We start from the raw sequence: 144,179 nt of genomic DNA, 5'->3' as shown, positions 1-144,179 counted from the left end.
AGGCTTACTAGAGGTTCGACTGACTTGTATTATATATGTATAGTAATATTAGACTTTTAATGTTACATAAAATATAAGTGTGTATTTTTAAACTTTTCAAAAATACCAAGGTCGTATTTTAAAATTTAAAAATTAATATCCAATTAATTAAAGTAAAATATAACCAATTATCAGTTTTAGATAAAGATATACACTACAATTTAAAATATTCAGATTTACACAATTAAACAATTTTATAAAAGGCAATTATCCTAATCAGTTTTAAAACATATCAAAAGCTGAAATTTTTGCATCTGATAGCTTACCACGTCATAGTAACAATTACCACGCCGTGGCAAGGGAAAAATCGTAGGCACCACGTCGTGGTGTCGGAACAGAAAAAAAAATTCTAAAAAACTTTTACTTGTTCAAGTTCATATTACTGTCAATTCAATAGAAAACTAAAGATCTATGTCTTCTCTAATTGAACATACAATATGAACAACAACATGCAAACCCTAGATCTAAAGATAGTAATCAAAAATCATAAAATTAAGGGTTATGAGACATACATTTGATTGTTATATTGTAATAACAATTCAAAACTGTGTCGATCTTGAAGCTTGAGAGCAAGTATCACAAGTGTAATACCTCTAATGAATCACAAACACACTTAGCAAGAGGATGAGATATGAGAGGGATGAGGAAGATTCAAATTTTGGCTACAAATCTCTAGGGTTTATAGTGACCAAATTCATCAAGGCATGGGTCTTTATATAGTGAAGTGACTTAGAGCCAAAGCTAGGGTTAAAGGTAGGAAACCCTAATTGCTTTGCTTATGGACCACGCAAACCCTAAACCTTCCATCCATAAGCCCTTGGACTAAAATTATAGGGCCTTCCTAGAACATTTTCGTCCAAGCCTCTTTAGGAGGGTTCTAGAGCTTCTTTCCTCAACTATCAATAAAGTACCAAACAACCCCTGCACTTTTAATTAATTCAATTAATCCCAAAATTAATTCAAATTAATTTCTAATTAACTATTAATTAAATAATATGATTTCCAATTAATATATTATTTCCATAATACATTAATAAATAATTCATTTCAATTTATGAATCAAATTAATAAATTTTTCCTCTTTCTCAATTAATCATCTTGTCTAGTTGCTAGTATGAAGGCAACCCAAAAGGACTGTGTTATAATGAATTCAAGTATATACCAATTATAGTTATAGGGTTAGACACCTAATCCAACAAGAATAAGGGCAGAGATATGTTGGATTAGTGTCTAAGTCCATAACTATAATTGGTATGTACTTGACCCGACTCGGCATGGTCCATTTGGGTTGCATGGCATCGGAACATTTGGATAGACCGTTTATGAGGAAAAGACATTTTGTGACATATTAATATATTATAATTTCTAATATATTAATATAAAATCATGTTATTTAATTAGTATTGATCAAGAATTAATTTGGACTTAATTTAGTGATAAAAAAGAGACTGATTAAATATATGGGGATTGATTGCGTAAATCCTTCATTCTTATATATGTGGGCTTATGATCCAAGATTCCTTTATGTTGGGTTTAACCCATGTGGTGATCCATGGATACTCCATGGAGGTTAAAACACATGGAGCATAAGGAATGGGTAAAGTCATGAGTTACATGGTGTAACCCTAATAGCCACACTATATAAGAACCCCTTTAGTTCAAGAAATTGGCACTAGTGATACATATTTTGAGGGCTAGCCGATTTGAACATGTATGTCTTCTTCTCATGGTTATTCCAAGAGTTCATGATGTTGTGTGAACCATTTGAGGTGTCACACTTGGGGCACTAGGCTCTCAAGCTTCATGGAGTCAAGCAACAACAACAAGGTATGTATTCTATCTATTTTAGTATCCTAGTATCAATGTTTTGGTATGCTAGTTAGGATAATACCTTGGATAATCATATTTGCATGTATAATAGAGAAAACATAGATCCAAGGTATTTAGGGTTGCATGTACACTTAGGAGTGTTAGAATGCTCAAAACCCATCAGTGGTATCAGAGCCTAGGCTTGTTTTCAATTATACTTGATGCAAATTGCTGAAATATGCTAAAAAAGTCGAATTTCGGGCATTCTGGGCACCGGACTCGCCGAGTCCACTGATGAACTCGCCGAGTCCATGAAGAAAATCATCCTACTCAGCGAGTAGGTTGATACACTCGACGAGTAGGAGCCCCTGACAGCATATCTTCGAGTTTTTTGGCTAGAAATGGACTAGGAACATTACCATAAGCTGTTTTTGAACATATAATCCTGTTTTTGATGTGGTAATGTTCATACTAATCCAATTTCAAAGATAATTGTCAATAGATTCATGTTTTGTATTAGTTTAGTGATTAGGCTAATTACATGAAAAAGTTTGATTAAATTATCTTGTTCTTATGAGTTGCTTAGATTAATAGAAAAGTTAATTGATTATGTGTTTTCAATCCATTTTAATCTAAGAGTTGATTCTAAAATGTGTTTTTGTAACTTGTCCTCAAGTTATATGAAAAGTCACATTTAAGTTTCATAAAACTCATAAAAGTTGGTAATGGTTACAAAAATGAAGAGTCTTGTCCTCAATTTATGGAGGTTCAAGAGTCACTTCATTAAGTATAAAATGTGTAACCTTAATTAATTCCATAAATTACAAAATAAAGAAAAGTTACATTCTTTTATTAGTTTAAAGTCTTCCATAACTTGTCCTCAAGTTATGGAACCTGAAGAGTTTTTTTTTTAATTAAAACTACTTTAAACACATAAGTTATGGAATTAATTAGTTTTGAATAGTTTCAAAACTTGCCCTCAAGTTTTGGAATTTGAAAAGTTTTCTCTTATGAATACTTTAATTCCAAGTTAGCCCTTAGAATTTTAAAAGTTAAAATTCAAACCCTTATACTATTATTATAATTTTAATTATATAGATATGTATAAGATAAAGTCAATCTTACCGTTAGTAGGCCTCATTCACGAAGCCGGTCTATAAGGGGGGTATAAGGTTACTGCCTATAAAATGACAGTTTAATGGGTGTCCACTCTCACCCACCACTTCCTTGACTGGTGGAGGGTCGTTAGCAGAACGGGTAGGAAAGGACTATAATTCTCCCTTCATTAAAAGTATTAATGATAAATACTAAGTAACTAAACACTTGTACATTCCCAATCTTAGTTACTTAGGAAAATGTGAAAAGGTGCTAACCATGAAATTACACTTTGTACCTTACCAAGTCATTAGTGGAGCGTGTGTGGTTAACCGGCACACTAATAAGGACTAGTAAGAGTGGCAAAGGGTAACTTGACTCTATTATAGATCGGTGGAGCGTGTGTGGTTAACCGGCACATCGATTAGGTGATAAAGTTAAGGGTACCAACTCAATTTGCATGGTTATTCACACCTTGTTTGTGATCCTCGGCATCCCAGTCACAAACTTGAGAGGGCACAATCGAGATTCAAACATGCCATTGAAAGTTCAATGTATCTCAAAAGATCTAGGAGTTTCAAATCCAATTAAAACTTAATTATATTTCGTTTTTCATGGTGAAAATTGGTAAATCGTCATTTACCTACCTTCAACTATTTTATAACTTGGATTACGGCATCCCTCTTCCAGTTATAAATTGGTTGTTGGGTCCTAGCCTGAATATTTCATATTGGGTGTTATATTAACGACTTTAAATCAACTCTCTTGAATATCTCCCAAAAGTTGATCTTCCCAAATCTCTTGAAACAAACTTTCCTAAATGAAGATGATGTCCCATGGAAATCATACTTCTTTCACCTCCTCCAATTATTCTCCTTAACCCACAAGTTCCTGAAAAGTTTAAGGTCACTCAAGCAAAGGTCTATATGTGATCACATCTTGGAGATGTAGTCAGATATTGACAAGCCGGGAGAGTTGGGTGTCAAAGTCTTGAGAAAGTTGGTGACTCAACTATTTTCTAAGTCACATAGTGAGTTCCTTTGGGACTCCTATGAAACAGACTATGACAAGACCCTTAATGATCTTATCTATTTGCTAACATCAACTTCCTAAAACTTTATGGACATTGACAATGATGACATTGGATATCCAGTAAAGCTCTCTCTTCCCAATGGAAAGGGATCGGCCATAGTCAACTCGGTTGACCAAATGGTAAAGAGAACGGCTAAGTCTGAGATAGTCCCATTATCAAGGGTCTATTGCCAAAGAAAGGGGCATTGGTTGCGAAGCTGCCAAATTTACCTAAGGATATTAAAGTCAATAAGTTTGACTCTACTTCGGGTAAAGTCCACTATCTAACTCTGCTAAGTTTCTATTCTGAGATTCTTGATACATGATGTGACTGGGTCACATGTTGATGTTTTAAGAATCAAAGAAAAAGTGAAGAAACTTAAAGAAAGAATATGCTGAATCTGATGGCATAGATGGATTTCTATCGCATAGTTTGAAGATCGGATTCTTGAGCTACTTCTTAAGAGTTATGATATATTGCTTAGGAATAAATAACAACAAAGTTTTCATGTGCTTTTGCATTGTAAGGATAGTTTTTCCGCAAAGTTTTAAAATAAAAGAAATTTTTTTTTTGATTTTATTTATTTTAAAATATCCTTACAATGGCATTTGTGAAAACTTTTGTTGCTTATAAGATTCCATTAAGAGCAAGAGTGGAAATATAAATTTGATTCTTTCATTTGTGGTAGTGTCTAAATTTACCAAATAAGGAAAGATTCTCATCACCTAAGTTTCAGTTGGATAGAAACTTGGAATCATGCAAGTTGTATAGCATGATGAATAAGAACTTTCAAGCATTGGAAAAATTAAGACTAACTACTTGTTCACATGGATGTGTGAGTCAAGTAAAGGATCGAGTACACATTCTTGTGCACTGATCAAGCCCACCATAAATAATCGTTAAGACTATTCGTCATTATTTACTAAAATTCAGTAAATATGGTTATACTTACAAGCTTAAGTGTAATTCTGAGACATTGGAAAAGGTTTCAATGTATGGCAGAGCGAATAAGAAGAATCAACTTAGGCAGAAAGATAAAAGTTTCTCAAATCTGAAAAGATGGGAGAGTACTTTAGTATCATGTTATATAATCATCTTAATGATTCAGAGACCTTATCACAATTCATCCTCTAAGTGCGTTCTGGTAGCTAAGAATAGGAGCTATGAATTGTTGAAGTGGTTAAATCAAGAAGATGATTTATACTTCGTTCCAAAAACAATTCTTAGAGTTATACTCTAAGATTGTAACTTGAGTGACATGTCTTAAAGAAGGTTTAAAACACTTGTCAAATGTAAGAGTAAAAGTTTTCTACTCTTGTACATTTGAAATTGGTAAGTTGTGATGTTTTGGATAAAACAAAGACCAACTAAGGCCAATTGTGTGAAGTGTTTGTCTTGATTAGAATCCACACTATCTCTTGAATATCTGACAAGAAAGTCTTATATGTCAAGAGGACAGTGGGAGTCTTAAAGGTCTTGAAAGTCTCAAGAACTAATCAAGAATAAAACCTGAAGTTCTTCACTAGCACACGACTTGAGGTTTATAACCTATCGTGTCGACATGTCTGTGCCTATTCAAGTTGGCTTTGCATAGGAGTTCTGAGAGTTCTCAATTGGTTGCACAGCTACTTGGAAGCAATGGCAGGCCCTTGAGCTGCAAAATGGCAAGAATTTAAGATTGCACAAGTTTAATCCATATAAGTGTGGATTTGTCAGTAACCTTGTCTTGTGATTATGGTTTTGACAAAATTCATATGGATAGGAACTCATACACCATAAAATCTAAGTGTCATAAGGTTTCTCTCCGATTCATGAAAATGATGGTGAGGAAACACTTTCACTAAGTAGATTTTAGCTAGATAGCAATTGTGATATTTGCATTCTCAAAGTCGTTAGTGGAGCGTGTGTGGTTAACCAGCACACTAACATGGACTTGTGAGAAGTGGTAAAGGTCTAAACAATCGAGACTATGATTACGACATCCCTTTTCATAGTTCTTAAAATTGTTTAGACACACCTGTGAGCTATCTAAGATAAGGTGTATGATATTGATAAAGTTTTATCAAAGCAATCTAGTATCAGAAATCTGAACTTTGGTAAGAAAGTCAATAAAGTATTAATTTCTAGAAGTCAAGCTGATTTCTGATTACATGTCAAAGCTAGTGGGAGCATGAGTGTTATGCTAATAATCATCATGTTAGTGGGAGCATGATAATTATGATAAAGATTGCAAGTTAGCAATGTTAATTATAGAAAACAAAAGTTTCAATTCGTGAGGCTGCAGGGGTTGAAAAAGTTGTTTTGCTATAATTAAGGGAGAGGAAATTATACTTCATTTCAATTCTAAAAGCTTAGATTGAGGTTTTAAGTCGTATTTAGTCAAGGATATATATATGAATTTCATGTTGGAATGACTCAACATAAGGAAATTCTATATATGGGTCCATGATTTGCGTTCTAAAATTCGATTATGATTACGGCATCCCTTTTCATAATCTGAATTATGAGAACTTGGCAAATAGAAATGGAAATGTTATAGCAAAAGACTGGTTTAGTCTTTATGTGAGACATCATGACTCGTGTCCCATATGCTTCGGATATAGGATCGATTACATGTGCTATATTTATGCTTTCTAAAATTTTCCAAATGCCTGGGGCATTAAGAAGGGAAAAGGTCTAGAACTGGATATGACTAAAAGGATTAAGCAATTGTCGAGGACAATCTAAGGTTTACCAAAGATTGGTTGATCAAGGACAGTTGGAAGTATAGTGTTAATTCTGGAAGGACCATATTGACATAATCTGTAAGGAGGCAACTCTTGTTCAGAAGTGATAGTCAAAATGGAATATGGAAATGTTTCAAAGTTGGAAATTATTCAATCTGTGTAAGATTAGGAAACTTAATGCAAGAAGGATGTTTCCAAGGAGTTGATCTCCTTGGAATGCTCTGTAATGGTTGTTGTCAAGTCTTTCTGACTCTGTGCATAATCATTACAGGAGGATCAATGCATATAAGTTTAGAATCTAACAGATTTCAGTAAATGGCATGAATTTGAAATTCTTGCATTTGCAGTAAGGATTTGGGACTGTGAAAGAGGATCATTGGAGTTATGTTCAATTGATCTAATTCACAAAGTGAAGATCATAGACAAACATAATATGCATACTTGGTGTATGGCATGACTAGTGTTTAGAAAACATAGTGTACATGCTTGGAGCATGGGACAACTATTGTTTTAAATTCAAGAATAAAGTTGATAGCTGAAACAGTATACAATGAATAATGTGTAATCATATGGTGATAAATAAAAGGTGTTTTATTTATGTTCATAGGTTTTGATACCATATTAGATTCTATTATTATTGTGTTTCATTTTGCATGTTTTGACTTCCAAAATAACTAGGTCGTTCTTCCTGATTGACTAAGTTATTCAAACTATCCACAGTCGGTCATATGTTGGAAGTAGATATGAATCAAGACTGTCATGGGTTGGCTTGTAGAGGTCTAAGATGTTGGACAAGGGGCTACAACACTCATGAGTGCTCATAAGTTCTGAGTATTGGATTCAACCCGCGCTCATTGGAATCACTTCATGGATTTTATCACGAGTGATCATGAGACGATAATGTCTTATATTCTTCAAACCTAGAGATATGAGTTGTTACTATGAGTTGGTTGTACATTGATTGCACGAAAACGCATTCGGTAACTCGGTGTTATAAAACGTGCCTTTGTGTATGATCCAACAAGTAGTAGAACAAGCCATATGAGTCGAAGTTTATCCATTCCTTTTACCTTCGGGATAAAAGCGATATCTGTGGGCCCCTCGATGATTTGATGATGACAAATGGAAGTGCTCGGCCGAGCCAGGACTGATTTGATTTGTTTAATTAGTCAGTTGTCATAAATCGGAAATCGGGAAACAACAAATGGACAGAGAGAATGATTATAATCCATGTCTCAGTCCATATGATATCTAGAATGGAGGAATATATGATCCCTTATCTAATGGACAAGTCATTGACAAAGGTCAGAGTTCATCTACAAGGTCAGAGTTCGACAACGGCTTTTGAGAGCTACGATTGCCAGTTGGTTCCTGAAGTCATACGCAATAATAGTTTTAGACTTATCCAAGTGGGAGACTGTTGGATTAGTGTCTAAGTCCATAACTATAATTGGTATGTACTTGACCCGACTCGGCATGGTCCATTTGGGTTGCATGGCATCGGAACATTTGGATAGACCGTTTATGAGGAAAAGACATTTTGTGACATATTAATATATTATAAGTTCTAATATATTAATATAAAATCATGTTATTTAATTAGTATTGATCAAGAATTAATTTGGACTTAATTTAGTGATAAAAAAGAGACTAATTAAATATATGGGGATTGATTGTGTAAATCATTCATTCTTATATATGTGGGCTTATGATCCAAGATTCCTTTATGTTGGGTTTAACCCATGTGGTGATCCATGGATACTCCATGGAGGTTAAAACCCATGGAGCATAAGAAATGTGTAAAGTCATGAGTTACATGGTGTAACCCTAATAGCCACACTATATAAGAACCCCTTTAGTTCAAGAAATTGGCACTAGTGATACATATTTTGAGGGCTAGCCGATTTGAACATGTATGTCTTCTTCTCATGGTTATTCCAAGAGTTCATGATGTTGTGTGAACCATTTGAGGTGTCACACTTGGGGCACTAGGCTCTCAAGCTTCATGGAGTCAAGCAAGAACAACAAGGTATGTATTCTATCTATTTTAGTATCCAAGTATCAATGTTTTGGTATGCTAGTTAGGATAATACCTTGGATAATCATATTTGCATGTATAATAGAGAAAACATAGATCCAAGGTATTTAGGGTTGCATGTACACTTAGGAGTGTTAGAATGCTCAAAACCCATCAAGATCCACAAGCCTCGTGAAGTAGCACCCTCAATCTTGCAGCCCAAGATCCTAAACTTCGACAACATGGGATCCTCAGCGAACCGCTACGACATATGATCCTCTATGCCTGCCTCTGTTCCCACTTGGGGCGCAACTCCAAGAGAGAAAACCCATACAACCCAGGATCTTAGCAAAACCTTCGTTACTCCCAATGACAAGAATCTTGGTAACTTCCTCAATAATAATATCTTTACTACTAACTTTATGGACGTTGATGCAGGAATGAGCCCGCTCATGGCCAAAGAACTTCAATAGCTACGACAGATGATCTCAAGTGTACCTGGAATAGTCCAACATATACTGGAAGTCTCCCCAATATTCCACAGGATCTCGAGATTCACTCTTGCAAGCGCTGACACCGAGGTCCCAAAGCGCTTCGAAACTACCAGCATGAAGCCTAATGATGGGACCACGGATCCTAAAAAACATGTGGCATAATACAGGGAAAAAATGGACATCATCCCCATTCCCACACACTTTAAGTAAGATTGCATGTGCAAGGGTTTTGGTTCCACCCTCACAGGATCAACCTTGAAATTGCTACTAAATGTTCCTCCTCACTCTATTACTTTGTTTGCACATTTAGTTAGTATTTAACAACCGATTTTCTTGTAGAAGAACATCGAAAATATCACTAGTGATCTCTATTGGGTGGTTCAAGATCCTAAGGAATCCCTCAGAGATTTCGTGAATAGGTTTGGCAGGGAAGCTCTGAGTATCCCCTACATCAACATGGTAACTACCGTCAGATCCTTCAAAATGAGCCTAAAGAAAGACTCTCCTTTCTACGAATACCTCGTAATGACTCCATGAAAAAGAATGGAGGAAGTAAGGAGCAGAGTACTAAGGTTCAGAAGACTCGAAGAAGACAAGGAGATCCAAAAGATGAGCAACCCTCCAAGCTCATATGATAACCCTAATAGTAAGACTGAATCCTTGACCCAAAGATCCCGTAAACCTAAACCTTATTCCAGACCCGATCATCATAGGGTTAATGCCCTTGAGGATGAAGGGGGAAGAAGAAGAATGCCTTAAGATCACTGACTATTGTTTTTCTTTGGATGTTTCAAGTTTGATATTTGCCATGCAGGATCTTAGCAACAAAGTGAGATGGCCAAGAAAGGGGAAAAGTCCACCACCTGGAAAGATAAGTCCAAATGTATGCATAGCACGTGGTCTTTGGTCACATCACTGAAGATTTACGAAAGGAGATTAGTTACCTACTTAGAAATGGATATCTCAATGAGATCCTCGGAAGAAGAAAGGAAAGATCCAAAGAAAAGGATCAGGATCCTCATAAGATCCTAGAAAGACCAGGATCCCCTCCTGCGGATGCTAAGGTAATCAATGTAATTTCTGGAGGATCTGAAATTTGTGGTACCTCTTATTCTGTAGCAAAAAGACATGCTAAAGTGTCAAAGACGGAGAAAGAAGAAAGGACATAGAAAAATACATCGATCAAAAATGAGAAGGAAATTACCTTCAACGAAACATATAGAATAGACGTCCAAGATCCTCATCGAGATGGATTGGTGATCACACTTTACATCGCCAATCATTTTTCAGAAGGGTCCTTATGGACGGAGGTTCGTCAGTCAACATCATACTTCTGGATGCTTTGAAGAAGATGAACACCCTGAAGGCAAAATAGTCAAAAGATCATTGGTGTTGGTCTGATTCGGTGGCGAAAAAAAACACATTGTCGGCAAAATAAAGCTACCTATTTACATAGAGGGCACCAATACACCAAAAGAGAAGAAAGTATGCTCCCGAAAGAAACCAGATCATCCAAGAAGAAGTACAAAAGCTCCTCAATACATGGATGATCAAGGAAGTCAAGTTCCCAAGATGGCTAGCCAACATGGTCGTAGTATAGAAGAAGAATGGTAAACGAAGAGTATGTGTGGATTATACGGAACTCAACAAGGCTTGTCCCAAGGATCCTTTCTGTAACACCCCGACTCTTAGGTATAAATTTTTCAGTCTTACATTTCCATTTAAAAGGTCGACTCGACGAGTTAGATGCCCTGACTTGTCGAGTAGGCACGGTTTTGGTAGCGGGTTTAAGTGACCAACTCGGCGAATTGGGGGACTGACTCGACGAGTTGGAGTTGGAGGATGAAACCCTAATTTCCGGGGTTTTCACCCTATTTAAAGGGTCATTAGCCTCCCTTACATCCTCCTATGAGTCCAGAAGCCCTAAATCGCATTTCCTCTCCATATTTGTGTGTTTTAAGCTTGGAAGGTGGATCTTCGTGAGAAGAGCTTGGAGATCAAGAAGCTTTGAGCAAGGAACAGGTGAGGGATCAGAAATCTACTCCATTTTTGCAGCCTTTGAAGGTAACAAGTCGTTACCTTGAGCTTCCTTCTATCTAGATCTCTTTATGTTAAATATTAGGGCCATTTTAGCTTGTTTGGTGTTTCATTTCGGCTATTGAGCATGATCTGACGTTGCAACTTCAGATCTAGACTTATCTTAGTTCTTATGGTCATAAAGTTTCAGCCTTTAGAAAGATAATGCCTTATCCTCACTTAGAACCTATTCTGTAGCTTAATTTTGGCCATTAACACCTTGCATGTACGTAAAGTTTGCAACTTTACGTTGGAAGTACGCTCTAGGAACTCATATCTGCAATATAGAGCTTTGGGGTGGCTTATAAGCATCTGAATGGAGAAAGAACTGAAGAGACTCGACGAGTTGCATGGCCAACTCGGTGAGTCCGATGAAGAATAGCCTTGAGGGTTTCTACATGAACTCGGCGAGTCAGCAGGATGACTCGACGAGCCAGTTAGGGTTTCCTCGACTTCTGAACACGCATAGACTCGACGAGTTGGTAGTAAACTCGGTGAGTCAGTGAGGGTTTTATGACCTTCTGAACCCTTAAGGAACTCGACGAGTTGCTAGCTCCACTCGACGAGTTGGGTTAACAAGGACTCTTGACTTTGACCGTTGACTTTGACTTTGACCAAGGGTTGACCAGTTTGACTTCTGGGGGTATTTTGGTAACTTGGAAATTTATGGGAATGGGCTTATGGTAACTATAGTTGGTGGAGTTCGTGACTGTGGTTCGAGAGTTTGAGCTTATCACTTCAGTTCGACAGTTGTGAGGTGAGTTTTCCTCACTATACTTAAGGGTCTAAGGCACGAAGGCCGACCGTTTTTTATTGTTACTCTGATATGTTATGCTAGTATGAGCTGTTAGATTAGAATCCTGGTAGATAGGATGGTATTATGTTGCTATGATCTATAGATCAGTATCCTGGTAGATAGGATGATGTTATGTTAGTATGATCGGTTAGATCGGTTTGTATGTCTAAAGACTGTTATGTGATTATCTGATATATGTGCACATGTTGATTGGTGGTTGAGGCTCCTCTGCTTTGTGCGAGAGCCAACAGACATGGGCATTCCAACCCGATGGTTGTGGGTCGTGAGTATTCCATCCCGAGGATGATTGGACTCGTAGTATGAGGGCATTCCAACCCGATGGTTGTGGGCCTGGGGTATTCCATCCTGAGGATGACTGGACCTATAGTATGATTGACATTCCAACCCGATGCTTGAGGGCCTGGGGTATTCCAACACGGTGGTTGATTGGACCCATAGTATGCTGTTTATATTATATGTATGTGATGTGCTTATGGGTATTTTGGGGGAAAGTCACTAAGCTTCGGGCTTACAAATGTTGATTTTGTGTCAGGTACTTCTGATGATCCCGGGAAGGCGAAGGCATGATTGTACACCTCCTTTTGTTTATGAATGATTCTGGGATATTTTGACACTGAACTATTTTAGAAACAACTTTTGTAATAATCAATGGTTTTGGAATATTTTTAAAAGTTTAAATTTGGCATGATTTTTATGGATGTTACAAGTTGGTATCAGAGCCTTGGTTTGAGTGAATTGGAGGAACACTCGTGTGAATCCAATCTCAAACTAAGGAAAATATTTTCCAAAATGATTTTAAATGGTTTTCAAAATAAGAAAAGGAGGATGCAAGTGTACGATCAGCCGGAACCAGTAAGTAGACCCAAAAATTGTTGGATATAGTGTCTAAGTCCATAACTATATTTGGTATGTAGTTGACTCGACCCGACATGGTCCATTTGGGTTGCATGGCATTGCAATACTTGCATAAACCAAAATGAGAGAAAGGACACTTAAGGTTTATTAATATATTATAAGTACTAATATATTAATAATAGTATTTATTTAGTATTGATCAAAGAATTAATCTTGAATTAATTAAGTGATCAAAGAGAGACTAATTAAATATATCGGGTTGATTGTGTAAATAATCTATTCTTGTATAGTGGGCTAATGATCCGTGGTTTGTATGGATTGGGTTAAAACCCATGAGGTGCTCCATGGATAGTCCATGGAGGTTACAAACCCATGGATCATGGAATATGGAAAGCCATGACAATTAGGGTTTACATGGTGTAACCCTACTTGTGTCACAACTATATAAAGACTCCTTATGCAAGCAAAATCAGACAACTACAAGCAAGTAAGAGGGCTAGCCGATTTTTGAGTATAGTGTAATTCTCTCAAGGTTATTCCAAGAATTGTGGTGTTGTGTGAAGTATTTGAGGCATCACATTTGGGGTGCTAGGCTCACAAAGTCATCAAGGAATCCAAGCTTCTAAAAGGTATGTTATTCTACTTGAATTTTTTATTACAAGTTCCCCATGACATGCTAGATAGGAATTAAACATTGGAAAATCAAATTTGCATGTATTTAGAGAAAACATAGATCCAAGGTTTCTAGGATTGCATGTACACCATAAGAGGGTTAGAATGCTCAAAACCCATCAGTGGTATCAGAGCCTAGGCTTGTTTTCTTGATACTTGATGCAAACTTGTTGAAAAAGCTCAAAAATCTGGACTCTGCAGCATGAACTCGCCGAGTCCATAGGGGGACTCAACGAGTCCATGAGGAAATCCACCCTACTCGTCGAGTAGGTTCTTGCAATCGACGAGTAGGAGCCCCTGAATGCAGATTTTCGAGTTTTGCTGCTGGAAATGGACTAGAAACATTTTCCTAAACTATTTTGGTGTTTTAAAACTTGTTTTAGATGGTGTAATGCTTATGCTAATCCATTTACAATGGCTAATATAAAAATTCCATGTTTCATATGTGTTAATATGATTCTTGAAATTTTGATATGAATGATCATGTTCTTATGAGTTTTAGAAGATCATAGGAATTATGTGTAACTTGCTTGTAAGTATGATTCTTGATCTTAATGGCCAATCATGGAGTCTATAACTTGTCCTCAATTTATGGATAACCAAAAGTCACTTCTTTAAAAGTGTCATTAAAGAATAAGAGGTTACATAAAATGAAAAGTCTTCATTTTAATGAACCATTAAACTCATAAGTTATGAAATGAATGGTCTTGAATAGTTTCAATACTTGCCCTCAAGTTTTGGAATTTGTAAAGTCTTACACCCTAACACTTTAATTTCCAAATTGAACCTTAGAATTTTAAAAGTTTAAAATTCAACCCTTATACTATTATTATATTAAAAGTTTAAATATATAGATATGTATAAGAATAAGTCAGTCTTACTGTTAGTAGGCCTCATTCACGAAGCCGGTCTATAAGGGGGGTATAAGGTTGCTGCCTATAAAATGGCAGCTTAATGGGTGTCCACTCTCACCCACCGCTTCCTTGACTGGTGGAGGGTCGTTAGCCGAACGAGTAGGACAAGGACTTTAAATCATCATTAAATGTATAATGAAATTATAAAGTAACTACACTTTAATAATTCCAAATCTTAGTTACTTTAGGAAAATGTGAAATAGGTGCTAACCCATGAAATTACACTTTGTACCTTACCAAGTCGTTAGTGGAGCGCGTGTGGTTAACCAGCACACTAACAAGGACTAGTAAGAGTGACAAAGGGTAACTTAATTTTATCATCGATCGGTGGAGCGTGTGTGGTTAACCGGCACATCGATTAGGTGATAAAAGTTAAGGGAACCAAGTCAATTTGCATGGTTATTCACACCTTGTTTGTGATCCTCGACATCCCAGTCACAAACTTGAGAGGGGACAATTGAGATTCAAACATGCCATTGAAAGTTCAATGTATCTCAAAAGATCTAGGAATTTCAAATCCAATAAAACTTAATAATCTATTTTGTTTTCGTGGTGGAAATTGGTAAATCGTCATTTATCTACCTTCAAATATTTTATAGCTTGGATTACGGCATCCCTCTTCCAACTATAAATAGTTTGTTGGGTCCTAGCCTTAATACTTCATTTGGGTGACTTATTAAGGACTCTTTATCTAATAAAACTTGTCTTACTTTCTTTTCAGATGTCTTCCAACACTGCTACTGGCTCAAACCCTACAGACTCCTTTTCCCTAATGAACTTGTGTGGGAAAATCATTTTTGATGGTTCAAATTTCAATGAATGGATTAGGAACATCAGAATGATTACTCGCTATGAGGGCAAAGAGTATGACCTTTATAAGGAGCTAAAGGTTATCGATGAGTCAACTGCTACTCCTGAGGAGATTGCTGAGTACACTACCCATGAGAAAGATGGCACTAAGGTGTCTTGCATCATGTTGGCCACAATGACAATAGAACTCCAGAAATCCTATGAAGATTTCTACCCTTTTGAGATGCACCAAGATCTGATGGATAGGTACCATCAGAGTGCTCGTCAGGAGAGGTATGAAATCATTTCCTCCATGATAACAGCTAGGATGAAAGAGGGAGAATCCCTCACCGGTCACTTGCAGAAAATGCAAAGGTTCGTGGACCGGGTATTGAAGCTTAATGTGGACTTTCCTGAGGACATGGCGATTGACATCATTCTCCCTTCCTTACCTCCAAGTTATGATCAGTTTCGTATGACTTATCATATGAACGAGGAGGAAGTCACACTAAGTGAACTTCAAGGACTTTTAAGAACCGCTGAAAGTGGCCTTAAATCAGCTATTACTCCTACTCCTCCTACTGCCCCTGTCTTGGCAATTGGGCAGGGAAAGGGAAAGAAGAGAAAGACCCCTTCGAAGAGTACCAAGGGAAAGTCTCTTGATGGCTCCTCTTCAAGTGGAACCAAGAAAGGTTCCATTCCTCCTTCTTCAAACCCAAAGGAAGCACAATGCTTCTACTACCAGGAAAAGGGGCAATGGAAGTGAAGCTGCCCCAAATACTTGCAGGATGTAAAGGATGGGAAAGTTAAACCCACCCATGCAGGTATTTACACTATATTGTCTAATAACTCATTGAAAACTAGCTCTTGGGTGCTTGATATAGGTTGTGGTATTCACATTTGTACTGATTTGCAGGGCCTAAGAAGAAGTGAGAAAGTGGAGCACGGGAAGATAAACTTAATCATGGGGGAATAGGAAAGCATCACCTGTTACCAAGATAGGAGTTTATTCGTTATTGCTTAATAACAGGTTAATGTTAGATTTTAATAAATGTTGTTACTCGTCTGGAATGGCGAGAAATATTATTTCCTTTCATGGGTTGTACAAACAAGGGTTTTCCTTTTCATTTGATAATGATAATGGTGCTATTAATGTTTATTACAATGGTGTATTTTACTTTAAAGCATTACCTTGTGATGGTGTATATGAAGCTGTGAATGTTGTAGATAATCTAGGAAATAATGTGTTGTGTATTGATTCTTCAAATAGCTTAGACAAAGCATCCTTGTGGCATTGTTGTCTTGGACATGTCAACAAGAAGCGCATAGGCCAACTCCAAAAGGCTGGAGTTTTGGAATCATTTGACCTAAATTCGGATGATAGTTGCGAGTCTTGTTTACTTGGAAAAATGACAAAGTCACCCTTCACTAGTACTTGTGATAGGGGTGAGGTTTTGTTGGACCTCATACACACTGATGTGTGTGGACCCTTCAAAATCGCCACAAGAGATGCTAATAGGTATTATGTGACTTTTACTGATGATTATAGTAGATATGGATATATCTATTTAATCAAGCATAAGTCAGAGACCTTTGAGAAATTCAAAGAGTTTAAGCAGGAAGTGGAGAATCAACTTGGCAGGAACATCAAGATGCTCCGATCCGATCGGGGAGGAGAGTATCTTAGTATCAAGTTCCTTGACTATCTTAAGGAATGTGGGATTGTCTCATAATTGACACCTCCTAGGAGTCCACAGCTGAATGGTGTAGCTGAGAGGCGCAATTGAACCTCATTGGACATGGTTCGTTCCATGATAAGTCGAGCTTCGTTACCAATCTCATTCTGGGGGTATGCCTTAGAGACTGCCGCCCACATCCTTAATCTAGTCCTTATAAAGAAGGTTGCCAAAACACCTCATGAGATGTGGACTGGGAAAGTTCCCAACTTGGACCACATCAATATTTGGGGTTGCGAGGCTTTCGTGAGGCGCGAGTCTAACGATAAGCTCGAACCTCGAAGCGAGAGATGTATTTTCATCGGCTACCCACATAAATCCTTTGGTTACCTCTTCTACAGACCTAGTGAGAATGTGGTCTTTGTGGCAATGAGAGGAGTCTTTCGTGAGAGAGAATTTATAAGCCAAGGAGACAGTGGGAGACAAATTGACCTTGAAGAGCTTCAAGAGTAAAGTGGCGAAGGAACCTCAAACACTAGCGACCAACCTGAGGAGGAAACGCCTGTTGATCCGATAGATGAGCCCATACCTCTGAGGCGTTCCACGAGAGTTAGGAATGCAGCTGAGCATTACTATGGTTTCCATATTATTGCAGAAGGTGATACACTTATCAGTGATAGTACACTCGTAGGTCTGGATGAACCTAACAGCTACACGGAAGCCATGGCAGGCCCTGAGGCTGCTAAATGGAAAGAGGCTATGGACAGCGAGATACAGTCCATGTATGACAATCAAGTTTGGAACTTGGTTGACAATGTACCAGGTCGTAAGACAGTCGGGTGCAAATGGATCTTCAAGAAGAAGACCGACATGGATGGTAATGTACACAGTTATAGGGGGCGACTGGTTACAAAGGGCTATTCTCAAACTCCGGGAGTTGATTAAAAAAAGACCTTTTCACCAGTAGCAAAGATTAAGTCTATTAGGGTTATGTTAGCCATTGCTGCATTTCATGACTATGAAATATGGCAAATGGATGTCAAAACCGCTTTCCTTAATGAAATGTTGGCTGAGGATGTTTACATGAATCTGCCAGAGGGTTTTGTCAGTATAGAGAACCCTAATAAGGTGTGCAAGCTTGAGAAATCCATATATGGGTTGAAACAAGCACCTCGCAGATGGAATCTTTGCTTCGATGAGAAAGTCAAAGAGTTTGGCTTTTCGAGGAGTGAGGATGAGTCATGTGTATATGTTAGGGCTAGTGGGAGTATAGTTAGCTTCTTGGTGTTGTATGTGGATGACATACTACTCATATGAAATGACATCCCAACCTTACAGGAGATTAAGTCCTGGCTTGGGAATTATTTCGCTATGAAGGACCTTGGGGAAGCTGCCTATATCCTAGGGATAAGAATATAGAGAGACAGGAGTAAGAGACTAATTAGACTTAGTCAGAGTACTTACTTAGATAAGGTACTGAAGAGGTTCAGTATGCAGGATTCCAAGAAAGGGGAGTTACCGATCCAGATCAACGCCAAACTGAGTAAGACTCAGAGTCCGAGTGCAGAGGCTGAGATAGCTGAGATGAGTCATGTACCATATGCTTCCGCTGTGGGCTCAATCATGTATGTTATGACTTGTACTCGCACTGATGTGGCCTTTGCCTTGAGCATGGTCAGTAGATAACAAGGGAACTCTGGCAAGGCTCACTGGACTGCGTTAAAGAACATCCTCAAGTATCTGCGAAGGACTAAGGACTGGGTCCTTACCCTTGGTGGCAGTGATGACTTGAGAGTGGTAGGATATAGCGATGCTAGCTTTTAGACTGATAGGGATAATTTCCGCTCTCAGTCAGGCTGGGTCTTTATCCTAAATGGAGGAGCAATTACTTGGAAAAGTTCCAAGCAGGAGACGGTAGCTGATTCAACTTGCGAATCAGAGTATATAGTAGCAAGCGAGGCAACAAAGGAGGCGATATGGCTAAAGAACTTCATTGGAGACCTTGGAGTTGTACCAGCTATAAAAGAGCCAATGGAAATTTTATGTGACAGCGAAAGTTCGGTTAACTTAGCTAAGGAACCAAGGGATCACGGGAGATCTAGACACACTGACAGAAAATACCATTTCATTAGACATTGTATAGAAGAAGGACTCCTCGTGGCTAAGAGGGTATCATCAGATGAGAATCCAGCAGATCCCCTCACGAAGGGACTGACTAGGGTTAAGCATTTACAGCATGCGAGGCGCATCGGGCTGAAGGATGATATTAGTTTTAATAATTAGATAGTTTGAAACTGGTAAAATGTAATTGACATTTGATGATTAAATAAAAGTTGTTATTTATTTATGAGTAAAGTATTACTATCTTATGTTAATCGTTTACTATTGTTTCAATTTTGCATGTTTTGACTTCCAGGATAATTATATTATTCAAACTCTCCACAGTCAATCATACTTTGGAAGTAGGTATTGAATTAAGACTGTCATAAATTGGGTTTGTAGACTGTCTAAGGTGTATTAGACATAGCAATGGTTGCTACAACATTCATGAATGCTCATAAGTTCTGAGTATTGGACTCAACCACGCTCACTTGTATCACTTCATGGAATTTATCTCGAGTGATCGTGAGACGGTAATATCATATAAATATTCAAACCTAGAGATATGAGTTGTTGACTATGAGTTGCTTATACATTGATTGTATGAAAATACATTGGTAACTCGATGTTATAAAACATGCTTTTGTGCATAATCCAATAAGTAGTCAATACAAGCGTATGAGTCAGTTTATCTGTTCCTTCTATGATTAGAAGTGATATCTGGGCCCCTCGATGATTTTGTTTTGACCTATGTACCGGGCCCGGTCAGAACCTAATTTATGTGTTCAATTTAGTTCTATGTCAAACAGATCAGAGATCGAGAAACAAACGTTGGACAATAAGTAAGACCATGTTCCATGTATTTGTCCGACCGATATCTTGAGAGTAGAGGATTATATGATCACTTATCTTAAATGGCGTATCATCATCATCATCTTAGTTCCAAGATACTTTGAAAGAGCTACGATTGCTAGTCGGATTCTGAAGTCATATCTGCAACTATAGTTTTTAGACTTATCCAAGTGTGAGACTGTTGGATATAGTGACGAAGTCCATAACTATATTTGGTATGAACTTGACCCGACCCGGCATGGTCCATTTGGGTTACATGGCATTGCAATACTTGGATAGAACAAAATGAGAGAAAGCACACTTAAGGTTTATTAATATATTATAAGTACTAATATATTAATAATAGTATTTATTTAGTATTGATCAAAGAATTAATCTTGAATTAATTAAGTGATCAAAGAGAGACTAATTAAATATATGGTGTTGATTGTGTAAATAATCTATTCTTGTTTAGTAGGCTAATGATCCATGGTTTGTATGGATTGGGTTAAAACCCATAAGGTGCTCCATGGATAGTCCATGGAGGTTACAAACCCATGGATCATGGAATATGGAAAGCCATGACAATTAGGGTTTACATGGTGTAACCCTACTTGTGTCAAAACTATATAAAGACTCCTTATGCAAGCAAAATCGAACTATTACAAGAAAGTAAGAAGGCTAGCTGATTTTTGAGTATAGTCTAATTCTCTCAAGGTTATTCCAAGAATTGTGGTGTTGTGTGAAGCATTTGAGGCATCACATTTGGGGTGCTAGGCTCACAAAGTCATCAAGGAATCCAAGCTTCTAAAAGGTATGTTATTCTACATGAATTTTGTATTACAAGTTCCCCATGACATGCTAGATAGGAAGTAAACCTTTGAAAATCAAATTTGCATGTATTTAGAGAAAACATAGATCCAAGCTTTCTAGGGTTGCATGTACACCATAGGAGTGTTAGAATGCTCAAAGCCCATCAAAAATACCATACACTTATTTTATTATGTGATAGGTTAGAACAACATGCTAGTACTAGGCTAGAGACATCATTACCGCAGTTGCTTAGTGTATGCATCACGGTCGTACATAATTAAGATCTTATAGCCTGCGAATGTTTGGTTTGGCCTTATTTCCTGTTGTTGTTTGATGAAGGGCTTAGGGTAGGATCAGGTATTCGAAAGTCTATAGGTTCCAACGTTATGTATGACTAGCATACACTAGTGCTGTAAGGTTGGTGGAAGTTTCATGGATGGTTGAGTCGTGCGAGGTCAGTAGACCAGTTATGAGATAGTTAGCCTCCATCTAGGAGAGAGGATTGAGCGATCGCAATGCATATGTATATTGTTAGGGTGTTATGATGATACTTGAGACAAATATGGCTAGGTGTGAAAGGTAGTATGGGCCCATACTACTGAACGCATAGGACCCATACGCATAGCAAGTGTGACAACCCAGAATTTCTATTCTGTACAACCATTCACTTCAATAGAAGTCAGAACAGTTTTTGCTAACTTTTGAGCTGTGTAGAGTCAGTTTGAGTGTTCTAAAGCCTAGTACTTCAGGAGATAACATGAGAGATGATGCCCTAGGGTTCATTGTGCAACAATAATGTCCCAAAACTCCAAGAGTTTGGAGTTTACGGCCTAAACAAGGTGTTTACGGCCGTAAACCCCAAGGGTATAAATATGGCACTTAACCATTTTTAGCACTTTTCAACATTTCAAGTCTAGAACTCAAATCCTCTCAAGTAGCATCCGATTTTCCTTCTTGATCTTCAACTTTGTAAGTATTTCTTGCCCTAATAAGTTGATATCTTACTTAATCTAGTGATCTTACATGATTCCATCCGTGAAATCATTCCAAATGTGTAGATCTTCAAGTTTCACCAAGAACACACACTAGTGTTCTTGGACTTTTAGCACCTTTTCAAGCTTCTACATAGTAAGTACTCTTACCCTAGTGTGTTATAAGACTTGTTACACTTCCTAAACATCTAGAAAATATAAGGAAACAGAAGATCAAAGGTGTTTACGGTCCAAGATGTTCTTGGACCGTAAACCCTAATGAGGGTGCCAAAGTGTGCCTTAGTCCCTTACCAAGCCTTGGATACTAGTGTAGAACATAACCTTAAAGTGCTTAGGACTTAAAACAACAAAAAGACCATAAACCATTTGGGTTTACGGCCGTAAACCCAAGGAGAAATGGTCCAAGGACCGTAAACTCCACAAAGGAGTGAAATGGTGCCCTAAACATTTCCTAAGGCTTAAACATGAAGTAGGAATGCTTCTTATGACCTTTAAAGCTTCAAAACATAAAATGGTCAAAGTACCATGAGTTTACGGCCGTAAACGCATGGGTTTACGACCGTAAACTCAATGTGAGTTGGTCCCAAAACCGTAAACTCCAAAAGAGTTTACCCTTGGACCCCAAACTCAATAGCAATGTCCTACAACCCTTAGATGCAATCCTTAGCACTTATAAGCACTTAAATCAAGTGTTTTACATGTCTTAGGATGTCTTAACTTGGTTAATTAGTTGTTTAATGACTAATTGGATACATATATGTGTTGTTATATGTTAACTAGGATCCTTGTGTGTGTTCAAGTCTTCACTTGACACTTAGCATCCTATACTATCAGTTCATCCAAACCACTCACTACAGGTGAGTTCATACCCCTTAATTGACCTTTTAAATGTTTTTAAATACTTTTATGGGAGGGGGGAATACAAGTTGAACTATTATAGTTATTATATCAATCACATGTGATTAATAACTACCAAACAAGTGGATTTCTTACTTTTCAAACTGTATTACCAAACTGTTTTACTTCAAACTGTTTTATAAATTCTTTTCATATCAAATACTTTTATTAAACTCTTTTAACTTATATTCTATGTATCTATGTAAATATAGTTATATAAGTAGGATTGAAAGGACTTAGGACTGATAACTCACCTTACTTCCTGTTCCTTGTTTGGTTGTGGACTTAGGGTATTCAGGTTATTTGTCCGAAGGTCGTTTGTATCCTAGTTATATATCATGTATATCTGTATAGATATAAAAGGTTACTTCATTCAGTTCAATACCTTTGGGTAGCAAAGGTATACAAACATGTTCATACATTCAAACAACATTACTAGTAAACTATAATAGGTATAGTTTAGGGAGATACTAATACTATTACTAGAACAGTGAAACATACAATGAGTCAGTTCATACATGAGTCAATAACATACAAACAATAAGATACTATGATGAGAAACAAACAATAGAATACTATGATGAGAAACAAACAACAGAATACTATGATGAGAAACAAACAATAGAATACTATGATGAGAAACAAACAATACATGCTAGACAGGGAGAGAACACACAATACAGCTAGTACATACATATACTAGAACATTACTACAGTTATGTGAGCCACGTAACGGGGCATGGCACTGTTGGATAAGGTGTCTAAGTCCATAACTATTTCTGGAATGTACTTGACCCGACCCGACATGGTCCATTTGGGTTGCATGGCATCATGCATTTGGATAGACTAAATGAGAGAAATAACACTTGTGGTTTATTAATATATTATAAGTTCTAATATATTAATAGTATTATTTAATTAGTATTGATCAAGAATTAATCTAGAATTAATTAAGTGATCAAATGGTGACTAATTAAATATATGGGTTGATTATGTAAATCATCCATAACTTGTATAGTGGGCTAAAAGGATCCATGGATTATCAAGTTGGGTTAAACCCATTGGATGCTCCATGGGAGTTACAAACCCATGGTCATGGAAATGAAGAGTCATGTCACATTAGGGTTTACATGGTGTAACCCTAGATGTGACACACTATATAAGAAACATGTTCTCCACCAAAATCGGCTACACATAGTGACAAGAGGGCTAGGCCGATTTTTGCAAGTGTTACACTTCTCTCAAGTCTACTCCAAAAGCATTTGGTGTTGTGTGAAGCATTTGAGGCATTACACTTGGGGTGCTAGGCTCTCAAGGTTTCAAGGAATCATAACAACTACAAGGTATGTATTTCTAGCTATCATTTATATTATAAAGTTCCCATGTATGCTAGATAGGTTTATGAACCTTGGAAAAAGTATTTTGCATGTATTTTAGACAAACATAGATCCAAGGTTTTCTAGGGTTGCATGTACACTTAGGAGTGTTAGAATTGCTCAAAACCCTTCAGTGGTATCAGAGTCTAGGCTTGTTTGTTAAATACTTGATGCAAACTTGTTTTTCAAAATCCAAAAACTGTCCAGGCAAGGAAACTCGACGAGTTCTGGCCAAAAACTCACCGAGTTTATGTGTTATTGCATGAACTCGACGAGTTCCTTGATGAAATCGACGAGTTTGTCATCCAGTGAGAAGTTTTTGGAGCTTTGCTGCTGGAAATGGACTAGAAACATTACCCTAAACTGTTTTGGTGTTGTAAAACTCGTTTTAGTTGGTGTAATGGTTGTTCTAATCCATTTATAATAGCTAATATCAAATTTACATGATTATATGTGTTCTATGTTCTTGATATTTTGATATGAATATTCATGTTCTTATGAGTTCTTGATAGATCATAGGAATTACTTGTTTAATGATTAATTCATGATCTTTATGTGTTTTAATGGAGTCCATAACTTGTCCTCAAATTATGGATAACCAAAAGCCTCTTTGTTTTAAACCCATTAAAAGAACACATAAGTTACAAAAAATGAAGAGTCTTCATTTTAATAACACATAAGTTATGAATTGAAGAGTTTTGTTAAGTTACAAAACTTGCCCTCAAGTTTTGGAACAAGTAAAGTCATGATTAAAACTTTAGTTCCAACCCTTAGAATTTTAAAAGTTAAAATTCAACCCTTATACTTTATAATATTATAAGTTTAATAATATATATATATATATATATATATATATATATATATATATATATATATATATATATATATATATGTATAAGATCAAGTCGTTTTACCGTTAGTAGGCCTCATTCACGAAGCCGGTCTATAAGGGGGGTATAAGGTTGTTGCCTATAAAAAGGCAGCTTAATGGGTGTCCACTCTCACCCACCGCTTCCTTGACTGGTGGAGGGTCGTTAGCTGAACGGGTAGGACAATGAATTAAAATTCTCATTAAAAGTATAATGATTATTATAAAGTAACTAAATGTTTTATAAATTCCCAATCTTAGTTACTTTAGGAAAAATGTGAATAAGGTGCTAATCCATGAAATTACACTTTGCACTTTGTTTAAGTCGTTGGTGGAGCGTGTGTGGTTTACCGCCACACTAACTTGGACTTAACAAGGTAGGCAATGGGTGACTTAAGGTTTTTTCATAAGGTCGGTGGAGCGCGTGTGGTTTACCGGCACATCGATTAAGTGGAAAAAACATTAAGGGTACCAAGTAATTTGCATGGTTACTTCACACCTTGTTTTGTGATCCTCGGTATCCCAGCCACAAAACATGAAGGGCACACTCGAGATTGAAACATGCCATTGAAAAAGTTCAATGAATCTCAAACGAATCTAGGAATTTCTGAAAAACCTAATAATTTATATTTCGTTTTCATGGTGGAAATTGGTGAATCGTCATTCACCTACCTTTCAAATATGTTATAGCTTGGATTACGGCATCCCTCTTCTAAGTTATAATATATTGTGATTGGATCCTAGCCTTAATATTACATTTGGGTGTTTTATTAAGGACTTTCTCTATATCTAAACTAAACTTGTTTTCTTCTTTTCAGATGTCTTCCAACAATGCTGCTCCTGGCTCAAACCCTACTGGCTGCTTCTCTCTCATGAACCTTTGTGGGAGAGTCATCTTTGATGGATCCAACTTTACTGACTGGATCAGAAACATCAGGATGGTCACTCGATACGAGAACAAGGAATATGTTCTCGACAAGGAGCTTAAGGTACCTGAGCCAACTGCTACTCCTGAGGAGTTTGCTGAATATGAGGCACATGAAAGAGATGCTACCAAAGTGGCATGCATCATGATGGCCACTATGACAGCCGAGCTCCAAAAGTCCTATGAGGACTACTATCCTTTTGAGATGCACCAGGATTTGATGGACCGCTATCATCAGAGTGCTCGTCAAGAGCGATATGAAATCATGTCCTCTATGATCACAACCCGAATGAAAGATGGTGAACCCATCACAAGCCACATGCAGAAAATGCAAAGGTATGTGGACCGATTGAAGAAGTTGAATGTGAACTTCCCTGAGGAGTTAGCAATAGATATTATTTTGCACTCCTTACCTTCGTGTTATGATCAATTCCGCATGACATACCACATGAACAAGGAGGAAGTTACACTTAGCAAACTTCAAGGACTACTAAAGACCGCATAATCAGGTCTTAAAGGTAAGTCGGTTGTGACCACTCCTACTACTACTCCAAACTCAGCACCTGTCCTGGCAATCGGGAAAGGTAGAGGGAAGAAGAGGAAGAACCCTTCGAAGGGTACCAAGGGTAAGAGTCTTGATGGCTCCTCTTCGACTGGAACCAAGAAAGGTTTCGTTACACCTTCTTCTAATCCCAAAGAGGCTGAATGCTTCTATTGCCATGAAAAGGCGCACTGCAAGCGGAACTGCGCAAAGTACCAGCAAGATTTGAAGGATGGGAAAGTGAAACCCAACCATGCAGGTATTTACACTATCTTATCTAATAACTTACCCTATTCTAACTCTTGGGTCCTTGATACCGGTTGCGGTATTCATATTTGTTCTGATTTGCAGGGACTAAGAAGAAGTGAGAATGTGGAGCATGGAAACATAACCTTGATCATGGGAAATAGGAAAGTTTCACCTGTCACCAAGATTGGAGTTTATACTTTGTTGCTAAGTAGTGGGTTACTTTAGATTTGAATAAATGTTGTTATTCGCCAGAAATGGCAAGAAATGTTATTTCCTTTCATGCTTTGTACAAACAAGGTTTTACCTTTTCCTTTGATAATGAAATTGGTGGAATAAATGCTTTCTTTAATAATGTGTTTATTTTAAAGCATTACCTTGTGATGGTGTGTATGAAGCTGTGTCTGTTGTGGATAATTTAGGAAATAATGTATTGTGTATTGATTCTACTAATGATAATAACTTGGACAAAGCATCATTCTGGCATTGTCGTCTTGGACATGTAAGCAAGAAGCGCATAGGCCAACTCCAAAAGGATGGAGTTTTGGAATCATTTGATCTAAAGTCAGATGATAGTTGTGAATCATGCTTACTTGGAAAAATGTCAAAATCACCCTTCACAGGTTCATGTGCTAGGGGTGAAGGTTTGTTGGATCTAGTGCACACGGATGTGTGTGGACCCTTCAAAACTGCCACAAGGGATGCTAATCGTTATTATGTAACTTTTACAGATGATTATAGTAGATATGGATATGTCTACTTAATCAAGCATAAGTCAGAGACTTTTGAAAGGTTTAAAGAGTTTAAACAGGAAGTCGAGAATCAATTGGGCAGGAACATTAAGATGCTTCGATCCGATCGTGGTGGTGAGTATCTTAGTACTGAGTTCCTCGACTATCTAATGGAATGTGGGGTTGTCTCACAATTGACACCTCCCAGGACAACACAGTTGAATGGTGTAGCTGAGAGGCGTAATCGAACCCTGTTGGACATGGTTCGTTCCATGATGAGTCGAGCTACGCTACCAATCTCATTTTAGGGGTATGCCTTAGAGACTGCCGCCCATATCCTTAATCTGGTCCCTACAAAGAAGGTTGCCAAAACACCTCACGAGATGTGGACTGGAAAAGTTCCTAGTCTAGCCCACATCAAGATTTGGGGTTGTGAGTCTTTCGTGAGACGCGAGATTCACGACAAGCTCGAACCTCGAAGTGAGAGGTGTATTTTCATTGGCTACCTACAAAAATCCTTTGGTTACCTCTTCTACAGACCTAGTGAGAATGTGGTCTTTGTAGCAAAGAGGGCTGTCTTTCGAGAGAGAAAGAGTTCATAAGCCAAGGAAACAGTGGGAGGCAAATTGACCTTGAAGAAATTCAAGAGTCAAGTGGTGAAGGAACCTCAAACCCTAGCAGTCAACTTGAGGAGGAAACTCCTGTTGATCCAATTATACCTCCAATTGTACCTCTGAGGCATTCCACAAGGGTTAGGAATGTACCTGAGCATTACTATGGTTTCCATATTACTGCGGAAGGTGAGACACATATCAGTGATGGGACATTGGTAAGTCTGGATGAACCTAACAGTTATGCGGAAGCCATGGCAGGCCCCGAGTCTGCCAAATGGAAAGAGGCAATGGACAACGAGATACAGTCCATGTATGACAATCAGGTCTGGGACTTGGTTGACAATGTACCAGGTCGTAAGACAGTTGGGTGCAAGTGGATCTTCAAGAAGAAGACCGACATGGATGGTAATGTACACACTTATAAGGCACGACTGGTTGCAATGGGCTTTTCTCAAACTCTAGGAGTTGATTATGATGAGACCTTTTCACCAGTAGCCAAGATTAAGTCTATTAGGGTATTGTTAGCCATCGCTGCATTTCATGACTATGAAATATGGCAAATGGATGTCAAAACCGCTTTCCTTAATGGAAAGTTGGCTGAAGATGTTTACATGAATCAGCCAGAGGGTTTTGTCAGCACAGAGTACCCTAATATAGTGTGTAAGCTTGAGAAATCCATCTATGGATTAAAGCAAGCACCTCGCAGATGGAATCTTTGCTTTGATGAGAAAGTCAAAGAGTTTGACTTTTCAAGGAGTGAAGATGAATCTTGTGTATATGTCAAGGCTAGTGGGAGTATAGTTAGCTTTTTGGTACTGTATGTGGATGACATACTACTCATAGGAAATGACATCCCAACCTTGCAGGAAGTTAAGTCCTGGCTTGGGAAGTGTTTCGCTATGAAGGACCTTGGAGAAGCTGCCTATATTCTAGGGATAAGGATTCTGAGAGACCGGAGTAAAAGACTAATTGGGCTTAGTCAGAGTACATACTTGGAGAAGGTGCTGAAGAGATTCAGCATGCAAGATTCCAAGAAAGGAGAGTTACCCATCCAGAGTAACACTAGATTGAGTAAGACTCAGAGCCCGAGTACCGAGGTTGAGATAGCATAAATGAGTCGAGTACCTTATGCTTCTGCAGTAGGCTCGATCATGTATGCTATGACCTACACTCGTCCTGATGTAGCCTTTTCTTTGAGCATGGTTAGCAGGTATCAGGGGAACCCTGGTAAGGCTCACTGGACGACGGTAAAGAATATTTTCAAGTACCTGCGGAGGACTAAGGACTGGGTCCTTACCCTTGCTGGGAGTGATGACTTGAGAGTTGTAGGGTATAGTGATGCTAGCTTCCAGACTGATAGGGATAATTTCCGCTCTTAGTCGGACTGGGTCTTTACCTTAAATGGAGGAGCAATCTCTTGGAAAAGTTCCAAGCAGGAGACAGTGGCTGATTCAACTTATGAATCAGAGTATATAGCGGCAAGCGAGGCAGCAAAGGAGGCTATATGGCTAAAGAACTTCATTGGAGACCTTGGAGTTGTACCAGCTATAGCGGAGCCCATAGAGATTTTCTGTGATAGTGAAAGTGCAGTTGCCTTAGCCAAGGAACCAAGGGATCACGGGAGATCCAGACACATTAACAGAAAATACCACTTCATCAGACATCGTATAGAAGAAGGACTCCTCATGGAAAAGAGGGTATCATCGGATGAGAACCCGGCAGATCCCCTCACGAAGGGACTGGGTAGGGTTAAGCATCTCCAGCATGCAAGGAGCATAGGGCTGAAGGATGATATTAGTTTTAGTAGTTAGATAATTTTGAAATTTGTAAAGTGTAATTGACATTTGATGATGAATAAAAGTTGTGTTTATTTATGAGTAAAGTGTTGCTATCACTTGTCAATCATTTACTATTATTTCTTTTGCATGTTTTGACTTCCTGAATATGTATGTTGTGTGTTTACATATTATTCAAATTATCCACAGTCAGTCATATGTTGGAAGTAGATATGAAGTAAGACTTTCATGAGTTGGTTGTAGAGGTCTAAGATGTTGGACATGGCCTCAACACTCATGAGTGCTCATAAGTTCTGAGTATTGGATTCAACCCACGCTTGCTGGTATCACTTCATGGAATTTATCTCGATTGATCGTGAGACAGTAATATCATATATGTCTTCAAACCTAGAGATATGACTTGTTAACTATAAGTTAGTTACGCATTGATCGTGCGAAAACGCATTGGTAACTCGATGTTATAAAACGTGCGTTTGTGTGTAATTTAACAAGTAGAAGATCAAGCATATGAGTCGAAGTTTATTTGTTCCTTCTTGGATTAGAAGCGATATCTGGGCCCCTCGATGATCTTGTTTTGACCCATGTACCGGGCCCGGTCAGAACTAAGTTGATGTGTTCAATTAAGTTCTATGTCAAACAAATCGGAAATCGGGAAACAAACTGCTGGACAAAAGTAAGACATAGTTCCATGTATTTGTCCGGCTGATATCTAGAACAGAGGATTATATGATCACTTATCTGAAATGGCGTATCATCATCTTCTCAGTTCCAAGAAACCTTGAAAAGAGCTACGATTGCCGATCGGTTCCTGAAGTCATACTTGCAGTTATAGTTATTAGACTTATCCAAGTGGAAGACTGTTGGATAAGGTGTCTAAGTCCATAACTATTTCTGGTATGTACTTGACCCGACCCGGCATGGTCCATTTGGGTTGCATGGCATCATGCATTTGGATAGACTAAATGAGAGAAATAACACTTGTGGTTTATTAATATATTATAAGTTCTAATATATTAATAGTATTATTTAATTAGTATTGATCAAGAATTAATCCAGAATTAATTAAGTGATCAAATGGTGACTAATTAAATATATGGGTTGATTATGTAAATCATCCATAACTTGTATAGTGGGCTAAAAGGCTCCATCGATTATCAAGTTGGGTTAAACCCATTGGATGCTCCATGGAGGCTCCATGGGAGTTACAAACCCATGGGTCATGGAAATGAAGAGTCATGTCACATTAGGGTTTACATGGTGTAACCCTAGATGTGACACACTATATAAGCAACATGTTCTCCACCAAAATCGGCTACACATAGTTACAAGAGGGCTAGGCCGAGTTTTGCAAGTGTTACACTTCTCTCAAGTCTACTCCAAAAGAATTTGGTGTTGTGTGAAGCATTTGAGGCATCACACTTGGGGTGCTAGGCTCTCAAGGTTTCAAGGAATCATAACAACTACAAGGTATGTATTTCTAGCTATCATTTATATTATAAAGTTCCCATGTATGCTAGATAGGTTTATGCACCTTGGAAAAAGTATGTTGCATGTATTTTAGACAAACATAGATCCAAGGTTTTCTAGGGTTGCATGTACACTTAGGAGTGTTAGAATTGCTCAAAACCCTTCAGGCACTACCTGTCATGACCGTTTTGTATCCAGAATCTCCTTAAGTGGGGAGCTTATGAGTTTGTGTATAGATCTATACTGGATTGACTATCCTACACCTTGATGCTCGCTACAGTGGGACTTGCAAGTCTACGGGTGCCAAACGTCATTTCTTACGACGTCTTACATCGTCGTTTTTCTATAGAGTCGGTAGCAGGATACAGGCCGATCACATGGTACTTTAAATAATAATTGGTTTAAGGTAGTTAGTACAGCAGTAGTTACTTAATACAACACTACAATACTATTTCATTTTCCCATTACATTCACTTTGTGATATTCACACAATAAACAATAAAATAATGTAAAAACTATATTTTTGGTTAATGATAGTCAGATTTGGGAAAATACACACTCTTACATGAGACACACACAGATACTAGATGCCTTGGTAGAAGGCTACTTTTAGTAGGAAACATAGGGTTTTCTAGGGGAGTTCAAAAAATTACAAACTTTTACAAACTTATACAATTACAGGCTTACAAATACTTTCATACAAATACAGACACTAATATATTTATGATCTCACCACCTTTAAAGCTGATAAACTCTTTCAAAATAACTTGTATTCTCAGGTCACCAGTAGACAAGTACCGATGCCAGGTTTTGAGAAGATGGAGCTCGTTCAAGACTCATCTTTTATTTTGATGTATATTTTTGGTGTCTATATAACTTGACAGAACACACTTGTATGAAATTATATTATTAATGCAATGGATGATGTTGTTGCTTGTTTACTACTTGCATTGTTGTGATACTGAACATGACGTCCTCCACCCCCGAACGTTTCCGCCGTTCCGGTTTTGGGGTATGACAGATTGGTATCAGAGCATTGTTTATAGTGAATCGAGTGTATCAACCCATAAAAGATATACGAACTATAAACACAGCTGGATTAAAATACTCTGATAAAGAGTTTATACTTTTAAATAATAAAATATTTAACCAAGTATACATACCTGGATTCATACTAAAATCAGTGTCACTAGGACAGAAAAAAAGTATTACGATTGTTGGACATCACAAGTAGACTTAGAGACATATAGTCAAAGCTGGGAAGATATAGCCTGATCAACTATATTATCCGAGGGTTGACTAGCATGTGCCTAAGTGTGGTTGTGAGGTTACAACAAGTCTAAAAACTTACCAACACTACTACAATGAGAACAGTAGAACAGAACATAAACTTAAAATACTATAGGAGTATTTTGTGTTACTTAAATTACTTATCTGAGAACTAAAGGTCTTTATTAGTATATTAATAGTTGCTGAGTGGATACGCTAAGGTTATATGTGTCTAGGATATCATAGACTTAGAATCTGTGATCTTTGCTTTACTTCCTGTTCCTTGTTTGGTTGTGGGCTTATAGTTAGGGTCACTTATTCGAAGGTCTATCCTATCTTGATTACATATGACTGGTATGCACTACGCAAATTTTGAAGTAACTGATAAAGATCATCTTATAATTATCTAATTAGTTCGTCTATTTAGTTATTTCTTTATCCTTTTCTCGCGTAGATGTATCATGGCTGGATTCCATATCCCCGGAGACTCGTACTACCCCAACAACGGCAATGCAAGATGGCTGGGAGAAAAGCCAGAAGATGATCACCCAATCCCATTGGATGATCACGAAGCTGAAGGCTTTTCTGAGGATTCTGACTCAGAGCCTGAAGTAAACAACCTACCCCCATCTGCTCAAGACCCAAACCATCGTTCAAGGACCCATACCTCTGTGGGCCACAAACTTGAACAGATGGAGTCAGGAACAGGGTCAACCCATTCCCTATAATGGAGACAGAAGCTTCTACAACCTCACCGAGGGAGGTTCAGCTGACAGGGTCCTACCCATCATGGTTCGTAGGATTTCCCGGAACACGGAACAAGGTCGAGCGACTATCGACCGAGTCGTGGAGATTGACGCCAACTCTGGCGTTAACACAGTCCGCATTCGCCAACTAGAGTCTGCTCATGAAAGGACTCAGGTCCGCAATGCAGTTCTGCAGAGAGAACTTGCTGAGACCCAAGCTGAAGTCAGGGAACGTCGAGCTCAGCAAGTAAGATCTGAAAGGCGTATGAGGGACATAGAACGCCTTCTGTCGGATTCAAGAACTCACTCTAGTAGTTCTCGTCGCCAATAGAGTCTCATCGACTTCTCTTTTGGATATAACCTAGTTTGTGTAAAAACTATAGTCTAATTTCCTATCTTTGTAAATCTTAGACCTGTTAGGTCTTGATTAGGTCGTAGTTCTGTCAAAAATTTCCCATACTGGTTGATGTAAGACCTACTACTAGGTCATTTTTCCGAACTAGTTACATCTGTAATTCCAGTATTATTGACAGATATCTAATCTCATGGAAATTTTATATCTAAATGCTTTCATCTACAATCAATCATACTATTCAATTGTGCTGTTGGGCGATGGAGAGTTAGTCCATGAGTCATCCTCATCAAATTTCCTATTAAATTCTTATCAATATCTTCTTCTTTGTAAACTTATAGTTAAAAGATGCCTCCACGTAAATCAACAAGACGCGATCCTCCCGCACCAACACCACATGCTCCTCAAATCGATACGGCAGCTCTAAATGTTGCTGTAGCTGCAGCTGTGGCAACAGCCATGGCACAATATCACTCTTCTGGTTCCACTAGAGGAGGAACTCCTGTCCTATCTACTCATGGTGAAATCCTTGTGCGCTTGAGAGAATGCTCCTATAAGGACTTCACCAACTGCAAGCCCAAGTCCTTTAGAGGGACTGGCGGAGTCATTGCCCTTTCGCAATGGTTCGAGAAGACCAAATCGGTTTTCAAAATCTGCTCCTGTACAGAAGGGAGTAATGTAACATCTTGAATTTCAATTGTTCAATGAAGGGCCAAAAGTGTAAATTTGGGAAAGGGAATCGACGAGTAGGTCTGCTTACTCGCCGAGTCGGAGCGGGAATCTGTCGCGGGTTAAGTGGCCAACTCGCCGAGTCGGCGGCTTGGACTCGACGAGTTGGTGCTGGAATGAGAAAACCCTAATCCCGAGGGTTGCACCCTATTTAAAGGACTTTATGTCCTCCTCCCAGCCTCCTAATCCCCCAGAGAGTCCAGAAAACCCTAATTTCGTGTGAGACTTCATTGTTGAGGAGATTGGAGCTTGGAAGAGGAATTTGGTGGAAGGAGCTTGAGAAATTAGAGGCTAGCATCAAGGGGCTTGTGACGATTTGGAATCTACATCAGTTTGGGCACATCTCAGAGGTAAGGAGCCATTATATTAAGCTATTTCCTTTTTGGGTTCATCTTTGGTGGTTGATTTGGAGTTCCTTAGCTTGTTTGAGACCTATTTCGGGTTTGGAGTTTAGATCTGAGGTTGCTACTCCAGATCTAAGCTTGTGATGGTACTTAATGTCATAAAGCTCCTGTTTAAGAGTTAGTGGTGAAGCCCCTTTGTCATAAACCCTAGCGCTAGAGTGTTTTGGGCTTATATCTCCTTGGCTTCACGTAAAGTTTGCAACTTTATGTGAGGGTTAGGCTGTAGAAGAGTGGATCTATGGATTGGAGCCCCTACATGGCTCGAAAAGCCTCAGAATGGATTGGGAACTGAAGGGACTCGGCGAGTCACATGGGTGTACTCGACGAGTTATGTGAACATGTGCATGGACTCAGCGAGTTGGAAGAACAACTCGGCGAGTCCGTTGAAGATTGCCTTGGACTCGACGAGTCTGTTCTTGGACTCGGCCAGTCAGGTCGCAGAACCCCTAACCTCTTCTGGTTAAGACGTAGATCAGGGAGTCGAGGAGTGACTCAGTGAGTTGGTCAGGATGGGACTCGGAGATCGTTGGACTCGACGAGTCTTGGGGCGACTCAGCGAGTTGAGTCGTGTTATGGGAGTTTTTTGAGTATGCGGACTCGACGAGTCGACGGGTTGACTCGGCGAGTAGACCAAGAGTTGACCAGTTTGACTTCCAAGGGTATTTTGGTAATTTTGGTATTTATGGAATTGGTTATTTGGTAGTGTTCTGTGGTGAAGTTCGTGTCGGTGGTCGGAGTAGCTTGGTCTTATCTCTTCAGTCGGCAATTGCAGGTGAGTTATCCTCACTATATCGATAGGGTCTACGGCACCAAGGCCGGCCCTTTATCGGATGGAAATCCGGGTATTGTTGGTTATGTTATTGCTTTGCTAGATCTGCATCCTGGTATTTATTATGGTGTTATGTTAGTGACCTGGTTAAGGTCGGTACCCGGTATATAGGGTAATGCTATGCTAGTGACCGGTTAGGTCGGAATCCTGGTTAGGATGTTGATATGCTATGTGATCTGTTAGACTGTTAGTCTGGTTAAGGATTTGTTATGTGATTGATTGTTTTATGTGCACATGGTTGTTTAACGGGGGTTGGGTTGAGGCGGGTCCTGCTTTGTGCTGTAGGCCAACATATCCAGGGCGGATCGGATATTCCGTAGGCCCAGCGAGAGGTCCGGATAGGCTGAAGGCCCCAAGAGGGCGGACCAGACGTGCCGAGGCTCGGAGAGTGGACCAGGCCGACTGAAGGCCCGGTGCGGGCGGACCAGTCATACTGTAGACTCAGAAAGTGGACCAGGTGGATTGAAGGCCCGATGCGGGCGGACCAATCACACTGTAGACTCGATGTACATGGCTAGACTCGGAGGGTGGACCAGGTGGACTGAAGGCCCGGTGCGGACGGACCAGTCACACAGTAGACCCGATGTGCATGGCTGTTCTATTTGTGATATGTTATGAGTATGAAATGTGTGGTTGGTATTTTGGGGGTAACTCAGTAAGCTTTCGGGCTTACAGTTTCAGTGTATTGTTTCAGGTACTTCAGGAGATCGTGGCAAGGCGAAGGCGTGATCGTACCGCTCCTCATGTTTTATGATTTATGTGATATGGTTCTGGGGGATACTCTGATGTTTAAACTATTTTGAAAATGAAATGTATGAACGTAATGGTTTTTGAATGAATTAAAATGTTTTAAATTGGCTCAAATTTTATGGGTGTTACAAGTTGGTATCAGAGCCTTGGTTTGAGTGAAGTGGAGGAGCATTCGTGTGAATCCAGTCTCAAATCAAGGAGGTATTTTCAAAATGGTTTTCAAAAGGTTTTCGAAATAAGTAAAGGAGGATGCAGAGGGTACGATCAGCCAGAGCCAGTAAGTAACCCCAAAATACCATACAAGTTATTTGTTTATGTGATATGTTAGAACAGCATGCTAGTACTAGGCTAGGGATCTTCAGGAATTGCATGATAGAATTGCCTGATTTATGATGCTTGCTAGCCTAGGGTTTTCCTTATATGAGATATTCAGTATTCCTCTAGGGGTGAGGATGGAGTGCTTGTTATATATGTTTGTGCTTAGGGCGTTGTGATGATACTTGAGACAAATATGGGTAGGTGTGGAAGGTAGTATGGGCCCGTACTACTGAAAGCACATGACCCATACGCGTATCAAGGAAGTCACACCTCTCTAGGGTATCGGTTATGAGTTAGTTACCCGGGTGGATATGTGATGTGTCTAAGGGTCTCGTTGGTGTATTGCAGTATGGCGATTACGAGACGTGTCGGGGCAGGATCCGGTTCGAGATCGGGATCAGGAGAGGGCAGTCAGGATGGACCAGTACCACCCGAGGTCATTGGTCAGATGAGTACGGACGAGTTGGACGCCAGGATTCGTGAGATCATGCATGATGAGGTTGCTGCTATGTTCCGGTCCGAGTTACCGGAGATGTTTGGGTCGATCAAGACTGCCATGGTTGAGTACTTTGATGAGCGCTATGCAGCTTTTGCGGAGGCGGCTGACACGGCAGCTACATCGGCTGTAGCAGTGGCAGGGGGAGGAACCGGTCGAGGTTTTCAGTATCGGGACTTCGATAATACGAAGCCCCCTACTTTCGATGGAGTTCAGGATCCGATCGTTGCTATGAGATGGTTGTCAGACGTGGAGGGTTGTTTCTTCACGTGTTCATGCCCTGCGGATCAGAGGGTGAGGTGTGCTCTGAACCTTTTGAGGCTCGGGGCGAAGGATTGGTGGAGGTTAACTACGAGATCTTACTCTGATGCGCAGCGGGCTGCGGTTACGTGGGATCAGTTCTGGGAGATGTTCAGTACTCGTTATGTTCCGCAGGTTGAGAGAGAGAGGTTGGCTCAGGAGTTCCTGGAGCTGAAGCAGGATTCAGAGTCGGTGACGGAGATCATCAGGATGTTTACTGAGAGGGCGATGTTTTGCCTGGAGTTTGCTTCGGAGCAGGCTCAGATGTCCCGATATCTGAGTATGCTCAAGAGGGATATCCGACAGTTTATGTCCACACAGAGGTGTGATACCTTGTTAGAGTTGCAGGAGGCCGCCAGGTGGCGTGAGTTGGAGATTGAGTTGCAGTTGCGAGAGCAGAGGGAGACCCCGGTGCAGTCGCAACCGACGCCGAAACGGTTCAAAACCGTCGACTCCAGGATTGGGAGTCAGAGCAGCCACACTTGCGAAAAGTGTGGGAAGGGTCATATCGGAGTTTGTAGGTCCGGTGGTGCGTGCCGCAAGTGCAGGAGAGAGGGGCATTATGCGAGGGATTGCCGTCAGTCAGCCCCGATGCAGGATATGAGGATTTGTTATCATTGCCATCAGGTTGGGCACTTGAGGGCCAACTGCCCACAGTTTGCTACAGGATCGGTGTAGGCTCCAGCACCGGCCACTTTGAGGATTACTGGCAGGGGTCAGGGTGGAGCGGAGCCTCCGAGGATTACAACAGAGGAGGTCAGGACAGAGCCAGATGCAGCTGCGGGTATGTTTCCATCTTGTTATCTTGTTATTGGTGTGGTATTGTAAATCTGTCTGCATTGTTCCGCATGTTTTGTAGTATGATTGAGGATCTTAGTAGTTAGGAGTTGTAGTTAGCGTTCAGGAGGACTCTTGGTCGAAAGATATCGTTTATGATCTCGTTGCTAGGAATAGCAACTGCGATGCGAGAAGTGTTCAGTTGAGGTTCGAACTTCCTTGGAGTTCGGGTGTGCGATGGCGGAAGGGTTATTCGGTGAAGGTTACTCACTCCCGAGGGAGTCAGTTCATGGTTAAGAGGGAATATATGGAGTAAGGGCGATTGAGCTATGCCAGTTTTGGGCATTGGTGGTTAGTAGTCGGTGCACTAAGTGGGGGAGAATTGGAAAATTCTCCGATGGAACAACATGCATCCAAGAATGGTTAGCTGTTTGGATTTCAGCAGTGTCTTGCTGAGAGTGTGGCATGATTGGAGCAATTGATAGACAAGTGGGGTAGGGAACAGACCATGGTTTCAGGTAAGGTAGTTGGTCGATGTGAGGCCTGGGTTTAGGCCATGGAAAGGATTCCAGGAACGGAACTGGAGTTCGGAACCCCTAAGAGGGCTATAACAGATTGCATGGGAGAGATTCCCGGAAAGGATGGTTCAGGATGACGTACGACAGTTTTGGGCGGTCCGGATAGACTAAAGGCCGGAAGGCGTACCAGTCAGACCCAAGGCTCGGGGAACGGTCCAGACAGGTTGAAGGCCCAGGAGGGCGGTCCAGACATGCCGAAGGTCTGAGAGTGGTCCAGATAGGCTGAAGGCCTGGTAAGGCGGTCCAGTCATGCTGAAGACTCTGGATGTGTTAGTAGGTCTGTATGCGGAGAATGAGTGAATATGTCGCCATGCAATAGTAATCGATATGGTCTGGCCCCAAGTATTGATCATGATGATGAAGTTGGCTGGAGGCCGTGCGTGGGCCTAGTTTATTATGTGATCGGATTCGGAGTATATGGGAGTTCGAGAATAGCAGTTTCTCTACATGGATAGTGTAGAATGGAGTTTAGCTAAGTGGCACTTATAAGTGCGGTAAGGGTTGTTGAGTAGACTTCCTGGAAAGGAAAGGTATGTAGCTCCGGAAGGAGTGTGGGTCCTCTGAGAGGAAGGCAGCAAAGTAAAAGGATGATCGAAAGTGCTTCGGTTATTGGTAGTAAGCACTGGGATTGTACCAGATGTATGGAAGCACATACGGGTTGGATGCCCGTTGAGGTTGTGGCAATGTTGGATGATGCGCAGGCATGTTTTCAGTCTCCTTGGAAAAGGATGAGGATAGTGGTTCCAGATTGGAGATTGGGACAGAGGAAGGTGAGTCAACAGGATAACAGACTCGAGAGTAGTCTGGACCGGTGCTGAGGACTGTATAAGGATATTATAGTCGGAGGTCAAGGACCTAGAGATCGTGATAAGGAGGTGTGAGTGGGTTACACTCCGTGGTGTTGAACCGAAGGGTTAAAGGGTGACGCAATGACAAGGTCCTTAGTTCCGAGTATGGTTGTAGGATTGAGTTATGTATGTGGAGGTATTCCAATCTGGGGTATTCCATCATGAGGATTTGTTCCAGGTTGCAAGTTATCAGGGTTATCGCCAATTTTGGGCGAAGGAAGATGGATTAGTGTTTTGGTAGAGCAAAGTGGGTGTTTGTGGAATCTAGCGTTGCAGGGCGCGGAAGCGTGTCCCTGATATGAAGGGTTAGTATTATCGGGTGATTCGTGGTTAATTCGTGGTGCTATTGAGTTGAAGGGCTGATGATCGGTTTGGAGTAGTGGCAAGGATGCCACGCGAGAATAAGCCATTTTACGAGAGATGCAGAAGTAGGGTTTGTAAGAGTATGAGTTGATTGGGAAGTCAGAATCTGCAGTGCAAGTGGTTCGTTCTGAGGCGTATACTGCAGTAGGCTTCGAGGACGAAGCCTAAATTAAGTGGGGGAGAGTTGTAACATCCCAAATTTCAATTGTTCAATGAAGGGCCAAAAGTGTAAATTTGGGAAAGGGACTCGACGAGTAGGTCCGCTTACTCGCCGAGTCGGAGCGGGAATCTGTCGCGGGTTAAGTGGCCAACTCGCCGAGTCGGCGGCTTGGACTCAACGATTTGGTGCTGGAATGAGAAAACCCTAATCCCGAGGGTTGCACCCTATTTAAAGGACTTTATGTCCTCCTCCCAGCCTCCTAATCCCCCAGAGAGTTCCAGAAAACCCTAATTTCATGTGAGACTTCATTGTTGAGGAGATTGGAGCTTGGAAGAGGAATTTGGTGGAAGGAGCTTGAGAAATTAGAGGCTAGCATCAAGGGGCATGTGAGGATTTGTAATCTACATCAGTTTGGGCACATCTCAGAGGTAAGGAGCCATTATCTTAAGCTATTTCCTTTTTGGGTTCATCTTTGGTGGTTGATTTGGAGTTCCTTAGCTTGTTTGAGACCTATTTTGGGTTTGGAGTTTAGATCTGAGGTTGCTACTCCAGATCTAAGCTTGTGATGTTCCTTAATGTCATAAAGCTCCTGTTTAAGAGTTAGTGGTGAAGCCCCTTTGTCATAAACCCTAGCCCTAGAGTGTTTTGGGCTTATATCTCCTTGGTTTCACGTAAAGTTTGCAACTTTATGTGAGGGTTACGCTGTACAAGAGTGGATCTATGGATTGGAGCCCCTGTATGGCTCGAAAAGCCTCTGAATGGATTGAGAACAGAAGGGACTCGGCGAGTCACATGGGTGTACTCGACGAGTTGTATGAACATGTGCATGGACTCGGCGAGTTGGAAGAACAACTCGGCGAGTCTGTTGAAGATTGCCTTAGACTCGGTGAGTCTGTTCTTGGACTCGACGAGTCAGGTCGCAGAACCCCTAACCTCTTCTGGTTAAGACGCAGATCAGTGAGTCGAGGGGTGACTCAATGAGTTGGTCAGGATGGGACTCGGAGATCGTTGGACTCGACGAGTCTTGGGGCGACTCGGCGAGTTGAGTCGTGTTATGGGAGTTTTCTGAGTATGCGGACTCGACGAGTCGACGGGTTGACTCGGCGAGTAGAGTCAACCAGGAGGGTTGACTTTGACTGAGGACTTTGACTTTGACCAAGAGTTGACCAGTTTGACTTCCAAGGGTATTTTGGTAATTTTGGTATTTATGGAATTGGTTCTTTGGTAGTGTTCTGTGGTGAAGTTTGTGTCGGTGGTCGGAGCAGCTTGGTCTTATCTCTTCAGTCGGCAATTGCAGGTGAGTTATCCTCACTATATCGACAGGGTCTACGGCACCAAGGCCGGCCCTTTATCGGATGGAAATTCGGGTATTGTTGGTTATGTTATTGCTTTGCTAGATCTGCATCCTGGTATTTAGGATGGTGTTATGTTAGTGACCTGGTTAAGGTCGGTACCCGGTATATAGGGTAATGCTATGCTAGTGACCGGTTAGGTCGGAATCCTGGTTAGGATGTTGATATGCTATGTGATCTGTTAGACTGTTAGTCTGGTTAAGGATTTGTTATGTGATTGATTGTTTTATGTGCACATGGTTGTTTAACGGGGGTTGGGTTGAGGCGGGTCCTGCTTTGTGCTGTAGGCCAACATACCCAGGGCGGATCGGATATTCCGTAGGCCCAGCGAGCGGTCCGGATAGGCTGAAGGCCCCAAGAGGGCGGACCAGACGTGCCGAGGCTCGGAGAGTGGAACAGGCCGACTGAAGGCCCGGTGCGGGCGGACCAGTTATACTGTAGACTCGGAGAGTGGACCAGGTGGATTGAAGGCCCGATGCGGGCGGACCAAGCACACTGTAGACTCGATGTACATGGCTAGACTCGGAGGGTGGACGAGGGGGACTGAAGGCCCGGTGCGGACGGACCAGTCACACAGTAGACCCGATGTGCATGGCTGTTCTATTTGTGATATGTTATGAGTATGAAATGTGTGGTTGGTATTTTGGGGGTAACTCAGTAAGCTTTCGGGCTTACAGTTTCAGTGTATTGTTTCAGGTACTTCAGGAGATCGTGGCAAGGCGAAGGCGTGATCGTACCGCTCCTCATGTTTTATGATTTATGTGATATGCTTCTGGGGGATACTCTGATGTTTAAACTATTTTGAAAACGAAATGTATGAACGTAATGGTTTTTGAATGAATTAAAATGTTTTAAATTGGCTCAAATTTTATGGGTGTTACAAGTAAGGTCAAGTTCGCCGCTTGCACCTTTGAAGACAAGGCCCTGACATGGTGGAATAGCCATGTCAAGTCACTATCTCTTGTGGTGGCTAATGCTATGGGCTGGGAAACTTTGAAAGACCTCATGATTGAGGAGTACTGCCCGAGGGGCGAAATCCAAAAGCTGGAGGAAGAACTGTGGAGCCTGACCATGAAGGGCTCCGACATAGTCTCCTACACCGCCAGGTTCTGCGAACTGGTGGCCCTCTGTCCCAACATGGTTCATACAGAGGGGAAGAATATAGAGAGATACCTATGGGGGCTGATGCCACCATTCCAGGGAAATGTTTTGGCTTCAAACCCCACTACATTTGATAGTGCCAAGCGATTGGCACAGCGGCTTATAGACCATGGGGTTCGTACCCCGGCCGCAACAACAACCCTGGCCATCTCAGAACCCGCCAGAACCGCTGATTCCAAGCGGAAGTTTTGGGATGACAAAAAGAAGAAGAAGGCTGCTAAAAAGCAGCAGATCGTGGCAGTACATGCTGCGATAGCACCTGCCACTGCTGCTGCTCTGGTAAAGCAGTACGCTGGAAGTTTGCCCAAGTGCAACTTCCATCACGTAGGAGCCTGCCGGGAAATGCAGTGTTTGAACTGCAACAGGAAGGGGCACACTGCCCGTTTCTGCAAAGCTCCGGCTAGGCCAATCAACCAAGTCCCCGGCACAGGAGTGGGCTAAGCTTGCTACGGTTGTGGCGAGGTGGGCCACTACAAAAGGAACTTCCTGAAGGCAGGGAATGCCGGTAGAGTAGGAAGGGTTCTGGCCATAGGCCACGAGGAAGCGGTTGCCGACCCCACAGTGGTCACTGGTACGTTTCTCCTCGATAACTCTTATGCATGCATACTGTTTGATAGTGGAGCGGAAAGGAGCTTCGTGAACCAAAAATTTGCTCATTTACTTAAGTAAAAATCACGAGCACTTAAAGAACCGTTCACCATAGAAATGGCTAACGGAAAGACGGAGAGCACTAGCAGTATATACATAGGGTGTACCCTAACACTAGATAACCATTCATTTTCGATCGACCTCATGCCGGTCTCAATTAAAAGTTTTGACGTCATCATCGGCATGGATTGGTTGAGTCTTCATCGTGCCGACATCATGTGTTATGAAAATGTTGTACGCCTTAATCTATCGTCTGGCGAAACTCTAGTAGTATATGGCGACAAACCCGGCACGAACCTTCGTATTATCTCGAGCATTCAAGCTCAGAAATTCTTGCGAAAGGAATGTCGCGCATTCCTTGCTCATGTGGTCGCTGTGAGCCAAGAAACGAAAGACATTCGGAACATTCCAGTAGTACGCGACTTTCCCGACATCTTTCCGGAAGAACTTCCAGTATTACCTCCGCAACGTCAAGTCGAGTTCAGAATCGACTTAGTTCCAGGGGCTACTCCCGTAGCCAAATCGCCCTATCGTCTAGCACCTGCAGAGATGCAAGAACTACCCTGTCAACTTAACGAACTGCTCAGCAAGGGCTTTATAAGACCAAGCTTCTCACCCTGGGGAGCTCCAATCTTGTTCGTCAAGAAGAAAGACGGATCGTTTCGTATGTGCATCGACTACAGGGAGCTCAACAAACTGACCGTCAAAAATCGTTATCCTTTGCCTCGTATTGACGATTTATTTGACCAACTTCAAGGGGCGAATTTCTTTTCAAAAATCGACTTAAGATCCGGATATCACCAACTACGAGTGCTAGGGGCGGATGTTCCGATGACAACCTTCCGAACTCGTTATGGGCACTACGAATTCGTAGTGATGCCGTTCGGATTAACAAACGCGCCCGCAGTATTCATGGATTTAATGAATAGGGTGTTTCGTCCTTACTTGGATCAGTTCGTCATCGTCTTCATCGATGACATACTTATCTACTCTCGTAGTAAGGAGGAGCATAGTCAACATCTTCGTCAAGTCTTAGAAACGCCGCGTTCGGAGAAACTCTATGCGAAGTTCTCGAAATGCGAATTTTGGATCCGAAGAGTCGAATTCTTAGGGCACGTGGTTAGCGAAGAGGGAATACACGTGGACCCTTCCAAAATTAAAGTCATTGAGAACTGGTCAGCACCGAAGACGCCTATAGAAATTCGTTAATTTCTAGGCCTCGCTGGCTACTATCGCAGGTTCATTCAGAACTTCTCCCGCATTGCGAAACCTCTTACAACACTGACCCAGAAAGGCGTGGCCTTTGACTGGGAAGAGAAGCAGGAGAGAGCGTTCCCAACGCTCAAACAAGCCTTGTGCACCGCAACAATACTATCCCTCCCCAAAGGGATAGAAGACTTCGTTGTCTATTGCGATGCGTCGAATCAAGGGCTCGGATGTGTTCTGATGCAGCGAGGTAAGGTCATCGCCTATGCCTCGAGACAACTGAAGACACACGAGGTCAATTACACTACACACGATCTTGAGCTAGGAGCAGTTGTGTTTGCTCTGAAGATCTGGAGACACTACCTGTATGGTACAAAAAGCACTATCTTTACAGACCACAAAAGCCTACAACATATATTCGACCAGAAGGAGCTCAACATGAGACAACGACGATGGGTCGAGCTACTCGGTGATTACGAATGCGAAATTCGTTATCATCCGGGTAAAGCCAACGTAGTAGCTACGCCCTAAGTCGAAAAGAATATTCTGGTCGTAGAGTCAAATCTTTGAAGATGACTATCCATTCACACTTATCCACACAAATTAAGGAGGCTCAGCTCGACGCTTTGAAGCCTGAAAATGTGGCGGGTGAATCCCTGAGAGGGATGGATAAGAACTTGGAGGTCAAGGGTGGCGGAGCTTATTATTTCATGGATCGGATCTGGACCCCGAAACTCGGTGGTTTCAGAGACTTGGTCATGAACGAGGCGCACAACACTCGTTATTCCGTCCACCCAAGTTCAGATAAGATGTATCTGGATCTTAAAAAGTTATACTGGTGGCCTAACATGAAAGCAGAGATTGCTACCTTCGTGAGTAAATGCCTTACTTGCGCCAAGGTCAAGGTCGAATACCAGAAACCGTCAGGATTACTCCAGAAACCGGAGATACCTGAATGGAAGTGGGAGCGGATCACTATGGACTTCATAACCAAGTTGCCCAAGACAACGGGTGGACTTGATACCATATGGGTCATCGTCGATAGATTGACCAAGTCCGCACACTTCCTGCCTATCAAAGAAACAAACAAGATGGAGAAGCTTACAAGAACTTACATTCGGGAGATTGTACGACTGCACGGTGTTCCTATATCCATTATCTTGGACAGAGATAGTAGATTCACTTCGAGGTTCTGGCAGTCGCTACAAAGTTCCCTAGGAACTAGGTTGGACATGAGTACAGCCTACCATCCACAAACAGACGGGCAAAGTGAGAGGACTATCCAAACCTTGGAAGATATGTTGCGAGCCTGTGTGATCGACTTTGGGAAAGCATGGGATACTCATTTACCCCTTGTCGAATTTTCCTACAACAACAGTTATCACACGAGCATAAAGGCTGCTCCATTCGAGGCCCTCTATGGCCGAAATTGCAGATCCCCTCTGTGTTGGGCTGAGGTGGGTGATACCCAGTTAGCTAAAGGACAAGTTCCTGAAAGCACTCTCATGGGTCCGGAGATCATTCGGGAAGCGACAGAGAAGATCGTTCAGATTCGTGAACGATTGAAAGCCTCTAGAGACCGACAGAAAAGCTACGCTGATAAACGAAGGAAACCGTTGGAATTCCAGGTGGGCGACCGTGTTCTATTGAAGGTCTCACCCTGGAAGGGCTTGATACGCTTCGGAAAGTGTGGAAAGCTAAATCCAAGGTACATAGGGCCTTTCGAGATTCTTTCCAAAATCGGCCCTATAGCTTACAAACTTAACTTACCACGCGAACTCAGTAACGTACATTCTACTTTCCACGTCTCGAACTTGAAAAAGTGTCTGTCCGACGAGACTCTTGTAATCCCACTCGACGAGATCGAGATCAATGAGAGCCTCAACTTCGTGGAAGAACCTGTAGAGATCATGGATCAGGAGGTCAAGCAAACGAAACAAAGCCGCATCCCGATAGTGAAGGTTCGCTGGAACGCCAAGTGAGGACCAGAATTCACTTGGGAGCGAGAGGATCAGATGAAACTAAAATATCCTCGTCTTTTTACTTAGTTATTTGTAACTAATTATTTGCTTAAACTCTAATTTCGGGACGAAATTCCTTCTAACGGGGGGATGATGTGACAACCCAGAATTTCTATTTTGTACAACTATTCACTTCAATAGAAGTCAGAATAGTTTTTGCTAACTTTTGAGCTGTGTAGAGTCAGTTTGAGTGTTCTAAAGCCTAGTACTTCAGGAGATAACAGGAGAGAGGATTCCCTAGGGTTCATTGTGCAACAATAATATCCCAAAACTCCAAGAGTTTGGAGTTTACGGCCTAAACAAGGTGTTTACGGCCGTAAACCCCAAGGGTATAAATATGGCACTTAGCCATTTTTAGCACTTTTCACCATTTCAAGTCTAGAACTCAAATCCTCTCAAGTAGCATCTGATTTTCCTTCTTGATCTTCAACTTTGTAAGTATTTCTTGCCCTAATAAGTTGATATCTTACTTAATCTAGTGATCTTACATGATTCCATCCGTGAAATCATTCCAAATGTGTAGATCTTCAAGTTTCACCAAGAACACACACTAGTGTTCTTGGACTTTTAGCACCTTTTCAAGCTTCTACATAGTAAGTACTCTTACCCTAGTGTGTTATAAGACTTGTTACACTTCCTAAACATCTAGAAAATATAAGGAAACAGAAGATCAAAGGTGTTTACGGTCCAAGATGTTCTTGGACCGTAAACCCTAATGAGGGTGCCAAAGTGTGCCTTAGTCCCTTACCAAGCCTTGGATACTAGTGTAGAACATAACCTTAAAGTGCTTAGGACTTAAAACAACAAAAAGACCATAAACCATTTGGGTTTACGGCCGTAAACCCAAGGAGAAATGGTCCAAGGACCGTAAACTCCACAAAGGAGTGAAATGGTGCCCTAAACATTTCCTAAGGCTTAAACATGAAGTAGGAATGCTTCTTATGACCTTTAAAGCTTCAAAACACAAAATGGTCAAAGTACCATGAGTTTACGGCCGTAAACGCATGGGTTTACGACCGTAAACTCAATGTGAGTTGGTCCCAAAACCGTAAACTCCAAAAGAGTTTACCCTTGGACCCCAAACTCAATAGCAATGTCCTACAACCCTTAGCACTTATAAGCACTTAAATCAAGTGTTTTACATGTCTTAGGATGTCTTAACTTGGTTAATTAGTTGTTTAATGACTAATTGGATACATATATGTGTTATTATATGTTAACTAGGATCCTTGTGTGTGTTCAAGTCTTCACTTGACACTTAGCATCCTATACTATCAGTTCATCCAAACCACTCACTACAGGTGAGTTCATACCCCTTAATTAACCTTTTAAATGTTTTTAAATACTTTTATGGGGGGGGAATACAAGTTGAACTATTATAGTTATTATATCGATGACATGTGATTAATAACTACCAAACAAGTGGATTTCTTACTTTTCAAACTGTATTACCAAACTGTTTTACTTCAAACTGTTTTATAAATTCTTTTCATATAAAATACTTTTATTAAACTCTTTTAACTTATATTCTGTGTATCTATGTAGATATATTTATATAAGTAGGATTTAAAGGACTTAGGACTGATAACTCACCTTACTTCCTGTTCCTTGTTTGGTTGTGGACTTAGGGTATTCAAGTTATTTGTCCGAAGTTCGTTTGAATCCTAGTTATATATCATGTATATGTGTATAGATATAAAAGGTTACTTCATTCAGTTCAATACCTTTGGGTAGCAAAGGTATACAAACATGTTCATACATTCAAACAACATTACTAGTAAACTATAATAGATATAGTTTAGGGAGATACTAATACTATTACTAGAACAGTGAAACATACAATGAGTCAGTTCATACATGAGTCAATAAGATACAAACAATAAGATACTATGATGAGAAAAAAACAATAGAATACTATGATGAGAAACAAACAATAGAATACTATGATGAGAAACAAACAATAGAATACTATGATGAGAAACAAACAATACATGCTAGACAGGGAGAGAACACACAATACAGGTAGCACATACATATACTAGAACATTACTACAGTTATGTGAGCCACGTAACGGGGCATGGCACTACCTGTCATGACCGTTTTGTATCCAGAATCTCCTTAAGTGGGGAGCGTATGAGTTTGTGTATAGATCTATACTGGATTGACTATCCTACACCTTGCTGCTCGCTACAGCGGGACTTGCAAGTCTACGGGTGCCAAACGTCATTTCTTACGACGTCTTACATCGTCGTTTTTCTATAGAGTCGGTAGCAGGATACAGGCCGATCACATGGTACTTTAAATAATAATTGGTTTAAGGTAGTTAGTACAGTAGTAGTTACTTAATACAACACTACAGTACTATTTCATTTTCCCATTACATTCACTTTGTGATATTCACACAATAAACAATAATGTAAAAACTATATTTTTGGTTAATGATAGTCAGATTTGGGAAAATACACACTCTTACAAGAGACACACACATATACTAGATGCCTTGGTAGAAGGCTACTTTTAGTAGGAAACATAGGGTTTTCAAGGGGAGTTCAAACAATTACAAACTTTTACAAACTTATACAATTACAGGCTTACAAATACTTTCATACAAATATAGACACTAATATATTTATGATCTCACCAGCTTTAAAGCTAATAAACTCTTTCAAAATAACTTATATTCTCAGGTCACCAGTAGACAGGTACCGGTGCCAGGTTTTGAGAAGATGGAGCTCGTTCAAGACTCATCTTTTATTTTGATGTATATTTTTGGTGTCTATATTACTTGACAGAACACACTTGTATGAAATTATATTATTAATGCAATGGATGATGTTGTTGCTTGTTTACTTCTTGCACTGTTGTGATACTGAACATGAGGTCCTCCACCGCCGAACGTTTCCGCCGTTCCGGTTTTGTGGTGTGACACGAAGGAAGTCACAAGCCCTAGGGTTTAATTGGGAGTTGGTTCCCTGTTATTTATGCGGATTATCTGATATCTTCCTGGTATATTTTCAGTATGGTGATTACGAGGCGTTTTGTGACTGGATTGGGATCGGGATCTGGGAAGGGCGATCAGGGTGCTCCAACAGAGCCCGAGAATATCGGCGAGGGTAGGCCAGCGTTGACAGACGATCGTATCAGGGAGATCATCCATGAGGAGGTGGTCAGGATTGTCCGGGGTCAAATTTCGGAGATGTTTGGATCTATTAAGACCGCTATGATGGAGTATTTTGATGACAAATATGCAGCGGTTACTGAGACGGCTGCCGTAGCAGCTATATCGGCTGTAACAGTGGCAGGGGGAGGAGCTGGCCGAGCTTTTCAGTACTGGGACTTTGATAAGACAAAGCCCCCAACATTTTATGGTACTAAGGATCCGATCAGAGCCATTAAGTGGCTGCCTGACGTGGAAGGATGTTCTATCACGTGCTCATTTCCTACTGACCAGAAGGTCAGATGCGCCCTGAACCTGTTAAGGTCCGGGGCAAAGGACTGGTGGAGACTTATGACTGGGTCTTATCCCGATGACCAGAGAGCTACAGTTACTTGGGAACAGTTCAGGGATATGTTATGCGATGGCTACATCCCATTGGTGGAGCGGGATGGTGAGACTGTGGCGGAGATCACCCACATGTTTACTGAGAGTGTGATGTTCTGCCCTGAGTTTTCTTCTGAGCAGGCTTAGATGACATGCTATCTGAGCATGCTCAAGACTGATATTCGACAGCTTGTAGCGACCCAGCGTTGTGATACGCTTCTGGATCTACGGAGGCCGCTAGGCGGAATGAGTTGGAGATTGAGTTGCAGTTGAGGGAGCAGCGGCAGGCCCCAACACAGTCACAGCCGGCGCCGTAGCAGTCTAAGACCGCTGATACTAGGACTGGAGGACAGTTAGACCGCACTTGTGGGAAGTGCGGGAAGGCTCACTCGGGGGTTTGCCGATTGGGGAGCGGGTGCCACAAATATGGCAAACAGGGCCACATTGCTAGGGATTGTAGGTAGCAGACTCCAGCTCCTGGGGTCAGATTATGTTATCATTGTGAGCAGATGGGCCATATGAAGGCCCAGTGTCCCATACTAGCCGCCAAGCCAGCGCAGGCTCCTGTGCCGGCTACACTGAGGATCACTGACGGGAGTCAGGGTCGAGCAGCGCCCCTGAAGGCCTAGGGACGCGCCTTCCAGCTTACAACAGAGGAGGCCAGAGCAGCACCAGACGTGGTTGCTGGTATATTTCTATCCCTTATCTTACTGATTACATATGTTTTATGCTTATATGGTTGTACCTGTGATTAGGTACGTTTTTAGAGAACTTCGTACCTGCTTTGGTATTATTTGACTCGGGGGCGTGTCGGTCGTTTCTTTCTCAAACTTTATGTAGGGAGTTCGGGTTGCCAGTGGAAGAGTTAGAGTGTCCGTTGCGAGTTTCCATTGCCAATGAACACGGGGTTTCCGCTTCTTCGTTCTATCGGGGTTGCGTATTGGAGATTTTCGGAGTATCCTTTCAGATAGACCTGATTCTGATTCCCATGGGGGATGTATGTGTGATTGTGCGTATGCACTGGCTTAGTTGTTTCGGTGCCATGATTGACTGCGAGGGGAAGTGGGTAGTAGTTCGAACCCCAAGTGGGGGAGAACTAATTGTTTACGGTGAGGGCACCAGATTGGGATCAAGGTTTTGTTCGGCTACTAGGGCTCGGCAGTACATTCAGCACGGGTGTGTGGGTTATCTAGATTATGTGGTTGATATGTGGGTCAGGGATCAGGTTTCAGTATCAGAGGTTCCAGTGGTCAGAGAGTTTGCTGATGTGTTTCCAGAGGAGTTACCCGGAGTGCCTACGGGGAGGCGGGTTGAGTTTAGGATCGACCTAGTGTCGGGTGCGGCCCCTATCGCCAAGGCGTCGTACCGGTTGGCACCAGCAGAGATGCAGGAGCTGTCATCACAGCTGCAGGAACTGCTGGGAAAATAGTTCATTCGTCCAAGCAGTTCCCCGTGGGGAGCGCCGATACTCTTCGTCAGGAAGAAGGATGGTTCACACCGGATGTGCATTGATTACCGGAAGTTGAACAAGTTGACGGTGAAGAACCGTTATCCACTCCCGAGGATAGATGATCTTTTCGATCAGTTGCAGGGAGCATCTTGATTCTCCAAGATATACCGGAGGTCCGGGTACCATCAGGTCAGGGTTAGGGAGGAGGACGTGGAGAAGACCGCGTTTCGAACTTGTTATGGAAATTACGAGTTCGTGGTGATGCCGTTTGGGCTCACCAACGCGCTAGCAGTATTTATGGACCTGATGAATCGGCTCTGCAGGCCAATGCTCGATCACTCAGTCATAGTGTTCATAGATGATATCTTGGTCTACTCTACAACCCAGTTGCAGCATGAGGAGCATCTATGGGAGTTATTGGGAGTTCTGAGGAGAGAACGACTTTATGCCAAGTTCTCGAAGTGCGAATTTTGGTTACGAGAGGTTTAGTTTATTGGACACCTCGTTCACCAGGAGGGGATTTTGGTCAACCCGGCCAAGATCGAGGCGGTTATGCAGTGGGAGGTTCCAAAGTCTCCCTCATACATCAGGAGCTTTTTGGGATTGGTAGGGTACTACTGGAGATTCATACAAGATTTCTCCAAGATTGCAGTACCCCTCATTCATCTGATGAGGAAGGGGGTGGATTTATGGTGGGGCCCCGAGCAGCAGAGGGAGTTTGAGACCCTCCGACAGCGACTATGTGAGGCTCCACTCTTGACTCTTCCGGAGGGAGTTGAGGAATTGTAGTGTTCTATGATGCATCCATCACGGGACTAGGAGCGGTCCTCATGCATAGAGGACGGGTGATAGCCTACGCGTCGCGACAGTTGAAGCCGCACGAGACGAGATACCCTACTCATGATCTGGAGTTGGGAGCGGTGGTATTCGCTCTCAAGATATGGCGGCATTATCTCTATGGGGTCCACTGTACCATCTACACGGACCACAAGAGCCTGGGACACATCATGGATCAGCCAACCTGAATATGAGACAACGCATATGGTTACATGTAGTCAAGGACTACGACTGCAGTTAGCTCAATCATGTATGCAATGACTTGTACTCGCCCTGATGTGGCCTTTGCTTTGAGCATGGTCAGTAGATATTAAGGGAATCCTGGTAGAGCTCACTGGACTGTAGTTAAGAACATTTTTAACTACCTGCGGAGGACTAAGGATTGGATCCTTACCCTCGGTGGGAGTGATGAATTGAGAATATTAGGGTATTGTGACGTCGGGTTTCAGACTAATAGAGACAATATGTGTTCTCAGTCGGGCTGGATGTTTACCCTAAATGGAGGAGCAATAACTTGGAAATGTTCCAAGCAGGAGACTGTGGCTGATTCAACGTACGAATCAGAGTACATTGCAGCAAGCGAAGCATCAAAAGAGGCGATATGGTTGAAGAACATCATCAGAGACCTTGCAATTATGCCATCCACAAAAGAGCCCATAGAAGTTTTCTGCGATAATGAATGGGAGGTTGCCTTAGCCATGGAACCGAGAGATCATGGTAGATCAAGGCATATCGACAGAAAGTACCACTTAATAAGACATCAGGTAGAAGAAGGACACCTCGTGGTGAAGAGGATATCGTCACAAGACAACCCCACAGATCCCCTTACAAAGGGATTGAATAGGGTTAAGCACTTGCAGTATGCAAGGGGCATTGGGCTAAAAGGCGATATTAGTTTTAGTAATTAGATAAATTAGAAATTTGTAATAGCTAAATTGTAATTGACATTTTGATGATTGAATAAAAGGAGTTTTATTTATAAGTAAAGTTAATGTCTTGTGTCGATTATTTACTATTGTTTCATTTTGCATGTTTTGACTTTTTGAATAATATAATTATTCAAACTATCCACAGTCGATCATACATTGGAAGTAGGTATGAGGCTAGATTGTCATGAGTTGGTTGTAGATGTCTAAGGAGTTAGACATGGCAAGAGTCTGCTGCACCATTCATGAGTGCTTGTGAAATAAGAATTTGAGCATTGGATCAACCCGCACTCATCAGAATCACTTCATGGAATTTATCACGAGTGATTATGAGATAATAATATCGTATAATCTTCAAACAAAGATATATGAGTTGTTGACTACAAATTGGTTGTGCATTGATGATGCGCAAACGCATCAATAACTTGATGTCATAAAACGTATCGTTGTGCATGATTTAACAAGTAATTAGTACAAGCATATAGAGTTGAAGTTTATCTTTTCCTTTTATCCTAAGAAGGATCAAAAGCGATATCTGGGCCCCTCGATGATTTGTTTTGACCTATGTACCAGGCCCGGCCAGAACAAAATTGATGTGTTCAATTATGTTCTATGTCAAACTAATCGGAAATCGGGAAACTAATTGTAGGACAATAAGTATGACTATGTTCCATGTATTTGTCCACTAATATCTTATAGAACAGAGGAGTATATGATCACTTAGCTAAGGACAGTTAATGACTGGGTCAGAGTTCAACAACGGCTTTTGGAAGCTACGGTTTCTAATCGGATCTTCAAGTTACATTGGCAGTTATAGTTATTAGACTTATCCAAGTAGGAGACTGTTGGATTTGGTGTCTAAGCCCATAACTATATCTGGTATGTACTTGACCCGATTGTAGCATGGTCCTTTTGGGTTGCCTTCACCAGTGCAATTTGATAGGATGGACTTTTGATAATAAGATTATTGGTTATTTATTGATATATTATAAGTATAATATATTAATTGAGAAATCATATTATTTAATTAGTATTGGTCAAAAATTAATTTGGAATTAATTTTATGATCAAAAGTGACTAATTAAATCTAAGGGGTTGATTATGTAAATCATCCATTGTTATAATGTGGGAAAAAGATCCATTAGGGTGGGCTAAGTGGTTCATGGATAGTCCATGGAGCTTTAACCCATGGAGCCTAAGGGATATGGAAGGTCATGGTGCATTAGGGTTTCATGGATGATACCCTAGCCTTGACAAACTATAAAAGCCTCCCCTTGGTGTCAAAATCGGATACACATGTACACAAGAGCGTAGAACCGATTTTTGAAGCTACAAGACTTATTCTCTTAAGCCTCCTTTGCATATTGGTGTTTGTGACACATTAGAGGCACAACATTTGAGGTGCTCAAGCTTCCAAGGTCAAGAACTACACAAGAGGTAAGTTATCTAACTAGTTGTTACTTTGAATTGTATGCTAGTTAAGTTATATGCTTTGGAAATTTGAAAATGCATGTATAATTAGAGAAAACATAGTTCCAAAGAATTTAGGGTTGCATGTGCACCATGGGAGTGTTATAGTTCTAAAAACCCAACATTCTCATCTCGAAAAACTAATACTTTCTTTAGTAACTGCTTCCAGAATATTAAGACACTATTTTGCAACACACATTATACATGTGACAACTAACTACCCTATCAAGAATGTTATGTGAAAACCAGAGATGTCAGGTAGAAAGGAAAAGTGGTCCATGAAACTAAGCACATATGACATCAAATATGAACCAAGATCAGTAATAAAGTCACAAGCACTAGCAGACTTTGTGGCTGATTTCTGTGATGATCTACAACCTGAAGCAGAGTTGGAGAGCAAAGAACTCCAAAAAGAAGAAAGCATGGGAACATGGACACTCTTCACTGACAGATCCTCAAACTTTAGAGGAATAGGCCTAGAGATCATGCTAAAATCACCATATATGGGACATCATACCCTAGGAAATTAGCTACAAATTTGATGCAACCAACAACGACGCTGAATACAAAGAACTTTAATGGATCCTATGTAGTAAAAGGAGAAAGACTAACAATATACCTCCAGATCCTCAAGAATTTAGCCTCGGAATTCGAAGCATTCAGCCTAAACCAAGTTCCTAGAGAAGACAATGTTGAAGTAGATGCTTTAACCAATCTAGGATCTTCTCTTAGGATCCCACCAGAAACCAAGATCCCGATAAATTACGTGATGATCCTAGAAATCGAAGATCCTACCAAAAAACTGAAGGATCCCGATGATCACGAGGAAACAACCAACACCGCTACAATCAAAGACCTTGATTCTCAACTTCCTCATCAGGATCCTAACATCACGGATCCTTCCCCAACCTCAAGATCATGGATCCAAAACATTATGGAATATCTCCAAAATGGCATCACCCCAAAAGAAGAAAAAAGTAACAAGGCATTCAATATAAGGGTCTCATGTTTTGTGATAATATAAGATAAGTTATACAGGAAATCCATGGTAGGTCCATACCCTAGATGTCTAGAAGATCACGAGGCTGCAGAAGTTCTCAAAGACATACACGAAGGAGATTGTGGAAATCACACTGGGGGCAGATCCTTATGCTCCAAGGTGTTGAGGACGGGATACTACTGCCCAACAATGAAGAAGGGTTGATTCCTACACGCACAAAGATGTAATGCTTGTCAAAGACATAGCAACATCTTACACCAACCGGCAGAACCTTTACATCCCATCGTCTCCCCTTGGTCATTCATGAAGTGGGGCATGGACATAGTTGGCAAGCTACCAAAAGCACCTGGTGGAAATATGTTCATGCTAGTAATGATGGACTACTTTTCAAAATGGATAGAGGATGAATCCTTTGTTTAAGTACGAGACAAGGAAGTGGTCTCGTTTATCAAGCATAATATCCTGACTAGGTTTGGGATCCTTGCAGAGATCATATGTGATAATGGATCCCAGTTCATAAGCAAAAGGACTAGAGACTTTTGTATGAATCCAACAATAAGATCATAGTCAAAAATCTAAAGAAGAGGTTAGATGAGAAAAAAGGAAGATGGGCAGAAGAATTCCCTCTCGTCCTATGGGCAGATAGGACCACTTGAAAGGCAGCCACTAGCCATAGTCCATACTCCTTGGTGTTTGAAACAGAATATGTGATCCCTACTAAAGTAGTAATCCCAAAAGTAAGATATTAATTGCATGATCAAGAGAACAATGATAGGATCCTAGCCCAGGATCTTGACACTATCGATGAACTTAGGGATCTTGCCATGATCCTCACTGCTGCTCATCAACAGAGGATCACCAAAGCATATAACAAGAACATCAAAGTCATAAGATTCCAGGTAGGTGACTTGATACTTAGGAAAACGTTCCAAAATACCAAGGATCCTAATGCAGGTAAATTGGCACCCAAATGGGAAGGACCTTACCTCATTGATTCAAAAGCAGGAAAGAGGGCATATTGGCTAACCACCCTTGAAGGCAATGTCCTACCAAGATCCTGGAATGTCATCCACCTAAAAACATACTTCATGTAAGTTATGACAATCATTTCCAAACAAACTCAAGGTACACTTTCTCAACCCTGTACTCTTATTTAATTATTTTTGTTATTATAGCCAATACCGAATTAAGCGTTGGAGGGGCGTTAGCCAGGCTAATGCCCACCCTAAACTAACATTTGCTTCACGCAGGAAGTTAAAGATCCTAGCATTTAAGGATCCTAACAGGTAGGCATCATGACATTTAGGATCCTGACAATTGGTGATCCTCACATTCGAGTATCCTAGGATTCAAGGATCCTAATAGATACATAGTTTTGATAATTTCAGTTCCTACTTATTCAGATAACTACGAATAGAGATTGATCGTCCCTCCTACGAATAAGGGTACTTAATCCCCTCTAAGGTTTAAAGAGTTAATTACCTCTTCCTCATGAGTTACAGTTTCTACACCTCGGTTGGATGCACGAAATCTAACTGTGGGATGTGAATAAGGGGATTGTCACACCCCCGAACCAGACGTCGGAAACGTCTGGGGGTTTGGGTGGCTTCATCTTGTAATACCATCACAGTGAATATAAATGAAACATGAGAAATGTGACGACCCGAAATTTTCATTTGTATAATCTCTACAGTCAAACACTTCAAATAATAGTCAAATACATTTCAGTACATTTTTGGCCGGATTTAAGTCCGTTGGGTGTTTTTATTTTAAATTCGTCAAACGAATAAATAAAAGGAAGTGTCGTTATGAGTGATGTGTAGCAAAAAAACAAACAACACCTTAGCTAGGTGTTTACGGCCAAACAAGAGGAGTTTGGGCCGTAAACACCATTTTTCCAAGAACTCATGCATATAGCACGAGTTTACCCACTATTCCCTCACTTTACACCTTCCACCTCAAGAACCCCCACCACTTTTCTCTCAAGTATCATCACACACTTTCTTCAAATCCGACAAAATGTAAGTATTTCCTTCCTAGATTCGTTCATACAACACTTAATCTAGTGTTTATACATCATTTAATCCATGGATTCTTCATTTTTACTTAGATCTTCAAGAGTTCTTCAAAACACCAAGAACACCAAGAACACACACTAGTGTTTTTGGGTCCTAAACACTCTTACAAGCTTCATATAAGTAAGTATACTCCTCCTAGCTAGTTATTTGCTTAGTATACTTGTTAATCCATGGAAAGAACATCAAAATCCTCAAGAAAATATGTGTTTACGGTCAAGGGAGATCCTTGAACCGTAAACACCACCAAGTGGTGTTTATGTGCCCCTAACACCTTCTATAGCTTGGATAAAAGACTAGAACCTTGCATGCATGAACTAGAAACACCAAAACACGAAATGGTTGAGGAACCATGAGTTTACGGCCGTAAACTCATGGGTTTACGACCGTAAACTCAAGGGTTTACGACCGTAAACTCTCAAAGGTGGTCCAAGGACCGTAAACTCCAAAGAAGGTCCATTTCAAGCCCTAACCACTTCCTAAGCCTTTGATTCAAACTTAGAACACTTTCTGGTGAAGTATAAGACCTTAAAACACACAAATGCACCAAGTACCATGAGTTTACGGCCGTAAACTCATGGGGGAAATGGTCCAGAAACCGTAAACACTTCTAGGGTTGCCAAATGAGGAGTAAACTCCAATGTGAGGCATACTCTCCTTAGATGCAATCCTTTAGCACTCCTAGCACTTAAAAGAAAGTGTTTCTATGTCTTAGGAGGTCCTTACTTGATTAATTAGTTATTAAATAACTAATTAGATACATTTATATATCACTTCATGTTACATAGGATCCGTGTGTATGTTCAAGTCCTCACTTGACACCTAGCATCCTACCCGGCACTTCCATCCAATTCACTCACTGCAGGTGAGTTCATACCCCTTAATTACCCTTTTAAATGATTTTAAATGCTTTTATGGGGGGGAATACAAGTTGAACATTTCTAGTTATTGCTTTAATCATATGTGATTAATAACTAGAACAGACTACAAGATTTGTTACTGCTTTCAAATTACCATCCAACTTTGGATTTTCAAGTGTTTCAAACCTTTTATCAAACTCTTTAAATGCCAAAACTGTTTTCAAACTCCTTTAAACTTGCTTTATTTTCAAACTCTTCCTTTATATAAGAAAGACTTGAAGGACTTAGGACTGATAGCTCACCTTATTTCATGTTCCTTGTTTGGTTGTGGACTTAGGGTATTCTGTTATTTGTCCGATTGTCGTTGAATTCTTAATTATATATCATATATATTTGTGTTGGATATAAAAGTCTTCACTTCAGTTCAGTACCTTTGTGCATCAAAGGCATGCAACCAGCATTACTATTTAACTATAATAGGTATAGTTAAGGATTACTACTCGTTACTACTATTACAATGACACCTACCAGAGTCAGTACAGTTATGAGTCAATACATGCTAAACACTATACAAGGAGAATACTATATACTATAAAAGAGAACACTCTATACATTACACCAGAAAATACATTATACAAGAGAATATACTATAATTAGAATGTGACATACTACTTCTCGATACGACGCTTCACAGTGGTATCACCGTGTAACCAGAGTCTCCTGGAGGGAGAGCGTGCATTGTGTGTATAGATCTATACAGGACAGACACTCCCACATCCCGACTGCTAGCTACAGTCCTAGCCGAAAGGCCAAGGGGTGACGAAATGTCACATCACTACATATGACTCGGAGGGTCATCAGTTATTCGATCGTCGATCAGCATGGTTACATACGAGTTCACATTCAAACCTGTAATTACACATTAAGAATTAAAGGTCAAACAGGATCCCCGAGGTGTATTGTACATTTAATACTACGTGGAGTCTGCACTTTATTTCATTTAGCTGGCAGTGCCACTGCTGGGGTAAAACCTTATTTTCCCAATTACTTTACATGAATAACGCCTAAAACTATATTTTCTTACTGATAGTTTCACTGGGGAAAACTTTTACATTTTCAAAGGATCAAACACGCAACCAAACGGGTCTTGGTAGAAGACTACTTTTACTGGAAAATATAGGATTTTCTAGAGAGTATACTATTGTCAAACATTGATATCAGCTATTATACTACATTGTTGTAAACATTTTTATACAAGCAAAGACACTAAATACTTATGAACTCACCAGCTTTATGTTGATACTCGCTTTCAAAATAACTTGTATTCTCAAGTCATCAGTAGACAGGTACAAACTATACAAGACTCCTCTTTTATTTTGATTATATTTTTGGTGTCTTACAAACTATACAGAACACGCTTGTATTACAATTATTATATTAATGCAATGGATGTTGTTGCTTGTCTTTACTATTATGCATTGTTATGATACTGTACATGACGTCCTCCATCCCAGAACGTATTCCGCCGTTCCGGTTTTGGGGTGTGACAAGAAACACCATTATCATACATACCAAATACAACCATCATTTTTACATAAAGTATTGTATTAAATATTACATGCCCAAATAGTTAATGTATGATGATACAAAATATGACAATGTCCACATGTTCCTGTCGACTTTTCTGCTTAACGATTTCCTAAGAACACAAGTTACTTTGAAAAGGTCAACACATATAATGTTGGTGAGTTCATAAGCATGTTTGAGTAAAATGTTTTGTATTACTTTGTCAACACCAGAAAATCCGACATTTTCCGAAAAAACTATTTGAAGTGTTTGTGTCCGATCTTGTATTAATGCATGTGTGTTCACGTTTGAAAATGTATAAAGTGAATGGTCCCAAACAATCCGATATTGTATGTCTATAAAACGTTGTGGTCTTATCAGTGTAAGTTTCCGTGTTACCAAACTGTAAAGGTATTCCGTAAATTTTTATGATGGTGTTAATTCCTCTAACTGAGTCATTATAACCATACTTGATAATGACTAATCCGCCTGTCATGATGTTTTCGGACGTAGACGTGTTTATGGTAAGGTTTGTCACCCTAGACTGGCCTAGTCTAACTGTAGCGAACAGCTCAGGTGTGGGGTATCACCCCCGTATAGATATCTACACTACTCCCGCTCTCCGTCCAGGAGACTCTGCTTATAACTACAAGCTACGGTTGTACACTCGATAGGTGCCAAACGAAGTGTCTAACAAGATCCTTAACTAAATTTACTTGAATATGAAATTGCATAGTTTATATTGTTTACGTGTAAGTATTTAATTTTCCAAGCCCAACGAGTGCGTATGTGAATGTGTGAAGTCAACAAGCATGTTGATGGACCACGAAGGACCAATAAACATGTAAGGTATACTATAGGCCCAATAAACATGTAAAATGATAACTAAGGCCCACTAAACATGTTAATTATATTCCAGGCCCAATAAACATGGGCCCACTAAACATGTAAATTATATTCCAGACCCAATAAGCATGTAAATGATGTGATTGATCCGTTTGTTGTTACGTTGGTTGTTAAGTTTAGTTGTTTACCAAAATGACATAAAAGGCCCACTTTTTGTAAAAAGACATTTTTCGTCCTTCAAACCGAAAATTTACAATTTAGGTACATTTTAGGTAAAATGACACTTTAGGTCCTTGAAAACCAGAAGTTTACATTTAAGGGCTTGATTTGAGTAAAATAACATTTTTAAACCCACTTTTATCAAAATATCATTTTCGGCCCAAAAGTATAGTAATTATTTCTTTTTGGCCCAAGTTTGATAAAATTATCATTTTCAGCCTTTATAATCGAAAAATGTCATTTTTGGCTCAACTTTGTTTAAAATGACACTTAAGCCCACAAAAGTCCAAAATTTTACAAATTTAGCCCAAAACCGTGGAAGCCCGAAATGAGGCCCATTTATGAAAGTTTACACTTTTAGCCCTTTTTAAAGTCACAAATGCCATAAATATTCATAGTTATCAAAACTAAATCCTTTTTGGTCCCTTAAAATCGTGAGTTATATATAATAACCTCACTTTTGATTATTTTGTCATTTTTGGCCCTCTTATGCACTTTTCTTAGTTTTAAACAACTTTGAAGTGTGTTAAACCTTTTCTTTGTATAATAAGTTGTAACTAGTGTTATGATCTACAAATATCATCATATTTTAGGATATTTTCAAGTTTACAAAGTTTTTAACACGTAACCACAGTTTATATCATGAAAAACAAACATAATCATGCATATACTCATAGATCTACACAAAACAACTTGTATTCTCCCCCAAAACATAGTAAAAACCGAAAATAGGGGGGTATCAACTCACATTGGTTTGATGATTTCGGTTTTTGATGAAGAATGAGAAGCATCTCGGCCCTAATAAGCTTCTTGAGTGGAGTTTTCGAACCTAAGATGGATCTAAGAGCATGGATCACGAAATGATGTGTTAATGAATGAAGGATTTGTCATATAATGAAGTTAAACACTAGAATATAAAGTATCTTATCAAATGATGAACCTTGATGATATATTCTTAAGTACACACACAAGCATACATGAAATTTTTGGAAGAATAAGGGAGGTTTCTTTGAGAGTTCTTAGAGGAGTTTAGAGGTTGAAATGGTTGAAGTGTGGGTGGTGGTGTAGGCTCTTATAACCATAGGTAGAGAGAGATGAAGAGAGAAGAGAGAAGTGAGATGTAATGGAGCATGGAAGTATGAGATTTGTCTAGATAAATGTGGTTTATTTGCCTGGAAGTCCACTAAACAAACATGAGGTGTCAAGCCTTAATCCATTCCTTTGTTTATTTTTTTTATTTTTTTTATAACCGAGAATGAGGGGGAAGGAAAAGAGGAAGAAAATTTTGGGCCAGTTTGATTATATTCGAAATTATGTGGCCCAATATTGAAAGTTTTCGGCCCATTCGGCCCATATGATGGTTTACGGCCCAATAATGATAAAGAAGGGGAGTTTACGGCCCAAGAATGTTCAAGAGAGTTGTTCACGGCCCATAAAGGCCCATGAGAATGAAGTGGGTCAGTTGAGGTCCAATTAGGCCCATAAAAGTGAAATGAGATATTTTAGGCCCAACATGGTCCAAAAGGTTATAGTTTCATGAAAGTGGGTCCAATTAGAGCCCAAATAACCAAGTTGTGAGTTTATTGGCCGATTAGGCCCAATAAATGATTTCTAGTCCAGTAGGGTTTGAACTGGGAAATTAGGGTTTCAAACTCACAGTTGAGTATATGAGATATATTGAATGAGGATTTTGAACTTCACGAGTGAGTTTTGGTTCAAACAGTTGTTTTTGGAATGAGCATTAGTACATAACATCAACTTAAACTACAAGTTACATAAAAGTTGAGTACATGACGACATAATTTCCTAGCCAAAAATGCTAGTTGTCACATCATTCTCCCGTTAGAGGGAATTTCATCCCGAAATTCTTTTGAAAGATAGAACTATGAAGGAGAGAATAAGTGATGGTACTTATGCTTCATTTGGTCTTCGCGTTACCATGTGAATTATGTTCAACGCTTAGCGTTCCATCGAACCTTCACAATCGGAATGCGACTTCGTACGCTTCTCTTCTCTATCCATTATCTCAACAGGCTCTTCAACAAATAAAAGATTCTCATTTAATTCGATCTCATCCAGGGGAATGACTAGGGTTTCATCAGATAAATACTTTTTCAGATTCGTGACGTAGAACACGGGGTGTACATTGCTGAGCTCCACAGGTAGCTGCAGCTTATATGCCAGCGGGGCAATTCGGGAAAGAATCTCGAACGACCCGATATTTCGCGGGTTTAGTTTTCGCCATTTCCCAAAACGAATCATTCCTTTAAAGGGAGAGACCTTCAATAGCACCCGATCTCCGACTTGGAATTCCAGAGGCTTTCGCCTTTTATCAGCATAGCTCTTTTGTCGGTCATACGATACTTGGAGTCATGCCTTGATTTGGATTATTTTCTCTGTCGTTTCCCGAATGATCTCGGGTCCTGTAAGAGTGCCACTTGGTGATTGCCCTTTTTCTATCTGGGTGTCACCTACCTCAGCCCAGCAGAGAGGCGATCTGCATTTGCGACCATACAAAGACTCAAAAGGAGCAACCTTTATGCCCGTGTGATAGTTGTTGTTGTATGAGAACTCAATTAAGGGCAAGTGGGTATCCCATGATTTGCCAAAATCGATCACACAGGCTCGGAGCATACCTTCAAGTGTTTGGATGGTTCGTTCACTTTGGCCATCGGTTTGCGGGTGGTACGCAGTGCTCATGTCCAGTTGTGTTCCTATTGCCTTCTGGAGAGACTGCCAGAATCGTGAAGTAAATCTACTATCCTGATCCGAGATAATAGATACCGATACTCCATGAAGTCTCACGATCTCTCTTATATAGATTCGTGTTAATCTTTCCATCTTGTACGATTCCTTGATTAGCAGGAAATGGGCGAATTTGGTTAACCTTTCGACAATCACCCAGATAGCATCCAATCTGTCTGCTGTCTTAGGTAATTTGGTTATGTACTCCTTTCCTATTTCCACTCAGGTATCACTGGCTCTTGTAACAACCCCGAGGGCTTCTGATACTCCACTTTCACCTTGGCACAAGTGAGACACTTGCCTACGTAAGTGGCGATCTCTGCCTTCATATTTGGCCACCAATAATGTTGTTTGATGTCCAGGTACATTTTATCAGAACCTGGATGGATGGAATATCGCGTCTTATGAGCTTCGTTCATGACTATCTCTCTAAATCCCCCAAATTTTGTGACCCAGATTCTATTCAGGAAGTAGTAAGCCCCGTCATCTTTGACTTCAAGGTTTTTATCCATCCCACGCAGCGTTTCATTTGCGGCATTCCCCGGATTCAATGCCTCTGATTGAGCTCCCTTGATCTGTGAGGTTAGGTGGGAGTGGATGGTTATCGATAATGCTTTCACCCGGCGACCTGCGTATTCTTTCCAGCTTAGTGCACCAGCTACCACGTTAGCCTTGCCTGGGTGGTACTTGATCTCGCATTCGTAATCATTTAGCAGCTCGACCCACGTTCGCTGCATCATGTTCAACTCCTTTTGATTTAGAATGTGTTGGAGGCTTTTGTGATCCGTGAAGATGGTGCACTTTGTACCGTGGAGGTAGTGCCCCCAAATCATTAGGGCGAATACCACGGCTCCCAGCTCGAGATCGTGGGTGGTGTAATTCACTTCATGTGTCTTTAATTGCCTAGACGCGTAAGCTATCACCTTTCCGCACTGCATGAGGACACAGCCTAACCCTTGGTTCGAAGCATCGATGTATACTACAAAGTCTTCAGTTCCCTTTGGTAAGGATAGCACTGGAGCACTACAGAGGGATCGCTTCAAGGTTTGGAAGGAAGCTTCTTGCTTGACCATCCAGTTGCAGGGTACGCCTTTTGTTTCAGAGTGGTGAGGGGTTTGGCTATCTTGGATAAGTTCTGAATAAACCTTCGGTAGTATCCTGCGAGACCCAAGACTTTTCGAATTTCTGTTAGTGTTTTCAGAATCGCCCAGCCTTCAATGGCCTTGAACTTGGACGGATCCACATGAATTCCCTCCTCACTGACTACATGACCCAAGAAGTTTACACTGCGAATCTAGAACTCGCATTTGGAGAGTTTCGCATATAGCCTGTCAGCTCTTAGTGTTTCCAAGATTTGACGGAGATGCTGACCGTGCTCCTCCTTGCTTCGAGAGTATTTGAGAATATCATCAATGAAGACGATAACGAAACTATCGAGTAATGGCCGTATCGAGTTCATGAGGTCCATAAATGTTGTGGGGCATTTGTTAGATCGAAGGGCATCACAACGAATTCGTAATGGCCGTATCGAGTTCAGAAAGTAGTTTTTTTGGAATGTTCTCTTTTCGGACTCGGAGCTGATAATAACCGGATCTTAGATCTATTTTGGAGAAGTAACTAGCTCCTTGAAGCTGGTCAAATAGATCGTCAATCCGAGGGAGTGGATATCGATTTTTGATAGTGAGTTTGTTCAACTCCCTATAGTCGATGCACATTCTGAAGGATCCATCTTTCTTCTTGACAAACAAGATCGGAGCTCCCCAGGGTGAGAAGCTTGGCCTGATGAATCATTTGTTCAGAAATTCGCTTAATTGACTGGATAACTCCTGCATATCGGCGGGGGCTAACATGTAGGGTGATTTGGCAATTGATGTGTCTCCCGGTATTAGGTCGACTCGAAATTCAACCTGTCTTTCTGGGGGTAATCCCAGAATATCTTCCGGAAATACGTCCGGGAATTCGCATGCCATTGGGATGTCGTTAATGTTTACTTCTTATATGGCTTTATCCACAACATGAGCGAGGAAGGCATAGTTTTTCTTGTGCAGGCACTTTTGTGCCTTGATGCACGAGATAAAACGAAGACTGGTGCCAGGTTTATCACCATAGATTATTAGGGTTTCGTGATTGGGGAGGTGAAGGCGAACGACTTCTCGTGGCACATAATATCAGCACGGTGGGGGCTTAACCAATCCATGCCGATTATCAGATCAAAACTCCTAATATTTATTGGCATCAAATGTATTTGAAATGAATGGTTGTTTAGTTTTAATGTGTACCCTACGTAAACATCTTTGGTTGTTTCGGTTTTCCCATTAGCCATCTCCACCTTGAAGGCTTCGCTTAGCTTCTAGGTTGTTGGTTTAGTAAGTGTTTAAATTTGTTACTAACGAAGCTCCGCTCAGCTCCACTATCGGATAAAATGCATGCGTAATTGTTGTTAAGTTGGAACGTACCAGTGACAAATGTCGGGTCTTGGAATGCCTCTCCTTGACCCAAAGTCAGGACCCTCCCTGATCCTGCTGCTCATTCATTGTTGGCTTTGGGCAATTGCATCGGAAATGGCCAGTTACTCCACATCCATAAAAAGTGTGACTGGCCCCAGCGTTGTTGTTGTTGTTGTTGTTGTTGTTGTTGTTGTTGTTGTTGTTGTTGTTGTTGTTGTTGTTGTTGTTGTTGTTGTTGTTTAGCTGTTGGTTCGGTTGGGGTTGAGATCTACAGTATCGGGTGGTATGACCCTTACGGTAGCAATTAGTGCACTGTATTTCTCTGCACTCTCCATGGTGGTGAAAGCCGTATTTGTTACACTTGGGTAGCATTTCCGAGTATTGCCTGGTAGTGGTTTGCATAGTTGAGGCTGGAGCATGTGGTGTTGAAGCAACCGAAGCAGTAGCAGTATGGACTGCTACAGTTTGCTGCTTTTTCGATGACTCTTGGTTTTGTCGCCCTTTCTCTTTGTTGTCCTTGTTTTTCTTGTTATCTTTTCCCTCCTTCTTGACTTCAGTTTCCCTAGCTTTGTGTAACACCCGGTTTCCCATGTACATAAATTAATATTGTAATTTGATTTGTGTTGAGGTGACTCGACGAGTTGGTGCTTAGACTCGTCGAGTCAGGTCGCGAATGCGTGACGTGGAAAATGATTAAACTCGACGAGTCAAGGGAGTGCACTCGCCGAGTCAGAACTGACGAAAGAAACCCTAATTTCTTGGGTTTGGGACCTATTTAAGGACTCTTATAGACACCATTTGCGGCTACCAGACCCTTGAGAGACACCCTAAGAGTGCTTGAGCGTTTGTGAGAGGGAAGAAGCCATTATTTGACGTTTGTGGGTTGGTTTTGCAAGAAGAAGGTGGTTCCAGCTTAGAGGAGGCCAAAGAGGTTGCATATTTGTGGATCTCAAGCAAAGAACATCATCCTTGAGGTAGCATATCGATCCTTTTTCTGTTTTGTTGAAGAATCCATGGATCTAGGGTTTTCTATACCCTTCATTGGGATGATTTGTTGGAAATATGGCCCCTTATCATGTTTAGGCTTCGGATCTGGACCCATAGTGGTCCAGAGAGCCTTATCCATCTTGCTTTATGATGAGTTATGGAAGAAATTGACTTAGGATGTTGTATTTGGGGAAAATTCTTCAAGTAGAGTTATTTGGACGTTGTATGAGTATCAAGTTTGAACCTTTACGTGTTTAATGAGCTTAGGAAGGTCAGATCTATGGATTAGAGGAACATATATGACCTCAGAAGGCCATTTGAGTTTGAGCATGGAATGAACTCGCCGAGTCCATGAGCAGACTCGACGAGTCAGACCAGGTTGTCCCGTGACTCACAGTTGGTGACTCGCTGAGTTAGGGGAGTGACTCGGTGAGTCAGTTGGGATTTAGGGGACTTGAGTTCACGTCTTAACTCGCCGAGTCAGTGCCTGACTCGACGAGTTGGGTCAAAGGGGTGGCCATTGGCCAACGTTGACCAGAGTTCACTTGTGTTGACTTTAGGGCATTAGTCAAACTATGCCAGGGAGGTGTTAATTAGAGATGTCTTTATGCTATAGGAGGAAGCTAGGTTGGAAGATTGAGCACGAGTGATTATCTGGCATCTTCGAGGTGAGTCTTCTCACTATACTGTACCTGGAAGGGTAGCTATGTGTGACCGGAAGGTCTTGTATGCTATGATGTATGTGCTATATGCGGTTATGCGATATGTGTGACCGGAAGGTCTTGTATGTTATGGGATGTACGTGCTATATGCGGTTATGTGATATGTATGTGTTATGTATGTTATGTATGGTAAGGACCGGAAGGTCAAGATGATATGGACCGGAAGGTCAAGATGATATGGACCGAAAGATCAAGGGATTTATGGACCGGAAGGTCGATACGGGTAGGACCTGAAGGTCTACCGGGATTCGGGACGGAAGTCCCCTGAGACACATGGATCAGAAGATCCTATAGAGTTATGGCCTGGAAAGGCGTATGTGTGGTATGTGGTATTTTGGGGAACTCACTAAGCATTTATGCTTACAGTTGTTGTGTTATTTGTTTCAGTTACTAGCGAGGATCACGGGAAGGTGCCGGCATGATCCGTACATACTTATAGAGTTTATGTTATTGAGATTCTAGGGACATGTTTTGTTATGACACAGTGGATACATTATGTTTTGTGATTGAAAGTATGATTTAAAAATGAAAAATTGTTTTGAAAATTTACGTTGTTACAAGTTGGTATCAGAGCCTTGGTTTGAGGGATTCGGGTGCATCTTCGGATGAATCTGAACTCAAACTGAGGAATTGAGAAAGCTTTCATAAAATAAACAATTTTTTCTAAAAGAGTAAAAGATTTTGAGAAAGGCAGAAGGAAGCAGTGTGTACGATCAACCAGCGCCTGAACGGTGATTTCCCAAAATACCCTTACACTATGTGTTATGAGATATGTTATGATATGATATGCATGCTAGAGTAGGCTAGGTAGTCATATTAGGACTAGAGTGGACTGATTTGTGATGCCTTAGCCTTGGAAGGATTTTGTTTCTATGTGATGCTTGAGAGCGATTAGGTAGCAGTGAGGAGCTGATGAGGGGTCTATCGAAGGGTAGCCTATGCCAGTGAGATATAGAGTACTTGTGATTTGGGATCCAAGGAGGAGGACTTAGGGTGAATACTGATGCGGTGTGGACGGTAGTATAGGGCCCGTACTACTGAAGACACCGGAGCAGTGCGCACTCTAAGTAAGAATCCTTGGGGTACTAAGGAACAAGTAGGGTTGAGTTATCGAGTACGAGTATGCTCGAGCGAGTCTCTGATATTTTTATGTTGTATTTCAGAGACATCATGGTTGGGACACGTCACAGACCTCAGCCGAGTGGCGTGAGTGACGAGGAGCTTCGTCAGATGATCCACGATGAGGTGGCAGCGGGGATTCAAGCCGAGATTCCAGAGATGTTTGGGTCTATCAAGACTACATTGATTGTGACTTTTGATGAGCGGTACGCGGCGGTGACTGAGGCTGCGGCTGCTACAGCTACTGCAGCTGTGGCTGCTGCCAGACCTCAGAGAGGTGACTCGTTGTTGCTTCGAGAGTTCAGCAACACGAAGCCACCAGAGTTTGACGGGACGCAGGATCCGATCGCTGCGATGAGATGGATTTCTGATCTCGAGGGATGCTTCTACACGTGTTCATGTCCGGAGCATCTGAGGGTACGGTTCGTGTTGAACCAGCTTCGCTTGGGAGCGAAGGATTGGTGGAAGTTCGTGACGGCGAGCTTCACTCTTGCAGAGATTTCAGCGGTGACCTGGGAGAGGTTCACCACCATGTTCAGAGACGAGTATGTTCCCCCGGTGGAAAGGGAACGGTTGGTTCAGGAGTTCTTGACCCTCAAGCAGGGTACTGATTCGGTTACTGTGGTTACCAGGAAGTTTCATGAGAGGGCGATGTTCTGCCCTGAGCAGGTGTGTACTGAGCAGGCACGCATGAGCCGGTATTTGGGCGTTTTGAGGAGGGATATTCGGGAGTTCGTGTCGAACTCGACTTAACAGACATTTGCTGAGCTCCAGGAAAATGCCCGAAAGAGAGAGATTGAGTTGGAGACTCAGGCCAGGGAGGAGGCCGAGTCTCAGAGGATGGATTGGCGGCCGGCACAGTCTCAGCCGGCAGCTAAGCGGGCAAAGTCTGCTGATACGAGATCTGGAGGCCAGAAGGGCCGTACTTGTGGGAAGTGAGGCAAGGGAGATGATGGGGTCTATCGATCGGGTGCTTGCTACAAACGTGGCAAGGAAGGGCATATCGCCAAGGATTGCCCCAAGGGATTTATGGTTTGCTTTCATTGCAACCAGACTGGCCATCGGAAGGCCGAGTGCCCGCAGCTACATCAGGGATCAGCACAGGGATCTGCACCTGCTGCTAGGGCTACCGAGGTTCGGCCAGCGAAGGCCGAGGCAACGAAGGCTCATGGGAGAGCTTTCCAGTTGACAGCGGAGGAGGTCCGCGCAGCGCCCGTTGTTGTGGCTGGTATGTATTCTTTATTTGTTTATGCTGAGTTGAGATACTGTGCTTATATGATGATATGCGTAGGTACTTTTCTTGTGAGTTATGTACCTGCCTTAGTGTTATTTGACTCGGGTGCGAGTAGATCATTTGTGTCGATAGCGTTTAGTCGGCACATCAGTAGTAGGCGAGAGGCGTTGAGTCGACCTCTGTGAGTTTCCATAGCTGACAAGTGAGCGGTGTATGCTACGGATGTGATACGAGGATGTGTACTAGACATCTTTGGTGTTGAGTTCCCGATAGATATGGTCCCGATAGCGATGAGGGACGTGTGTGTCATAGTGGGCATGGATTGGTTGAGCCGATTTGGGGCTGTTATAGACTGTGAGCGACAGTTGGTGACGATACGAGACCCTAGTGGGGGAGTACTTACGGTGTACGGCGCGGGTACCCGATGTGGGTCGGCATTTTGTTCAGCCGCTAGAGCGAGACAGAGTTTGTAGCAGGGCTGCAGCGGGTTTGTAGCCTATGTGATGGACACACGAGAGGCCGCTGGGAGGCCAAGTTCGATGGATGACGTTCCGATAGTGCTTGAGTTCCCGTATGTTTTTTCCGAGGAGTTGCCGGGTGTGCCTCCCGAGAGGCAGGTAGAGTTCTGCATTGATTTGGTTCCGGGGGCAGCGCCTATCGCCAAGGCGCCTTATCGCCTTGCGCCACCAGAGATGTTGGAGTTATCCTCGCAGCTTCAGGAGCTGTTGGGGAAGGGGTTTATTCGACCGAGTAGCTCGCCATGGGGAGCGCCGATCCTTTTTGTCAAGAAAAAGGATGGTTCACACCGGATGTGTATTGATTACCGGGAGTTGAACAAGTTGACGGTCAAGAACCGTTACCCATTACCGAGGATCGACGATTTGTTCGATCAGTTGCAGGGAGCGTCTTGGTTCTCCAAGATTGATCTGAGGTCTGGGTATCATCAGATGAGAGTGCGTGATGAGGATATCCAGAAGACGGCATTCAGGACTCGTTATGGGCATTACGAGTTCGTGGTGATGCCTTTTGGGCTCACCAATGCACCAGCATCGTTCATGGATCTCATGAACAGGGTGTGTAGACCGATGTTGGATCGTTCGGTGATCGTGTTCATTGACGATATACTGGTGTATTCGAGATCTAGAGAGCAGCACGAGGAGCACTTGAGAGAGATTCTCGGGGTATTGAGGACGAAGAGGCTTTATGCCAAATTCTCCAAGTGCGAGTTCTGGTTACGGGAGGTCTAGTTCTTGGGGCATCTCGTCAACCAGGATGGGATTTTGGTCGATCCGGCCAAGATTGAGGCAGTGATGAGTTGGGAGGTGCCGAGATCTCCCACCGAGATCAGGAGTTTTCTTGGATTGGCCGGCTACTATCGGAGATTTATCAGAGATTTCTCCAAGATCGCCGCGCCTCTCACCAGGTTGACCCGGAAGGGTGTTGCTTTTTCATGGGGTCCAGACCAGCAGACCTCGTTTGAGACACTTCGCCAGAAGTTATGCGAAGCCCCAGTGTTAGCCCTCCCGGAAGGGATGGAGGATTTTGTGGTGTATTGTGACGCATCGATATCGGGGTTGGGTGCAGTACTTATGCAGAGGGGGCATGTGATAGCGTATGCATCGAGGCAGCTGAAGCCTCATGAGACGAGGTATCCCACCCACGATCTGGAGTTGGGGGCAGTGGTGTTCGCCCTCAAGATCTGGCGTCACTATTTGTATGGGGTTCGGTGTACCATATACACGGACCACAAGAGTTTAAAGTATCTGATGGATCAGCCCAACTTGAACATGCGCCAGAGGAGATGGTTGGATGTGGTAAAGGATTACGATTGTGAGATCCTGTACCACCCGGGCAAAGCTAATGTTGTAGCTGATGCGCTGAGTCGTAGGGCGGAGAGTGCCCCGATTCGAGACACTTGTATGTGATTGACAGTGATGACTCCGGTGTTGGACACCATTCGGGAGGCCCAGGCAGAGGCCGTGAGACCGGAGAACCGCAAGAGGGAGCGGGTGATTGGACAGGTACCTGAGTTTGTTACCGATAGTCGTGGGCTTATGACCTTTCAGGGTCGGATTTAGGTGTCGTATACAGGCGGGACGCGCACCATTCTGATGGAGGAGGCGCATAGATCGAGGTTCTCGATCCATCCCGGGGCCACTAAGATGTATTTGGACCTGAAGAAAGATTATTAGTGGCCCTGTATGAAAAGGGATGTCGCGTGGTTTGTCGAGAGGTGCTTGACCTGTCTCAAGGTTAAGGCCGAGCACCAGCGTCCGCATGGCAAGTTGCAGCCGCTTGAGGTTCCCCAGTGGAAGTGGGAACAGATTTCCATGGATTTCAACACCAAATTGCCGAGGACCGCGAGGGGTGTCGATGCAATTTGGGTGATCGTCGACCGGCAGACAAAGAGCGTGCATTTTCTTGCTATCAGCGAGAGCTCTTCTGCTGAGAGGTTGGCAGAGTTGTATGTGAGGGAGGTGGTATCGCGTCATGGAGTACCGATCTCGATTGTGTCATATCGAGATGTACGTTTCACTTCCAGGTTCTGGAAGAAGTTCCACGAGGAGTTGGGTACGAGGTTGCATTTCAGTACCACCTACCACCCTCAGACCGATGGTCAGAGTGAGCGAACTATCCAGACACTCGAGGACATGCTTCGGGCATGTGTATTAGACTTCGAAGGAAGTTGGGACACGTATCTGCATTTGGCTGAGTTTTCCTATAACAACAGCCACCATTCGAGCATCGGTATGCCTCCCTTCGAGCTGTTGTATGGAAGGAGGTGTCGGACTCCCATTTGTTGGGGAGAGGTAGGGCAGCGTGTGATGGGTAGTACAGAGATAGTGCTCCAGACGACTGAGCAGATTCAGCAGGTCAGGCAGAGGTTGCTGACGGCTCAGAGTCGCCAGAAGACTACGCGGATAGGCGTCGCTCAGAGCTCGAGTTTCAGGTTGGTGATTTCGTTCTCCTGAAGGTATCACCTTAGAAAGGTGTGATTCGATTCAGGAAGAGAAGCAAGTTGGGGCCTCAATATATCGGTCCATTCAGGGTGACAGCTAGGGTGGGCAGGGTAGCGTATCGTTTGGAGCTACCTGCCGAGCTGAGTCAGATTCATGATACCTTCCACGTGTCTCAGTTGAGGAAGTGTATTGCCGATGAGTAAGAAGTGGTTCCATTAGAGGACATTCAGGTGGATGCGAGCCTGAACTATGTTGAAAGGCCGATCGCGATCCGAGATAGGAGGATCAAGGTTCTGAGGAACAAGGAGGTGTCCCTGGTACAGGTCCAGTGGCAACATCGGAAGGGGTCCGAGCTGACTTGGGAGTAGGAGTTAGAGATGCAGGAGCAGTATCCAGAGTTGTTTGCAGAACGAGACTTCGGGGGCGAAGTCTGATTCTAATGGGGGAGAATTGTAACGCCCGGTTTCCCAGGTACATTAATTAATATTGTAATTTGATTTGTGTTGAGGTGACTCGACGAGTTGGTGCTTAGACTCGTCGAGTCAGGTCGCGAATGGGTGACGTGGAAAATTATTAGACTCGACGAGTCAAGGGAGTGCACTTGCCGAGTCAGAACTGACGAAAGAAACCCTAATTTCTCGGGTTTGGGACCTATTTAAGGACTCTTATAGCCACCATTTGCAGCTACCAGACCCTTGAGAGAAACCCTAAGAGTGCTTGAGCGTTTGTGAGAGGGAAGAAGCCATTATTTGATCTTTGTGGGTTGGTTTTGCAAGAAGAAGGTGGTTCCAGCTTAGAGGAGGCCAAGGAGGTTGCATATCTGTGGATCTCAAGCAAAGAACATCATCCTTGAGGTAGCATATCGATCCTTTTTCTGTTTTGTTGAAGAATCCATGGATCTAGGGTTTTCTATACCCTTTATTGGGATGATTTGTTGGAAATATGGCCCCTTATCATGTTTAGGCTTCGGATCTAGACTATAGTGGTCCAGAGAGCCTTATCCATCTTGCTTTATGATGAGTTATGGAAGAAATGGACTTAGGATGTTGTATATGGGGCTAATTCTTCAACTAGAGTTATTTGGACGTTGTATGAGTATCAAGTTTGAACCTTTACGTGTTTAATGAGCTTAGGAAGGTCAGATCTATGGATTAGAGGAACAGATCTGACCTCAGAAGGCCATTTGAGTTCGAGCATGGAATGAACTCGCCGAGTCCGTGAGTAGACTCGACGAGTCGGACCGGGTTGTCCCGTGACTCACAGTTGGTGACTCGCTGAGTTGGGGGAGTGACTCGGTGAGTCAGTTGGGATTTAGGGGACTTGAGTTCACATCTGAACTCGCCGAGTCAGTGCCTGACTCGACGAGTTGGGTCAAAGCAGTGGCCATTGGCCAACGTTGACCAGAGTTGACTTGTGTTGACTTTAGGGCATTAGTCAAACTAAGTCAGGGAGGTGTTAATTAGAGATGTCTTTATGCTATAGGAGGAAGCTAGGTCGGAAGATTGAGCACGAGTGATTATCCGACATCTTCGAGGTGAGTCTTCTCACTATACTGTACCTGGAAGGGTAGCTATGTGTGACCGGAAGGTCTTGTGTGCTATGATGTATGTGCTATATGCGGTTATGCGATATGTGTGACCGGAAGGTCTTGTATGCTTTGGGATGTATGTGCTATATGCGGTTACGTGATACGTATGTGTTATGTATGTTATGTATGGTAAGGACCGGAAGGTCAAGATGATATGGACCAGAAGGTCAAGGGGTTATGGACCGGAAGGTCGATACGGGTAGGACCGGAAGGTCTACCGGGATTCGGGACGGAAGTCCCCTGAGACACATGGATCGGAAGATCCTATAGAGTTATGGCCTGGAAAGGTGTATGTGTGGTATGTGGTATTGTGGGGAACTCACTAAGCATTTATGCTTACAGTTGTTGTGTTATGTGTTTCAGGTACTAGCGAGGATCGCGGGAAGGCGCCGGCATGATCCGTACATACTTATAGAGTTTATATTGTTGAGATTCTGGGGACATGTTTAGTTATGACACAGTGGATACATTATGTTTTGTGATTGAAAGTATGATTTAAAAATGAAATTTTTTTTTGAAAATTTACGTTGTTACACTTTGGCACCCTTCTTGTTGCCATGGTCGTATAACTTCTTGGCTAGTCTTCTAGCAATGTCATATGTCTCAGGGTTTGCTGTTATTACATTTCCTTGGATTGGAGAGGTTAATCCCCAAATGAATCTTTCAATATTCTTTCCTTCAGACGTGATCATGCCTTGACATAGGAGTGACAACTCACTAAACCTCGAGATGTAAGCATCAATGTCTGAGTTCTGAACTGTGCGATTCCACAGTTCATGCTCCATCTTCTGGATCTCTCCTCTTGGACAGTACTCTGCCATTAACATTTCCTTAAGCTCCTCCAATGGCATAGCATTTTCCACTGGGAGAGTCATGGCCTTCACATGACCGTTCCACAAGGAAAGAGCTTCATCGACAAATGTGCAAGCTGCAAACTTCACCTTGCACTCTTTACGGCATCCACAGATCTCAAATACTGATTCAACTTTTTCTATCCACCGCTTTAGCGTTATCACGCCTCCCGTTCCGTTGAAGGTTCGAGGCTTGGCATTCGTGAAATCTTTGTAGGTACAGACCTTTGTAGGTCCTTGGTTCGTCCCCTGGTTTGAACTTCAAGCTCCTTGCCCGTTACCTCCACCGTTGTTCCCGTTGTGAATGTGAGCCAGTGCTGCTGTGACCGCAGTTGACACTGCTGCTTGGAACGCAGCTGAGTTTACCTCCGGTGGAGGCGTTGGTGGTGGTGCAGTGTTGTTGTTCCTACGCGGAGATCTTCGTGGCATCTTCTGTCATGGCACGGAAAGATGGTGAGTATTTACCATATTCTGTTTTCGAGATTCCTTGAATATAGAACAGTTTCGGTGATTCGGTTGTGCGTGTAAATGAATGCATACAATCAACATGAAATAAAAATAATAGAACACATAGCAGATAAAAACATCACGATAAAATATATAACCACTTTCACTAGTAATAATCCTTTTTAGTACATGAAAATTTGCCTTTATAAGGCATACAATACATAAAAGAAATAAAATCCGACAACGTAACGACTCCATGAGTAGTGTAATCACTTAATCATGAAGTCGTTAGTACATAAAGGAAATCATAACAGTAGTGGATGAAACTGATCCTAGTTGCGGCGAGAAGGGTATGGTGGGGCTGATGATGAGGTAGATGCACCCTAGAGTTTGGCCAGATGATGCTCGGTGGGTCGAAGTCGGGCCTCCAATGATGCCTGTCGTGCCTGATAGTCTCTGACCACCTCATGAGTCATCCTTTCTGCATGCTCAACCGCAGCTCACATTGCAACCATTTGACCGGCGGTTGTCTCTGCCTGCTCACCGATGTCACGCGTCCTTCTAACCATTACTGTTAGGGCTCGATCTGCAGGTCCACCGTGACTCAGGTCGTAATAGTCTCGGTTCATACCGAATGGGCGACGTACCCCCTGCTGGCGACTCCACCTCCAGATCTCGTGTTACCAAGGGGGCGTAGGGCCGTTGGGACCCATCCTGGATAGGGGCACCCTAGACATGTATGGCAGATTAATGACTTCGGACTCAGCGTCCGAGTCATCTGCATCGCCACCATCAGCTTCCTCCTCATCCGAGTCTGCTACTGGTTATGCCGGTCCACCTACAGGTTCTTCTTCGGGTTCTTCTCCTGGTTCCTCCTCCGGCTCTTCCTCCGGTTCCGGCTCTAACCATCCTTCATTCCCCTGGTTAGGGAAGTAAGGATCTCCAGGATGATGGAATCCAGCCATAGGGTCTGCATGAGAGGTGAGAAGTGTGTAAAGGAAGTGTATGTACATAGCATTCCAAAATACTCCTATAGTATTTTAATTGTTTACATTTGAGTTCCTTAAAAGCTTTTTGGATACAAGGTTGGTAAGCTTCTAGATTCATTGCCCACCATGATCACTCCCAAACACATGTTGGTCGTATTTTGAATAAATATAGTTGATCATGCTCTATTTATCCCCAATACGACCACATAACTGTCCGGGTTTAACCACGGTGTTCAATTTCCTCCAGAGACTTTTAGTGTTATTATATTAATGCACACATAGGTATGTATTTTAAATTATTTTGTTCAGAGTAGTTTAGTCCCATTGTATTTATAGTTGCATATCTTGTATGATTAGATATGCCAGTTCACTATAAACAATGCTCTGATACCAATCTATCACACCCCCAAACCAGACGGGGGAAACGTCCTGGGGTTTGGGTGACTTCATCGTGTAATACCGTCACAGTGAATATAAATGAAACATGACAAACACCATCATCATACATACCAAATAAAACCATCATTGTTTACATCAAGTATTGTATTAAATATTACATGCCCAAATAGTTAATGTATGATGATACAAAATATGACAATGTCCACATGTTCCTGTCGACTTTTCTGCTTAACCATTTCCTGAGAATACAAGTTAATTTGAAAAGGTCAACACATATAATGTGGGTGAGTTCATAAGCATGTTTGAGTAAAATGTTTTGTAGTACATTGTAAACACCAGAAAACCCGATATTTTCCGAAAAACAATTTGAAGTGTTTGTGTCCGATCTTGTATTAATGCATGTGTGTTAATGTTTGAAAATGTATAAAGCGAATGGTCCCAGACAATCGGATATTGTCTGTCTATAAAACGTTGTGGTCTTATCAGTGTAAGTTTCCGTGTTACCAAACTGTAAAGGTATTCCGTAAATTTTTATAATTGTTTTAATTCCTCTAAGTGAGTCGTTATAACGATACTTGATAATGACTAATCCGCCTGTCATGACGTTTTCGGACGTCGACGTGTTTATGGTAATGTTTGTCACCCTAGACTGGCCTAGTTTAACTGTAGCAAACAGCTCAGGAGTGGGGTGTCACCCCCGTATAGATCTATACACAAACTCCCACTCTCCTTCCTGGAGACTCTGGTTATAACTACAGGCTACGGTTGTACACTCGATAGGTGCCAAACGAAGTGTCTCGCAAGATCCTTAACTAAATTTACGCGAATACGAAATTGCACAGTTTATATTGTTTACGTGTAAGTATTTAGTTTTCAAAGGCCAACGAGTGTGTATGTGAATGTGTGAAGTGAACAAGCATGTTGATGGACCACGAAGGCCCAATAAACATGTATGGTATATTCCAGGCCCAATAAACATGTAAAAGGATAACTAAGGCCCACTAAACTTGTTAATTTTATTCCAGGCCCAATAAACATGTAAAAGGACAACTAAGGCCCACTAAACATGTAAATTATATTTCAGGCCCAGTAAACATGTAAAAGGACAACTAAGACCCACAAAACATGTAAATTATATTTCAGGCCCAATAAGCATGTAAATGACGTAATTGATCCGTTTGTTGTTACGTTGGTTGTTAAGTTTAGTTGTTTACCAAAATGACATAAAATGCCCACTTTTTATAAAAAGACATTTTTCGTCCGTCAAACCGAAAATTTACAATTTAGGCACATTTTAGGTAAAAATGACACTTTAGGTTCTTTAAAACCTGAAGTTTACATTTAAGGGCTTGATTTGAGTAAAATAACATTTTTCACCCCACTTTTGTCAAAATATCATTTTCGGCCCAAAAGTATAGTAATTATTTCTTTTTGGCCCAAGTTTGATAAAATTATCATTTTCAGCCCTTATAATCGAAAAATGACATTTTTGGCTCAACTTTGTTTAAAATGACACTTAAGCCCACAAAAGTCTAAAATTTTACAAATTTAGCCCAAAACCGTGGAAGCCCAAAATGAGGCCCATTTGTGAAAGTTTACACTTTTAGCCCTTTTTAAAATCACAAATACCATAAATATTCATATTTATCAAAAATAAATCGTTTTTGGTCGCTTAAAACCGTGAGTTATATATAATAACCTCACTTTTGATTATTTTGTCATTTTTGGCCCTCTTATGCACTTTTCTTAGTTTTAAACAACTTTGAAGTGTTTTAAACCTTTTCTTTGTATAATAAGTTGTAACAAGTGTTATGCTCTACAAATATCATCATATTTTAGCATATTTTCAAGTTTACGAAGTTTTTAACACATAACCACAACTTATATCATGAAAAACAAACATAATCATGCATATACTCATAGATCTACACAAAACAACTTGTATTCTCCCCCAAAACATAGTAAAAACCAAAAATAGGGGGTATGAACTCACATTGGTTTGATGATTTTGGTTTTTGATGAAGAATGAGAAGGATCTAAGAGCATGGATCATGAAATGATGTGTTAATGAATGAAGGATTTGTCATAGTTATTTCTAGCTTTTGAGGGCAACCCAAAAAGGTCTTCACTTTTTATTCCATAAATTTATATCAATTTACTCATGAGTTTGACCAATTTAGTTACCACCTAGGACACTTATTCCAACAGTCTCACACTTCGACAAGTCATCAAACTACAATTGAAAATATAGACTATGAATAACCAGTAAAGAGTACTTTTCATAGCCACTGCCGAGCTCTGATTAAATCAAATGTTAGCCCTAAGATAAGTGATCAGTTGTCCCTTCATTCTACAAGATATCGTATGGACACAAAACATGGACAAAAATCAATCTCATAGTCCAAGATTATGTTTCTTGATTTCCGATTTATGACGACTAAATTCAGACCACTAATTGAAAGCATCAATTAGTCTGATCTCGGTAAATCACTTCAGATATAAGCAACAAATCATAGAGGGCCCAAAGATATCGTTTTTCCTTTTAAGGTAAAAGAAAGGATTAAACTTTGACTATATAATCATACATTTTACTCACCTAATCATGCATGTAACTACTTTTTATAGCATCCAGTTACGAATGTGTTGGAGTAAATCAATGCACAATAGATTTGAAAACTATGACTTATATATCTTTGTTTGGAGAATACATGATATTATCATCTTATAATTACTTGTGATTGAATCCATGAAGTAATCTCTAAGCTCGGGTTTAACCAATACCTAAACTCCCTATTTGCCAAGGACTCATGAATATTGCAGCAATAACTATGCAATGTCCAATCCCTAGGGACAATCTACAAACAATTCATGACAACCCTAAATCAATACTTACTCCCAAAAGTATCATTAACTGTGGCATTTCGAATAGATTAATATTTAGGAAGTAATACGGAAAATGAAAAACATTAATAAACTATGTATTCTATGGCATCATACTCTTTGATTATAAATAATTATCTATTATTTAATCACCATAACAATTACATATTTATCTATTGTATAAATGTTTTAGGGTAATCAACTTAACAACTAAACATGTCAACATTTCTCATGACAATGCTCGTAGCATGCATATCATGTTTTCCTTTGCTCATCACTATTATGAACGAATCATTGAAAAGACATTCACTTCACAACTTGATCTCCATCCTTAAAAATTTCTTGGATGTAGTGGAATTTCCTCCTTTCTATGCATTGACCTCTTGTGATCTCAAGAATCCTTAGTGAATATGACTGCACTTTCACATTATATTTTTAATGGAAATTTGTTACTAAAAAAGTTCAAGGTCAAATATGAAGTTTTCTAGTCCGGGTACACTCCTTGGATACTTCACTTGCACTAATGTTGTCTTACCCACATTATCGAATCTAACACCATCTTCTACATAAAACCTTTCATTATACAACTCAAAATGAATATCCATTTAGACTATGACTCAAATTCATCTCTAAATTTCATATCTTTATAAATCTTCTTAATAATGTTCTCTTTTGTCCACAAGCAACCAATAATTGGTATCTTTCAATACCTCAGAATGTTCTTGACAGTTCTCTAGTGATTCAGTCGACTAAATTTATGATCAAATCTCATGATGCTTAAAACATATGAGACCTCAGAATAATCACGAGTCATATCATTCATGATTGATCCTATATCCAAAGCATATGGGACTCGACTCATCCTATCATTTCATGACTAGTACAAAGGAATTTTAAGATTCACTCAACTCCTTGCTATGAAGCTTATGAACAATCCATTTTGAATTTTTATGTTAAAATCTTTCAGCACATTGTGTAATGACTGAATCTTACTAAATATTTTGATCTATACTTTTAGATCTAAATACCAAGTATCAGTGTCGCTTCCCCTTATCCTACTGGATTAGGTGCCTAAGCCCATAACTATTATTGGTATATACTTGAATTGATAGTAGCATAGTCCTTTTGGGTTGCCCTCATACTAGCAGCTGGACAAGATGACTTTTGGAGAAAGAGGTTGAATTTATTATTTGAATAATAAATTGAGATAATTGATTTATTAATGTATTATAAAAATAATATATTAATTAGAGATCATATTATTTAATTAATATTTAATCATAAATTAATTTGGAATTAATTTTGGGATTAAAGGAATTGATTAAAAGTGCAGGGGTTGTTTAGCAATTTATTGATAGTTGTGGAATTGGGCTCTAGAACCCTCCTAGATGGGTTGGACGAAATCTTCTAGGAAGGCCCTAGAAATTTCATCCAAGGGCCTCTTGGATGGAGTTCTTGGGCTGCTTAGGCCTTAAGCTAATGAATTAGGGTTTCCTCTCTTAAACCCTAGATTTGGCTCTAAGCAACCACAACTATATAAAGGGCTATACCCCTTCATAATTTTGGCCACTCTAACCCTAAGAAGGATAGCCGAATTTCTCAAGCATCTCCTCCCCTCTCCTCTCTCATCCTCTTGCTTAGTTTGGGTGTAAACCATTAGAGGTGTTACACTTGTGGCATTTGCTCTCAAGCTTCAGAAAGTCTTGGATTCAAATTGTTATTAATACATAACAATCAAAGGTATGTTTACTATCTTTTGTTATGATTTTCAAAAATAGTAAATGATTTTCCTATGAGTTGTATTGTCATCAACATACAATACTAGGATGACAACGACACTCCCACTAGCTTTGACATGTAGTCAAGACTCATCTAGACTTCTTGAAAGACAACACTCTTTGACATTCTCGTGGAAGAAAAGATTTCAGCTAAGCGATGCTTGTCTAAATCTACAAATAAATTTCTCAAGCATATACACCTTATTTGGATACTTTTTATGTTTAAATCCATTCAGAATATGTCATGTATCCTTTGAAAGTTTCCTATTAAGGAAGTCATTAAAACATCTACTTTATCATATCTTATATCAAAGAAGACAATAATGGTAACAAATAACCAAACAAACCCTTTCTCAGCTACTGGTGAGAATATTTCCTCATAATCAGTTGAATCTGAGCGTAACTCCTTTACACCATACTAGCTTTGAATATGTGTACATTCCTATCCACGTTAGTCTTCACATTGAAGATTTAATTCTAACCCATTGTCACAAGACTAGGTTTAGGACCAACCAACTTTAAACTGTTATCATACATGGATTGAAATTTGCTATCCTTAGACTCTTTTAATGGCAGCCATAGGACCCACCATGGCTTCCTAGTAGATATTAGACTTACCCAAATTGGTCAATGTTTCATCACTAATCAACGTATCTCCTTGCACGGTTAGATGACACTCATAAAACTTGGAGGTGCTCTAACTCTACTAGATCTATGAAGAGACAAGGTAATTTTATTTGACTTAACTGGTATTTCAGCCTCAGATTGAGAGCTAGTGCCAATTATAGGTTTATTGTCGGTCGTATCTCGAATTTCTTCAAGGTGAATATGACTCCCACTGATTTCTTGATAACTATATAATCTTTCTCTCAAGGTAGATTCCTTTTGATTTATAAGCAACGCATTCTCATGGGTTTTTAAAACAAATATCAAAAGTCTTTAGTGAATCTATGACAATGTAACACAACTCAAATTTCGACTCAAGTTGGTCATTGGTTTCTCGTCTAGTGAAAGACCTCGCAACACCATATCTGAATGTGAGTGAACTTTACAAATCCACATTTAATGAGGTGTTTTCAAACCTACTTAGTTGGTTACAAGGTTCAAAATATGAATTAGTATTTCAAGTGTATATTCCCAAAAAATCGTGAATGGTAGCGAAGCATGACTCATCATAAATCAAACCATATATCATTAGACTATCCTTTTAGTAACATCATTAAATTATGGTTTCCTTGGAGAAGTTTATTATGGAAACCATTCCACAATCTCTATGATGACCATAGAACTCGATACTAAGGCATTCTCCTTTCCTTTCAGATTGAAGACCCTTTATCTTTATGCCCAATTGATTCCTTACTTTGTTCTGGTGCTCTTGAAACTTTTCAAAGTGTCTAAATTATGCTTGATTATATAAACATAACCACACCTACTGAGACTATCAATAAATATGACATAGTAGTATATGTCGTACCTTGTGGTGGATCTGAAGGGTCTACACACATTAGTGTGTACAAGATCCAACAAAACTTTTTCTCCATTACATGTCCATACAAATGGTGACTAAGTCATATGGACAAGATACAAGACTCGTATACTTCATCCAACTTAGGGTTGAATGATTCCATGTCCGATCCAATTGGAGCTTGGTGATGCGAGTCTTACTCATCTGGCCAAAGCGATTATGCCACAAGCATGATCATATCTAAACTAATAGAGGAATCAATACTCAAGTCATCACTTCTATTATTAGAAACACAAACTACAATTTCATGAATGTCAGTTGCAAGAAGAAGTTTTTAAACAAACATCTTTATAAACTAGAATTGTCATCGTTCCATTATGAAATGAAAATTGATATTTATGTTTATGCAACGCATAAAATGAAACTTTTTTTTCTATACATCCCCGAAGAGTAATAGAAAATAACTAGATCTATCCTAACTCCATTACTAAGCACAAGCTCGACATCCTCAATCATTGAGACATGCGACATTCGTACATTCCAATGTTTAGGTTTAACTCTTGATGCTTAACTTCCTTCTTTCCTATAGATCCTATAATGTCATCCAAATATTTTGATTTTTATTATTCAAGTAATTGATGTAGAGTCAAACATTTGACTTTACCATCTCCAAGTACTTAGGGCAACTTTGTTTCCTATGATCCTTGTCATTGTATTAATTGAAACTTGCCTATTTTGAATCATGGTTGCGCAGAATAGAAGACACACCAATTCCATTCCTTCATAATGGGAAGCTATGACCGAAGCCTTTCCTTCTCATTTAGGATTCAGACATTTCCTATTCATTCCACGAACATTCTAATTTCTTTCTAGTTTCCTCAATTTGGAGAAGATTTAAGAATCTCATCAATGTCGTCTCCATACTATTCATATAATAAATCAAGTTGAAATTATCATAAGAACTAATGAAAGATCCAGGCACAAGATCTATAGCAAGACACTTTTCAAGGGTAACATTGAGATTCTTTTGGTTGTCTATGTAGCTTTCACTGATTACATAAAAAACTCTCTTCTTCAATTCAAATGCAATTAGGAACTTTTGATGATTTTCGAATCACTCTTGTCTTGCATTTTGGTGAAATATTTCATTCAATTGCAAATTCATTTCATATGTCCAGATGTTCACAAAAATCCTTTTTGAACATCAAGAATATAGATATAATGATGCAATAGACCCTTTTAGAGATATGCTCATTTATGGATATCTTTCCCAATATCAAAATCGAGGAAAATCCTATAACAAATGAGCAATTCCCGATAGAGAACAAAGAGAAGCTAGAATTAGAAAGTATGTGAGGAAGTTGGAGAGGATTTCATTTAACCTAATAGATAAATTTTAAATAAGTCGATTCATACCGTAATTATTAACCCAATTTTAAATTAAGGTTAGGATCCAAAAATATGACTCGTAATACGAAGAGGCATGTCATAGTCATATCACGAAACTATTTTAGGTAGGTAAAACATTTTACCAATTTCAATCACAATGAAACTCCTAGTTCTTTTGAGATTCATTGTACAATAAATGTAGTGTTAATCTCATATTATGCTCTTTGATTTGTGACTCGGATGTCGAGGATTACAAACAAGATGTGAATTACCATGCCAACCAGCGTGACACCATCGATGTCATTTATGACATCACATTGATATGCTGATTAACCACACACGCTCCATCAACAGTCATAAATTTCGATTATGTACCATCATTACAACTTTGTAGTCTCACATTAGTGTGTTGGTTACCCACACATGCTCTGCTAACGAAACACAAAGAAATAATGTGCATTTTCATGGATTAGCATAAAATTTCATATTTTTTTTCTTAAAGTAACTAGAGTGAGAATTTATATAAGGATCTAGTACTTTATAAATTATACTTTTAATATGATTACTGTCATATCAAACTCGTTCAGCTAACAACCCTCCACCACAAAGAAGCGGTGGGTGAAAAGGACACCCATTCAGCGGTCATTTTATAGCACGTTTCCTTATACCTTTCTTATAGGGTTGCTTCGTGAATGATGCCTACTATTGATTCGACTGACTTTTAGTTATATATATATATATATATATATATATATATATATATATATATATATATATATATATATATATATAGTAATATACTATCATACATATGTATACGGAATATTTTAAAACATTTTTAAATTACAAGGTTCAAATCATATTAATTCAATTCACATTTAATTAATCAATATTTAAACTAAATATTATTTAAGAATTATCTTTAGTTAAACCTATAATTAATTAACATAAGTCTTATTAATGGATAATCATATTATCTAATTATCTTATAATTGGATAATTACCTTTTTAAAATCTTCCTCATATTCAAATTAGGATTTCTAATTATCTAGTTATTATATATTCAGATAGAATTTCAGACAGTCGCGACGTTGTGGTAGAGGACTGCCCACGACGTGGCCAGAGCAGTTATCAATTTTTATTAGTTTTTTGGTTTCATCTTTAATTATTATTAATTGACCATGCCAGCCTCTGATACCACTATTGGGGCTTTTAAGTTATAATAACAATGTATTTGCGAAATTTCACTTAACACTTAAGGGTACATGCAACCTAAAACAATATCTATGGCTTTTCACTACTAACTACAACATAATTTATGAAACAAAACTAATTTCTTACTATAATCGAAATTACTAGTAAGAAAACATACCTTTAACATAATTACATATGTTAATATCTTGAGATCTTCAATGACCATGGAAAGCGAGCGCCAAAAGTAAGCACGCATCTAATGGGTCATACCCAAAACCCTATAACACTAGAAAAACAAGAGGAGTGAGGAGAAAGGAATATTTTTTTGTTCCCCGCCTTTTAGGTATGAGAAGTCATAAAAACTAGATGCTCAATGGTCCTATTTATAGTTTAGGTAACTTGTAGATAAATCTAGATTTGAATAATTAAATAATAGATTTAATGATCAGTTCAAACCCATTCCTTGTCTATTACCAGGAAGCTTCTCGAAACCCTAAGGAGGCTCAAAAAACTGTCCATGTCATGGACTCTTCTACAATTTCCTATTTTGTTCAACTATTGATAAATTACATTTCAACCCTTTCACCTTTAATTAATTCTAATTAATTTTGATTAATAATTCACTAACTCCATCTATTTCTAATTAATTGATTAATCGTATAATAAATTAACAAATTATTTTATATTTGTCCTAAATTCATTTCTAGTTAATTCTAACTTTTGAGGGAAAACCAAAAAGGACTTTAGTTTATATTCCATAAAGTTATAACATGAATTTGACCAATTTAGTTATGACATTGGACACTTATTCCAACATTTAGTCACAACTGATTATTCATATACGGAGGAGGCGGTTGGTGGAGGAGGTGGTGATGGTAGTAGTGGTGGTAGTGTCGGTGAGTAGGGGAGGTGTTGGTGACGATGAAGGATATCCATATATGAATAAGTATATTCATATATTCATATAAGTATATTCATCTATGAATAAGTATGTGTCTATTCTCAAGTGATTCTTCATATATGAATATGGCGGTTGGTGACGGTGGTGGTGGCGACGTCAGTGGCAATGGCAGTGGTGGTTGTGGTGGCAGGGGTGGTAAACACAAGAATATACTTACCTTTATATTCATATATGAATATATAAGTATAATCATATATGAATAAGTATGTGTCTATTCTCAAGTGATTATTCATATATGAATATGAAGGTAGGTGGCAGTGGCAAGGATAGATGTGGCTGTTGCTGTGGTGGTTGCAATTGCAGGGGTGGTAAACATGAGAATATACTTACCTTTATATTTACATATAAATATTACATTCTTCTATCACACAGGTACGTTGGAGGATTTTGCGGCAAAATATATATATATATATATATATATATATATATATATATATATATATATATATATATATATATATATATATATGTGTGTGTGTGTGTGGTTTAGTAGTGGTTGTGGTGATGGTGGTATATATTCACATATGAATATTACATTCCTCTGTGGCATCACAACGTGGGAAGATTTTACGGCAAAAAGAGATATGTGACCCATAATCATTCTCACGTTCTCAGTTAAATAATTATTCTTTTTTAAAAATATTAATTCAAAATAGATACATAAATTTTACATAATTTAAACAACAATTATTAAAAAAAATAACTTTATTTTAATTAAATGATAGTTTTGTATACATTTCGAAAATTATATTTAAAACAATTTTACAAAATGTATTTTTGATACACATTCATTTTTTTTCTTGCATACACTTTATAAAATTGTGCATATGCACATGTTGAAAAACAAAATTCTACAATTCTCTTAGATATATCATACCATATATTAATGTAAAAATTGGTGTCAAAATTTCATGGTGATAAAAGTGTTTTTCATATACATATCCATATACGTTATATGCGTATTAAAAAAAAATATTTTCATATGCATATACATATAACATATACGTATATGCACATACATTATATGTATATGTCCATACACTATATGCACACACGAAAAAAAAAACAATTCATATGCATAAGCATATAGCATCTGTTTATATGCGAATACACTACATGCATATGAAATAAAAAAAATCATATGCATATACATATAGCTTATGTGCATATGTATATATGTTATATACATATGGAAAGAAAAAACCTTTTTTTTTCTTATGCATATAATGTATGTGTATATACAAAAGAAATAAAATTGAATATTTTTTTAAAGTGCATATTCGTATTTTTTTTAATTTTATATCCATAAAAATAATAAATATGCATCAAAAAAATGTATTTTTTTAAAAAAAATATTTTTTGAAATATTAATTTCCAAATATATAAAAAACTTTTTGCTAAATTAAATAAAAATTATTATTTTTAAATAAAAAAATCAATTAAATATTTTTTTTATTTTCTTAATTCAGCTAAAATATTATTTGTATTTTGAAATTAATATTTAAACAATAAAACTTTCCAAACAATGTTTTTTTATAAAAATTCATATATTTTTGTGAAAAAAGTAAGAAAAAATTCATATATTTTTATAAAAATTCATATATTTTTGTGAAATTAATATTTAAACAATACGAAGCAAATAATCATTTTTGTTTGTTGTTGTTTAGCAAAAAAAAAAAGGTTTTCTTTTTAAGATGATTTTTAGTATTAGCTAGTTCTCATTTGAGTTTTGTTCTCTCTCTCTCTCTCTCTCTATATATATATATATATATATATATATATATATATATATATATATATATATATATATATATATATATATATAATATAGGTGTGTGTGAGATAATTTGTAGATAGCCTATGTATAATCTCTTTATTATAAAGCCATTATCGTAATGTATTTGTTCCATCGTATGATAAGATTAGGAGATACATTTACCTACATTATATAAACACATATGATTCATTGAACTCATTATTGACTCAATGATCTATAAGACTACAGCGGGTAGGAGGCGCTAAGCCTCGGCAAACTCACGCAAACACCGCCCTTTGGCGATCGAAGGGGCTCGTCAAGACCACCTCGCCATCCAACTTACGAGAGCAAAGAAGAGAAAAAAAATGTGGGAGTCCATATTGACCATCATTTGACCACTTTCAAACCAAATTTCTAACACTTTTTATATAATTTAAATTGTTTTTTTAAGTAGGCTTTAATTTTATAAAATTAAAATTTTAAAACGTTCAATCAACCACTATAAACTTACTCATAAACCTCCACATTTTTACCAAACATAATCTCTTTCTTTATCTCAATAGATTTCTAAATGACTAAATATTTCAAACACACCATGTCTTCTTCTCCTAGTCAAACTAAAACTCCAAAAACAAAAAAAACAAAAAAAATCTTCGATTAAGCCATGATTTAAGTGTCTACTATTAAGTCAACTTTTTAGTCTTGTTTGAAGTCATTTTGTAACTTTTTTATTTATTATGAAAAAAAATTCTTTTTTTTTTAATAAAAACAGAATTTATTTATTAGAAAAAAAATTCAAAAATAAATCTAATATACTAAACTCACCACCATTCCCTAATAAATTACAAAGTGAACATGTTATTGAGAAGATTGGAAAAAAGTTAAGAGCATAGTGTCTTGAGTTGACCACCACTCCCTCTAACATAAATATTATAACATCTACCAATACACCTTATTTTATATTGTTTAGATGTAACCTTGAGCCTAACCCTAAGAAATTATGACCCTTTTACATTATGTTGTCTAGAGGGAAGGTGGCGCACATTGCTATGGAAAGGGAGATTACAAAAATAGAACATTTAAAGTTTAGCCAATTATCACACCGTAAACTATTGTAGTTGTCATTCGGTATGGACTAGTTCACATAATGCCAACCAAACCATGTGGTATTGGATTAGCCTCCACAAAGTCGTCAAGGTTGATACAGGATGGAAACACATAAGTGTATCCATACATTTGATGAGATATTACTTTATTGTGGACTTTAATGAATACATGTTACTCTTTTGTATTGGCCGAGTTTTTTGTGTCAAGTTCGGTTAACAAGTAAAAAAGAAATGACGCCTAAAATAGTAATTCCCTACCCAAAACAAAGCATGATTGATGAGGTATCTGATTTTACACAATTAACATCTAAACATAATAAAAGACAAGGCAACCGAAATCTGAAGTTAGAGCTCTGGTGAAGGATTTTGGGCAAAACATTGGAGGCTAGTAACTCGATTATGATCAAAGTTATCATGGTTTGAATTTGTTGATTTTCTGCTCGTTTTCTAAATTTCCGTTGCTCTACGATTGAGTTAGCCGTAGCTCATTCAAGGAACTGAAATGAAGCTATGTGACTCCTACTTTGTTGATCAATTAGGTGGTTGTAAATACTTGAAAGTTAAAGGACGAAGTTTGTAATTACTTGCAGCCTTCAATTTTTACGGAGTATGTGGTGAAGATTGTTTCTAAGCTTTTATTCTATGGACATGAAAGTACAAACTTCATTTCTTAAGACATTCGTTATACCTACCACAAATCACTATAGTGATGAGTGTCACATCATCACCACTAACCACCACTAAAATGTTGGTATACTCACCAGTATATCCCTCTTATATATATATATATATATATATATATATATATATATATATATATATATATATATATATACACACATACACACACACACACACAGAGAGAGAGAGAGAGAGAGAGAGAGAGAGAGAGAGAGAGAGAGAGAGAGAGAGAGAGAGAGAGAGAGACTCATTTTAAAGTGAGTACGCGTCAGAACACCTTAAAAAAATTGAAAAAAAATCTTAAAAAAAATACAAATCATAAAATCGAGCATACATCTATGTCCGGAAGAAAAAAAAATTGGATCATTAAAATTGAATCATGGATCATAATTGTGCAAAATTAAAAATTAAAATTGAATCATTGATCAATTTTAATGATGCAAAAAAAAATCCAATTATTTTTCTCTTCTGGACATAGATCTATGCTCGATTTTTTGATTTGTATTTTTTAGATTTTTTTTTCAATTGTTTTAAGGTGTTCTCACGAGTCCTCACTTTAAAATGAGTCCTCACACTATATATATATATATATATATATATATATATATATATATATATATATATATATATATATATATATATATATATATATTATTGTAGAGAGAGATAGAGAGAAGAAGAAATTTGATTGGGCGTGTTCATCCGTTCTTCCCACCACAAATCACAACTACCACAAAAAACCATTAGGGTCCGGGGTGGTGTGCACTAACCACGATCGTGGCCACCTAGACCACAACCCATTTCGTGGTATGCATACTAGACGGTCTTAATGGCAGACCCTTGACGTTCATAACTAGGTTCCCTTTTTTCTATTGTATTATGAAACGAACCATAAATGATTTTAATATTTTAATGTTTAATATTGTAACACATTATCTCTTGTGCATATATTAAAAAAGTAATCTTCTACATAGAAGGGGCTAGGGGGGCCATCCTTCCCCCACCCCACCCATTTTGTATCTACTAAATAGCACCCATTTTGTATCTACTAAATAGCAATAATTATAGAATCAGTGATTAATTATATTGGTTATTATTCTAAGAAATCAAAACTCTGGCCCCTCACGTTTTTTCTACTAAATGTCAGTATGAAAAATTAAGTGTAAGGTGTATAGAAAATTAAAACCAGCCATATATTATCAAGAAACTTATCAAAGCAAAACTAACTTTACTAAAAAGTATGAAATTTACAAAATAACCATATAAAAGCCGGAAACTTACCTAAGAAACGTATAAAAATACTATGAAGTTAATTATTAACTTATATCTTTAATCAGTAAACCCTAACCATACTATTGCCTCCGCTTGTTTTCGTGCAACTCACCTTAGTTATTGGATCGCATTGAAATCAAAAGATGTTTGCTAGCTTTTCCTTGATTTGAAATCATAACTCTTCCACACTCGTGCAAGTTACAATTCACCTTACCTCTTGCCTTTTCCCTTTTTCGAGTTCAGTCGACTCTTCTCGGTCAGCTCCTTATTCTCTCTCCCCCCGAGTCGCTGGCGCCAAAATGCCATTGTTTTCTGTCACAACTAGCATTTTAGGGCTAGGTTTCCTATCCATGTACAAGATAGTTCCTTTGTGTAACTATGTAACACTCGTATAGTATAAATTAACTTCAATGTTATACAAGATTATTCATCCCAAAATGTCAATTCAAGTCGAAACTTCATCGTGTAAGCCCAAAAATCTAACCCAATAAGCCATGACCGCTCAACGTTGGGCCTTAACCCAATCCTTCTCGGTCTAAGCCTTCTAATGGACCTAGACCTTCTTATTCGGCCCTTCTTGGGCCCAAAGCCCTAGTTAACCTTATTATGGGCCGAGAACCCATATTTGGGCCTTAGTTGGGCCAAAAATCCTTAATCAAGATAGTTCTGGGCCGTAAGATCCCTATTGGGCTTTATTGGGCCATGAAGAATTATTTTAAGGCTTATTGGGCCTTCCAAGGCCAAAAACCTTGCCATTTAGCCTCATTGGGCCGCAAACCCGTATATGGGCCTTCATGGGCCGAAAATCCTTATTGGGCTTAAGGAGTTCTCGGCTACACTTCAAATCCAAGCCCAAAATTCTTTCTTTCTCCCCTCTCCATAACCGATCGGCCCAACAACAAAAAAAAAGAAAAAGAAAAAGAGAACAAACACAAGGGTTGACTTTGTGTGACACCTCATTTTTGCATGGAGAATATCCAAGCTTATGTCCATCATGCATCTAGGAAGTATCCAACAAATATCAAGGTTTAAATCTCTCCCTCTCTCTTTTCCCCTCTCATCGGCCGATTACCTCTCTCTCACTCTCTCACAATTCACTTCAAACATTTATAATCATATCTCTCTAGAACTCAAAGAAATTCCTTCGTTCTTCTTCTAAAAATCGTGTGTCGTGAGTGTGGGTTCAAGAAGGTTTTACTTCATCTTATACTAATATTTTCCCTCAAACTACTCTATTTTCGTGCATATACTTCCTTAGAGCCCTCAACTTTGAACATCTCCTCAAAGAAGCACCTTAGGCCGAAAACTCACTCCATTTTCCTCCTCAAACTGAAAAAGCCTCCAAGGTGAGCTTCATACCCCTTGTTTTTTCGAGTTGTTCCTTGTTTCGGGGGAGGATACAAGTCAAAGTCTTGTGTAATCTTTGTATATTTGTTTTCATGTATATGTTTTACATGTTTTGGTGTGTGAAATGTTGTGATATCTTTGCTAAAATCCCACAAATACGAGATTTATCCAAGTCTTGAAGTTGTTGGAACAAGTTACCTTATGTAACTTCTTATGTTTGGTTAAATATGTTAAATATGTTAGAAATTCACTATGAAACTAATTAAGAAACTAAAAAGGAACCATTTTTGACAATAAAAATAAGCATGGGCCATTTTCGACTATTTTAGTAAAATGGGCCGAAAATGGGCCTTTTTAGTAAATATGACCCATTTTTGAACATTTTGATAAACTTGGGCCTTTATTGAATATTTTAGTATAAAAGGGCCAAAAATGGGCTTTTTAATAAACTTAGGTCATTTTTGAACATCTTAGCAACAGTGGGCCGAAAATGGGTTTTTCAATAAATTTGGGCCATTTTTGAATACTTTTGTAAATATGGGCTATTTTTGTCAACTCTAATAAAAATGGGCCTCTTATAATAAATTGGGTTAAATTGGGCCTTATATATTTTAAATTGGGCCTTATGTGACGATTTCATTTTTATTGGGCCTTTAGTGACAACAATTGTAACAATGTAATATTTTGACACTTTCGGTAAAAACGATTATATTTTTTTTATTCACCATTGGTTTGTAGTCAAAATATACCCTAGTAATATTATTTATAACGTTAAATAATGAAACTCAATGTTAGCGTAAATTCCGTTAAGACTCTTGTGAGACACACCTTCACCGTACATATTTTAGTGTACACCGGTAGTTATAACCAGAGTCTCCTGGAGGGAGAACGGGAGTTTTTGTATAGATCTATACGGGGTTCACACCCCACACCCGAGATGTTCGCTACAGCTAGACAAACCAGTCTAGGGTGACAAATATCTTCTCAGAAACCGACGCCTGAAGAACGTCAAGACAGACACTCTGTCATATTAGTATGGTTATAACGACTCAATTAGAGAATAACAATATTATATTAAAATTTACGCGATATCTACACTTTACTCATGTTGCGAAGTACGAACCTATGCATCAACTATTTTACATCTACTTTCACCACTCGGGTCTTAGGGTTTAAGACCACACTTTTCATATAAAAGAAAATACAAGATTTTTTGGGAATCACTCACTATACATTTTCAAACAAGGTTAACAGAGAATACACATGCAATTATACATGATTGGAAAAAAGACTTACAAACTATTTTTACAACAAAATATTGGATTTTCTGGAGATTTACAAACTACTACCAAGTTTTTATACAAACGTGCTTATGAACTCACTAACATTTTTATGTTGACGCTTTTCAAACAACTTGTATTCTTAGGAACACAGTGAGCCGGATTCTTTACAGCTATGGATTTTGAATGAATGTTGTATTTTGGTTTCATCATACATTTGTTACTTTGGGATGTAATTTTTGTGGACATACGCAATACTATAAACCATGTATGTTGTAATCGTGAATGTATGATGATGATGATGACAACTATGTTTCATTTATATACATTGTTATGATATTACAAGATGAAGTCACTCGCCCCCGGACGTTTCTGCCGTCCCAGTTCGCGGGTGTGTCAGATTGGTATCAGAGCATTTTTTGTAGTGAACTAGCATATCTAACCATACAAGACATGCAACTATAAATACAATGGGACTAAAACACTCTGAACAAAAATAAGGAAAAATTAAAAGTTTTTAGAAGAGCTAGACATCGCGGTTAAACCCAGGCAGTTATGTAATCGTATTGGGGATAAATATAGCCTGATCAACTATATTTATTCAAAATACGATCAACATGTGTTTGGGAGTGATCGGGGTGGACAACGAATCTAAAAATTGTCAACCTAATACCCAAAGGATTGAAGAATCAAACATAAACAATTAAAATACTATAGGAGTATTTTGACAGTAAGTGAAACCTTTATTATATTTTCTTATATCTTCTTTTGTGCTTACATTCTCGTACAGACACCATGGCTGGTTTTCACCGAGGCCCATACATTCCCAATCATGGAAACGTTGGTTGGCTAGAGGAGGAACCAAAGGAAGACCCAAAGGAGTTGGAAGAGGAGCCCGAAGCACCCGAGGTAGACTTTGAGGAGGACGAGCTGGATGTTAGTGACGAGGACATCGATGAAGATGAATCGGACGCAGAGTCCAAAGTCATCAATCCGCTTTACATGGCAAGGGTGCCAACGCATAGTATGGGCCCCAATGGCCCTACGCCTCCATGGGTTCACGACATCTGGAGGTGGAGCAGATAGCAGGTATTGCGACCACCGTTCTGTTGGATAAGGTGTCTAAGTCCATAACTATATTTGGTATGTACTTAACCCGGTTTGGCATGGTCCATTTGGGTTTCATGGCATCTCAACAATTGCATAGACAAAATGAGAATAAGAACACTTATGATTTGTTAATATATTCTTATATATTAATATGAAAGCATATTATTTAATTAGTATTGATCAAGAATTAATTTGGAATTAATTTTGTGATCAAAAGAGACTAATTAAATATATGAGGATTGATTATGTAAATCTTTCATTCTTATATAGTGGGCTTATGGTTCATGATTCACTAGATTGGGCTAGGACCCATTGCGTGCTCCATGGATGCTCCATGGAGGTTAAAACTCATGGATCATGAGGGAAATGAAAAGCCATGCACATTAGGGTTTACATGGTGTAACCATATTTGTGACACACTATAAAAGGAACCTTATAGTAAGCAAAATCGGCTACTAAGACAAGAACAAGAGGGCTAGCTGATTTTTGAGTGAAAGTGTTCTACTCTCAAGTTATTCCAAGAGTTTTGGTGTTGTGTGAAACATTTGAGGCATCACATTTGGGGTGCTAGGCTCACAAGGTCTTAAGGAATCCAAGTAACAACAAAGGTATGTCATTCTATTAATTTTTATACTACAAGTACCCCATGCCTTGCTAGTTAGGATGAGAACCTTGGAAAATTCTTATTTGCATGTATATTAGAGAAAACATAGATCCAAGGTTTCAAGGGTTGCATGTACACCATAGGAGTGTTAGAATGATCAAAACCCATCAGTGGTATCAAAGCCTAGGCTTGTTTTCTGTGTACTTGATGCAAAATGCTTGAAAAAGTCGAAAATTCTGCTTACTGTTCAGTGAACTCGCCGAGTCCATGGGGGGACTCGACGAGTCCATGTGTTAATTCATCCTACTTGTCGAGTAGGTTCTTGCACTCGACGAGTAGGAGGCCCTATGTGCAATTTTTCGAGTTTTGCTGCTGGAAATGGACTAAAATCATTACCTAAACTGTTTTGGACTTATAAAACTTGTTTTTGATGTGGTAATGATTATGCTAATCCATTTACAATGGCTATTATCAAATTTTCAAGTTTTATATATGTTTATATGATTCTTGAAATTGTTGATATAAATGTTCATGCTTATGAGTTTTGGTAGATCATAGGAATTATTTGCAAATTGTTTGATGCTGTAGTTCTTGATCTAAATGTTATTGATGAAGTCTATAATTTGTCCTCAAGTTATGGATTACCAAAAGTCACTTCTTTAAAGAGTCATTAAATAACCATAGGTTACATAAAATGAAGAGTCTTCATTTTAATACACCATTAAACTCACAAGGTATGAAGTTGAAAGGTTTTGAATAGTTTCAAAACTTGCCATCAAGTTTTCGAATTTATAAAGTCCTTTAGAAAACTTTAATTCCAAACCCTAGAGTTTTAAAAGTTAGAATTCAACCCTTATACTTTATAGTATTATAAGTTAATATATATATATATATATATATATATATATATATATATATATATATATATATATATATATATATATATATATATATATATATATATATGTATAAGATCAAGTCAGTCTTACCGTTAGTAGGCCTCATTCACGAAGTCGGTCTATAAGGGGGGTATAAGGTTGTTACCTATAAATTTGCAGCGTAATGGGTGTCCACTCTCACCCACCGTTTCCTGGTCTGGTGGAGGGTCGTTAGCCGAACGAGTAGGACAAGGACTATAATTCTCATTAAAAGTATATTGATAAATAAAAAGTAACTAACCCTTTCATAAATTCCCAATCTTAGTTACTTTAGGAAAATGTGAAATTGGTGCTAACCCATGAAATTACACTTTGTACCTTACCAAGTCGTTGGTGGAGCGTGTTTCGGTAACCGACACACTAACATGGACTAGTAAGAGTGGCAAAGGGTGACTTAATATTTATCATAGATCGGTGGAGCGCGTGTGGGTAACCGGCACATCGATTAGGTGATAAAGATTAAGGGTACCAAGTTAATTTGCATGGTTATTCACACCTTGTTTGTGATCCTTGGCATCCCAATCACAAACTTGAGAGGGCACAATCGAGATTTAAACACGCCATTGAAAAGTTCAATGAATCTTAAAAGATCTAGGAGTTTCAATCCAATTAAAACCTAATAATTTATTTCGTTTTTCATGGTGGAAATTGATGAATCGTCATTCGCCTACCTTCAAATATTTTATAGCTTGGATTACGGCATCCCTCTTCCAAGTGATAAAGTATTGTGTTGGGTCCTAGCCTTAATATTACATTTGGGTGTCTTATTAAGGATTCAATATCTAATCTAAACTTGTCTTTCTTCTTTTTCAGATGTCTTCCAACAATGCTGCTTCTGGATCAAACCTTACTGGCTCCTTCTCTCTCATGAACCTTTGTGGGAGAGTCATCTTTGATGGTTCCAACTTTAATGATTGGATCAGGAACATCAGGATGGTCACACGTTACGAGGACAAGGAATATGTCCATGACAAGGAGCTGAAGGAAAATGATGAGTCTACTTCTACTCCAGAGCAAATCGCTGACTTTATGTGACAACCTGAAATTTCTATCTTGTACAGTCATTCAATTCAATCACAGTCAGACTCGTTTCTGCTATCTTTAGGGTCTGTTTGACTGTTCTAAGCCTAATACCTTCAAGGTTTGGGTTTAGGCATTAGTTAACTTAAGTTCTTCGTATTGCATTCGAGCCAAACACTCCTTCAAGAGGAGTGTACGGCCGCACACATGAGTGTACGGCCGCACACATGAGTGTACGGCCGTACACTTAATATGGCCGTGAACTCATGCCCATATATAAGTCCTTCCTTCTTTTTCCCTCACTTTTCACACTTCCAAGTGAAGAAATTCGATTCTCTCTCAACTATCATGAAGAATTTCATCTTGATCTTCAAGATTGTGAGTATCTCTTCTATCTTCTAGTTAAGCTTGAGAAACACTTGATTCCTAGCCTTGAAAATTCATCTAATGCAAGAACACCAAGGGTGTACGGCCGTACACCCCTCTTATGGCCGTAAACCCTTGTTTGGTGCATGTTTTAACCTCAAACTCATCTTATGTCCCAACATAGGATCTTGAACACTTAACGGATGCTAGATAGGTCCATAAACATCTATTTTGCATGTTCTTCCGTGAGTGTACGGTCGTACACTCCATGACCGTACACTCAATGGCGGTACACCACATTGGCCGTACACATCTTGGTCGTACACACCCATGTGTGGCCGTAAACCCCTTTAGTATAATCACATGCGATTGTAACACTTCCTTACAAGTGTTTCCTAGTCCATAAGATAGTTTCCTTGCATGTTAGTTCTGTTAAACACTAATTACGTGCCTATATATATATATATATATATATATATATATATATATATATATATATATATATATATATATATATGCCATTATATGTCATTTAGGAATCGTTTGTGTCTCGGGAATTCATTCGTGGAACTTCACATCCTTACGCGAATCTTCAATTGAATCACCCACATAAGGTGGGTTCATACCCCTATAATCTACCTTTTAAATGATTTTAAATGCTTTTTAGGGGGGAATACAAGTTGAACACAATTGTTAAATTGTGTTAATAATCATATGTGATGTCAATCACATAAAAGGTTTTCTTATGCCTTTAAATAAGTGTTAACATTAAAAGATTACCAAATACTTTCAAAATAACTTAAAGTCATGCCAAATCTTTAAAGTTATGTAAACTCTTCTTAAAACACTGTTAAAACTCTTTTAATACTGTTAAACTCTTTGAAAAAGGTTTTATAAATTATTTCATATTATAATTGTCAAAATCATGTTCATATATGTATAAGTATATAAATAAGTGATGGGTTTTGAGCATTCTAACACTCCTAAGGTGTTCATGCAACCCTAAATACCTTGGATCTATGTTTTCACTAATTATACATGCAATGGTGTTTCCAAGGTATTAAGCCTATAACTAGCATACAATTATCATATACCACACAAGAATCTAGTTAAGATAACATACCTTATGCTGGAGATTGAAGTCTTGATGTATCTAGCCTTAAGAGCTTAGCCCCAATAGTGTGGAAGCCTCAAGTGGAATCACAACACACCATGGACAAAGGAGGAACTTGAGAGAGAATCTCCATGCACCCAAAACCACGATGAACTCCAAGAATGCACTTGTGTCGATTTTAGGCAATGAAGTATGTATTTATATGTGGGATTTCTAGGGTCATGGATATAACCCAAATCCATACCCATGGTTCTTATGATCCATGGTTCATGTGGCCCAACTCTTTATGTATCCATACATAAACTTGGTCCAACATGGATCATAAGCCCAACAAACATAAATATAACTAATTAACATAATTAGTCCCCATAGATTTAATTAGTCTCTTTTGATCACTAAATTAATTCCAAATTAATTCTTGATCAATAATAATTAACTCATATGATTTCATATTAATATATTATAACTTATAATATATTAATAAATTATATATAACCTCTTCTCTCAAAAGTCCATCCTAACAAATTGTCCTGATGATATGCAACCCAAATGGACCATGCTACTCTCGAGTCAAGTACATACCAATAATAGTTATGGGCTTAGACATCTAATCCAACAGTCTCCCACTTGGATAAGTCTAAAACTATTATTGCAATTACGACTTCATAACTCGACTAGAAATCGTAGCTCTTAAAGCTGCTGTCGAACTCTGAACAAATCAATGACGCATCCATTAGATAAGTGATCATGTATTCCTCCATTCTAGATATCATATTGACTGAGAGATGGATTATAATCATTCTCTCTGTCCATTTGTTCTTTCCTAATTTTCGATTTATGACAACTGACTAATTGAACAAATCAAATCAGTCCAGGCTTGGCCAAGCATTTAGGGGTGTCATCACTAAATCATCGAGGGCCCACAGATATCGCTTTTATCCTTATGAGGTAAAAGGAATGGATAAACTTCGACTCATATGCTTGTACTAACTACTTGTTGAATCATACACAAAGGCGTGTTTTATAACATCAAGTTACTGATGCGTTTTCGTACAATCAATGTATAACCAACTCATAGTCAATAACTCATATCTCTAGGTTTGAAGAATATAAGATATTATCGTCTCATGATTCACTCGTGATAAAATCCATGAAGTCATTCAAATGAGCGTGGGTTTAATCCAATACTCAGAACTTATGAGCACTCATGAATGTTGTAGCAACTCTTGCTATGTCCACTACCTTGGACATCTACAAACCAACTTCATGACAGTCTTGCCTTAATACCTACTTCCAACGTGTGGATGGTTTGAACAACTTAGTCATTCAGGAAGAACGACCTAGTTATTCTGGAAGTCAAAACATGTAAAGTGAAACACACGAATAATACTAATCCTATATGTCCCCAACACTTTGAGAGTAAATAAAACACCTTTTATCTAAGCACCATATTGATTACTCATTATTCATTGTATAATGTTTCGATTTATCAACTTAATACTTGAATTAAAACAATAGTCATGCCATGCTCCAAGCATGCACACTATGTTTGTCCAAACAATAGCTATGCCATACTCCAAGTATGCACACTATGTTTGTCTAATGATCCTTACATTGTGAAACAGATCGATTGACAATATTTCAATGATGCTCATTTCACAATCCCAATCCTTATTGTAAATGTAAGAATACCAAATTCTTTCCATTTACTGTAATGTGTTAGATTCTAAACTTATATGCAATGATCCCCTTGTAATGACTATGTCCAGGTGACAAATACTTGGCAACAGACATTACAAAGTATTCCAATGGAGATCAATTCCATGGAAACGAAGTCTGACATTCAAAGTACATTCCTTTGAATATCCTTCTTGCATTAAGTTTTCCTAATCTTACACAGATTTAAAGAATACCTTCCACCTATGGAAACATTTTCATATGCCCATTTTGACTATCACTTGTGAACAAGAGTTGCCTCTTTTCAGAGTATGTCAATATGGTTCTTTCCAAAGTTTAACACTATACTTCCAATTGTCCCTGAGCAACCAATCTTTGGTAAACTTTAGATTGTCCTCGACAATTGCTTAATCAATTTAGTCATATCCACTTCTAATCCTTTTCCTTCTTAATGCCCCAGGCATTTGAAAAATTTAGAATGGATGAATATTATAGCACATGTAATCGATCCTATACCCGAAGCACTTGGGACACGACTTACATAAAGACATGATACTTTACCAGTCCTTTTATTTGCCATTTTATTTGCCATGTTCTCACAATTCAGATTATGAAAAGGGATGCCGTAATCATAATCGAATTTTAGAACGCAAATAATGTTCCCATATATAGAATTTCCTTATGTTGAACTATTCCAACATAACATTCATATATATATTTGACTAAATTTGATTAAAATCTCATAATCTCAGCTTTTAGATTTGAAATGAAGTACAATTCCTCTCCCTTAATTATAGCAAAACAACTTTTTCCCAATTGAAACTTTTGTTTTCTATAATTAACATTGCTAACTTGCAACACTTATTATAATTATCATACTCCCACTTGCATGATGATTATTAGCATAACACTTATGCTCCCATTAGCTTTGATATGTACTCATAAATCAGCTGGACTTCTAGAAATCAATACTTTATTGACTTTTTTACCAAAGTTCAGATTTCTGATATGAGATGCTTTGATAAAACTTTATCAAAGTCATACACCTTCCCTTAGATAGCTCATATGTGTGTCTAAACAATTTCAGAACTATGAAAAGGGATGCTTTGTTTAGACCTTTGCCATTCCTCACAAGTCCATGTTAGTGTGTCGGTTAACCACAAGCGCTCCACTAATAACTTTGAGAATGCAACTATCACAATTGCTATCTACTTAAAATCTACTGGGTGAAAGCGTTTCCTCACCATCATTTTCATGAATCGGAGAGAAACCTTATGACACTTAGATTTTTATGGTGTATGTGTTCCTATCCATGTGAATTTGTCATAGCCATAATCACAAGACAAGGTTAGTAACAAATCCAAACTCATATGGACTGAACTTGCCCAATCTCATTTTTCTTGCTACCCGGCAGCACAAGGGCCTACAATCGCTTCCAGGTTGTTATGCAAACAATTGAGAACTTACAGAACTCACAAGCATAGTCAACTTAAACTGGAATGGGCACAGAAACAGAAATATGTCAACACAATGGGTTACAAACCTGAAGTTGTGGGCTAGTGATTAACAATACTCTTGATTAGTTCTTAAAACTTTCTCAAGATCTTTTAAGACTCCCACTGACATCTTGACATATAAGATTCTCTTGTCAAGAACCATTCCTTGACAAAACAAATATTCAAGAGTTAGTGCGGGTTCTTATCTAGTTAAACACTTCACACAATTGGCCTAAGTTGGTCTCTGTTTTATCGAAAACATCACAACTTACCAATTTCAAATGTACAAGAGTAGGAAACCTTTTACTCTACATTTGACAAGTGCTAATAAACCTTCTTTAAGATATGTCACTCAAGTTACAATCTTGGAGTATGACTCTAAGAGTTGTTTTGGAACGAAGTATGACTCATCTTCTTGATTTAACCACTTCAACAATTCATGACTCCTCTTCTTAGCCATAAGAATGCACTAAGATGTCCCTAGAGGATGAATTGTGATATGGTATCACAATCATTAAGATGATCATAAAACATGATACTAAAGTACTCTCCCATCTTTTCAGATTTGAGAATTTTTTTATCTTTCTGCCTAATTTGATTCTTCTCATTCGTTCTGCCATACACTGAAACTTTTCCAATGTTACAGAATTATACTTAAATTTGTAAGTATAACCATATTTACTAAACTTTTGTAAATCATGACGAATATTCTTATCGATCTTTGTGGTTGACTTGACCAGTACACAAGAATGTGTACTCGATCCCTTAGTCCTTCACTTGACTCACATATACATGTGAACAAGGAACTAGTCTTAATTTTCCAAAGATGAAAATTCTCATTCAATATACAATACAACTTGCATAATTCCAAGTTTCTATCCAACTGAAACTTGGGTGATGAGAATCTTTCCTTATTTGGTAAATTATGACACTTCCACAAATGACAGAATCAAATCCATTTTCCAATGTTGCTATCAATGGAATCATATAAACAATAATTTTTCACAAATGCCATTGTAAGGATACTTAAAATAAATAAAATCAAACATTTTCTTTTATTTTAAAACTTGCGGAAAAACTTATCCTTACAATGCAAATGCATATGAAAACTATGTTGTTATCTATTCCTAAGCAATCTATCACAACTAGCTGGAGGTTCAATTTCCATACGACACCTTCGTTGGTCCGAAATCCATCCGAGAAACTACCGAGAAGAGAGTACGAATCAGGAAGCGACGTAAAGCTTCTAGAGTCAATCAGAAAAACTACGTCTTCTATAAGATAAAACCCTTGAAATTCCAGGTTGGTGACCTTGTCATGTGAAGGTCTCAACCGGAAGGGCATGATACGCTTCAGAAAGCGTGGAAGGCTAAATCCAAAGTACATAGGACCATTCGAGATTCTGGCTAGATTTGATCCAGTAGCTTGTAAACCCTGACAACCTCGAAAATTTAGTATCATACACCCTACCTTCCACGTCCTTATCTTTCAACCTGTTTGTCCGACGAGACTCTTGTTATCCCACTCGACGAAATCGAGATCGACGAGAGCCTCAACTTCGTGGAAGAGCCAGTAGAGATCATGGACCGAGAGGTCAAGCAAACGAAGCAAAGCCGTATTCCTATAGTGAAGGTTCGTTGGAATGCCAAGCAGGGACCTGAATTCACTTGGGAGCGCGAGGATCAAATGAAACTGAAATATCCTCATCTTTTTACTTAATTATTTGTAATTGCTTAATTGCTTAAACTCTAATTTCGGGACGAAATTCTCTCTAACGGGGGGATGATGCGACAACCCGAAATTTCTATCTTGTACAGTCATTCAATTCAATCACAGTCAGACTCGTTTCTGCTATCTTTTAGCATTATTTAAGATCTGTTTGAGTGTTCTAAGCCTAGTACATTCAAGGTTTGGGTTTAGGCATGAGTTAACTTAAGTTCTTTGTATTGCATTCGAGCCAAACACTCCTTCAAGAGGAGTGCACGGACGCACACATGAGAGTACGGCCGTACACTCAATATAGCCGTGAACTCATGCCTATATATAAGTCCTTCCTTCTTTTTCCCTCACTTTTCACACTTCCAAGTCAAGAAATCTGATTCTCTATCAACTATCATCAAGCATTTTCATCTTGATCTTCAAAAGTGTGAGTATCTCTTCTATCTTCTAGTTAAGCTTGAGAAACACTTGATTCCTAGCCTTGAATCTTCATCTAATGCAAGAACACCACTAGTGTACGGCTGTACACCCCTCTTATGGCCGTAAGCCCTTGTTTGGTGCATGTTTTGACCTCAAACTCATCTTATGTCCCAACATAGGATCTTGAACACTTAATGGATGCTAGATAGGGCCATAAACACCTATTTTTCATGTTCTTCCATGAGTGTACAGCCGTACACTCCATGACCGTACACTTAATGGTCGTACACCACATTGGTCGTACACATCTTGGCCGTACACACCCGTGTGTGGCCGTAAACCCCTTTAGTACAATCACATGTGACTGTAACACTTCCTTACAAGTGTTTCCTAGTCCATAAGATAGTTTCCTTGCATGTTAATTGTGTTAAACACTAACTAAATGCCTATATATATGCCATTATATGTCATTTAGGACTCGTTTGTGTCTTACACGAATCTTCAATTGAATCACCCACATAAGGTGAGTTCATACCCCTATAATCTACCTTTTAAATGATTTTAAATGCTTTTTAGGGGGGAATACAATTTGAACACAATTGTTAAATTGTGTTAATAATCATATGTGATGTCAATCACATAAAAGGTTTTCTGATGCCTTTAAATACAGTGTTAACATTTAAAGATTACCAAATACTTTCAAAATAACTTAAAGTCATGCCAAATCTTTAAAGTTATGTAAACTCTTCTTAGAACACTGTTAAAACTCTTTTAATACTGTTAAACTCTTTGAAAAAGGTTTTATAAATTATTTCATATTATAATTGTCAAAATCATGTTCATATATGTATAAGTATATAAATAAGACCTAAAGGGCTTAGGACTAATGAGTTGCCTTATCTCCTTTTCCTTGTTTGGATGTGGTTTAAGGTGACGATATGTGTCCGAGGGTTGTTTCCTTCTTAATTATATACATTATACATATGGGAATATAAAAGGTTACGTCAGTCGGTATCATTACCTTTGTATCACGCTGAGCAAAGGGGTATATTAATGAGACAACATGCTAAACGGATGAACCATATAAATTATAATAAGTATAGTTTATGATTCAAAACTAAATATACATGTATGATTCATGATTTTATACTTTACATTCCAAGTATATTAGGAAAGGAAAGTACTAATAATTCATTTATTTACACCAGGATACGTATAATACTTTTAGTATATGGATAATATATTAAAGAAGTAATAATACATCCTACCGGGTTTGCACTAACAGCGGTACAAATACAACGTACCAGAGTTAGCAATCATGGAGTAATAATACATCCTACCGGGTTTACACTAACAGGGGTACAAATACAACGTATAATAATACATCATACCGGGTTTGCACTAACAGGGGTACAAATACAACGTACCAGGGTTAGCAATCACGGGGTAATAATAAATCTTACTGGAAACAAATGAGAAATCTATTTTTTAGATAAGTATACGAGATATAAACAACTTTATCACATTTTAAAACCTAATTAACCAGGACAATATTAGGGTATTTATTCACCAGTAGTTTATTCTTTTTAAGAAATACTACTGTAGTATTCACTTTTCATAATTCAAAATGGAACTGTTTTATGGGATTAAAACTATTTATCAGAACGGTTTTATGGGGATTTAAAACCACTTTTCATCAACAAGAAGGAAGACATCCTTCTTATAATTTTAAAGAATTTTCTAGAACATCATCATTCGTTCTCTTAAAACTAGTATAACATAAAGGACCTGAAATGGTTAACTTTATAATTCCTTAGTTTATACACCAGAGTTATACATAATTAATATCCGACTAACAGTGGAATGTGTAATTTCCGACTTACTTCATGTTCCTTGTTTGGTTGTGGGCTTAGGGCAGATTCAGACATTTAACTGTCAGTTCGATATTAAGTTATATATGATTAGTATAAACTAAGTAATTGTAGAGGAACTATTATCCATATCATATTGTCACGTCAGAAAAAATAGGATTTTCTGGAGGAACCAGTTAACTTTTCCAAGAACTTAGAGTATACTTCATATAACTAAAATACTTATGAACTCACCAGCTTAAATGATAATCTACTCTTTCAAAATAACTTGTATTCTCAGGAATCCAGTAGACATGTACACTCTCAAAGCTTTTGAGAAGACTGCCTAGTACCGATCTGCGACTCTTGTCTTCTACTGTATCTACTTTGACGTTTGAATACATAATGTTTAAACACTTATGTAAAACTTATACTTATTAATGCAATGGTTGTTTGTACTTTGTTTACTATAATGCATGTGTTGTGATACTTACATGTCGTCCTCCGCCCCCGAATGTTTCCGTCATTCTGGTTTGGGGGTGTGACACTTTAGGGCACATGAGAGAGATGCTACCAAAGTGGCATGTATCATGTTGGCTACAATGACAGCTAAACTCCAGAAGTCCTATGAGGACTTTTACCCTTTGGAGATGCACATGGACCTGATGGACTGCTACCATCAGAGTGCTTGTCAAGAGAGGTATGAAATCATCTCTTCCATGATAACAACCTGAATGAAGTATGGTGAATCCATCAAGGGCCACATGCAGAAAATGCAAAGGTTTGTGGACCGTTTGCTGAAGTTGAATGTGAACTTCCCCGAGGAGTTAGCTATTGATATCATACTGCACTCCTTACCTACTTGTTATGATCAATTCCGAATGACATATCACATGAACAAGGAGGAGGTCACACTCAACAAACTTCAAGAACTTTTGAAGACCGCCGAAAGTGGTCCTAAAGGTAAATCGGTTGTTACTACTCCTACTCCTAACACCGCCCCTGTTCTGGCAATCGGGCAAAGTAGAGGGAAGAAGAGGAATACCCCTTCGAAGGGTACCAAGGGAAAGTCTCTTGATGGCTCCTCTTCAAGTGGAATCAAAGTTGGTTCTGTCACTCCTTTTTCCAACCCAAAAGAAGCTCAATGCTTCTATTGTCAGGAAAAGGGGCACTGGAAACGAAACTTCCCCAAGTACCTGCAAGATGTTAAGGATGGGAAGGTCAAGCCTACCCATGCACGTATTTACACTTTATTGTCTAATAACTCACCACATACTACTTCTTGGGTTCTTGATACAGGTTGCGGTATTCATATATGTTCTGATTTGCAGGGCCTAAGAAGAAGTGAGGATGTGGAGCACGGAAAGATAAACTTGATCATGGGGAATAGGAAAGCTTCACCTGTCACCAAGATTGGAGTTTATTCTTTGTTGCTAAGTAGTGGGTTAGTGTTAGATTTGAATAAGTGTTGTTACTCGTCTGAAATGGCGAGAAATATTATTTCTTTACACGGTTTGTACAAACAAGAGTTTAATTTTTCATTTGATAATGAATGCGGTGGTATTAATGCTTTTTATAATAATGTTCTTTATTTTAAAGCATTACCTTGTGATGGTGTATATGAAACTGTGTCGGTTGTAGATAACTTAGGAAATAATGTGTTACATATCGATTCTTCCACTAGTTGGGATAAATCATCCTTGTGGCATTGTCGTCTTAGACATGTTAACAAGAAGCACATAAGCCAACTCTGGAAGGCTGGAGTCTTGGAGTCATTTGACTTAAGGTCAGATGATAGTTGCAAGTCTTGTTTGCTTGGAAAAATGACAAAGTCACGCTTCACTGGTACTTGTGCTAGGGGTCAAGGTTTGTTGGACCTCATACATACAGATGTGTGTGGACCCTTCAGAACCGTCACGAGGGATGCTAACCGCTTCTATGTGACTTTTACTGATGATTACAGTAGATATGGTTATGTCTACTTAATCAAGCATAAGTCGGAAACCTTTGAAAAGTTCAAAGAGTTTAAACAAGAAGTGGAGAATCAGTTGCGCAGGGACGTTAAGATGCTCCGATCCGATCGAGGAGGAGAGTATCTTAGTACATAGTTCCTTGACTATCTTAAGGAATGTGGAATTGTTTCACAATTGAAACCTCCCAGAACACCACAGCTTAATGGTGTGGCTGAGAGGCACAATCGAACCTTGTTAGACATGGTTCGTTCCATGATGAGTCGAGCTTCGTTACCAATCTCATTATGGGGTATACCTTAGAGACTGCCGCCCATATCCTTAATCTAGTCCCTACCAAGAAGGTTGCCAAAACACCTCAGGACAAGCTCGAACCTCGTAGTGAGCGGTGTATTTTCGTGAGACGTGAGACTCAGGACAATTTAGACCACATCAAGATGTGGAATGGGAAAGTTACCAATTTAGACCACATCAAGATTTGGGGTTGCGAGGCTTTCGTGAGACTTGAGACTCAGGACAAGCTCGAACCTCGTAGTGAGCGGTGTATTTTCATCGGCTACCCACAAAATTCTTTTGGTTACCTCTTCTATAGACCCAGTTAGAATGTGGTCTTTGTGGCAAGGAGAGGGGTCTTTCGAGTGAGAGAGTTTATAAGCCAAGGAAACAGTGGGAGGCAAATTGAACTTGAAGAACTTCAAGAGTCAAGCGGTGAAGGAACCTCAAACCCTAGCAATCAACCTGAGGAGGAAACTCCTGTTGATGAATCTGTACCTCTGAGGCATTCCACAAGAGTTAGGAATCCACCTGAGCATTACTATGGTTTTCATATTACTGCGGAAGGTGATGAATTTATCAGTGAGAGGACACTGGTAAATCTAGATAAACCTAACAGCTTTAAGGAAGCCATGGCAGGCCCTAAGTCCGCCAAATGGAAAGAGGCCATTGATAGCGAGATTCAGTCCATGTATGACAATCAAGTTTGGAACTTGGTTGACAATGTACCGGGTGGTAAGACAGTTGGGTGCAAGTGGATCTTCAAGAAGAAGACCGACATGGATGGGAATGTACACACTTATAAAGCGCGACTGGTTGCGAAGGGCTTTACTCAAACTCCGGGAGTTGACTATGATGAGACCTTCTCACCAGTAGCGAATATTAAGTCTATTAGGGTTTTGCTAGCCATAGCTGCATTTCATGATTACGAAATATGGCAAATGGATGTCAAAACCGCTTTCCTTAATGGAAAGTTGGTTGAGGATGTTTACATGAGTCATCTCGAGGGTTTTGCCGATGCAAATCACTCTAATAGAGTGTGTAAGCTTGAGAAATCCATCTATGGATTAAAATAAGCATCTCGTAGATGGAATCTTTGTTTCGATGAAAAAGTCAAAGAGTTTGGTTTTTCGAGGAGCGAAGATGAGTCATGTGTATATGTTAAGGCTAGTGGGAGTATAGTTAGCTTTTTGGTATTGTATGTGGATGACATACTACTCATAGGAAATGACATCCCAACCCTGCAGGAAGTTAAGTCCTGGCTTGGGTAGTGTTTCACTATGAAGGACCTTGGAGAAGCTGTCTATATTCTAGGGATAAGGATATTGAGAGACAGGAGTAAGAGACTAATTGGAATTAGTCAAAGTACCTACTTGGATAAGGTGTTGAAAAGGTTCAGCATGCAGGATTCCAAGAAAGGTGACTTACCAATCCAGAGCAACGCCAAACTAAGTAAGACTCAGAGCCCGAGTACAGAGGCTGAGATAGCTGAGATGAGTCGAGTGTCGTATGCTTCCGCTGTAGGCTCGATCATGTATGTTATGACTTGTACTCGCCCTGATGTAGCCTTTGCTTTGAGCATGGTCAACAAATATCGAGGGAATCCAGGCAAGGCTCACTGGACTGCGGTGAAGAATATTCTCAAGTACCTACGGAGGACTAGGGACTGGGTCATTACCCTTGGTGGGAGTGTTGACTTGAAAGTAGAAGGGTATAGTGATGCTGGTTTCCAGACTGATAGGGATAATTTCCATTTTCAGTCAGGCTGGGTCTTTACCCTAAATCGAGGAGCAATTACTTCGAAAAGTTCCAAACAGGAAACAATAGCTGATTCAACTTGCAAATCAGAGTACATAGCAGCAAGCGAGGCAGCAAAGGAGGCAATATGGCTAAAGAACTTCGTTGGAGACCTTGGAGTTGTACCAGCTATTAAGGAGCCTATGGAGATTTTCTGTGATAACGAGGGTGCAGTTTCCTTAGCTAAGGAACCAAGGGATCACGGCAGATCCAGGCACATCGACTGAAAATACCACTTCCTTAGACATCAGATACAAGAAGAACCCCTCGTGGTAAAGAGGGTATCATCGGATGAGAACCCAACAGATCCCCTCACGAAGGGACTGTGTAGGGCTAAGCATTTGCACCATGCGAGGCGCATCGGGCTGAAGGATGATATTGTTGGATAAGGTGTCTAAGTCCATAACTATTTCTGGTATGTACTTGACCCGACCCAGCATGGTCCATTTGGGTTGCATGGCATCATGCAATTGGATAGACTAAATGAGAGAAATAACACTTGTGGTTTATTAATATATTATAAGTTCTAATGTATTAATAATATTATTTAATTAGTATTGATCAAGAATTAATCTAGAATTAATTAAGTGATCAAAAGGAGAATAATTAAATATATGGGTTGATTATGTAAATCATCCATAACTTGTATAGTGGGCTAAAAGGCTACATGGATTATCAAGTTGGGTTAAACCCATTGGATGCTCCATGGGAGTTACAAACCCATGGGTCATGGAAATGAAGAGCCATGTCACATTAGGGTTTACATGGTGTAACCCTAGATGTGACACACTATATAAGGAACATGATACTCACCAAAATAGGCTACACTAAGAAAAAGAGAGGGCAAGCCGATTTTTACAAGTGTTACACATTCTCTAAAGTTATTCCAAAGCATTTGGTGTTGTGTGAAACATTTGAGGCATCACACTTGGGGTGCTAGGCTCTCAAGGTTTTTCAAGGAATCAAATCAACTACAAGGTATGTAATTCTAGCCATCTTTAAGTTTAAAGTTCCCCATGTATGCTAGATAGGATTATGAACCTTGGAAAAAGTATTTTGCATGTATTATAGACAAACATAGATCCAAGGTTTTCTAGGGTTGCATGTACACTTAGGAGTGTTAGAAATGCTCAAAACCCATCAGATATTAGTTTTACAGATAAGATAGTTTTTCTGAAACTTGTAAAATGTAATTGACATCTGATGATTAAATAAAATTTGTTGTTTATTTATAAGTAAAGTGTAGCTATCTTGTGTCAATTGTTTACTATTGTTTCAATTTTGCATGTTTTGACTTCCAGAATAATTACTTTATTCAGACTCTCCACGGTCAGTTATATGTTGTTGTTTATTTTCACCCAGGCCCATACGGAAATGTTGGTTGGCTAGAGGAGGAACCAAAGGAAGACCCAGAGGAGTTTGAAGAGGATCCCGAAGCACCCGAGGTAGACTTTGAGGAGGACGAGCTGGATGTTAGTGACAAGGACATCGAGGAAGATGACTCAGACGCGGAGTCCAAAGTCATCAATCTGCCTTACACGGCACGGGTGTCAGTGCATAGTATGGGCCCCAATGGCCCTACGCCTCCATGGGCTCACAACATCTGGAGGTGGAGCAGACAGCAGGGATTGCGACCACCGTTCTGTTGGATAAGGTTTCTAAGTCCATAACTATATTTGGTATGTACTTAACCCGACTTGGTATGGTCTATTTGGGTTGCATGTCATCTCAACAATTGGATAGACAAAATGAGAATAAGAACACTTATGATTTGTTAATATATTCTAATATATTAGTATGAAATCATATTATTTAATTAGTATTGATCAACAATTAATTTGGAATTAATTTTGTGATCAAAAGAGACTAATTAAATATATGAGGATTGATTATGTAAATCTTTCATTCTTATATAGTGGGCTTATGGTTCATCATTCACTTGATTGGGCTAGAACCCATTGGGTGCTTCATGGATGCTCCATGCAGGTTAAAACTCATGGATCATGGGGGAAATGAAAAGCCATGCACATTAGAGTTTACATGGTTTAACCCTACATGTGACACACTATAAAAGGAACCTCATAGTAAGCAAAATCGGCTACTAAGAGAAGAACAAGAGGGCTAGCCGATTTTTGAGTGAAAGTGTTCTACTCTCAAGATATTCCAAGAGTTGTGGTGTTGTGTGAAACATTTTAGGCATCACATTTGGGGTGCTAGGCTCACAAGGTCCTAAGGAATCCATGCAACAACAAAGGTATGTCATTCTACTAATTTTTATATTACAAGTACCCCATGCCATGCTAGTTAGGATTAGAACCTTGGAAAATTCTTATTTGGATGTATATTAGAGAAAACATAGATCCAAGTTTTCTAGGGTTGCATGTACACCATAGGAGTGTTAGAATACTCAAAACCCATCAGTGGTATCAGAGCCTAGGCTTGTTTTCTGTGTACTTGATGCAAAATGCTTGAAAAAGTCAAAAATTTTGCTCACTGCTCAGTGAACTCGCCGAGTCAATGGGGGGACTCGACGAGTCCATGTGTTAATTCATCCTACTCGTCGAGTAGGTTCTTGCACTCGACGAGTAGGTAGCCCTGTGTGCAGTTTTTCGAGTTTTGCTGCTGGAAATGGACTAGAATCATTACCCTAAACTGTTTTGGACTTATAAAACATGTTTTTGATGTGGTAATGATTATGCTAATCCATTTACAATGGTTATTATCAAATTTTCAAGTTTTATATATGTTTATATGATTCTTGAAATTGTTGATATAAGTGTTCATGCTTATGAGTTTTGGTAGATCATAGGAATTATTTGCAAATTGTTTGATGATGTAATTCTTGATCTAAATGTTATTGATGGAGTCCATAATTTGTCCTCAAGTTATGGATTACCAAAAGTCACTTCTTTAAAGAGTCATTAAAGAACCATAGGTTACATAAAATGAAGAGTTCATTTTAATAGACCATTAAACTCATAAGTTATAAAGTTGAAAGGTTTTGAATAGTTTCAAAACTTGCCCTCAAGTTTTGGAATTTGTAAAGTCCTTTAGAAAACTTTAATTCCAAACCCTAGAGTTTTAAAAGTTAAAATTCAGCCCTTATACTTTATAGTATTATAAGTTAATTATATATATATATATATATATATATATATATATATATATATATATATATATATTTATTTATAATATTAAGTCAGTCTTACCGTTAGTAGGCCTCATTCACGAAGTCGGTCTATAAGGGGGTATAAGGTTGTTGCCCATAAAAAGTGGCAGCTTAATGGGTGTCCACTCTCACCCACCGCTTCCTTGTCTGGTGGAGGGTCGTTAGCTGAACGGGTAGGACAAGGACTATAATTATCATTAAAAGTATAATGATAAATAAAAACTAACTAAACCTTTTATAAATTCCCAATCTTAGTTACTTTAGGAAAATGTGAAATTGGTACTAACCCATGAAATTACACTTTGTACCTTACCAAGTCGTTGGTGGAGCGTGTGTGGGTAACCGACATACTAACATGGACTAGTAAGAGTGGAAAAGGGTGACTTAATATTTATCATAGATCGGTGGAGCGCGTGTGGGTAACCGGCACATCGATTAGGTGATAAAGATTAAGGGTACAAAGTTAATTTGCATGGTTATTCACACCTTGTTTGTGATCCTCAGCACCACCGAAGACCTCCCGCCGTGAGTAGGACCCATCCTACCCACCATTTTCTCTTGATGTGATCTCCTTTTTCCTTTTACTTTGTATATGTAGGGTAAACCCCTCGATTAAGTGATTACACTACTCGAGAGGGTTGTTATGTTGTTTGACTTTTATCTCATGTACTGTAGGCCTTATGAAGGCCAAATTTTCACGTATCATGTACTAAAATTTTATCAGTAATGAAAAAAGTGTGTGTTTATTTGTGATGTTGTGATCTGCTATGTTTTCTATTTTCATTATTTCTTGACATTGTATGATTTCACTTATAAGCACAAATCGAATCACCGCAACCACTAGACAATAATGGAAATAAAAATTTTATGCACTCATCATCCTTCTGTTCCATGACAGAAGATGCCTCAAAGGTACGTTCGCCGAAACAACAACATGACAGCACCGCCACCACCACCGCCTCCGCCGGAGATGAACTCTACTGTGTTCCATGCAGCAGTATCATCTGCGTTCCAGGCAGCAGTATCAGCTGCAGTCATTGCTGCGTTCGCTCACATCCACAACGGTAACAACGGAGGTGGCAATGGTCAGGGAACGGGAAGTTCCAATCATGGATCTAATCAAGGACCTACAAGAACATGCACCTATAAATACTTTACCAATGTGAAACCCATAACTTTCAACAGAACCGGTGGAGTGATAGCTTTAACACGCTGGTTTGAGAAAACTGAATCCATCTTTGAAATTTGTGATTGTCCGGATGAAAGCAAGGTGAGGTTTGTTGCATGTACATTTGCTGATCGGGCTTTATTGTGGTGGAATGGCCACGTCAAGGCCTTAACTCTTCCAGTTGCAAACGCTATCTCTTGGGAGGATCTTAAGATAATGATGTTGGCCAAGTACTGCCCTCGTGGGGAAGTACAAAAGCTTGAACAAGAACTCTGGAACGTTACTGTACAAAACTCCGATGTTGAAGCTTATATCGCTAGGTTCAGTGAGCTGACACTCTTATGCCCAGAGATGATAACCTCGGAAGGCAAGAAAATCTAACGCTTTATTTGGGGGTTAAATCCTCCAATGCAGGGAAATGTGATTGCCGCCAACCCTGAAACGTTCGATAGCGCAAAACGCCTGGCGCAAAAACTGTATGATCATGGGAACAAGAAGGGCACCAAGATTCCAGATGCAGAGACCAAGAAGGAAGACAACAACAAGAGGAATAAGGGAAGTAAAAGAAAAGGGTGACAAGCTTCAGATTCTTCTAAGATACAGCAAACAGTAGCAGTTCATGCTGCTACCACTCAGACCATAAAAACCGCAGCTGCAACCACAACAACCACACCTGCACCTGCGAGGCCCTATGCAGGTTCACACCCAAAGTGTGACAAATGTAGTTTCCATCATGTCGGGGCATGCAAGGATTTCCCATGTACAAACTGCAATAGAAAAGGGCACACTGACCGATATTTCAGAGCACCTCCACAACAAAACAACCCCCACCCGACAATGTTGGGGCCACCCGTACATGTTACGGATGTGGGGATGCTGGTAATTTCAAGCGGAATTGTCCAAAAGCCAACAACCAGGGTGTCGGGGGATCTAGAAGGGTCCTAATGTTGGGGCAGGGTGAAGCGGTGCGAGATCCGGCTGTAGTCATTGGTACGTTTCCCCTCAACAACACTTATGCATGCATTTTATTCGATAGTGGGGCTGAGCTACGACAACCCGAAATTTTTTATCCGGTAAAGCCAATCAATCGAATCAAAGGTCAGCCTCGTTTCTGTTGCCTTCTAGCCTTGCTAAGGGTCATTCTAATGAGTTCTAAGCCTAGTACACTTAAGGATTGAGTGTTAGGAAGTATTGGCTCGAGATCAGAAGGCTACACCCGAACCAGAGAACCCAAAATTTGAGGTTCACGGCCGCAAACCTAGTTTACTGTTGTGAACTCTCTTCTGGCCGTGATCTACCCCCATTAAGTATATATTTCCCTCATTTCTTCAGCATTCTTCAGAAACCCAACTCAAGAAATTCCATTCTCTCTCAAGTATCATCAAGAATTACTCCATTTCTCGTCCAAATCGTAAGTGATTCTTCCATTTGTTCTTTGATATCCTTCTTGATCTAGTACAACCCTATGATTTCATCCATGAATTCACCACTTTTGTCTAGATCTTCAAGATCATCATCTTTCACCAAGAACACACACTTGTTCTTGGTGGCCGTGAACTCCCAAGGGATCCCAAAATCGTAAGTGTTTCATCATGTACCTTGCTATACTTGAAAGACTACTAGATCCTAGCCTTGATTCTTCATAAATTCATCACCATCTTCATGCGTTTGAGGTGTTCACGGCCGTGAACCCTTCATAGGGTCGTGAACCCTTCATGAACTCATCATGCTGGGCCGTGAACTCTAATGGGCCATGAACCCTTCATGAACTCATCATGTAGAGTCGTGAACTCCAATGGGCCGTGAACCCTTCATCCATTTGGGCTGTGAACACTTTCCTTTGGCCGTAAACTCCCTTTGATCAATCACATGTGATTTTAACACTTCATTTCAAGTGTTTCCTAGTCCCTAAGGTAGTTTCCTTGCATGTTAGTTGTTTTAAAACACTAATTACATGTCTATATATGCCATAATATGTCATTTAGGACTCGTTTGTGTCTCGGGAATTCATTCGTGGAACTTCTCATCCTTACGCGATCCTTCAATTGAATCACCCACATAAGGTAAGTTCATACCCCTATAATCAATCTTTTAAATGTTTTAAATGCTTTTAGGGAGGGGGGAATAAAAGTTGAACACAATGTTAATTGTGTAAATGTTATCTTTGATAAACGTCATTTTAAAGGATTGCTTATGTGTTTATAAGTGATCAAATCATTTACAAAAAAACTCTTTTAAAGTTATGTTACTTTATTGTTTATAAAACTCCGTTTTTAAAGTACAATCATAACTCAGTAGATAATCGAGTCTTTTCTACAAATCAGATACAGCTCAAGTAAACGTACTAGTAAACTATAATAGGTATAGTTTAGGGGTTCAGTTCATACTATACACTAGAAAAGAGAGAACATAATATACACTAGAACAAAGAGAACATACTATAATAAGAACAAGATAATAATAATGTGAAACCACTACTTCACGGCTTAGCAATATACTTGTTTGGTCGCATTTGGTAACCAGAGTCTCCTGGAGGGAGAGCATGAGTTTGTGTATAGATCTATACGAGATTGACACCCCACACCTTGTTGCTAGCTACAGTGGGACATACAGGTCTATGGGTGACAAACGTCACATCCGTTTCGGCGCCAGAAGGTCGTCGTGTTAAACACGTGTCATATTAGTATGGTTACAACCTCATCACATTTTAGCCTTAATTAACAAACTGGTTTTAAGGTAGTCAGTACTTCAGTAGTTACTTTATACAATGCTACTGTATACTTTCATTTTCCCATTACATTCATATTGTGATATTCTCACATAAAAAGTAATGAAAACTATTTTCTGGTAAAGATAGTTATAAACTAGGGAAAACTTACATCATTACAAACGACAAGCAGAGCAGTCGAGCCTTAGTACATTCAGTTAGAAGGGGGCCTATAATGCTAACTTTATGATTCCCCGGTAGATACCTCAGGGATATATATTAATTGGATCCGAAAGACAGTAGGATGTGTGCTTTCTGCTTCATTTACTGTTCCTTGTTTGGTTGTGGGCTTAGAGCGGATTCACCCAGTCTACTATCTATTTGATCTTATCTATATATATATTCCTTATACACCAAGTAATCATAAGGAATACCAGGTATGGGTCAGGTCACAGTATACAAATCCAATACACCGTTTTGTAGTACAAAACATACTTTCCAGATAGAACATTTAGTAGGCTAAACTAGAAACTTATCCGTAAAAGGGTTCAATCCATTTTATTAAACCTATATAACTTAAAGGACCATTAGTAGTTAATTCTATAATACCTTAGTTTATACATTAGGGTTATATATAATTAATATCCGATAGATAGTTGGATGTATGCTTTCCGCCTTACTTCCTGTTCCTTGTTTGGTTGTGGGCTTAGGGCAGATTCACGTAATTAACTATCGTTTCGATATTCGATTATGTATAGCTAGTATAAACTAAGTGATTATAGAAGGAGCTATTGTGGTTACCATTTTTACTAAAGAAAATAAGGTTTATTCTTAAATAATGTTTTCATCAAATATAAAGGAACTATTACAGTTAACTCCGTGAGTACCAAATGAATACGCCAAGGTTATATAGAACAAAGATCTAACAAACAATGGGATGTGTGCCTTCCGCCTCATTTCCTGTTCTTTGTTTGGTTGTGGGCTTAGGGCAGATTCACACAATCGATTGTCTGTTTACTCTGGGTTTTATATAACTTGTATCCATTTAGTACTCATAGAAGGGATTGTAGAGCCATTATTACTTATCTTTCATCATATCAGAAGATATAGGATCTTCTGGAGGAACAGGCGAACTTTTCTAAAAGAACTTACAACTTACTTTACATCACTAAAATACTTATGAACTCACCAGCTTAAATGTTGATGTACTCTTTTAAAATAACTTGTATTCTCAGGAAACCAGTAGACAGGTACGTGCATTGGGAATCAGAAGATAGAGCATAGTAGCTTCATGTCTTGTTTTGTTATTTACTTTTGGAGTCTATCTTATGTGAAACACATACTTTGTAAACACTTTCATTCTAATGAAATGGTTGTTTGTTACTTTGATTACTATGATGCATGTATTGTGATACTAAACATGACGTCCTCCGCCCCCGAACGATTCCGCCGTTCCGGTTTGGGGGTGTGACAGATTGGTATCAGAGCATTGTTTATAGTGAACTAAGTATATCAACCTATAAAAGATATACAAATATAATTACAATGGGGCCGAAGTGCTCTGAATAATAATATATTTTAAAAATATAACAATACTTTATAAAAGTATACATATATGCTTATACATATATACATAGTAGAACAAGTATCACAAGAAGAACATAACAGAAGTATTTAAAGGTTGAACACTGCGGTCAAACCTGGACAATTATGTAATCATATCTGGGATCAATATAGCCTGATCAACTATATTCATTTGAGATGTGACCGACATGTGTTTGGGAGTGATGTGGTGTTGCAACAGTCTTAAAACTTACCTAACTCTATTCAGGGGATTTCTAGATCAGAACATAAAGTTAAAATACTATAGGAGTATTTTATGATATTATAAGGCAACAACAAGTTTAAAACATACCAAGTTCATTACATTAAAATACTATAGGAGTATTTTAGGCACTATAAATAACTTTTGTGAAATTTTAAAAGACCCTTACAGGTAGGTCTATAATTTTGGAATGTATACTCCCAGGGTTTTATATAATTGAGATTTTATAGACTTAGAATTTGTGATCTATGCTCTACTTCATGTTCCTTGTTTGGATGTGGTTTTAGAGTAGGATCACTTATTCGAAGGTTTATATAATCTTAAATTATATACAGCTTGTGTACACTACGCAATTATAGGAGGACCCTGTAAGGATCAACCCATAATGTTTCACTTAATCTCATAGATTCTTTAGACACTTTCATTCCCGCACGACAATCCCAGATAGATGTAACCACTTCCTCATAGCGGTCATCAGAAGAATCAAGGAGGAACAAGAGCAGGTTGATGAGAAGTTTTCAAAGAAGGATCAGCCGAAGAAACAAAACATCTTATGCGTCACACTAATAAATAATAACCTTGATTGACTTAGTGAGCTAGTGGATACACTGCTCACATTATGTGTTAGGATTATTTCTTTTTTGTGCAACTAGTATCAGTTATTCAATTCAGAGATATTCATTCGAGGATAGCCACTTCTGATTCATAAAGTTTATTTTACATAAACTCCTTTATGAATTGTTTCCAGAACCCTACGAAATTCAGAACCAGATACACTCAGAACTAAGATAACTTAGTCATTCAGCTTTCGGCTTATAAACCACTGCTATAGACTTATTTCCATCTCATATTTGTATTCTTTTTAGCAAGATGCCTCCACGTCGATCAGCTAGACGCACTACTCCGATAACTCCAGTACAAACTCCGCTACCTCCTCCACAATTCGATCCTGCTGCTCTCCAAGCAACGATATCAGCCGCAGTAGCAGCTGCTCTAACTCACATCAGCAAAAGTGGTACCAATGGAGCTGATAGCGGTACCCACTTAACCAACCCCGGAGTTACCCATGAACACTCACGGGAGTGTTCGTACAAGGACTTCATGAACTGCAAACCCAAATCCTTTGATGGAAATGGGGGATTCATTGCTCTGATGCGATGGTTCGAGAAAAGAGATTCGGTCTTCGAAATCTGTCTGTGCCCAGAAGGGAGCAAAGTGAAGTATGTTGCCTGCACTTTCTCTGACAGAGCCCTGACATGGTGGAATAGCCATGTTAATTCACTGACCCTATCAGTGGATAACTTAATAGGTTGGGAGAACGTAAAGGAGTTGATGTTGGAAGAATACTGCCCGAGGGGCGAAGTATAAAAGTTGGAACAAGAACAATGGGAGCATACCATGGTCGGCTCAGACATAGTAACCTACACTGACAGGTTTAGCGACCTGGCAGCACTATGCCCCGGGATGGTTACCCCGGAAATTAAGAAGATAGAAAGGTACATCTGGGGTTTATCTACCCCGATTCAAGGAGATGTACTGTCTTCTAACCCAACTACATTCGATAGTGCCAAACGCCTGGCCCAACGACTCATTGACCGTGGAGTCCGCCATGGTGTGGTAGTCCCCGTTCCAGAGCCATCAAACGGAGAGGACTATAAACGGAAGTCGGGGAACAAGAGGAAGGATCGAACAACACAGGAAACCTGCTACTCCAGCACCTGCCAGTCGATATGTTGGAACTCTCCCGAAGTGTGGAAAGTGCAACTATCACCACACCGGAGTATGTCAGAAAATGCAATGCTTGAATTGCCACAGGAAGGGGCACACTGCCCGGTTCTGTAGGGCACCGGCTCAACCGATCTCCCAAGTCCCCGGAGTAGAAGTAAACCAGGCCTGCTATGGTTGTGGTGAGTCAGGGCACTACAAGAGGGACTGCCCGATAACGAAGAAATCTGGAGCGGATGGACGAATTCTGATGATCACAGCAGGAGAAACTACCCCGGAGTCCCCAGCGAGCAGCGGTACGTCGTCAAAATAAGAATTACTTTAAAATTTAATTTATATTTATATAAGATTAAAACTTGGGTAAAACATTTAAAAGTAATTATAATAACTCACTCATCTGAACAAGTCACAACATTCATAAGAGAACTAAAGATCTGCACAGTTGAGCTATGATGGCTTAGTATGTACATCTGGGTTGTGCATAGCTAAGATTTTGCAAGCTTAGAGTGACTGATTCCGCCTTAATTCCTGTTCCTTGTTTGGTTGTGGATTTGGGGCAGAGTCACTCAGTCGACCGTCTTATCCATCTTAACTATACATAACTTGTATATGTCGGGCGATCATAGATGCACCGAGGAGGATCATAATATAGAGTATCGACACTAGTTATCAAAACACTTTCACTGTATGTACTCGCTTATCGCGGTACGATACGTGACAGTGGTAACATCAAGGAGAAAACAGAAAGCACTAGAACGTTTACATAGAGTACATTGCCGAGCACACTAGGTATACATCATCTTATAACAAACGTTTCTTTCAAATCAGCCTAACTTTTGTTTCTATAAAGAGTCTGTTTTCATCTTTCGTCATGGATTGGCATGGTCCTCACCATACTGAGTTCATATATTTCGAAATTCCATCGCCTTAACCGTCAAATTCACAAAACCCTCGTCATTCGTAACGACAGCCCGACCTAGACCTCAGTATTGTCTCTTGTATTCTAAACCCCAAAGTACTCGTGCGAGGAGTACTTTGCCTTCCGAAACCTTAACGTCGTATATTCAGCAGACCTTTCTGAACTACCACTCGTCCAGCAGATCAAGTTCAAGCACAGAGGCTAAGGACAAATACAGCCCACCTATCACTATTAAGTATATACGCGAGAGTGGTATATAATTATGATTATGCAGATTTAGTGTGTGTGTTTCCGCCCTATCTCCGGTTCCTTGTTTGGTTGTGGACCTGGGGCAGATTCGCATATACGACCGTCTTACTAATCTTAATTTTATACGACTTGTATACACGAGGTGATGATAGATGGACTAGGTATGAATCATATCATGAGCGTAAGGGCAAAGTTGCCAGGTCTGCGAGTGAGTATTATGCCATTCAAAGGAGCACAACCCCAGGAGTACTGCTAACTGTTGGATAAGGTGTCTAAGTCCATAACTATTTCTGGTATGTACTTGAACCGACCCGGCATGGTCCATTTGGGTTGCATGACATCATGCATTTGGATAGACTAAATGAGAAAAATAACACTTGTGGTTTATTAATATATTATAAGTTCTAATATATTAATAGTATTATTTATTTAGTATTGATCTAAAATTAATCTAGAATTAATTAAGTGATCAAAAGGTGACTAATTAAATATATGGGTTGATTATGTAAATCATCCATAACTTGTATAGTGGGCTAAAAGGCTCCATGGATTATCAAGTTGGGTTAAACCCATTGGATGCTCCATGGAGGCTCCATGGGAGTTACAAACCCATGGGTCATGGAAATGAAGAGTCATGTCACATTAGGGTTTACATGGTGTAACCCTAGATGTGACACACTATATAAGTAACTTGTTCTTTACCAAAATCGGCTACAAAAAGTTACAAGAGGGCTAGGCTGATTTTTACAAGTGTTTGCATTCTCTCAAAGTCATTCCAAAGCATTTGGTGTTGTGTGAAGCATTTGAGGCATCACACTTGGGGTGCTAGGCTCTCAAGGTTTTCAAGGAATCAACTCAACTACAAGGTATGTAATTCTAGCCATCTTTTAGATTAAAAGTTTCCCATGTATGCTAGATAGGATTATGAACCTTGGAAATCATATTTTGCATGTATTTTAGACAAACATAGATCCAAGGTTTTCTAAGGTTGCATGTACACTTAGGAGTGTTAGAATGCTCAAAACCCATCATTGGTATCAGAACCTAGGCTTGTTTGTTGATACTTGATGCAAAATAGTGAAAAAAGTCGATTTTCTTGCTGTCTGCATGATGAACTCGCCGAGTCCATGGGGGGACTCTCCGAGTCCATGACTAAACTCATCCAACTCGACGAGTAGGTTCGTGCACTCGACGAGTAGGAGCCTCAGAATGCAGATTTTCGACTTTTGCTGCTGGAAATGGACTAGAAACATTACCCTAAACTGTTTTGGTGTTATTAAACTTGTTTTAGATGGTGTAATGTTTGTTCTAATCCATTTACAATGGCTAATATCAAAATTACATGATTATATGTGTTCATATTTTCTTGAAATTTTGATATGATTAATTCATGTTCTTATGAGTTCTTGATAGATCATAGGAATTACATGTTAAATTTGTTTAATGCTGAATTCATGATCTTTATGTGTTTTAATGGAGTCCATAACTTGTCCTCAAGTTATGGATAACCAAAAGTCTCTTTGTTTTAATACCATTAAAAGAACAAACAAGTTACAAAATGAAGAGTCTTCATTTAATAACTCATAAGTTATGAATTGAAAGGTTTTGTTAAGTTACAAAACTTGCCCTCAAGTTTTGGAACATGTAAAGTCATCTTAATAAACTTTAGTTCCAACCCCTATAATTTTAAAAGTTAAAATTCAACCCTTATACGTTATAATATTATAAGTTTAATAATATATATATATATATATATATATATATATATATATATATATATATAAGATCAAGTCGTTTTACCGTTAGTAGGCCTCATTCACGAAGCCGGTCTATAAGGGGGGTATAAGGTTGTTGCCTATAAAATGGCAGCTTAATAGGTGTCCACTCTCACCCACCGCTTCCTTGACTGGTGGAGGGTCGTTAGCCGAACGGGTAGGATAGTGACTTAAAATTCTCATTAAAAGTATAATGATTATTATAAAGTAACTAAATGTTTTATAAATTCCCAATCTTAGTTACTTTAGGAAAATGTGAATAAGGTGCTAACCCATGAAATTACACTTTGCACTTTGATTAAGTCGTTAGTGGAGCGTGTGTGGTTAACCGGCACACTAACTTGGACTTAACAGGGTAGGCAAAGGGTGACTTAAGGTTTTTCATAGGTCGGTGGAGCGCGTGTGGTTTGCCGGCACATCAATTAAGTGAAAAACATTAAGGGTACCAAGTAATTTGCATGGTTACTTCACACCTTGTTTTGTGATCCTCGGTATCCCAGTCACAAAACATGAAGGGCACATTCGAGATTGAAACATGCCATTGAAAAAGTTCAATGAATCTCAAAAGAATCTAGGAGTTTCTAAAAACCAAATAAAACTTAATAATTTATATTTTGTTTTCATGGTGGAAATTGGTGAATCGTCATTCACCTACCTTTCAAATATGTTTAGCTTAGATTACGGCATCCCTCTTCTAAGTTATAATATATTGTGATTGGATCCTAGCCTTAATATTACATTTGGGTGTTTTATTAAGGACTATCTTTATATCTAAACTAAACTTGTCTTTTCTTCTTTTCAGATGTCTTCCAACAATGCTACTCCTGGCTCGAACCCTACCGGCTCCTTCTCTCTCATGAGAGAGAAGGAGAACCTTTATGGGAGAGTCATCTTTGATGGATCCAACTTTACTGATTGGATTAGGAACATCAGGATGGTCACTCGGTATGAGAACAAAGAATATGTTCTCTCCAAGGAGCTTAAGGTACCTGAGCCGACTGCTACTCCTGAGGAGTTTGCTGACTATGAGGCACATGAAAGAGATGCTACCAAAGTGGCATGCATCATGATGGCCACTATGACAGCCGAGCTCCAAAAGTCCTATGAGGACTACTATCCTTTTGAGATGCACCAGGATTTGATGGACCGCTACCATCAGAGTGCTTGTCAAGAGCGATATGAAATCATCTCCTCCATGATAACAACCCGAATGAAAGATGGTGAACCCATCACGGGCCATATGCAGAAAATGCAGAGGTATGTGGACCGTTTGATGAAGCTGAATGTGAACTTCCCATAGGAGTTAGCAATAGATATCATTTTGCACTCCTTACCGTCGTGTTATGATCAATTCCGCATGACATACCACATGAACAAGGAAGAAGTCACCCTCAGCAAACTTCAGGGACTCCTAAAGACCGCAGAATCAGGTCTTAAAGGTAAGTCGGTTGTTACCACTTGTACTCCTACTCCAAACTCCGCAACTGTCCTGGCAATCAGGAAAGGGAAAGGTAAGAAGAGGAAGACCCCTTCGAAGGGTACCAAGGGTAAGACCCTTGATGGCTCCTCTTCAAGTGGAACCAAGAAAGGTTTTGTTACTCCTTCTTCTGATCCCAAAGAGGCTGAATGCATCTATTGCCATGAAAAGGTACACTGGAAGCGGAACTGCCCAAAGTACCAGCAAGATTTGAAGGATGGGAAAGTGAAACCCAACCATGCAGGTATTTACACTATATTATCTAACAACTCACATTATTCTAACTCTTAGGTCCTTGATACCGGTTGTGGTATTCATATTTGTTCTGATTTGCAGGGACTAAGAAGAAGTGAGAATGTGGAGCATTGACAAATAAACTTGATCATGGGGAATAGGAAAGTTTCACCTGTCACCAAGATTGGAGTTTATACTTTGTTGCTAAGTAGTGGGTTTACTTTAGATTTGAATAAATGTTGTTATTCGCCTGAAATGGCAAGAAATGTTATTTCCTTTCATTCTTTGTACAAACAAGGTTTTACCTTTTCTTTTGATAATGAAGTTGGTGGAATAAATGCTTTCTTTAATAATGTGTTTTATTTTAAAGCATCACCTTGTGATGGTGTGTATGAAGCTGTGTATGTTGTAGATAATTTAGGAAATAATGTGTTGTGTATTGATTCTACTAATGATAATAACTTGGATAAAGCATCATTGTGGCATTGTCGTCTTCGACATGTAAGCAAGAAACGCATAGGCCAACTCCAAGATGATGGAGTCTTGGAGTCATTTGACCTAAAGTCAGATGATAGTTGTGAATCATGCTTACTTGGAAAAATGACAAAGTCACCTTTTACTGGTTCTTGTGCAAGGGGTGAAGGTTTGTTGGATCTCGTACACACGGATGTGTGTGGACCCTTCAAAACTGCCACAAGGGATGCTAATCGTTATTATGTGACTTTTACAGATGATTATAGTAGATATGGATATGTCTACTTAATCAAGCATAAGTCAGAGACTTTCGATAGGTTTAAAGAGTTTAAACAGGAAGTAGAGAATCAATTGGGCAGGAACATTAAGATGCTTCGATCCGATCGCGGTGGTGAGTATCTTAGTACAGAGTTCCTCGACTATCTTAGGGAATGTGGGGTTGTCTCACTATTGACACCTCCCAGGACACCACAGTTGAATGGTGTAGCTGAGAGGCGTAATCGAACCTTGTTGGACATGGTTCGTTCCATGATGAGTCGATCTTCGCTACCAATCTCATTCTGGGGGTATGCCTTAGAGACTGCCGCCCATATCCTTAATCTGGTCCCTACAAAGAAGGTTGCCAAAACACCTCACGAGATGTGGACTGGAAACGTTCCTAGTCTAGCCCACATCAAGATTTGGGGTTGCGAAGCTTTTGTGAGACGCGAGACTCACGACAAGCTCGAACCTCGAAGTGAGAGGTGTATATTCATCGGCTACCCACAGAAATCCTTTGGCTACCTCTTCTACAGACCCAGTGAGAATGTGGTCTTTGTAGCAAGGAGGGGTGTCTTTCGAGAGAGAGAGAGTTCATAAGCCAAGGAAACAGTGGGAGGCAAATTGACCTTGAAAGACTTCAAGAGTCAAGTGGTGAAGGAACCTCAAACCCTAGCAGTCAACTTTAGGAGGAAACTCCTGTTGATCCAATTGACATGTTTGTACCTCTGTTCCACAAGGGTTAGGAATGCACCTGAGCGCTATTATGGTTTCCATATTACTGTGGAAGGTGAGACACTTATCTGTGATGAGACACTGATAAGTCTGGATGAACCTAACAGCTATGTGGAAGCCATGGCAGGCCCAGAGTCTGCCAAATGGAAAGAGGTAATGGACAGCGAGATACAGTCCATGTATGACAATGAAGTCTGGAACTTGGTTGACAATGTACCAGGTCGTAAGACAATAGGGTGCAAATGGATCTTCAAGAAGAAGACCGACATGGATGGTAATATACACACTTATAAGGCGCGACTGGTTGCAAAGGGCTTTTTCTCAAACTCCAGGAGTTGATTATGATGAGACCTTTTCACCAGTAGCCAAGATTAAGTCTATTAGGGTATTGTTAGCCATTGCTGCATTTCATGACTATGAAATATGGCAAATAGATGTCAAAACCGCTTTCCTCAATGGAAAGTTGGCTGATGATGTTTACATGAATCAGCCAGAGGGTTTTGTCAGCACAGAGTACCGTAACAGAGTGTGTAAGCTTGAGAAATCCATTTATGGATTAAAGCAAGCACCTCGCAGATGGAATCTTTGCTTTGATGAGAAAGTCAAAGAGTTTGGCTTTTCGAGGAGTGAAGATGAATCTTGTGCATATGTCAAGGCTAGTGGGAGTATAGTTAGTTTTTTTGTATTGTATGTGGATGACATACTACTCATAGGAAATGACAACCCAACCTTGCAGGAAGTGAAGTCCTGGCTTGGGAAGTGTTTTGCTATGAAGGACCTAGGAGAAGCTGCCTATATTCTAGGGATAAGGATTCTGAGAAACCTGAGTAAAAGACTAATTGGACTTAGTCAGATTACATACTTGGATAAAGTGCTGAAGAGGTTCAGTATGCAAGATTCCAAGAAAGGAGAGTTACCCATCCAGAGTAACGCTAGATTGAGTAAGACTCAGAGCCCGAGTACCAAGGTTGAGATAGCAGAAATGAGTCGAGTACCTTATGCTTCTACAGTAGGCTCGATCATGTATGCTATGACCTGCACTCGTCCTGATGTAGCCTTTGCTTTGAGCATGGTTAGCAGGTATCAGGGGAACCCTGGTAAGGCTCACTGGACAGCGGTAAAGAACATTCTCAAGTACCTGCGGAGGACTAAGGACTGGGTCCTTACCCTTGGTGGGAGTGATGACTTGAGAGTTGTTGGGTATAGTGATGCTAGTTTCCAGACTGATAGGGATAATTTCCGCTCTCAGTCGGGCTGGGTCTTTACCTTAAACGGAGGAGGAATTTCTTGGAAAAGTTCCAAGCAAGAGACAGTGGCTGATTCAACTTGCGAATCAGAGTATATAGTGGCAAGCGAGGCAGCAAAGGAGGCTATATGGCTAAAGAACTTCATTGAAGACCTTGGAGTAGTACCAGCTATAAAGGAGCCCATAGAGATTTTTTGTGATAGTGAAAGTGCAGTTGCCTTAGCAAAGGAACCAAGGGATCACGGGAGATCCAGACACATTGACAGAAAATACCATTTCATCAGACATCGAATAGAAGGACTCCTCCTGGCAAAGAGGGTATCATCAGATGAGAACCCGGCAGATCCCCTCACGAAGGGACTGGGTAAGGTTAAGCATCTCCAGCATACAAGGAGCATAGGGCTGAAGGATGATATTAGTTTTAGTAGTTAGATAGTTTTGAAATTTGTAAAATGTAATTGACATTTGATGATGAATAAAAGTTGTGTTTATTTATGAGTAAAGTGTTGCTATCTTTTGTCAATCGTTTACTATTATTTCTTTTGCATGTTTTGACTTCCAGAATATTTATGTTGTGTTTTACATATTATTCAAATTATCCACAGTCGGTCATATGTTGGAAGTAGATATGAATTAAGACTGTCATGAGTTGGTTGTAGAGGTCTAAGATGTTGGACATGGCCTCAACACTCATGAGTGCTCATAAGTTCTGAGTATTGGATTCAACCCACACTCGCTGGTATCACTTCATGGAATTTATCTCGAGTGATCGCGAGACGGTAATATCATATAAGTCTTCAAACCTAGAGATATGTCTTGTTGACTATGAGTTGGTTATGCATTGATCGTGCGAAAAACGCATTGGTAACTCGATGTTATAAAACGTACGATTGTTTGTGATTTAACAAGTAGTAGAAGAAGCATATGAGTCGAAGTTTATCTGTTCCTTCTTGGATTAGATGCGATATCTGGGCCCCTCGATGATTTTGTTTTGAACTATGTACCGGGCCCGGTCAGAACTGAGTTGATGTGTTCAATTAAGTTCTATGTCAAACAAATCGGAAATCGGGAAACAAACTGCTGGACAAAAGTAAGACATTGTTCCATGTATTTGTCCGGCTGATATCTAGAACAAAGGATTATATGATCACTTATCTGAAAGGGCGTATCATCATCTTCTCAGTTCCGAGAAACCTTGAAAAGAGCTACGATTGCTGATCGGTTCCTGAAGTCATACTTGCAGTTATAGTTATTAGACTTATCCAACTGGGAGACTGTTGGATAAGGTGTCTAACTCCATAACTATTTCTGGTATGTACTTGACCCGACCCGGCATGGTCCATTTGGGTTGCATGGCATCATGCATTTGGATAGACTAAATGAGAGAAATAACACTTGTGGTTTATTAATATATTAAAAGTTCTAATATATTAATAGTATCATTTAATTAGTATTGATCTAGAATTAATCTAGAATTAATTAAGTGATCAAAAGGTGACTAATTAAATATATGGGTTGATTATGTAAATCATCCATAACTTGTATAGTGGGCTAAAAGGCTCCATGGATTATCAAGTTGGGTTAAACCCATTGGATGCTCCATGAAGGCTCCATGGGAGTTACAAACCCATGGGTCATGGAAATGAAGAGTCATGTCACATTAGGGTTTACATGGTGTAACCCTAGATGTGACACACTATATAAGTAACTTGTTCTCTACCAAAATCGGCTACAAAAAGTTATAAGAGGGCTAGGCTGATTTTTACAAGTGTTTGCATTCTCTCAAAGTCATTCCAAAGCATTTGGTGTTGTGTGAAGCATTTGAGGCATCACACTTGGGGTGCTAGGCTCTCAAGGTTTTCAAGGAATCAACTCAACTACAAGGTATGTAATTCTAGCCATCTTTTAGATTAAAAGTTCCCCATGTATGCTAGATAGGATTATGAACCTTGGAAATCATATTTTGCATGTATTTTAGACAAACATAGATCCAAGGTTTTCTAGGGTTGCATGTACACTTAGGAGTGTTAGAATACTCAAAACCCATCACTAACAAAGCTAATTTCGGGACGAAATTCCATCTAACGGGGGGATGATGTGACAACCTGAAATTTTTTATCCGGTAAAGCCAATCAATCCAATCAAAGGTCAGCCTTGTTTCTGTTGCCTTCTAGCCTTGCTAAGGGTCATTCTAATGAGTTCTAAGCCTAGTACACTTAAGGATTGAGTGTTAGGAAGTATTGGCTCGAGATCAGAAGGTTGCACTCGAACCAGAGAACCCAACATTTGAGGTTCACGGCCACAAACCTAGTTCACGGCAGTGAACTCTCTTCTGGCAGTGATCTATCCCCATTAAGTATAGATTTCCCTCATTTCTTCATCATTCTTCACAAACCCAACTCAAGAACTTCCATTCTCTCTCAAGTATCATCAAGAATTACTCCATTTCTCGTCCAAATCTTAAGTGATTCTTCCATTTTCTCTTTGATATCCTTCTTGATCTAGTACAACCCTATGATTTCACCCATGAATTCACCACTTTTGTCTTGATCTACAAGATCATCATCTTTCACCAAGAACACACACTTGTTCTTGGTGGTCGTGAACTCCCAAGGGATCCCAAAATCGTAAGTGTTTCATCATGTACCTTGATATACTTGAAAGACTACTAGATCCTAGCCTTGATTCTTCATAAATTCATCACCATCTTCATGAGTTTGAGGTGTTCACGGCCATGAACCCTTCATAGGGTCGTGAACCCTTCATGAACTCATCATGTTGGGCCGTGAACTCCAATGGGCCGTGAACCCTTCATGAACTCATCATGTAGGGCCGTGAACTCCAATGGGCCGTGAACCCTTCATCCATTTGGGCTGTGAACACTTCCCTTTGGCCGTAAACCACCCTTTGATCAATCACATGTGATTTTAACGCTTCATTTCAAGTGTTTCCTAGTCCCTAATGTAGTTCCCTTGCAAGTTAGTTTTTTTAAAACATTAATTACATGCCTATATATGCCATTATATGTCATTTAGGACTCGTTTGTGTCTCGGGAATTCATTCGTGGAACTTCTCATCCTTACGCGATCCTGTTGGGTCAAAAATATGGTTTATACTTTGCTTTTCTAGGAAAATGTAATTTTTTGTGTCTTGGACCGTAAACAGCTTGGTGTTTACGGTCGTATACGTGTTTACGGTTGTGTTTACGGTCGTAAACAGGTTTACGGCCGTAAACCCATTTACGGCTCATGTTCACCAAGCCCATGTTTCTTATGTATAAATATAGGTGTAAGGGGTGAGGAGTAGAGGGATGAACACATAGAATAGAGGAGCTTAAGTGTGTGCATTTGAAGGTATTCTAGAGAGAGAGAAAAGAGAGTGTGTGTGAGTGTGTGTGAATCTCATGTAAAGGATCATCATTATATTCATTAATACATTGAGATTCACATTATTCTTCTTCTCCTTCTCTTCTATTTGATCTGACATCATCCGTTTGATTGGGATTCCGCACCATCAAACGGATCTGATTGATACACAAGCAGATTAGGGACTTACAAGTGGTATCAGAGCTTAGATTGTATCACTCATCTTTGTCAGATCTGGAGCCGATTTGATCTTATTTTGGAAAGATTCTTGCGTTTTTGGATAGATCTCTGAAAATTAGGGGGGGTTTGTTCTTCGCGTTTTTCATAAAAACGAGTTTTTGATTGAGTTTTGGAGCAAAAATGGTGAAAAACATCGTTTTTTTCGCGATTTGAAGCTGTGTTTATGGTCCTTGAAGAGTTTACGGTCCGGAGTTTACGGCCGTAAACGTGTTTACGGTCATCGGAGTTTACGGTCGGCGGTTTACGGTCGCCGGAGTTTGCGGCCTCGGCTCGGAATTCGGCTCGGTGAACGGCTAGGGTAGCCGGCTTAGCAGCAGCAATCTTCGCCTCGCACAGCAACTTCGCACACGCGCCTCGTCCTCGCTTCGCAGCTATCTACGCAAGCAGCTTCGCATCAGCGCTTCAATAAAAAGGGAAACGAATTTGGGGGTTGCCGGGGATCGAACCTGGGACCTTTGATTCATCAGCTCAGCGCCTTACCAACTCAACTAGGCTACCTGTTGATACATCCCTTCGTTTTTTTAATTCAAAAGGCGTCCTTCTCGGTTCCATCTTTCGAAATTTGACACTTTTAACCCAAAAACTCAATTTCTTTTAGTTTTAAATTCCATTTTCATTCAAAAAATATATATAAATAATAATAATAATAATAATAATAATAATAATAATAATAATAATAATAATAATAATAATAATAATAAATTTTAGTTTTAAAGTTTGACTTTTATTTTTGATTTTTTTTACTTAAAATTTTGACTTTGACTTTTAAAGTTTGACTTTTGACTTTGAACTTTGATTTTCTCGTTTAACTTTTAAATTTTCAAATTTAGCTTTTCGGTTTGACTTTTAAGTTTGACTTTTCAAGTTTGACTTTTTAAATTTGACTTTTAAGGTTGACTTTTGAGTCTTTTTAGTCAAAGGGCATTTTTAAATTTAAGTTTGACTTCTAGTTGTGCTTTTAATAGTTTTTGAAGTTTACGAGGGAATTGAAGACATGAAAGAGAGTCGTCAGGATATGTTAAGACAAAACTTCAACATGTCCGATTATATCCCTAGAGAAACCCTGGAAGCTTAGTTGCAGCGATTTACCACACTCACTACTGAGATGAATATAGTTGGGATCTTCTTGACTAAATCTGAGATAAACAAAAAGCTATTGAATTCACTTCCGAAATCGTGGGATATGAACGTGGCTGTCATCAAGAAGACAAAAGATCTCAATTGTCTTAGTCTAACTGATATAATTGAAGAAATTGACGCTTTGAAGTGTGGAAAAACAATGAGTTCCGCAAACCTCCCGGTCAATGAAGTTTCATGTTCTCAATCATGTGAAGCTACGATTAAACTTCTTCGTGAACATAATGATTTATTAAAAAGAGAAGTTGAGGACCTGAGATATGAAGGTTATCAACTCAGGAAAGGACAGAAACCCCTAAAAGCCCAGTTAGAAACAAAAATAAAGGACTTTAGGAAGCTTCAGGAAGAATTCAGCAACAAGTGTGAAAATTAAGTGTGGAAAAACAGATGTTAGTTTCAAAAATTATACTGCGTCAAGTAAGACAGTCGAGTCCTTATTTGAAACCCAATTAAAATTCAAAGATAATCAAAACAAGGGTCTAGGGTATGATAGTGTTCCTCCACCTTTCAATCATAACTACACATCCATCCCTACGACACAGGAAGAAATTGACAGGGAGGCACATCTTCAATATGGCAAACCAGCTGGTTTTGTTTCAGGAGGTATTCAGGTTGACAATTCTAATGCTTCTACTTCATGTGCATGTAAAGTAACAGAAGATGAGAACAAGGAGAACACTACTGAACAAACCAACATCTCCAGAAGATTTGTTCTCTCTGATGTTCTCTCTGAAGATTCTCAAACTGAAAGCGCTATCTTTCAAGAATCAGTACGTCAAGCCTCCTCACCCAATGTGCGTTCAATGTCAAATCTTGAAGAAATGCCCAAGTGCTCAAGATGAAGTCATTCCTTGAAGATAAATGTTGAAGCCAAGCTTACAATGAAGATGAACAAGAAAGCCAGCTAGTTTTTAGGGGGAGCTTGTTGGGTCATTTAAGAAAAGAAAAGAAAGCTATAAACCAAGGGGGAGATTGTTGGGTCAAAAATATGGTTTATACTTTGCTTTTCTAGGAAAATGTAATTTTTTGTGTCTTAGACCGTAAACAGCTTGGTGTTTACGGTCGTATACGTGTTTACGGTTGTGTTTACGGCCGTAAACAGGTTTACGGCCGTAAACCCATTTACGGCCCATGTTCACCAAGCCCATGTTTCTTATGTATAAATATAGGTGTAAGGGGTGAGGAGTAGAGGGATGAACACATAGAATAGAGGAGCTTAAGTTTGTGCATTTGAAGGTGTCCTAGAGAGAGAGAAAAGAGAGTGTGTGTGTGAGTGTGTGTGAATCTCATGTAAAGGATCATCATTCTATTCATGAATACATTGAGATTCACATTATTCTTCTTCTCCTTCTCTTCTATTTGATCTGACATCATCCGTTTGATTGGGATTCCGCACCATCAAACGGATCTGATTGATACACAAGCAGATTAGGGACTTACAGATCCTTCAATTGAATCACCCACATAAGGTGAGTTCATACCCCTATAATCAATCTTTTAAATGTTTTAAATTCTTTTAAGGGGGGGGGGGAAATACAAATTGAACATAATGTTAATTGTGTAAATGTTATCTTTGATAAACATCATTTTAAAGGATTGCTTATGTGTTTATAAGTGATCAAATCATTTACAAAAAAACTCTTTTAAAGTTATGTTACTTTATTGTTTATAAAACTCCGTTTTTAAAGCAGAATCATAACTCAGTAGATAATCGAGTCTTTTCTACAAATCAGATACAGTTCAAGTAAAGATACTAGTAAACTATAATAGGTATAGTTTAGGGGTTCAGTTCATACTATACACTAGAACAGAGAGAAAATATTATACACTAGAACAGAGAGAACATACTATAACAAGAACAAAATAACAATAATGTGAAACCACTACTTCACGGCTTAGCAATATACTTGTTAGGTCGCGTTTTGTAACCAAAGTCTCCTGGAGGGAGACCATGAGTTTGTGTATAGATCTATATGGGATTGACACCTCACACCTTGCTGATAGCTACAGTGGGACATACAGGTCTATGGGTGACAAACGTCACATCAGTTTCGGCGCCAGAAGGTCGTCGTGTTAAACACGTGTCATATTAGTATGGTTACAACCTCATCACATTTTAGCCTTAATTAACAAACTGGTTTTAAGGTAGTCAGTACTTCAGTAGTTATTTTATACAATGCTACTATATACTTTCATTTTTCCCTTTACATTCATATTGTGATATTCTCACATAAAAAGCAATGCAAACTATTTTCCGGTAAGATAGTTATAAACTAGGGAAAACTTACATCATTACAAACGACAAGCAGAGCAGTCGAGTCATAGTACATTCAGTTAGAAGGGGGCCTATAATTCTAACTTTATGATTCCCCGATAGATACATCAGGGATATATATTAATCGGATCCGACAGACAGTAGGATGTGTGCTTTCTGCTTCATTTCCTGTTCCTTGTTTGGTTCTGGGCTTAGAGCGGATTCACCCAGTGTAGTATCTATTATATCTTAGCTATATATATATATATATATATATATATATATATATATATATATATATATATATATATATATATATATATATATATTGTAACATCCGGATTTCGGGTATGTTATTTTTTTTAACCTTTTATTTTGAGGATCATTGATCTACTCGACGAGTTGGTGTTATAACTCGTCGAGTAGAAGCGGGGTAGCCACGTGAGTTTAATGAACTACTCAACGAGTCCAAGAGTAGACTCGCTGAGTAGGCACTGTAAGTGGAAACCCTAAATCCCCGAGCATGCACCCTATTTAAAGGACCTTATGGCCCTCATTTGCGGCTACCTTCGTCCTTGAGAGTACCAGAGCATCTGTGAGTCTTGTGAGTGAGAAAAGGGGCCATTGTTCACCATTTCTTGTGTGTTTTAGCAAGAAGGAAGGAGGAAGGACAAGCTAGGCGGGTTAGGGAGCTTGGATCTACTTCCATTTGATCAGAGGAAGCTGTTGGAGGTATCATCTGTGCTTATTCTCGTATTTTTGATGATTTAGTTGAATCTAGGGTTTCTTTATGCATTATTTAGCTTGAATCTGGAGTGTGTGAGGTCCCAAGGTGAAATGGTTCTTAGATCTGGACCTTAAGAGGTCCAGAGAGCCCCTATCACTCTGCTTTATGTCATTCCTTTGAAGTTATGAACCTAGGTGGCCATTTTAGTAGTTATTTCACCAAAAGAAGCCTTGGGTGCGTTGCATGTGAGTCAAGATTCGACCTTTACGTGGTTATTGGTCGTGGGGAAGTCAGATCTATAGTTTAGAAAAGCAGATCTGACCTCAGAAGGTCAGTTGAGTGTTGTCATGGGAGCAACTCGTCGAGTCCATAAGTGGACTCGACGAGTCCATAAGTGGACTCGACGAGTCGATTTGGGGTTGCCCTGCGATTCGTTGCAGAGAAATCCGGAGAATGGAGGAGGGACTCGACGTGTCAAGTGAGGCTTAGAAGGATTCAGAGGACCCGCATCGACTCGCCGAGTCGCCCGGATGCACTCGACGAGTCTGGTCAAAGTTTGACCGTTGACTAGAGTTGACTCCGTTGACTTTTAGGGTTGAGTCAATGTTTGGACTTGTGAGCCAGTGGAGGGGTAGAATGGTCTTTTACCCTTCTTAGAGAACTTAGAGAAGGTTTAGCCTAGTCTTTGAAAATCGTATTAATTAGAGTAATTATTTTATGTGATTAGGCGAAGGCTAGATCAGTATTTCCGAGTTCGAGGTTTACCGAGCTATCCGAGGTGAGTCTTCTCACTATACTTTACCTTGAGTGGTAAGTAGGGTTATGTGACAGAGTATCTTGTATTCTATGTATGTGATGTGTTGCACTACATTATTTCTATGTGATTTATGCTGTGTGTATTCCAGAGTTCACAGGGTTAGGACCAGAGGGTCCACAGAGTTAGGGCCAGTGGGCCCACAGAGTTATAGCCTCGAGTGGCTAATATGTGTTATGTGTGGTATTTTGGGGAACTCACTAAGCATTTATGCTTACAGTGTTTTGTGTTATGTGTTTCAGGTACCAGTGAGGATCGTGGGAAGGCGCCGGCATGATCAGTACACACTTGTGGAGTTTTTATGTATTGTGATCTTGGGATGAATTTTATGGATTTGATATGTGATACATGGAGATTGATAAACGAAATTATATTATTTTTAGCGAAAAATTGTTTTGGAATTTACGATGTTACAAGTTGGTATCAGAGCCTTGGTTTGAGGGATTCGAATGCACCTTCGGGCGCATTTGAACTCAAACTGAGGATTTGAGAAACTTTTTGAAATAAAACAAAGTTTTTCTAAAGAAATAAAAGGTTTTGAAAAGAGCGGAGCAGAGCAGTGTGTACGATCAGCCAGCGCCCGAACGGTGATTTCCCAAAATACCCTTATATTATGTGTTATGAGATATGATATGATATGTTATGCATGCTAGAGTAGGCTAGGTATTCTTATTAGGACTAGAGTGGCCTGATTCGTGATGCCTTAGCCTAGGGGTTTTGCTGCTGGGAGATGCTTGAGAGTGAGTAGATAGCAGCGAGGAGCTTATGAGAGGTCTGCTAGAGAATAGCCTATGCATAGTGAGAGTAGAGTACTTGGGATTTGGGATCCTAGGAGGAGGACTTGGGGTGAATATTGATGCGGTGTGGACAGTAGTATTGGGCCCGTACTACTGAATACATCGGATCAGTGCGCAGTCCAAGTAAGAATCCTTAGGGTACTAAGGAACAAGTAGGGCTGAGTTGCCGAGTGTGAGTATGCTCGAGTGAGTCTCTGATATTTCTTATGTTGTATTTCAGAGACATCATGGTTGGGACACGCCACAGACCAGAGACCAGCGGTGTGAGAGACGAGGAGCTTCGTCAGATGATCCACGAGGAGGTGGTTACGGCTATCCGCGCAGAGATCCCAGAGATGTTTGGGTCTATTAAGACCACATTGATTGAGACCTTTGATGAGAGATACGCAACGGTTACTGAGGCTGTAGCCGCTGCAGCTACCGCGACTGTTGTTGCTGCTAGACCTCAGGGTGGAGATGCGTTGTTGTTCCGGGAATTCAGCAACACGATGCCACCAGAGTTTGATGGGACGCAGGATCTGATTGATGCGATGAGATGGGTTTCTGAGATCGAGGGGTGCTTCTATACGTGTTCTTGTCCGGAGCATCTGAGAGTTCGGTTCGCGCTAAACCAGCTTCGCTTGGGAGCGAAGGACTGGTGAAAGTTTGTGACAGCGCACTATTCTTCTGCAGAGCTTGCCGTAGTGACCTGGGAGAGGTTCACCACTATGTTCCGTGATGAGTACGTTCCCCCGGTGGAAAGGGAAAGGTTGGCCCAGGAGTTCTTGACCCTCAAGCAGGGTACTGAGTCTGTTACGGTGATCACCAGGATATTCCATGAGAGGGCGATGTTCTGCCCTGAGCACGTGTCTTCCGAGCAGGCCCGCATGAGTCGGTATTTGAGCATTTTGAGGAAAGACATCCGCGAGTTCATGGCGAACTCGTCGTACCGGACATTTGCCGAGCTTCAGGCGAATGCTCGGAAGAGGGAGATAGAGCTTGAGACTCAGGCTAGGGAGGAGGCAGAGTCTCATGGGAGGGATCGGTGACCGGCACAGTCCCAGCCGGCAGCCAAGCGGGCCAAGCCCGCCGATTCGAGATCAGGGAACCAGAAGGGCCGCACTTGTGGAAAGTGCGGCAAGGGTCATGAGGGGATTTGTAGAGCAGGGTCTTGCTACAAGTGTGGCAAGGAGGGGCACATGGCCAAGGATTGCCCCAAGGGGTTTGCAGTCTGTTTCCACTGCAACCAGACCGGACACCGGAAGGCCGAGTGTCCGCATCTGCGGGGGTCAGCATAGGGAGCATGGCAGGGATCTGCCCCTGCTACTGTACGAGCTACCGAGAGTCAGCGGGTGAAGGCTGAGGCACCGAAGGCACAAGGGAGAGCCTTCCAGTTGACAGCGGAGGAGGTCCGCGCAGCGCCCGATGTCGTGGCTGGTATGTATTCTTTCATGTATTTATTTTGAGTTTGAGATATTGTGCTTATATTATGTTATGCGTAGGTACTTTTCTTGTGAGTTCTGTACCTGCCTTGGTGTTATTTGACTCGGGTGCGAGTCGATCTTTTGTATCATTAGCCTTTAGTCAGCACATCAGTATCCGCCGAGAGGCGTTGAGTCGACCTCTTCGAGTTTCCATAGCTGACGAGAGAGCGGTGTATGCCACTGATGTGATTCGAGGATGTGTACTCGAGATCTTCGGCGTTGAGTTTCCGATTGATTTGGTCCCGATTGCGATGGGAGATGTCTGTGTCATCGTGGGCATGGACTGGTTGAGCAGATTTGGAGCGGTTATCGACTGCGAGCGACAGCTGGTGACCATACGAGACCCTAGTGGGGGAGTTCTTACGGTGTACGGCGAGGGTACCCGTTCTGGGTCAGCGTTTTGTTCGGCCGCTAGAGCGAGGCAGAGCCTACAGCAGGGCTGTAGTGGGTTTGTGGCTTATGTGATGGATACGAGGTTTGATGCGGAGAGACCGAGATCGGTCAATGAGGTTCCGATAGTGCGTGAGTTCCCAGATATTTTCCCCGAGGAGTTGTCGGGTGTGCCTCCCGAGAGGCAAGTAGAGTTCCGTATCGATTTGGTTCCGGCGGCAGCACCTATCGCCAAGGCACCCTATCGTCTTGCGCCACCAGAGATGCAGGAGTTATCCTCGCAGCTTCAGGAGCTGTTAGGGAAGGGGTTTATTTGGCCGAGTAGCTCGCCATGGGGAGCGCCGATCCTTTTTGAAAAGAAAAAGGATGGTTCGCAACGGATGTGCATCGATTACCGAGAGTTGAACAAGTTAACGGTCAAGAACCGTTACCCCTTACCAAGGATCGATGATTTGTTCGATCAGTTGCAGGGAGCGTCTTGGTTCTCCAAGATCGATCTGAGGTCTGGATATCATCAAATGAGAGTGCGTGATGAGGATATCCAGAAGACGGTGTTCAGGACTCGTTATGGGCATTACGAGTTCATGGTGAAGCCTTTCGGGCTCACCAATGCACCGGCGGCGTTCATGGACCTCATGAACAGGGTGTGCAGACCGATGTTGGATCATTCGGTGATAGTGTTCATTGATGATATATTGGTGTATTCGAGATCCAGGGAGCAGCATGAGCAGCATTTGAGAGAGATCCTTGGAGTTCTAAGATCGGAGAGGCTTTACGCCAAATTCTCCAAGTGTGATTTCTGGTTACGAGAGGTCCAGTTCCTGGGACATCTCGTTAACCAGAATGGGATATTGGTCAATCCGGCCAAGATTGAGGAGGTGATGAGTTGGGAGGTGCCGAGATCCCCCACCGAGATCAGGAGTTTTCTGGGGTTGGCCGGCTATTATAGGAGATTTATTAAAGATTTCTCCAAGATTGTTGTTCCTCTCACCAGGTTGACCCGGAAGGGCGTGGCTTTTAGTTGGGGCCCAGAGCAGCAGGCCTCCTTTGAGACAGTTCGCCAAAGATTATACGAAGCCCCGGTGTTAGCCCTTCCGGAGGGGATGGAGGATTTTGTAGTGTATTGTGACGCGTCGATATCGGGATTGGGTGCGGTGCTGATACAGAGGGGGCATGTGATAACATACGCATCGAGGCAGCTGAAGCCTCATGAGGCGAGGTATCCTACTCACAATCTGGAGTTGGGGGCTGTGGTGTTCGCCCTCAAGATCTGGCGTCACTATCTGTATGGGGTTCGGTGTACCATATACACAGATCACAAGAGCTTGAAGTATTTGATGGATCAGCCCAACCTGAATATGCGCCAGAGGAGATGGTTGGATGTGGTAAAGGATTATGAGTGTGAGATCCTGTACCACCCGGGTAAGGCTAACGTTGTAGCCGATGCCCTGAGTCGTAGGGCGGAGAGTGCCCCGATACGTGATGTTTGTCTGAGGTTGACGGTGATGACTCCGGTGTTGGACACCATTCAGGAAGCTCAGGTTAAGGCCATGAGGCCGGAGAACCGCAAGAGAGAACGGGTGATCGGGCAGGTGTCTGAGTTCGTTGCTGATAGCTGAGGGCTTATGACCTTTCAGGGTCGGATTTGGGTGCCATTTGAGGGCGGGGCACGTACCATTCTGATGGAGGAGGCGCACAGATCGAGGTTCTCGATCCATCCCGGGGCCACTAAGATGTATTTGGACCTGAAAAGCGACTATTGGTGGCCCTGTTTGAAGAGGGATGTTGTGTGGTTCATGGAGAGGTGCTTGACCTGTCGCAGGGTTAAAGCCGAGCACCAACGTCCGCATGGCAAGTTGCAGCCACTTGAGGTTCCCCAGTGGAAGTGGGAACATATTTCCATGGATTTTATCACCAAATTGCCGAGGACTGCGAGGGGTGTCGATGCAATTTGGGTGATCGTTGACCGGCTGACGAAGAGCGCTCATTTCCTGGCCATCAGTGAGAGCTCTTCCGCAGAGAGACTGGCAGAATTGTATGTGAGAGAGGAGGTATCGCGGCATGGAGTACCGATCTCGATTGTATCAGATCGAGATGTGCGATTCACTTCCAGGTTCTGGAAGAAATTCCATGAGGAGTTGGGTACGAGGCTGCATTTCAGTACCGCATACCACCCACAGACGGACGGACAGAGTGAGCGGACGATTCAGACGCTCGAGGACATGCTTCGAGCATGTGTATTGGACTTTGGAGGAAGTTGGGACACGTATTTGTCGTTGGCTGAGTTTTATTATAACAACAGCCACCATTCGAGTATTGGTATGCCTCCCTTTGAGCTTTTATATGGGAGGAGGTGTCGGACTCCCATCTGTTGGGGAGAGGTAGGGCAGCGAGTTATGGGTAGCACTGAGATAGTGCTTAAGACGACCGAGCAGATACAGCAGGTCAGACAGAGGTTACTGACAGCCCAGAGCCGTCAGAAGAGTTATTTTGATAGGCGGCGATCCGAGATCGAGTTCCAGGTTGGAGATTTCGTACTCCTGAAGGTATCTCCTTGGAAAGGAGTAATCCGATTCAGAAAGAGGGGCAAGCTGGGGCCCCAGTACATTGGTCCGTTCAGGGTGACCCCCAGGGTGGGCAGGGTAGCATATCGTTTGGAGCTACCTGCGGAGTTGGGTCAGATTCTGGATACCTTCCACGTGTCTCAGCTGAGGAAGTGTATAGCCGACGAGTCGTCGGTGGTGTCGTTGGAGGATATTCAGGTGAATGCGAGCCTGAATTATGTTGAGAGGTGTAACGCCCGTAGATCCGGGTTCGTCAATTTAGAGACAATGAGCATCAAAAATGAGTTTTTGATGGAAGATTATTTAGAAGGAATAATCTTAACCAAGTGGTAGTATATGTTACAAGGGTTCCGTACATATAAAGAACGCCGAAATCCGAGTTATAACGAAGAAGTTATGGCCCGTCGAAGTTTTACGGCAAAACCGGCACGGCACCGGGAGACGTAAATAGTGAATTTACGATAGAGGAGTTTTTAGCCTTAGTAATATAAAAAAGAGTTGTAGTATACATTAAACCCAGAACATACAAAAAAAGAACGCCCAAATCTGACCTCGTATGAGGAAGTTATGAATTTTCTAAGATTTGGCATAGCAGTGCACGGCCCGAAACTCGAATTTTAGTTCGAGGGGTTTTTGGCCTACGTGACCTAAATGAGAGTTGAAGATTTCATTAATAGGAACTCAACGATAAAAAGACAGACGAAAACGGAGTCCGTATGAAGGAGTTACGAATTCTTCGCGGTCGTTTAACAGTCTAATCTCCTCCTACTGTTAAATTTAAGATCGGTCGAGAATTAGCTGACGGAGTCAAAATGGAAGTTGTAGATCTTGTTTTTACCTACGCGTGCATATAAAGAACGTCGAAAACGGAGCTTGTATGCGAGAGTTATGATTTTCTAAGTCGGGAGGCTGCTGTGCGAAATCGGGTGACGTGGCGAAATCCTGGCCGTTGCTTCCTCCCCAAGGCTAGCCACCAGATGGTGACACCTGGCCATGAAACTCGACGAGTTGGAGGTCAACTCGATGAGTTTTGGTGATTTCCAGCCTATAAAAAGGGTGTCAGGGCACCCTCATTTCTCACACCTTCTAACTTCTCTTTCTCTCTCTAGAACCTCTCTCTAAGCCTCCCTAACCCCCCTAAAGCCTAGGTAAACCCCTAGCACCCGAAGG

The sequence above is a fragment of the Lactuca virosa genome, chromosome 8, assembly GCF_052849685.1.
Source record: "Lactuca virosa cultivar CGN04683 chromosome 8, Lactuca_virosa_CGN04683_v6, whole genome shotgun sequence".
Taxonomy (NCBI): Eukaryota; Viridiplantae; Streptophyta; class Magnoliopsida; order Asterales; family Asteraceae; genus Lactuca; species Lactuca virosa.
Note: the sequence above shows the minus strand (reverse complement) of the source record.